Source organism: Antennarius striatus, chromosome 2, assembly GCF_040054535.1.
Source record: "Antennarius striatus isolate MH-2024 chromosome 2, ASM4005453v1, whole genome shotgun sequence".
Lineage (NCBI taxonomy): Eukaryota > Metazoa > Chordata > Actinopteri > Lophiiformes > Antennariidae > Antennarius > Antennarius striatus.
This window is the reverse complement of record NC_090777.1, coordinates 16408497-16517500: the sequence shown is the minus strand read 5'-3', so window position 1 is coordinate 16517500 and position 109004 is coordinate 16408497. Positions and strand designations below refer to the sequence as shown.

The following is a 109004-nucleotide window of genomic DNA, read 5'->3' as shown; positions in this document are numbered from 1 at the left end:
TTCACGCCGTGACGAGTCAGTCTGAGGAGCCTCACAAAGTGGAACGGAAAGAGCCTTACCACGGGGGGTATGTGACAGTTCCACAGAGTAAATTGCCATTTTGTTGTGTCTATTCAGGTTCCTGGCAGGGAGAAGGGTAGGATGGACCGTGAAAGTAGGAACGAATTGGTTAATAGTGCCACTTAGGATGGCATATGGCGCGTTTGGAAAGCTGAACGCTGACACCAACAAATTGACAATTTCATACCAATTTCAGAGCTACATTCGCCACACACTTTGTCACACAGTTGAGTTTTTTGTACTCATTCTCCTGAAAGCTTGAAAAACACATTGCTTGCTTTGGGATTATAATAATTCTTTACATGGGTCTCTACTCCCGTAAATTACAAGGTGACGGTTAAATTAGACGAAATATATAAGAATAAAAAAAAATAAATTTACACTGTCGCTTAAACTGCTCAGATTTAACCGTTTTAGAAACAATCGCGCTTGTATCCATTTTATTTTTGAAGAAGTTGTTGTATGTATAATGTCCAGTGGTGCAGCATTTCTGCTGAGACGACACATTGGCCTATTTCTCTTCCACAAAATATGGAGCGAGGAAAATCGGAGGCACGCCCCGAGGCCTTTCACTTGTAACTTTCAATTTTCCACTATGTTCAGATAAAGGGAAAACCATGGGAAAAAACTTGGCCAGCAACTGGTCTTTCATTTAACGACCAAAGCAAAAACAAAGCACACTTTAAATGGAGATGATGTGCGTTTGGATGCCATATGGGATTTGCCTTAAACACTGGATTCTTTAGGATCTGTTATTTGGGATAACGAGTCCGGGGAAGGTCAGAAAAGATGATGTTGACGCGCATATTTCCTTCAACTTCAAAGTTTCTCTCAATGGTCACATTTTACAATCACTTTTTTCGTGTTATTTAAGCGCAGTTTATTTGAACTACACCAAAGGCTAAGGTCATCTCTCTTGCGATAAGGATTTAATGTTCTATATTATCAGGGAGATTAGTTTGAGTAGAGCTTGGGTATACTTTTACATTTGCACATCAAACATAACTAAATGACAATTTAGTGGAACTAATTTATAGTCTGATCTACAAACTTTGTTAGACAGCCGAGATTGACACTGTGCGTCAATCTTATAAATAAAACTTCTTCCGTTCCTTATTTAAAAGTCCAGAATCCGTTATTCCCACACAAGAATACAAGACTATGGTCCCACAAATAGACAATAGTTTACAGACTATGTCAACATGAGCTCTGTTAACGAAGAAATAATAAAGATAGCTGAAACGCGAGTCAATGAAGGTAATATCACGACTGGATTAGATTGATATTCTTTTAATGTCAAACCAAACGACTAATTTCCACGTTGGTCAGATGTCTGCTCACTGTTGTTTTACATATACGCTTAAATACTAAGGGGTAACTGTTATTCTCATTCAAATGTTGAAGTGCTTCAGCGTAAATGGCAGATGTTTTGCAATTCAAGGCGCATCAATGCCCATGCGCTTTAGTGTTTAACAATGGCGCTCCCCTTTTGTTAAGCGCTTGTGTCTTTCACTTCAGAGCTCGACAAAGGCTTTATCCTCCAGCGAGTTATAAAGTTACTTTCCAGCCAGTTCATTTCGGCTCTTGAGAAAACCTTAAGCGATGTTAATGTGCACCTCTGGTCTTTTCAGGCGGTAACCCCGGCACACACATGAAAACAGTGTCCATTGTGTCCTCGAACCAAAGCAAAAAGTCTTTAAATAACCCGATGGCCAGTCTATAGAAATTCATGACTCGATTTCTATTTGATGTTTGATCAGAGCTTCGTCATCAGGTCTGTCGCGTGGCTTTCCAGAAAATACTTGTGGATATTTATTATATTTTCCCGGTGCGCATCGGTCCACGTACCTGCTCTCTTTACTGTCACCTTGTTCCTCACAATAAACGCGTTGGTCACACCAGCGCAGCCTCAGGCGCGTCTGAATGGAAGGCGGTACATCAATTTGCTTCGCTCACGGTGATCCAAATGTGTTCGCATATTTAAACAGCTTTCACTTACGGAATCAGGGATGGCATGGCCTGTTAACGCTTGCATTCACAATATACGAACATTTGAATATTTTTCATGTTTAAATATCTTACACGCATGATAAAAGGCATGTATTTAACACGTTAAGTTGGAGTATGCTCTTTTTAAGTAAGCAACAATTACAACCTTCAGCTCAATAGATGTGGAGGCTGATAATTCTTAATTTTATTATTTTATGTATTGCCATTCGGGAGAAGCCTATATATTATATCCTCCTTAGAATGTTTTCGCTATCGTTTGCTTTTAGGATCGACCATTAGTTTGGAAATGCAGTTTCTCTCTAAGGAGAAATAGTTTATTGCAGTAATTGCATAATTGTTTCACTAATTGTTGTCAACAAGACCCCCAATAGTCCAATTATTACAGCAACATTGTCAGCTCCCCGCCGGCATCATCCATGACAAAGGTCCAGTGGGGTTAATGAATGACCTGAGGCTGAAAGTAAAAGTGGTTCGGGACCCCCCCATCCCTTTTAGACACATACACTCAACTTGTCATTTAATGGCATTTGTATTATCATGTCCACTTGACACACAAGTTTCTCGTCGCACCATTCTTATGTTTAGATGATGACACAACGACTTTTGTCTGAGCTGAGGAGGTGTTGAGGGGAAACAGTTTTAGAGCCCGACACCTTTTTTCTCTCCCTGAACAAAACCAAACCATCGACCCTCCTTTCATTTCGGAGAGGAAGCACTAATTGAAATTATACCGAATAATCAGCGGTGAAATCTGGACTCTGTGACGGAGAATAAGAAGACAGGCCTCTGTTGTGATGCTGCAACTCTATGCTGAAATCAACGCGCCACGGTCTTGTGTTCAAATAAAGCGTGAAAGGGCAGATAATGTGGCGTCCACGCAGGACAAAAGATTGCAAGCCATCTCAGTTACACCAGAACACCTCGGTCACATTTCATACCAATTAAACTTCCTGTTATAATGCACTAATTTTTATATTGTATTTCGTTTTGTTTATTGGTGTTTAGTGTTTTTGAAGTTTCATCTAATGAAAGATTGTTAAAATGTTCTGAATGTGATTGTGAATGTGAAGTTTTTTTTTGCAAAAAATCTTCTTCTTCTGAAGCACTTTAGTGCTTTCATCTAATGTAAAATTGTAAAATGTTTGAACGTGATAAAGTGTTTTTGGAAAAATTAAAAAATCATTTCATACCAATTAAATACTTCAGCATGGCGCCCCAAAGTGACCCAATCATTTTCGGTGGGACGACATTTCAAGCAATTAATCTTTCCTGACATATTTCTGTTGCAGTCTATTAGAATTAATACACTAACTTGTCATCTGGTTTCATTATGTAAATGTCTCATCTTTAACAGAGTAATTAAATAAACCAAGCAGGCCTCGGGTGGTTAACATGTTTCAAACGGAGTTACATCACCATGTAAAACAAAAGCGCGTCATTCTTACGAAAAAATATGTTCCCTTTACAACTTGATAAAGAATAAATAAATAAATAAGGCAGCCTTTTCGAGGCAGAATGAAGACAGAGGAGCAGCTCAGCTTTTCTTTGGCTGGATCTACTGATGCCCACATGTCTATGAGGCTGACGAAGAGATCAATGGCCGCTATAAAGTGACTTCTTTTCATGCCCGCGTTCCCCACATTAAATACACCCCCCCCCCTTTCCTCCCACCCCCGGTCATTGTAACAGGGGCATTGTTTGATGAATCAAACAAGAAGTCTTTGGAATTTTAAAGATTTCTCAGCGTTGTCGCGTGTCTGAAAAATCAAGAATTCTTTTTTTTTTTTTTTTTTTTAAGTTCTTAATTCTACTCCACCAGTGCGGGGTTCTCTCTCTTGTACGGGGCTTTGTCTAAAACCTGGTTTTCTGTGAGTTCCTATTGCTTTAATTACCCTCCTAGTATTTTCAGGTGGTCTGTGGGTGAACGCAAGATGCGCAGAAGCCGCAGTGAGCTCATGGTCTATGCATTGTTTCAGTTGGTGTGACTTTCCCAAGCCTTCGCCCTTTTCAGGATGCAGTGTGGAAAATCGTGAGGCGAGGGACCGAGGACAAGGGGCGGCCCTCGATTCTCTTCGGTCCCTCACCTCGCCTGGTCTGAAGACAAAAAACTAAGGGCGCACAATAGTCAAGGAATCCCGAAAAGTTGGCAACAGCTAAAATTTATTTTACTTATAGTTTTACTTATAGTGCGACACATTTTTGGTGTCTTCAGAGTTAACACTAACACTGAACCCCTCTGAATTAGAAATAGTTTATTTGATGTTCTGACAGTTCGGAGGTGAAAGGCTTTCACTGAGGGCCACCAGAAAATCAAAATGTTGTGGAGACAGACATGGAATTAACACGGTGCTGCCTTCGACCTGGTGGCGTGAAACTCACACATAAAAGATTGAATACAGGAGTCAAAGTGCCCGCACCATGTCCACTGAGCAGAACCACAATGATTAACCAATTATGTTTATGATTTTTACGCTGCTCGTGATTTTTGCCCCACACGTTGTTTCACAGGTATTCCAAATTATACAGACACGTAGATGATAAAATGTCTACATGTTTCTGTTCTTTAAATTTGAAATAGTCACTCAGACTATTTGATGGATCCCAAGGAGAAATTCAGTCTTTTGCATAACACGGGACTGTCAAGTTCGACTAGACCTTCGATACTCGTTTTATTAGGCTTAGAGTATTAAATAATTATAACAACTTTAAGAACTTTTTCTAATGTGTGTGTGCGTGCGTGTGTGTGTTTTCTGTATACAGATATTTTAGCACTTTTATACATTTTTTTTTTAGAAATTATTCACGTTTTCTAAATATTTGGTTGGTTTCGGCTGTCATGTGACGCCAGTCTTGCTCATTTGAGCGCACCAGACAGGCGGGACAGTTTGCATTGAGATGTTAAGTGGATGTCTCCAGGCTATATAAGCAGGATGAGAGTCACCTCCTGCGTTGGTGCGCCACGGAGGGAATGAGATCAGCTTCAAGGGAACTGCAAAAACACAATGGTGGCAAAGGTCGACATCGCAGAACACTCCAAGCCGTGCACTGGCAATAAGGTGTGTACACAAGCAACCGTATTTAACAAGCCGAGAGCTTGTGGTGCTTGTGTATTAAAATTTATATTTACAGGTGTCCAAACCAGTGATGGAAAAGAAACGAAGAGCTCGCATTAACAAGTGTCTGGACCAGTTAAAATCTCTTCTGGAGAGCTACTACAGCACTAGTGTAAGTGTAGCTTACTTCTACTTCCGAACACAAATACGTGTCTTGCCTCGTCGCAATTGAGGTTTGAATTAATCCTGACAATAAATAAATAAATAAATAAACAAAGAGTCTCTTTCTTCCTGCAGATCCGAAAGCGCAAACTGGAAAAGGCCGACATCTTGGAGCTCACTGTGAACCACCTAAGGAACCTCCAAAAGCTCCACAGCTGTGAGTTTGAAGTCTCCTCCTAGTAGAAAACTGATGAACCTGACAGACATCCGCGATTAAAATCGTTTTATGTATATTTTATGGAAAGCGCGCATGTCCTCTTTCTTGTATTAAATTAAATTTCCTTCCAGGTACTGCGGCTGCCTCCGAAATCCAAGATTATCACAACGGCTTCTGTCGCTGCCTGGCAAACGTCAACCAATATTTGATGATGGCAGAAAATTTACATGGAAGCGACCGCTGGATGCTGTCCCAACTCTCGGCCAAACTCTGTCTTTCCCGGGGACGAAAGGGAGTCTTCAGCACCATGGACAGCAGCGTGGGCGAAGCAAAGACGCGGGATGAGGCGCGGATACTTTCTACATCTCCTGCAGGACCCGAGGAGAAAGAAAGGTCCCGATCCAGAGATGTTGAAGCCAGCAGCACATCTCCATCCTTACCGAGTACAAACACAAAGCAGCTCACCGGGAACGAACCTGCCGGTCTCTTTGCTTCGCCTGAAAAAACCAGAGAAGGAAGATCCAGTCACAAGCGTCACTCTTCCAGCCACAGGGGCGTCGCGACAAGCGCTCCGCAAGATGTGTGGCGGCCGTGGTAGAACTGATGTATAGATCCTGAGTTGTAGCTCGAACTGCGTTTAATAATTGCACTGTAATTTCCATGAAATATTACCTATACTGTATGTTTTATTTTCCTAATAAAAATTATAAAAGAACGCAATTTGTTTATGACACAGATCTTAATCGTTTATGGTAAATTTGCATCTCATTATTTTATTATTATTATTATTTTTGTCTACTTCTTATTTATCAATGAATGAATGGTTGAATGTGGCATTAGGAATTAAATTCTTTAACGTCATATTGAGAGATAAAAAAAATACTGCGAAATATTATATAGATTAAATTATTGATATTAATATGTACTTCAACCGTTTTAAACATTTGATCAATTCCATATCTATACTTTGTGGAGTTGATGAGCGGATAACAGATTTGGAGAGCAGGTTTTGGCCTGTAATTTCCTCCATTCTCTGGCTGATCGGACTTTTCTTGAGTTAGACGACGTTTTTTCTTTCATCCAAGACGCGTCTTCAAACTTATCAAAAGGTTAGTTGCTTTTGATTCGGTCAACAATAATTACCATGAACTAAATGAATGACAATCTACACTGACGTATTTCACGCATATGTACCGCAACAGTGGCGGGTAAATCCGATCCTTGTCGGACAGCACGACAATTTTCTGCTACAGGCCACCGATTACACGCCACGTCCTCCTGTTTGTCTCGCCTGGACAGACATTTGCTTTACCGACTAAAACATGAGAGGGAGATTTAAAAAACGTGACTTCAGTTTAAATTTATACTAGAAGACATTTCCCCCAAATGGACGAATCTCTTTCCAGAGTTAATAGCAATGAAAACCCAAGATTTTCGTCTTGTATATTCCTGCAGCTGAGACAGGGGCCACCAACTATTTGCTGTTCTGTGGACTACTGTGTGGGCCACATGGACAAGACAACGAACCTGTCCATCATTCAGCTCTTTGAAAATGCCCAGTAGTTTTCTTCCGCTGCTTTGGCAGGGGTGCCATAAAGTGCCTCTTCATTCTTGGGGGGCAGCGCTGGAGAGGATGGCACCTCGCAGCGAGGAGAATCGCCGAAACGCCCCCAGGTCTTTCAGATGGTTCAGGGTGAAAAGACGCTCCTGCTGCCCCGTGGAAGAACCGAGGCCCCCGTGCGCTGCGAGGAAAAACAAAGTCAACGCAACCTCGTTCAAGTTTTTACCTTCGGTGTAATGACAACAGTCACAACCCCCGAATGAAGCATCTGTCAGCTCTGAAATAAACCTTGTCCCTTAATCTTGTTTTAGTGTCTTCTGAGTTACAGCTTGGCTTCTGAGGGCCCCACAAAGGCCGTCTGCAAACCAAAAAGTTTGTTCTGTCCAAGAAAGACAATCCCACGTGACTTCACCTCTGTTTGCATTTAAGCTTTTAACAATTTATATGAACTCTTCTCGACATTGTTTAAGTAACCCGGTTTGGTTTGCCACTATAAAGGCGACCTGAATTACTAGTGAGAATTAACCGACTGGAGCAAAAGAATTCGTTATTAGCATTAGAGTAGGTCCAGTCAAGCGTTCGTAACAGAGCAGACAGGCATGAAGAGCCTGGCTGTCCTGCTCATTTGACTGGTGCATGTGTGCTTCAGCACAACTGCAGAAAAACCAAGTTGCTGGGAGAATAATGAGAGCAGATGAAGTCTGTAAACTATGGTGATGTGGAACAACGTGATGCTGCGCAAAGACGCGGCCTCTCTATCATGATATACTGTTTCCTTGCCATTACGCTCTCCATTAATAATGAGTGACGCTCACAAAGGCACCAGGGCGTCTCAGAGGTTGTTATGGTAACACGGCAAACGCGTAGGCGTCATGTCGTCAGCCAGCGGTCTCTGCTGGTGAGTTAGGAGCGCAAAGGCTCAAGGGGACGCTATGGAGTTAGCTCAGTGTATTGCAGATATACCTTGCATTAATTCCATCCAAGTATAAATTATATTATAATAATATACTATATATAAATTATATATAAATATAATATAATATATATATAAATTATATATAGTATATATTGTATTGGCCCGAATATAAGACTACCCTGATTATAAGACGACCCACTCTTTTTCAAGACTCAAATTTTCACTGCAGCACGGTCGATGGTTAGTGGAGCATGCTGGGTACGGTCTCTCCTGAAGTCCACAACAGGCGGCTCACTTCATTTCTGTAAGCTGACTTATCGTTGTTGTCCATGGGACCCACCACAGTCGTGTCGTCTGCAAAACTCCTCACCATACATGGAGGGTTTCACCCCAAGTCCAGCACCCTGAGGCTTTACACTAAGCGGAAGGAGGGAGGCTGAGGACTAGTGAGCATCAGGGCCACTGTCCAGGATGAAACATCGAAAACCCAAGAGTACATCAGGAAGATGGCTTCAAAAGATAAACTCCTCAGTGAATGCCTCAGACAGCCAAAACCTGATGATAGAGAGGAGGAGGTGGTGGAGGAGACAACATGGAGGGACAAGCCCCTACACGGCATGTACCACCGTCAGATATAGGGAGTGGCTGATATCAAGAAGACCTACCAATGGCTGGGCAGAGGTGGACTGACAGACAGCACAGAGGCACTGATCATGGCAGCACAAGAACAGGCCCTAAATACAAGAGCAATAGAGACCAATATCTACCACAGTAGATCTGACCCAAGGTGCAGGCTATGTAAAGAAGCCCCACTGACAGTCCAGCATGCCGTAGCAAGTTGTAAGATACTTGCCAGCTCAGCATACATGGAGAGGCAGAACCAAGTAGCCGTGATAGTGTACAGGGACATCTGTATGGACTAGAAGTACCTATATCCCAATTTAATTTTAATTTAATTTAATATATGTTACACGCCCCAGGGGTGTGGCTAATAAACAGATTATATTTTAAACTGCTCTGCCAGGTAGACCTGAATAAACAGGGAAAAACAGGAGACAGAGTCAGTTTCAATGTTCGCTGTTCTCCCTTCCTTAATCATCTGAATTTATTAACAATCATATATCTTAAATCACTTTACTTTTCTTTGTTTTAAAGAGGTTCAGTCATTTCAATCATTAATCATGTTCACAAAATATCAATGACACATATTTTCTCTATACAGTTTCATCATCAATACAATACATTCTTCTTTTCATATATGTCCATATTCCCATATGTTTTCATTACTCGGCATCCATACGCTGTAATGTTTGATTTTTACCAATCATGTTGCTTACTGCATAGAATTAGTCCATTCTGTTTTCGTATCGTCACATCCCTAATGACTGTATTGATTTTAATCATCACATCACTATTAACGTATTTATAGAATCATGTAATCATTTCTATCATCATGTAACCATGTAAATCAAGAAATAATCATGAACAAAACACAACATAACTTCTGTTCTGCTAACAGGCTAACACTGTATCAGTATAATATAGTGTATAAAGACAACTAGATGCACTTCAAGGCAAAACTGGAGAGAATTAACAATATATAAAAAACAGAAATGTACTCTTTCAATGTAAACAATAAATCACGCATCCAAAACACAAAATAGGAGCTTGCAAGATTAAAGGAGCAACAAAAATAATACTATCAGTGAAAACCACCCACATGTCACGTAGTGGACGGCCGTAATGGCTGCTGCCATGAAACTTAGCTTAGAATCCTAGATTCCACTACACGCATCAAACTACTGCAAAGTAACGTCATTTCTGGCATAAAACCAAGTCAAGTTTTGTTTAATAGTACAAAGTCCTCATAGTAAACGTGTTTCATGTGCCAAAGTTATATCTACCTGAATAAACAGGGGAAAACATGAGACAGAGTCAGTTTCAGTGTTCGTTGTTCTCTCTTCCTTGATCATCTGAAGAACATCCCGTAGGCACCTATCTAACCTGTCTCTGGAAACGTAGTGGCCAACTGGTGGTGGAATGTGGAATCGGTGTATTCCTAGAATATAGATCCCTATTCATTCTCAATGCACATAAAGGTTATTCAAAGTACAAGAAAAGTATATAACATAACAAAAATGTGACTACACTTTTGTGTATGTCACATACCGTATTGGCCCAGATATAAGACTGTGTTTTTTTGTATTGAATTAAGACTGAAAAAGTGGGGGTCGTCTTACATTCGGGGTCTAGACATTATACCCATTCCTAACACTAGATGGCGCCAGATATCTTTAAAGCGAATGCTGAACTTAATTCCCCAGGCCAAAGCAAACCCCTGTCATGAAGAAGAAAAACAAAAAATAGCGGTGAGAAAGAAAAGAGAAGAAAATAAGAGAAGAGATAACAGAAAATGGAGAAACGTAGCGACAATATGGAGAAAAGTGGGTCGAAATGTGATGGCACTTTAGTTTACATATTTAAATGTTCGGATATTAAGATGTGATAGACAGTTTTTGCATGATTTGAATGAGGCAAAATAACATGCTTTTTCTCTCGAATATATTGTTATAATAATTTGTTTCACATGTACTGTAATTATTTTCTGGATAAAAATTAAATTTGGTGTTCAAAAAGCTTATTTTGAAACTTGAGTCTTGAAAAAGAGGGGGTCGTCTTATAATCAGGGTCGTCTTATATTCGGGCCAATACGGTATACTTTAATAAATCCCTGAAGGGAAATTAAGAGCACACTTTAGTTAGTCAAATCCAATTACATGCATATGTTAGTGTGTACAAGCCCTGAACAAATAAACAAACATAGGAGGCCTGTACGCATGCAGAGGGAGGTAGAGTGGCGGGCAGCTCCTTTGTGATGCGCCCCAAATGAACAACTTGTAAGGGGGATGGCAACTTGCTCAAGGGCGCCTCAGCAGTGCTCTGGTGGTGAGCTGACACCTCCCACTGTCAGCTCACCTCCAGGTGTTTTTTTTGGGCGGGAGCGGGAATCAAACCGCCGATTTCTGAGCATTGGACGACCCGCTCTACTGCGCACTCTACCACTGATCCACTGCCGCCCCAATGGGACATACCACCAAAGGTGGTTGAGAACAACAAGGCTAAGATCCTGTGGGACTTCAGCTTCCAGACTGACAAAAGGCTTCTGGCTAACCAAGCATAGTAGTGGTGGACAAGGAGCAGAAGAGCACAGTGGTGATAGATGTGGCGATTCCAGCTGACGCCAACATCAGGAAGAAGGAACACTAAAAGATTGAGAGGTATCAAGGGTTGAAAGAACAACTAGAACAGATGTGGAAGGTCAAGGCTAACTTGGTCCCCTTGATAGTAGGAGCACTCGGGGCAGTGACCCCCGAACTGGAAGAGTGGCTCCAGCAGATTCCTGGAACAACATCTGAAGCCTCAGTCCAGAAGAGCGCAGTCCTAGGGACAGCTAAGATACTGCGCAGAACCCTCAGACTCCCAGGCCTCTTGTGTCCACTCTCCCAGTTTGGAGGTCAGCGCCCCAACCACGCTGGTTTTCACCTTTTACATCTGTTCCATCTCTTGAAAGCTCTCTACCCCCTTTGATGGTATGTCCCACTGAGATTTGGGTAGTTGTCGTCCATACAGATGTTTCTGTACACTATTCCAATCACCTGGTTGTGTCTCTCCATGCATGCAGGTCAGGCTAGTATATTACATCCTTATATGTACAGGACTGTGATAGTTCTTGGCCTCTATAGCCCTCGTGCTGCCATGGTCAGTGCCTCTGTGCTCAGTCCGCCATTTTCAAGCCATTGGTAGAGTTTTTTTAATATCATTTACTTCCTCTATCTGATGGTGTGTGTCATGTCCCCTAAATGGCTTCAATTTAGTGTTTGCAGGTCATCTGACAAACTGTGTGTAGCCCAAAAAGAACATTCTTACACTCATCAATCCACAAAATGTTGGGCCATTTCTTTTTAGGCCAGTCAATGTGTTCTTTGGGAAATTGACTTCAGCACATGTGTTTTTGATAACAATGGGACCTTGCGGGGGCTTCTTGCTGGTAACTTGGCTTCACAGCGACATCTTCTGATTATTACAGTACTCACAGGCAACCTTAGATCTTTTTTGATCCTCCTGGAGCTGATCAGTGACTGAGCCCTTGCCATTTTAGTTGTTCTCCGACCTATTCAATTGTTATTTTATTTTTCATTTTTTAAAATGTCAGTCAATGGCTTTGACTGACATTTTAAACAATTTGGTATCATTTTAGCCGAACAGCTTATCATTTTCTGCACTTCTTTATAGGTTTGCCCCTCTTTTATTAAGTTCTTAATCAAAGAATACTCTTCGTATGCACAATGTCTTGTACAACCCATGTTACTCTTTTTTTCAAAGTTAAATGCAGTCAGCATATATAGAATACATTTTTTCATGTTTAAATAAGAGCCACCTGTTTAACTCCTTCTTCTTTCACATTATCAATCACTTTTGAACTCAGTACTGCTATTTTTTAACACCCCTTTCAGTTAAAAATTCAGTTTCACAGAATCAGAAGCATGCACGTCATGCCTGTTGGTTTTCTATACTACTAAACCATCAGCACTTACTTGCAGTGTGGAAACTGAAATTCCTACATTGATCTATATTGGTAGTGATTTGGGACTGCTAGTTTATGGATGTAGTGAAAGAGGACATGAAGGTAGTTGATGTGAGAGAAGAGGATACAGAAGACAGGGTTAGATGAAGCGCAACTGATTCGCTGTGGCGACCCCTGACGGGAAAAGCCGAAAGGAAGATTATTTTTAACACAAGTGTATGTTAACTGAAAATTAATGTAAGTCAACTGCAAAATTGTAAAAACATTACCTGAAACCTCACCTTCTGAATTTAATCAGTTATATCTTATTTAACAGTCGTCATAGAACAATAAAACCATAACATTTAACATCATTCATATTTGAGCCATAAATTTTTAAATGTCACAAAATTATATTTTAATGCAGGAAACAAAAAATTCAAAAATCCGGGACATAGCATAATTTGACAGAGGAATGTGATGTGACTCTGAAGTGCGATACATGTCAGGTAATTTGTCTCACTGAAAAAGAAAATACGAGTGAAAATCCAGAGTATACAGTTGAATGGCCACACGAATGACAACAGAACGTGTGTGCAAATGTATACCAATAGCAAAAATGCTTCACAACTAAGGTTGTCAAAAGGGATGTTTTTGATTCTTTTATTACACTTTCAAAATCTTTTAAAACTTACACTAAATCAGTGTAAAAAATATTCTTAGATGTTACTACGAGGTCAAGGCCTAAAACTGATTGGAAAACCTGAACTCAATCATTTTAGTCATCAAATTTTCATGCTAATTGAAACATTGCTGTTTGTGAATTTAAAGTGTGCTCTGTAAAGTCAACTTGATAAAATCGTTAGTGCCCATCAGCCTAATAAGATCATTTCCATTTAAAGATGAGGCATTAATTGTGCAATTGACTTATGATTTTGCAGTAGTCTTAAAATTTTTACAACTGTCTATGTAAAGTCACAATAACTATATATTCATATTCTCTCAACATACTCTATATAGGTAGAGAGATGGTGAGAGAGAGAGAGAGAGAGAGAGAGAGAGAGAGAGAGAGAGAGACGAAATCTCAATTAAAAGACCATCAAATCTCAAAGGTGTGTTTGATGACGATGTGGAGAATAAGTTGACTGCCTGAATTTGTCCTCAGGATGAACATCTAAGAGAAAATGTGTCTATACTGTTGAAATGTGGATTAAAACACATATAACTGATTCATTGCACATAATTTTACATGCCAACACTAAAATTGTGGTTATCAAAGAGCTTCAGGACATTAAATGTTACCTTCATATAGTCATGTAATCAAGACAGAAAAGAATGTGTTTGCTCTTCCGTTTTTCACCCTTTGATGGCAGCACTTTACTATGAAATCAACATCCTGTCTGCGGAACAGTGAATGTACCTGTACGCTGAAGCTCTACGAATGTCAAAGCAGATAAGATCGTTTCCATTTAAGGATGACACATTAATTGTGCAATTGACTTATGATTTTGCAGTAGTCTTAAAATTTTTACAACTGTCTATGAAGTCACAATAACTAAAGGAGACAGAGAGAAGCATTTGTATCTCAAAAAATCTAAAATGGAAAACTTTTTTCCCATATTTAATTTAAACAGGGAAACAGACATTCATATAATATAGGGTTTTGGGGGTTTTTAACATTTAAACTGAATATTTCATTTGTTTTAATGAAATTATCATGGCTTACGGCTCATGAAAGTCAAAAAATATTTCATGAAATCAGTCAAATAAGTATAATACAGCCAAGTCAAACTTCAAAAAGAGATGTTCATTTCTGCACTCAGTACTTTGTTGGACCTTCTTTTACATGAATTACTGCACCAGTCCAGAAGCGATCTGCCTGTGACACTGCTGAGGCGTTACGGAAGCTCAGGTTGCTTTAATGGCCGCCTTCAGCTCATTTGTACTGTGGGGTCTGGCGTGGGATCTTCCTCTTGACAATAACCCACAGATTCTGTAAAGGGCTCAGGTCAGGTGAGTAGTTCAGCCAATCAAACACACTAACACCATGGAGTTCCATCACTGTGAGCAGATACCGAGTACCACTGAAAAAGAAGTCAGTCAGCAGACAGAGGAATGAAGTGCTGTACGATCTCAAACCAAGTGGACTAACGCCAGCAGAAGGCGTGGACCCCAACCATTCCAGAGTGTGGACACAACACACTACACTTCAAGCAGCATTGATTCTGTGCTTTTCCTCCTCCAGATACTGAATTACAAATAAAATGCATAATTCACTTCCACCTGAAAAAAGCAGTGGTTTGGTTCATCTCCTTAGCCCAGGTAAGATGTTTCTGCTGTTGTCTTTAGTTCAGGAGTGGCTTGTTACTCGGAACTCAAAACTTGTCGTCCATTTCTTGGACATGTCTGTATGGAGGCTCTTGATGCTCCAGCTTCAGTCCACTCCTTGTGAAGATCCTGAATCGGCTTTGCTCCTTAAGGCTGCAGTCATCCCTGCTGCTTGCGCAATTCTTTCCTATCACACTTTACTCTTCCATGAATATGCAACAACCAGCCCTTCTAGCAATGATCTCTTTGTGAAGGGAGTCAATGAGTGTCAACTCAGAGGTCTCCCCCATGTGGTTGTGCATCCTGAAACCAACTCATGGCATTTATACTGCATAGTGGTTTACTCGAACTTACTATAACATATAGTACGTTTGAGTATACCTTGTATATCTGAGATACATGTGTATCTTGAGATACATTTTTTGGATTGTTTCGAGCTGTAGGCAATTATCAAAACAAAAGTCTACAATGCACAGTTTTCTGAAATAACTAACAGACATAATGACCTTTTCCATGACATTCTAATTTTTTGAGATGCACCTGTGTATATAAACTTAACATTTCCACAGCACCCTTGGGCTTGGGGATTCCTCAGTTAAATTTGCATTGTTTTATTACTTAGATAATTGAACAAATCACACTTTGAGAACCTCCCAAAGAAGACCCATCAGTAGACTTTGGATTTGCTGACAGGTCAAATACACAAATGTAATTTCTCCTTTTGGTTGAAACAGGTAACTGAGTTGTTAGTGTACATACTTGATTCCATTTTATTCACTATTGCAATTTGTGCAAACATTTTTGAAAGTCCTTGACAGTCAGAAGACTAATTAATAAAACGTTGGACCATTCAGCATCTTGTTGAACACTGACTAATTATTATCGGTGCTTTATAACAAATTGTTAATGCAAATAAAAGGTAAGGTTTGGCTAAAATGCTCAGCTGATCTGAATAAAGATCCATTTCATCTGCATTACTCTGATATACTATATGTCAAAATGTGGTAAGTAATTCTTGTACCTTACGAGTCAAGTTAGTTAACAGAAGTTAACACAAACACTGGAATAAAACAAAAAGGTAGAAAAAGCAAAGGTGTGATTAAACAAAAGAAATCACCAAAACCAAGTTTGTGCTAAACATGAATGTTAAACTGTTTGGAATTAACACTCATTGCGCTTACCATTAACCTAAAAATGTTGACTGCTTATTTTAAAATTTTTCATTTTCATTCAGAATTCAGGATTGTTGTGTGAGATCTCAGTATCATAGCATCACAGTAAATTTAAAACCCTTACATATGACATTGTTAGGGAATACAATTCTCAGTTTACTTGTTTAATAAATGTGCTTTGTGGGTACAATAGCTGCATTCAGAGAAAAGTTGCAGATCATGACCAAATAAAATGAAAATGCAGTAGGTGCCATATCCACATGTCAAGCTAAAGGTAACTGAGAGGCATTCAGTCCGTACAACAAAGCATATAGTCATACAATTTAAGTTTTTATAAGAGCAAAAAAAAACAAAAAACAAACACCTCAACAAGAACGTCCTATTTCTCTGAGCATTTCTTAAGAAAAAATGTCAAACAGCAAAAACAAGGCATGGGAATCTCCGCTCTATTTAAAAACACTTTATTTGTGCCAACACTTGGAAACAATTCTCAGCGGATAATATTTGACTTGAAAGCTGAAAAACAGGACCACCCTACGTACCACCCTACATATTAAATCAAAGTTAGGCCCATTCAGTTATGTCCAAAATGCTCAAGGCCATATAGCGTAACAGCTTTAGATAGAATATATAATAAAACACAAAAGTGGCATAAGTAAAAAGGCAGAAAAATCCAATATTTAACTTCTTTGTTACCACAAATATATTAGTGGTTTTCATTAAGATAATAACTTCAGTATTAATGTTGATATTAACAAGGAAAAACTTGCTTTTAGTTTGTGGAGCCACCAGAATCGGAGTGAAAGGTGATGTGTCCCGAGGATGATTCTGAGGGTGTGCTTACAAAACTGTTTGTGTTTCCTTTACTGTCAGCTTTACTTGATTTCCTGTGATGTCCCCAGTTAGATCCAGCGCTAACTCCAGCACCTGTGTGGTCTCCACCATCTGTCCTAGCCCTCGAGAGCAATGCAGTCTGCTTGCTGCGCCCAGGTGAACCCCCCTCGCACTGCTGTTTCCCGTCTCGTGGGTGCTCCCGGCACCCTTTACCAGAGCCACAAGCTCTGGGACTCTTCTTTCTGTCTGATTTGGGGGAACTCTCAGGAGAGTGGCCCCGACTGTTGCACCTTTTCTGATCTGAGCACCGCCTGAGCGCCTGCGGTTCACGCTCAAAGTCTGTGAGCAGGAAGTGAGGAAGGATGACTGTGTGCTGTTCATACACATTGGGGATAAGTGAGATGGTGGATGTGCGGCGTGGGCTCTTCCTGGGACTCGGAAGCGGTGTTTCATCTATAAAGTTAATCACCTCGTCACGACTGAAACACCTCAGTTCGTCCTCGTAGACTACACGTGGCAGGTGTTTGAGGGAGTGCATGCTGTCCTCAGAGCATCGCCGCTTGCGGTGACGGTGATGATGGTGGCTCTCCTCGTGGTAAGAGACCAGGCTGTTCCTGCGCCTCTCGTGGCGCGGCAAGGTGGAGCTGTAATGGGCACTCATTATCATGTCCTCGGTGGAGCCCCATCTGTGAAGGTATGAGGGGATCCGGTCGCTGGTCCACATGTCGGTTTCGTCGTGGGAGTATCTTCTTGTAGGGGGCACCTGGACGCAAAACACAGACCGAATCCTTCAATCTATAAATAATTTAACAACTTAAATTCTAAAACAAAATAAAATCAGTGCACATTGTGCCACTGCAGCTTCAGGTCAGTACGCATGAGGCAATAAAACTTTCTAACACATTCTATCACTTCTAAATTGCCAATTTTGAAGGATATTACATGTAGGATTCTTTAAGGTTCTGTGGCTGTCAGTGCCACAGCAATATTACAAAATAAAACTAACTGGCACCAACCCAATCAGTTTTTGGGGAGGCTGGTGATTAATGTCTTCCAAGACAGAACATTTAGAGAATTTATTATGTTTCTTTGTGCCCTGATTCAGCTGTATTATTATTTAATTTAAATCCTACATGTCACACAGATATGTGAAATGTTCTTTCATTTTCTTGTTTTTTGCTTCATCCCACAGTTTTTTATCATAAACATGACTATAACTGGACTATTAATCATCTCCGTTATTGGGAGATGAAAAATGTGTGTTATAGTATTTGTATACTCACATGCCATTCTGTTCTGACAACTGAGCAAGAGAGAGAGGGTTTGTCAAGGCAATGTCAAGAAACACCCTGCGGTGAGTTTTTAGGTAGTTGCGGACAAATGAGACAGCAGATGATACAGTAGAACTGAGAGGGTTAGGAGGGACGGTTGAACAGCAGAGGGCAGCACAAGCAATCAAATGAATTAAGATGCGGGACAGAACTAGCAGGACGTTCAGAGAGGGAGACAAAGGGAGAGAAACCAGCATCAATGAGGATTATTAGACCATTTAAGAAGTGCCTATTCAGTTCTTAAATGGGGGAACTACTCGATAATGCTTTGAAGGGTTTTGGTGATTCATGTTTGTGCGACAGTGTCACAATTCAAGCAAGTCTTCCTGTCACTGAAATCAAAAATGCACCTTATTTGTTGGGCCATCACAAAAACACACTAAGAAATAACAAATATCATACTTAAATGAATCTGCTGTCACATGAAGGTGTATCAGACACAAAAAACAATGGGTGGAGCAATGGTTTGGTCTCATGGGGCGATATCTACTGTATGCATCTCTGTTTCAATGTGTATTAAAAATTAATTGAACAGAGCTCAAGCCTTTTGAAGCTTCAGTCTCTCATTATTAAACTGATGGGCATCTGGGTTTATTAAAACATGTTTGGGCTGCAGGATAGCATGAGAAAACTGTTTTGTTTTGTTTTTAAGTTAAATATCCTCAAAAACATTTCCAGGCCAAGACCAGTAAATATTTTATCATCATTGCTTTAATCAATCAAACTGATCAATAAATGGTCTCTGATTTTTGCCAGGAACTATTGTAACCAGAGCAGATAATGGAGTGCTGTTGCATTGCCCTTGAAGACTGACTGCCTGTTAGAACAGGATTTGGTGTTATTGCAGACTGAAAAAGAGATTTTCACAGCTCTGCGTTTGGGTAAAATGCTGTTGAATTGAACATCAGCTTATAAATTCATTGCATTCGTGAAACCTTGAGGGATTCCTGAAAGGTAGAAGGTAAGTCAGTTGCTAAACTCTTACCCTGTTAAAATAAGAATGGCTATGACGTAGTAGTCTATGAATGACGCACATCTAAATGATGGAACTGCGGATGGTCATATTTACCAAACAGTAGTCAGAAGGAGTGTATTATTGAATCATTTTAAAAAGACAAAAAATTATCTGTGGCATAACTGGGGATAGCTTCACAAAATGTTTGATCATTCCAGAAGATTCAAACAAGATCCAGAAAAGGCGCAAAGGGCCATTTCATCATGCACATAAGTCATTTAAAATAATTCAACTGATCAAGTAAAAGAAATGAAGAAAATTAATGAAAATATACCTGCAAATACTGCATTTTATCTTCCTGTTGTTCCCTCAATGGATACCCTTGCGGAACCCCCCTTTCTAAGGTTGAGAACTCATTACGGTCTACCGTCACGATTTCAGGCGCTGAGCTATAGTCATATGGTCTGTCATATATTAAGTCGGCATGAATTCCTCCATCTTGGCTGTTTTCTGCAAAGTGCAGAAAAGCACGAGCGTCAGGATTAGAGAGCAATAAACTCAATACACAAGACAGACAGACAGACAGACGAATAAATAAGAGAGACAACTGTTCAAGTGTTCGCTGGCTTGTTGACTTTTCCTATGGGTCTGCGCAGGAATATAAACTTTAGATTACAAAGAAATTCAATAATTTAATGTTTCTTAAAAGAGTTAGAAAAAAGCCCCAAATTGGTTCTTAGTTGAGAAATTCAAATAGCTGTGGAGGTTATATCCTGAACATCAAAATCACACACGTCTATTCTTCTTCTTGTGTAAAATGTTAGTTTATATTTCCAATTAGTGCATTTTTGGTCACTTAAAATCAAATGGATTTGAATGTAAAATGCTGATCTTTAGAAAAAATGTTGGCAAAAAGGTGAAAGATGAAAGTAGCTATTTGCACAGGCTGAAAGCATGCAAATCAGTAGCTTTGGTAAAACAGGAAACAAAACTTTATACATACAACTGTGATGAGTTATATACATGGCAAGCACTCTGGAGAAAGCAGAAAACTGGCAGTGTTAATTATCACGAAGAATATGGCTTTCCTTGTGTTTTATGGCTCCTGCTGGATATTAAAAAGTTATCAGGGATAGAAATAGGATAAAAAGGTTTGGAGGGTTAGAAACAGGAGAGAAGGGGATCAGATTGGGTTGAGTTTAAACAGTGCCAATAGAACAAAGTGACAGGTGGTTCTTTCTGACATCAGTTTGCTTGAATTGCGGAAAACCGGTCATCGATACATTTCACGAGCCTTTCTATGATTATCATGTGACCTAATTTTGGGACCAAATATTGTATCTGTGATGTCATTGTCAAATGTTTCCTTTGCAGCCCGCTTGAATAGATTTATATTTCTTTAGAGGAGATGGAACTTGGGACACTTTTTTAAAAATCTATTAGATATACCAAACGTAATTTAATTAAGACTTCTGTCTTATATATATATTGTCATTTGACTTAAATACAATCAGAGCAGAAAGTGTGAGCACACAACGTATGAAAAAAAATTAAAATGAAAAGATAACAAATATAAGTACACTGTTCATTAATCAATAAGATATCTGTGTTAATTATACGTACTTAAAATACATGTGTCACTTTTTGACTTGAGGGAAATATGACCATCATGGCATTAAAATGTTTCTCAGTTTTACTGAAATTATTTTGCTTTCAAGCCTAACAAATGAATGAGGAACTATTTATTATTTATCATCCTACTCTATTTTCTCTACTCTACTCTAATGCCACAAGTACCTGAAAGACTGTCATATTTGAATAAAGTTTAAAAAAATATTGCAATGTAAACATGTTGTTTGTCAACATATTTTGTTGAGACATCTCTCTGATATAGCATGTAAAGTTTGGAATAAAGCAAACATGCACAAACAAAGAAAAATATGTTTCTTAGAATTTAGAAAATTTAGTTATACAGACACTTGGTTTCAATTCTTGACAACTAAGGTCACATGATAGGTCACATGATAACTTTTGACCACTGGCTTCAAATAATAAACAACAATACATTGTAAGTAGTAAATACTCTTAAAAACATAAATAAAAAACGTGTCATTCTTAATTCAATAGACGTGAACAGCTGAAGCCATTTTTTCAAAGGAGAAAAACAAATGAACCAAATGTTAAAAATGCTGTTAGGCTGTTGATGGTTCTAGTTATGATTACTTTTATAGATTATCATCAATTATATACTATGTTATATTTGAAACATTTTTTTGTAAAGCATAAATGGTCATTCACTTATATCAGGGTCATAGGCACCACATCTTTAAGCCAGTTAAGATCAAAGACCGGTGACAAGCTAAACGTACAGTTAAATGTTCTCAAAACTAATTATATAGCATCAGTATTCCGCTGGCATTGTTTAATTTGCAGTTCAGTTGGTTTGACAGACCATGGCTAGGACAGCAGTATAACTGCAGAGTAAGAAGTAGAACGCTCGGCAATGCGGTCACAGAGGGTGAGTGCTTGACGGTGCTTGAAAAACTACTATGGAGTTACACTTGCATTGGAAATTAAAAGTTTTGAAATGATAGCAGTGATGGAGTCAGACAAAACTTAAACCAGTAACCAATACTAGTGATTTGTCACAAAAATGTATTATTTAAAAAAATAAATGCTGACCTTCGATACACTAGAAAGGTAGACTGTGCAAACTCACTGAACCACTTATCAGCGGTCAAAAGAATGATTTTATCAAGACTCCAAAAACACATATTTGTCCATAATGCCGTGCACTGTAAATTGACTAGATATGTAATCAAGCCACTGGCATGCTTTATGTTTATTATTATATCTTCACACACCATAATAAAAGCTCAAGCACCTTTGCAATGCAACAGTTAGAAAGTTTTGCTTTCCTCGCCATAAGTCATTGATATTAACTGGCTTCCGTGAAGATCTGATGACTTTCTGAGGCGACCTTATCATGAATACAGGATCAACAACCATCATTTCCCGTGAAACTGCTATGGCCCATGTTCCAGCTGCTAATGCGCAAATTCCTTTTAAATAAACCTAATTTGGAGGCACTACGTGAAAGAGTAGAACAAATCTCTACCAAACATCAGACGTTTAGGTTTTTATACTTAATGTGGCTGAGAGAAAACAATTTAAGTTGATTAATCACAGTTGGTAGTGTGATTCCTAAAGCCAAAGGCAGTCCAGAGTCCTGAATTAGGATACTTGTCCTCTTACACAAGCAAATTAATTTATAGTACAGCTGAGAAAAATACACCTACCGGTAATTAACTTTGGAGTCACATTTGACAGTTTGCTCTTACTGTTCGACACTGAGCTGCCTTAGGAAATAGGAAGGACCAGATTCACATCATTGGGTGCAGAGAATGGGGGACGGCTGGGACACACAAAGCAGGACAACAGGGAGTCGATCGACCATTGCTTACCCTCATCCACGTCGTCGTTGGACATGATGGCGACACATTTCTCCCACACCATGCGGATGTCAGCCCGGTAGCGATCACAAGCCCAGAGAAACATGGGCAGCAGGATGGACTGTGCGATGGAGCACCACAGCACACACAACACCATCCAGTTGTAGGAACGGTCAAACTTCAGGCTGGCAAAGCTCACCACCTGGACAGGGTCAGCACAGAGTTTAAAAACAACAACAACAACATTATAAGCTTTTAAACTGTTTTAGGACAACAATGAAACTTGCACGCATCAAAAATTTGCATGTGTTTGGAAGACCATTTCAACACACACAGCAGAGTAATGTTCTCAGGCAGGATGGTTTCCAAGGCTGTTTGCTTAAATGTTAGCAATAATACATTTTGCCCAGATGTCAAAAAACTGAAATAAAATAGTCCAAACTGTCCAAAATCAGTATTTAAGTAGTTTCTACTTCAATACAAAGGACTATGTTAATTATAAAATTTAGTCCATCTGTTCCAGTGGGTCTACTTATTGGTCAACAGATATGTGCTTACTGGGCTTCCTGGTGTTAACAGGTTTATTCACCAACACTGCAAAACTCAAAAGATAGTGACCCGATAACACAACTGACTGGCAGATGCTAAACCACATCACAGCAAAAGTTCTGTACATAATTTATTATGAACAAAGCATTGTCAGCCTATCTACTCCTGGTACCACATGTAAGACTGTATCAATAAATGTATCAATAAATGTGAGGTTTAAATGTCATGCCATTAACCACGCAGTTTAAATACTAGAGCTGCATGCAAGCAATATTCTGTTTGTTAATCCACAAAATACCATGAAACATAATTTACTTGACATAGCAGAGAAAAGCAGAAAACTAACAAAGCTATGCTCACAATGAAAGCTAAATCATTTATCAAAACAGCTTGCAAACGTGCAACACTCGCATGAATGCTATGTAGCATTTAAACTTCCAATCAAAATATCTAAAACCAAATACGAGGGATTATGCAGTTTATACTGAGCATCTCAATGCAGAGCAACATCCAAATCAAAGGGTTCAGAGAACTCAGGTGACAAAACAACAACAGCTGAAAGCTTTATGTCGAGGCTCCCATTCAGAAATAAATCATGTGAAATATGTTTGTGTTTTCTACAGATCTGCAAAACATGTTCAACTGGATTTAACTCAATTATGGGACATAAAGGAAAGCAGTTGTATTCAACTAATTTTCATTGCCACTGTAGTGCTCCTTAGTGTTGGGATTGTAGGCTCTCCCCCCCTTGGTGTAATAGAGAGTTATCATTACAGCTGTAGGGTTTGTTTCTAATTCTCACCTCTGAGGCATCGACACTAACACTCTGATCAGACTGATGAGCTCAGTCTTATGATCTCAGATGTCATCTTGACTGGCCGTACCTCAAACAACAGCAATGACAAAGTAATGTTGTACAACCCTGATTCTTCCTTTGTTCTCCTGAACTCATCTTAAAAACTTCCAAAAAAATAATGTTTGCAACCAGAGACAAAGCTAGTTTGTGTCCTCGGTCAGAACACACAACCAAGCTGTGGTGTTAATCATACATATTTAATAATAAGGTCGACAACAAGTCATTGTTTTCTTTAGACATCTACGTTTATTAGTCAAAATGGGACCATTAAATTCTGTGTTCCTTGGAGTAAGAAAAGATGACCCAATTTTAGTGTTAGGGCACACAACCTGCAGACATATTTTATCAGAACATATTTAGTTGTAACTTAAAATGTAAAAACATTTTGGCATCAGAGATTATCAGAATACATTGAAGTACAATATGCTTCTGGAAAAAAGATAACATTGATTTTTTTTTAGCATTAGCAAGTTTAGGGGTACAGCTTTCACTAGTGTCCAACAGTCTAAAAAAGTTAACTCACACCAAACATGAAAGTATTAACAGGATCTTAAGTCTGATTCTACAGTATTTGCAGAGATATTGATGTAACTACTACTATGACTTATATAATGACTGTTGGTGTTGTGTAATTGTAATTCCATGAATAAATACATGGCCACTGTTGTACTGTTATGACACACCTCATAGCAGTTTCAGTCGCACAGAAAAATATTTAGCATATGTGCTAATGTAAATCATTCTATAGCCTATTTTGTTAGTTTTGCCATCTCTAGTTACCTGGAGTGGTGATTTTTTTCTTTAGTTCATGCATATATCCTTTGGTGTTTCTCTGTGGAAAACTATATACTGGGTTGTGTGTTAGAGAGAACCATGCATTTAAAAAGCTCATTACACCGGGTAACAGTAGACGGTTTGCAGAGCTTCTGTTTCACTGCAATGTAAATATCATCTTTTATTACAACTCTACTACTCTGTTATGCGCACACTAACCAAAAAGGATGTTGATGAAAAAGTGATACACCACTGACTTCCAAAACATCTTCCAATTTATGAATAGAAAGAGCCTTATTATGAAGATTTATTATTATCAACCTTGCGAGTAAAGGTACAGCACATTCATTAAGCAGTGAACAATAGCAGCAGAAGCATTATACAAAGAAATTGCCATCACTATTATTCATATTTTATCTTGTGCTGAGATTCACTAATTCATAAAAAGCATTTTGCAGTATTCAGTTCATCTGTGGGGCCCGAAGACCTGTGAGTTCATTGGTGTTGCATAACTGATATTGCCAGGAAGGACATATTAATAGAGTGAATTCACTCTCCAAAGCTTTATTCACGTTCCTCTTTCATTAAGAGACAGTGTTTGTGAGTTCGCATATGTAAAGGCTTGTACGCTTCAGCTATTGGTATTTATATTATGTTTGCAATTGGAAACAGTTCTGTCCAGTTCACAGAAAACAGAAATAGAAATTTTAAAACATAATTTAAGATCACTTTAAAGGTCAAGGCCCGCAAGTTGTAAATGTGTCTTCAATGAATTGTTTCTCGGAGAGAATCCAGGTATAAGGAAAATAAGACTTTTCAAACTACAAAAACTCTTCTTTTAACAGGAAGCATAGAGGTCAACATGACATTTCCTGGGAATAGGATATTATGGTTTATTTAAGTCACACTGCACCTCTGTTCTCACCCCAATAAAAAACACAATATAATTCTCTGAGTAACCCAGGCAGCTGCTGTGCAATGATATGACATATTTCTTCTTAGTCATCACTGGCATTGAAGCAAGTAATGGCAACCATGCAATTAAGAAAATGGAGAACACTTTTCCTCTGATTATGTATGCGGTTATCTTGCTGTGTGGGCTTTAGTATGAAAGTCATGCAGATAGCAGTGCTTTGCAAAGAAGTTTGTTTAGGCCTCAGGTGTATGCAAAACGTAATTTAAAAAAGGGCTGTCTAATATAAAAATGACTCACAGCAGACAGAAGATGATACCTGAACCGAGGATGTGCATTATATATACACTGTCACAGAAGATGGCACAAAACTCAAATCGTGTTTCACAAAACATCTACTATTAACTTCTCTTACATCGATAGGGTTCAGACTGTGGACAGACCTGTGGCTTAAATGTGAGCAGATGGCATAAATACAATCAAAAAACTGTATGAGGATATTTGCCTTTAAAACAGAGCTCTGCCAAGGTGGCTTGCTTTCAAGTTGACAGCATGGCCGACTTGATTGTATTTACAAGCAATAAGCCTTGAGCTGTATGCAGGTGGTTGAATCTACATAGGAAGCAGATGGATCGACTTGTGTAAAAATGGATAAGGATCTAAGGGTAGAATTTGGGAATAGATTGTTTTCAGTGGGAAGACGAGGGATGTTAAGATGACAGAGGGAAGATGATCCCAGTGCTAAACCTGTATTTAGGACAGTCAATGCAGATGAGAACATGAGAACATGAGCCTTCTAATGGTGTGGACCAAGATATTCTTTGTTAGTACTAGACAATAAAAGAATCACCCCTATCATTCCATCTATAGTGACGTACTGTAGTCCATGTATACAGACACACACTATCTGTAGCATAGACTCAGGCTGACCTACTTACAGCCTCGGGTTAGCAGAGATGTTTAAGTTCATGTAAATAATAAAACAGTACAGCATAGTTATAAGAGCTTCAGTGGATAAATGCCAACCTAAAACCCATTCTTTTCATTGACTTCAACTGAACTCACCAGTATGGGGAAGCCAGTCAGGAAGTCATATATGAAGACGATGCCACTGATCAGGTAGGTGATCTGCAGTGACGTCTTGAGAGGCTCCGATCCATCAATTGAAGATCTGCGCTTCCCTTGGGCGTCCTCCACCACTATGGTGGGGACGTTGAACTTGTTCTTGTCTGCATTGTGACCTGCCTGAATGGAGAAGGTCTGGAAGAGAGCGATGCCGATGCAGATTACACCCATGGCGACGCTGCCACCGATCAGCAGCAGGAAGCAGACGCCAAAGCCGAGACCGATCTCTGTCACAATGAACCTGCAGTCAGAGGTGTAGAAGCGGTCGATGGTGTCGTGCCAGCCCACCGCGGGGAGCGTGGAGAGGATGAAGGAGACCATCCAGATGCCCATCACTGTATGCACTGCTTGTTTCTTGGTGTTACTCAACCTGTAGGAAGATTGCAGCAAAAAATGTGAAACAAAGTGTCATCAGGTTTCCATGTGAGATGTGCTTTGCTGTTTTGTTTATTCTTTGTTGTTTATGCCCAGTAACTTGACCAGTCTCCCCCTGCAAACTGAGTTTTATCTAGAGGATTATGAAGGCAGTCAAACTGCTAAAGTTTTGGATTAAATTTCATCATTTTATAATTCAGTTATTTTCACAAATGTGCTCATGAAATAAAAAAAATTAAACAAAACTCAAATTATACTGCATAATGTCCAGTAACATCTGATGATCACAGCTAGCAACAGACAGATGGTGTTTGTCACTGTTCATTAGCTAATATTTTCTAGGATGCAGTGACACAATGGAACATTTGGAATGGAACTAATATGAGATGTGAGGAATTATAATAGCAGGCAGTGATGCAGAGCCAAATGTACTAATTTTGTTGAAACCATGTTTAGTTTCTCATCTTTTTCTCATTTAATTGGAATGGTCATTCTCTGAAGATTTATAACATTCAGACATGAGCCTTAGAAAAGTTTTAGAATCCCCTGCTGCACCAGGTAAACTAAATAATTATACTGCAAATATATTTGGAGGACACTGGCTGTCAAGAAATATAGTTCATCCCACTGTGACAGTAGGAGGAAAGAATCTGTCAAACTACGACAGACCAAAGGTTTGGCACAATGCTGAAATTGCAACAAAATGGCAAATCCAGAAAAAAGCACTATCTCATGAAGTCATCATTTAGATAAGCTGGAGTTGAATGTTTTGCCGAGGGTAAAAGATCGCTTTTAAAGTCCATTTGTCATCTAAGTCTATTTCAAGGGAAAGGGGATTTCTATTTCATCTCACCTCCGAGTAATTGTTGCCATCAGACAATTTGCTGAATGTGTTTGTGTCCTCCGGCAGTGCGGCACTTGTAAAGGTTTGCCACAGAACATGTCTATAAATACAGCAGGCAGACACTGTTGTTCTCAAACTTGATGAAAGTAGGTGATATCCTGTTAAAGCACCACAAGCAGTGCTGAGTTGTTTTAAGCAACAGCAACAAATAAGACACTAAGGCCAATCCGTTTCACTTGCAGAATGCACTCATACAGTTCACTACATAGCTTTTGAATGTTTAGTGACTAGTTGGGTCACTTCAGACCAGTATTTAAACATCGGCCTTATTTAATATTTAATATACATAAATGAATGCATGTACATAAATTCATGTGTCATTTGTGTTGGAATGGAATACATAAATTCTGTTTGGAGACATTTGTCGAATACTGGCAGGAAACCCAATCTGTCTCCCCCAGGAGAGTCAGAGCACATGTTGCCTGTCCTCTTCTTTCTCTCATTAAAATCTTGCAGAGAAGCACTGGATGGACACAGAATGTACCGTCCACCAGCAAAGGGAGTAAAGACATATATTTAAAAAATATCTGTAACCAGTAAGGCATTATTTTAGCGGCACTGACACACCACAAGTGGAATGGGTGGGTGGGTGGGGTGGGTAGCCACAGTCTTTTCACTTTGGGTGTGTGCAAAGGCAAGTAGGTCTTGTTGTCACAGTGAGCAATTATGCTAGCTTTTCTTGGATGTGCCTGGGGTGCATATGATGGCATGATGGGGGGATGACGTCACCGAGCTGCTTGAATCTATTACCAGAGAGAGACAGCATAGTGGGGATAAAGCTCCTGAGACAGTACAGACTGAGAAGCCTCTCAAGTACAAATTTGGAATTCATAATTCAGGCATTCAGCGTGCATTAATGTCAGAGAAAGGGAAGTCATGCTACCTCAGCAGGGCAAGCAAACGTGGAGCAATTTAAAAGAAAGATGAGCGGCAATTACATGGCGTGTCGTCTGAGCTATCACTCCTCTGTGTCATCTGTATCACTGTTAACTTTGACATCAAATAGTAGGAAGGGGAAGCTGAGAAGGAAGTGTTTCTAGACAAAAGGGGAAGAGTGAAAGAACAAATGATGGCAAAAGCAGCGTTGTCAAGCCTGCTACGGGGCATTGACCAATAGCAGCTGCACAAGCAAAACAGATTTGAGCATAGATTTGAAAGGAAGTTTGCATATCTAATACAAACATTTGCTTATCTGCAAAATTGGCTGAACTGATTGCATGCAGCACATCTGCAGGCCTGATGACACGGAAGAACAATCAATCTGTTTTCCAGCAGAGGTAACAGAATACTGATCTTCATTCGTTGTAGCATGGCAGCAGTTTTTGCACCAATTTAAAACAGTTTTCTGTTGCAAAAATCAGCACAGCACATGCATGAAAATGCACGTTCCACTAGTATTTGCAACAGCATTGGCTGTAAAAGTGCATCCATCTGCAAATGAATGTTCTAGGTTCGATGGCCGGAAATATCCATGAATAACAGCCAAGACCTCTGATAGTGTGCTTCAAGGTGAGCTACTCTTGAACTGCACATGACAAACTAGCATATGGATCAGAATGGATTAATATTTGATTCTCTTCAATTATAATGTCTATATTCATTGCTGCTAAGACATTATGATATAATCCCTGAATTTGAAATAAAAATCAGTGTGCAGTGTAAAAATCAAAGAAATCCAACCAGGTTAGTACTGTGAAATGATACAAGATAAATACAAAATTAAAGCTATTATTTTGCCACAAAATGAGTTTGTGAAAATGCAATTTTCAGCCAGTCAGTAATCAACTCACTAAATCATATAAGAATTAAATATAGTACTTTTTTCTTCCTAGAATCACCACAGCTAATGTTTAAAACAATTGTACACCTCTTAAAAGTGACAGAAATAGACTCATAATCTTGTTTCAACGAAATGTTGCTGAGAACATCTGATTATGTGTGAACAGCAGATGTCTTGGTAGGCTAAGAAGACAAAAATGGTGTTAATGCAGCAGAACGCTGACTGTTAATGTGAGATGAATCTGATCTTTATGATTCACTGTTACTTAGTAATAGCACTTGTTATGAGGAGCCAAATATATCTAGAAGGTTGAGCTGACAGATGCTTAGTCTGGAGGGTTTTGCATGTGTTACCCTAAATATCTGCATCTGGCAGGTGTGACAGAGATTCCACATGATGTTGAATCTTCTTTTAAAAAGCTGATGTAAACTTGACAAAAGCGACACCATCCCATCTGAGAGATGTACCACCAAGAGCAGCATGGGGATCCATGTTTGCATCTTCAGCGTCAGTGTGTAACAGACACTACTGCCATTTGAGAGGGATCTGACAAATACATCCATCCATCCATCCATCCATCTTCAACCGCTTATCCGGGGCAGGGTAGCGAGGGCAACAAATACATCAGTTATTTCAAAACTGCCTAATATTGAATTTTCCAAATTACACTGTAAAAAATTATTTTAGAAGAAACTAAAAATGTAAAGAGCAAAGCAGAATAACCTGATCATTGTAATCAAATGTAAAGTGGCATTGCTACATTACTTCTTACAGTAACCAGAAACCAGGTGTAACTGTTACTATGTTACTGTTACCCCAGAGCATTGTTTCTCTATTTAATGCTGTGGTACCATAAAAAATAATGCATCCTTTTTCTTCTGCGCTGGGGTAGAATTTAAAATCTAAGAAACAGATCTGGCAAAACAAGAATTTTTATAATAAATAAATTTCTCAGTAGCAATGATGAAACCTAGCTGGGCACTTGGTGGCATAAGTTATCTGAAAGGTGAGTGAGAATGACCCTTACCTGTAATTCACAGGCCACCGTACCATCCACATGCGGTGATAAGAGAGCGAGGTGACAGAAAAGCAGGTGACCAGCGTTAGAGTGTAGAAAGTGGAAACGAATACTTTGCACAAACCCTCGTTCCACTCGTAGTTGGAATGCTGGCGGCGCAGAGTTATGACACAGTACATAGTGATAGGGATGGCCATGTTGAGGATGTGCGTGCCCGCCAGCGTGCAGATGAGAAACTCCAGCGGTTTCCACTTTTTCTGCTTGGCGCTGACGCTAAGGATGCTCCAAGTGTTGGCCAGGATGGACACACCCGAGCAAACCAACCAAGCCAACGTGTTGGCGTTGATAACGTCATCCTTCATGGTAGTTACCTCATCCACCATGTTGCAACGGGGCGTAGTGAAGCCTTGGGGACCCTAAGGAACTGTCGACGAGAGCAGGAACACAGAAGGAGAAGGAGGAGGTGGTGATGGGCAGGAGGGGATGCAGGGTGTTGGGCGAGGCGATCATTCTATGTGGGTGAGCGTGCACTCTCCATGGGCTGGGCACAGCAGGGAAAACACACAGTTAAGGAGCGACACAGTGGGGTGTTGGGGGGGGGGTGGAACAGTCGAGCCAGTTCCCTTACAAACTGGAGGCTGGAGAGGGTGAGAGAACAAAGTGGGAGACACAATGATCAGAGGGGGGGGGGGGGGGAGAAAGGGTGTGAAGAAAAATGTATCAGTGCAACTTAAAATGATCATTAATTACATATAATCCATATTTTCAATTTATGAAAGGATCGAGCTACTCACAACAGTTGAAGTATTTAATTATCACTGAAAACTGGTGAAATCATGTGATTATGAGGGGACAGATCATTAATAAGTCAGCAGGGTTTATTCTGCCACAGGGAATGGACTAAATCCCAATACAACTACTGACTCAAAAAATAAAGGTCTCAAAAAACAACCTTAAAATGTTCCTCTAGACTGGCTTTATAAACAATGACAGGACCTCATTGGTAATAACCACCGCTGTTGGCCCCTTATATAAGATTTTAACATATCTGGAAAAACTTGGAAGTAACTCAATGCATGACAGAGAAGGGAAAATCCCACTCCTCCATGTCAGAAAACTTTTTGACACCTGAGGAAATGACAGAGATTGGTGCTTTTTTATCAGCTTAGCCATAATAGATGTAATGTTCTTAGTTCAACTGTAGAGGATATATTCTTCATGAAATTGGCCTAACTGGGATGTATGATGGCGGGTGGGAACACATTAGAACAGCAGCTATGTCAACATTTTATGATGATCATAATTCAGAAGGTTGAAGGTCTAACTTTTGGTGAATTTGTTGTACTATCTCTGTCCTTCACAGGGATTAGTTTCACTAAAAGTAGGTTCAACAGTTCCTTCTCAAAGCCCTCATGAGAGAAGATGGAAGGATATCCATGTATTCCAGCGATTTCACAGTTTTCATTTATGAGAACCAGATGAACCTTATTTCAGCCTCAGTTACTTGAGACTCTAGTTTCTCTGCATCAGAGGACCGTTCAGGCAAATTACTGTTACGTAAAAGCTTTCTTGTTCTTTGCTACTATCACTGCAGGAAACTGTTGAGGTTTAGAGTTTTCAACTGACTTTCCTTTAATTTAATTTACCTTTCAGTTCTTTTATTTAGACTACCAATATTTACAGGATCTCAGACAGGCTTTTAGGACGTCACCTACAATTTTGACTTACAATATTAGAAAAAGTAAAAACTCCTGTATCTAACACCTGTCATATCCCATCCTTCCATCATGGAAACATAGAAATCCAGGCAGTATCTTCAATAAATATTCTTATAGCAAGCAAGTCAATGAACATGACGACATAGCCTCCCAAGCACAAATATGTAATAATAGCACATTGCTGTCCCACATTGTGGTTTTCTCACTGATTCTAACAGATTGTTGTTTATTCGCTGCTGTTTTACACAACAGTTTGTAGTGAAGCAAATGTAGCATAATGTGTTCCTGTCATTTTTTCCTCTCCTTACATTTCAAAATAGCGACCAAACAAAACTAAATCTCAGGCAATCGTGTTACAAGGATCTATAAAAACCACAACAACAAAAAACATCCAAGATTGCTACCCATCATTGTCAGCCCAGCTATCTTCAGCACAGCTGGACCATATTGTTACACGTGTTCCTTATTTCTTGACTTGTGCAAACATAATGTGTTCAAGTCAAGCTGTTGAGATTTGGCATCATCACCCTGGTCCCACTTCCTCTATTCCCCCTAACGGCACCCTGAACACTGGTCATCCAATCAGATTCAGACTTGCAGAAGTCTGAGGAGCTGCATCCACAAACTCATCACACCAGCGTAATTATGCATAATCTTTCGGAATGCATCATGTAGGAGTCAGTACCATCGATGATCAACAGTGTTAAGGAATACCTCAATCTTAGCATGTCTACAGCTGATATGAGGCCGTATGTAACCTGTTCTTAATCAGAATTTAATATCTGCAGATCCTGCATTGGATCCCAAATTGAGCTACCAAACTCTAGTGGCCAAAAAAACCTTTGGTGCTGCAGTCGCTCAGTCAACAGAGACTATCTATCACCCCGTGTTGTTGCTAGCAGCTACAGGTAAGTTATGCTGGATGCTTTTGAGGCATTCACCTAAATTGATGGTGATTTTCCTCCTAACTCCCTCAAACACTGGTGATGTTCCTGATATATGGTTTATTTAATGTTCCACAATGCTTGAATGAATGGCCATTCAATAGTGTCAATTTGATGTATGTTAACCGTATGTTATGGATGTCATTCTTAAATATCCACTAACATAATAAGATGGTGAATTGGGTGCTGAATCATTTTATTAGACTACATGGGATAAATTACATACACCCTTGTATCGATAAGATCCAGAATTATAGGAAATTTAGTCCTTCTCTCTTGCCTAAAAACATGTTGCTTCAGGTGTTACACATTTTAATGTAAAGGTGTTTAGACAAAATATCTAGTCAGACTGCAAAAGATCCAGGTGAGTAACAGCCATAAAATGTACAAGGAGTGCCATTAAAAACTTAAAGCACTCATCTCAACAAATCCTCGTACTTGTGACTTGGTTTCCACCGCGTATGCTCATCCTCCCTCCTGCTGGGTGATTGACTGATTGTCCACCATCTCTGAAAATTTACTCCACCCTATGCCACCTGTTGTTAGTCCTGTCACGTCTGTGTGTTTAGTCTGTGTGCTTTCCACTTGTTGTTGCAAGTTCATCATGTCGTGTTAATATATACAGCTTCACTCGTGTCAGCGTTTTGAGCATTTATCCCTCATGTTTCTTTTCCTTTATGTCCAGTTTTTCTGCATACAACATTCAACTGATCAGTTACAGTTTTTTGCAAGTTTTTTATATTAGGTCATGGACTTCAATATTTAATATTAGACATAATCTAATTAATTAGACCAATACTATTGTTTTTGGTCCCATTTCGCGTTATAACTCAGTGAGTGACAGGTGTCCAGCCAATGATGCAATAACGTTCACTGACCAATCACTGAGCCAATCACAGCATTCAGAGTCCTAAATGTGTGCCCTGCTATACACACAGAGCAGGTTAACTAGTTAACAACTGGAAACAGACAGACACCCAGTCTTCTCCTTTTAGAAATTTTTTAAAAAATATTGGAGGGTAAAGCTTTTTTTTTTGTATTAACTTCCAATATAACAATGCAAAGTAAAATAAAGTCACCATATCTTTTGTACTAAGCCAAAGTTCAAGGAACTAATTGCAGACTTATTATCATGTTCCTGCTATAAAATCAGGACCAAAACAAATAACGCATGAAAATGAAATTGTGATGCCTTTGCTGTTAATGTACTCTTAACAAAATTACAATTATTAATTATTAAGTCATATAACTACAAGTGTTCCAAAGTCTTGCTGTGCTCTCTGTCTAGTTATATTGGTTAAAATTTATTTTAGCATTGCATCACAAAAAGACGTAGCATAATTACATAAATACATAACATAGATACACATAACAGTAGTGATAACACCAACAAAGACATTACAATAACAATCAACTCACATATTTAAAAAGCATAAAAAGGCATTAAAAAAGCACAGAAAAAGTGGATGAACTGAATTATGGACTGACGGCCCACATGCTGAGCTAGGCAACCAATGAATTAAGGCGACAGCAGAGAACACCAAGGAACCCCCTCAAACTATCCCCACAGTGTATCTACCTTCACCCCCCCCCCCCACCGACTATCCCTTCTTAGTTGACCTCTTAGCTGATTTATTAAAACATTTCACGTTCAAATCATAGCCTTAATATTACAAACGTAAGTACTGTACTGTACATACAACATACCAGTACAAGACACCAGTACTTCCAGTAACTGACACATTCAGAAAACTGTTCACACTTGACAACTTCCCTCTTTGCCCTGCATAATAAGTTTTCATGAATACAAATAGTGACCCCTACTTAAGTCACAATTAAAACTAATACAGATTTTATTGTAATACAAATACTCCTGTTTCAGGACAAGTGAAGTACTATTTAACTTTAATCATTTCCATAGGCGTCATCCTATAGTCTGATGTCCAAGTTAGTGAGTTGCGAGTCTGCATCACCTGAAAAAACATCATTTGCCATCAACCGACAGCAAAAGCACAGCAAAACCTGAAGAAACAAACAGTCATAACACAATGCATGTACTGCCGGAAATAAATAAAGTTACAATAAAATAATATAATATTATTTTAGAGCTACCTCTGTCATTTACTCTTCCAGACAAGGTGAAATCATTATCTTGAATGGTATCTCAGGAAGAAATAAAAGCTGTATTTCTACTGAATGCAATAAAATAAGTCTCTTTTGTTTTCAAAGTGCAGCTGCTGTTGCGTTGATTTAAAGCTTACAAGGTTATAAGCAAATCACTTGTACCTTCTGTTCAAGAATATCTCATCAGTCTCATCTGTAGCAGCAAGGCCTCCGCCACCCTAATAAATTCTTTGTGGGAACTTCTCTGGTTGCTCTACACATAAAAGTAGCTCAGAGTTATTTTCTTGACATTGAAAACTAGTTGCTAGAAACTGGATAAAAGAAAGGTTTATATTATTGGCATTTTAATTTTATATATTGTTTTGTTTTTTTTTCATTCAAACCGTTGGCAACCCAGTTTATTTCAAAACACATTTATGATGATAATCATGATAATATTGATATCTTGTAATCACAGGTTGTTTTCATTCCCTCCAAATCGGACTCTTGTTTTTTTAATGGCTGAATTTTGGTTTGATTTTGGTTCTTATATGTAAGCAACAGCATCACCATGGGCCCAATTACTCACCACTGGTTCCCTATTATTGCTTTTGTGGTGTCACACAATCATCATTCATGATTTTGGGATTTATCATTTAAATTTAAAGGATGAATGATGACATGAAAGTGTCTCTTTCTACTTGCGGCCAATGCGACCTTTTTTTTTGTGATACTGTGATATGAATTAAAATAAAACAATTACTGTTTTCTTTGGTCGTCTTCATCTCACAATGAAGACGACCAAAGAAGTTGGGTTAAAAACTTCTGCCACAACTTAAAATGATGACGCTCATTGAGTCAAGGTTAGGTATAAAAAGAATGATTCATAGCTGTGATACCGGAATCCCCAGGTGGCTGGGATGGACTGACAGCAGTCTGTTCCTGTGGGTGGAAACCTCAGCTGAGATGAACATTAAAAAAAGCAACAGTGTCACACAACCCGTCGCAACTTGAGACAAATCCATCCAGAGTCTGCTGAAACTTGTGAGGAAAACACAGTAAATGTATTTATGTACTATCATCGAGTGAGCACGGGTCCGTTGTTCTGTCTGACGTCATGAGGAGTGAGGACTGGTCACAGTGAGAACCATAGTCAATCACAGACACAAAAAAGTACTTGTGTGTGTCTACACATTTTCACATCTTAGAGCAGAAATTGATCAACATTGGTTTTCTCTAACCAATGGGGGGCTGGAGCCAATCCCAATTGACTTTGAGAAGAGGGTGGTATATGCATTGGACAAGTCACCAGTTCATTACAGGGCTACACTGAAAGACAGATGACTGTTCACACTCACATACCAGTCCACCTCTACTACATGTTTTTGTCGATGGGAGGTGTGAAGGGTTTGAGCGAAGTGAAGGCATTCCACTTCATAGACCAGCAAACCAAACCAGCAACCTGCAGATATTTTCACCCGTCGAAAGTTTTAGACGAGCCCGTTGCAGGTTGCTTTAAAGGCACATGCTGACGACAAACTAAACGCAACATTAAAATGTTCTTATTCACATCAGCATTTCCTGCTTTGACAAATCTGCCTCTACAAAAAAACCCTCCGTAGTTGGAATTTACTTTCAAACAAACCTTCATCTCGCTCACATTTTGTTTTTATGAATGATGTAATTTACCCTCACTGCTTATGCAACACATATCCAGCTCATATCAACTTTTGAGCTACTACAAATATGATCACACTTGTGTAACACGTATTTACCTGATCAAAGTATTGGATGTAAAAAATACTTTTCTTAACCCCCTTTGGACTTGAAATAATTAGAGACAGAAAGCTCAGTCAAGCAAACAATCAGTTTGAGAGATGAGCTTGAGTGTGTTCTTTTGTTGTTGTTTTTCATTGGACATTTAAATTACAATTATACTGTACAGTGATGTCCATCTATTTATTATCTCAACTACCCTTTCCAAATGAAAAATCATAATTCAGACAATGAAGAATCCAATCCTTCAGCTTGAAGTGCAGTCATTAATATGTTTCAGGGTTACTATTTAACATTTCAGAGCAGGAACCTTCCCTTCAACTTATTGAGTTTGTGTTGAGAATTTATTTGTTACAAGTAACGTCTATTATTGCTCAATTCTTAAAAACCTGTCACATATCTTTGGCTGCCACTGAGAAATACAGAGGACCGCTTCACAAGTCATGTTTCCCATTCCTAAAACAATTTCTATCAACTGTGTTTGTGTTCTGCATGCAGCGACCAGCAGCAAATACAGTCTGAGCTTGTCCGCTTGGGTGACTCACAGGACTCCAGAGGGACATTGACAGCTTTCAATTAATACAAGAAATTGCAATAAGGGATAACAAGATTATTTGAGAATGTTTCTAAGCAACCACAGTTTCTCTACCTCTGGGAACAGCTGGAGACTCGATGAAGATAAGGTGGTTTTTTCTTCTTTAAATGGTGATACAAAAAAGCCTCTTGCTTATTTTGACCTGTGCTGTATTTACAAAGCACCTTATTGGTCGTCTGCACCACGCTTCACACAGAATTATTTTTACAGAGCAGACATTCAGAGATCTTAATCAAATGTAATGACAGATTATGTCTACTATGTCTACAGAATGGGAATTCGGCAAAACAAACTGAGTTATACCAAGGAGGCTGTGATGTATTTAAAGTGACCAATAATAAGAGTCTTCCCAGGTTCCCTGCCCAAATTGTGAGAAGTGGGGTTAATTTGCGTGAGCAGGGGTTCCTGTGAGAGCTTGTATGCCCTCCAGCACTTGTCAAGCACATCTCTTGTGTGTGGCGGCTGCTCTGTGCCCTTTCTGCTTTGTTCTATACACACAGGTGCCATTCTTCATCTCTCCCTCTCTTTCTATGTCTTCTTATTTTTCTCGGTAACCAGTACAGTTCTCAGTCATTGATTTGGTGTACAAGAGCTTGGGGGTATTATTTGTAGATATAATGAGGAAGAAGAGATATTATATGGAAGATCAACTCCCTCCAAGGAATGTATCACTGGCAAATTCACACAGTGGCATAAATAAAGAAACCTTACCAATGGTAACCTATATTGCATTTTATCTGGCCATTAAATATACTTTGTTAGAGTAAGTATATGTGAATATATGTACACATTTTGTTCTGTGAAAGTACCAATTGCTGTGTACTGGTTCAGTATCTGGGCTTGCACTAGGAGGTAGTATGACTAAGCGACTGTGGCTCAGTGTAAAAGATTCGAGCAAGCCACAAAAGGCCACACTCTGTGTCCTGCAGCGCACGGACGACAGACGCTCGTTGCAGGGGTTGTTGTGGGGGTCTGGGGGGCCTCCCCTGGGAAATTTTTTTAGAAAATGGGGTTGTTTTCCTGCATTCTGGTGCATTCTGAGGGCAAAATCATTTGTTCAGTTTACCTACAAAAATACACTAAAGTCAACAGTTCAAGCTGAACTATCTTTATTTCTGTCCTACTTTATGCAGGAATAAATATGAGATTCAACAATTGAAAACTTGCATTCACTATGTGAAGATACAGTCATACAAAATATTACTCAATGTTTAGTTGTAAGTTTTACTGGTTATTCCTGCCGGTAATAGGGATCAAAAGTCTAAGACAAAGTATTGATAATATCTTTCATTTACCTTCTGATTATGCAATTTCCTCCGGGATTAATAAAGTATCTATCTATCTATCTATCTATCTTGATCGGTCTGTCTCCACTCCTTCCCCCTCTCAGCATTCACCATTTGTTTATTAATGAGGATTTTAACACAAACTCTACTATAAAACACTGGATTCTTTTGATCGATCGTCCTCACCTTGTCTTACACCAATTCGCGGGTTCAGCTTGTAAAAAAACAATATTTTTGTTTTTCATTGGACGAGAGGAGGTCATGACCCGAGTGCATATTTAATGATCGGGAGCGTTCAGGTCACTTCGGCTATTTCCGTCGGCATGCTGAAATAGCGGTGCTATTTCCGCTGGTGCCACTCGCTAGCAGCAGTAGCGGCCCTGGCGCCGCTCGCTAGCGGAAGTAGCAGGGCTAGTGCCGCTCGCTAGCGGAAATAGCGAGTGCCGCTAGCGAGCGAAAAGTTGTAAGTTTTAGCCTTTTTTTCCGTAAAAATAAGAACGCCACTGTGGCTACACAGTCTAAAAACCTTGTAGCCAATCTGGAATTTACTTCGCCTATGGCTAAGTGGCGAATGGCTAGTGCAAGCCCAGAGTATGAGCAGTAGAAAACCTACATCAGAACCTTTAGTTGAAGCAGGGGCCGCACGGTGGGGCAGTGGGTGGTATTGTTACCTCACAGCAAGTAGGTTCTGGTTTCGAGTGTTTTCTATGTGGATTTTGTACGTTCTCCCCGTGTCTGCATGGGTTCTCCGGCTTCCTCCAGCCTCCAAAAACATGCTATTTAGCCTAGGTGAATTGATCAGGCTAAACTTCCCATAAGTGAGTGTGTGTGAGTGGCTGTCTTTCACGTGGCTCAGCAGATGCGTATGTGTCTGAAACAGAGATGGATGGATGGATGGGTGGGTGGGTGGATGGATGGATGGATGGGTGGGTGGACGGACGGAATAAGCAGTGCTGTTGGTGTGCTGGAGAAAGTCAAAAGACTGTAGCCCTGGTTTTGGTTCTGGTGGTACGACTAATCATCATAAGGTTGTTGGTTTGATCCCCAGCACCTGCTGCCAACATACTGAGCATGACACTACTAAGATACTACATTCTTACTAGAGCCGCCATTTTGGCGTAGGGATTAGCTTTGCACAGCCTCCTCACAACAAGAAGGTCCTGGGTTTGAAGCCCCCTAAGGAGCTGGATCCTTTCTTGGTGGGGCTTGAATGTTCTCCCCATATTTATGTGGGTTCTCTTACGTTGTCTAGCTTCCTCTTACCATTAAAAACATGAACTACAATCCTTTAGGTGTGAATGTGAGTGTAAATGGTTGTTTGTCTTCCTATGTGTGACCTTGTGATGTGTGTCAGCTGGGATAGGTTCCAGCCCCATGTGACCCTGCACAAAATTAAAGAAAATGGATGGATGGACAATCCCCTGGGCCGACAAGCCACAGCTGTTCTCTACACAGGGGAAATCAGTGGTGAGAAGTACAAACAGGTCAAAATGAGAATACTTAATGTTGACAGTGGCTCAGATTATTGAGATGTTAATATGAAGAACATGAAGATGGAAACGTGTCTTAATTGTGTATTTCCTCTCTTATGAGTGGTGTTTTAACTCAATAGTGAAGACCTGGTTTAAAGCAAAGGTAAATTATTTAGATGTTTGCCTGAAAATTGATGGAATGACCGAGAGCAGGAATACAGTGTGCCCTTGTTCCTCACGGTTAATGTGTTCTAGGAACCACACGCAATTAAGAAATTCTGCGATTTATCTTATTTATCTTACTATTTACGGTAATTGAAACGTTTATGAACCCTCCCCATACTGATATTAAACCACCTTATGTCTGTATTACCTTTTGCCACACTCTTATCGACTGTTTAAATCACTTCTTGTGTCTCACATAAGTCCGAGACTGACGGAACGGAGCGCACTTCCAGATGCCGTCAGCCAACAGAATGCATATACGGTATCATGTGACTGCCTACCAAAAATCCGCAAAGAGGTGAAGTCGTGAGCGTTGATGAGTGAAAGCAGTAGTTGATTTTCTAAAATAAACAAGGCTTGGTTCTAACTTATCTTGTTAAAAGCTTCACATTACTTGTATCTTAAAATTCACACCCTTTAGGTTTAACAGACTGTGAAGCTCATTAAAATATTTGCATTTAACACATAAAATCTGTACAAATTTAGTTTATTTTGACTCTTAACAGTGTATTGATCAGATTAGCTTTTACAATGTGCATCTTTGAGTGGACTTGCATAAGAATGAAAAAGGTAAATAGACCAATAATAACATTAAAGGTTTTGTATGGTATTTCAGGGTTTCTTTCCATTTATGGGTGTGTTTCTATGTAAACAAAAAGGCTGAGTCAGGCATTTACTGAAATACTATTAAGCATTGCGGTGCTGTGCAGGAAACTGCCTGGATGACAAACATCTCACTTTGCACATTAGTCACATTTTGGACTACAGATAAAAGGCAAAATTTTTCATTCTTCATCTCAATTACTAATGAGCTGAGATACAAACAGGATGAGACGAGTGTATGTGACAGATTTTGGCAGGCACAAAAACAGATTTATCTTTTAAAACACTGGCCAGAATGGATGACAGTGTGTCTGAATGAGATCAGACTAGTAATTACATACAGACCTGATCCAAGGATGATTTTCAAGGCTTTATCGAACTCATCGACACAATGTTGGCCAGTAGTTTGGTTGTTTTTCGTAGGGGAAGCTGTCATAACTGTGTAGTGCTGATACACATTTCACCTTCAAACTGGCAGAAGCAGGTATGGAGGGAAGGAGTGGCCCGTGCTGAGAAGACCCCTGCTGAAAGGTGTGATGCACGAGACCTTATTGTCCCTCCAGCTACTCGTCAACGAGAATGCTCCGTCCCTGCAGGCCACACAGTTTTCCTCCCAGAACTGCCCTAATATTTAATGAATACTGTAACAGGCATACGAGCTTTCTTGCGGCATCAGTGTTTCACATTTACAGCTATAAACACTAGGAAGTTGCAAATCACAAATCCAGTCCTCTGCAGCTCCGGGGGTTAAGGGTTAAACAATAAATGGCATTTTCTTAAAACATTTACAAAAAATCGAACATGTCTCAAGGTGTGCTGGGTGATTTTTAATCATATGAATTCTGTTTATTATCTCTAAAGCTATTGTTTGTGAGTCTTTGGTATTTTGTCCTCAGCAACTAAAGGGGCTAACTGAGGGTGAGGCATGAAACTTACTGGCCAATAAGCCAAGCCACAAGACAAAATATTGAAGAAGTGGTCATCGTTGACCGCCATGATCAGAGCAAGGACTACACTGGACCAGCGTCACATATCATATCCAAGCAAACAATATTCAGATGAGGAATCCCTAAAAGTACGCCAACACTGTATATAGACGACACCAAACCCACGATCCATGAATGATGCTGGACTCCCTCGTATGCAATATGTCATTCACACCTTCCAGCTGGCTGTTGACAAGGCGCTTTTGGCTCAGAGAAGAAATCGGATCAGTAATCACCAACTACTATTCGCCTCAATACTCAATACTACGTATATTTGTACTTGTCGTGGTCAGAACATGGAGCTTCGGTCCTGTCCAGCGTCCCTCCCTTCAGCCACATTCCCTCTTCCCCAGACCTCCCTTTCTTTGCTGCCTCATTATACCCTGTGAATGAGTCAATACCTACAAGTATTAACTCCAGTTGGATGAGCATTAATCACTGATTACCTCTTTAGCCTAACACTGCAACAGCAACATCTCTGAGGCAGGATGGCGACATGCTTGTTGGATTGTTTGATACCGTTATCTCAATCAGAGAATTAAGGGAGAATTCAAAGAATTAAGGATATACACACTGTGTCAAGGCTAAAACAAAAATTAAATCAAACGAAATTTGATGCCTGAAAAAAATACAAGTTGAAAATCTGTGAGATGAAACACCATATACATAAGATTTCCTGTTTGATTTTTGTACCTACTTTGCCTGTAGGTCCAGCACCAGCAAACATTTGAGTAGAGGCGGTGCCCTTCACCCTGTTTGCTAACAGAATATTACTCATGTGTAAACGGTATTAAACCGACTCATTTTTGTAGATCTGGGGAAATGTCAGAGACAGATATCCTGACTGCTAAAGTTGTACTGGAGTAATAGTTTGTAGACCTGCTCTCAATGTGGAACAAATGATCATCCAGCTGGCAGGATGATTTACCAGAGACACTTAAAAAGTTATCAAAATGTTCGGAGTCATGGCCTTGGGCTGTCATGAGTTAATTAATGATTACATTAATGATTTTTCAAAGACGTGAACATAATGTAATTTTCTATCATAGCTTATATTTATTCCAGGAACTGATAAATTTTTAGATAACATTATTTTATATAAATAATGACATTTATGAAATGTGATTGAAAACCTTGACATCTTCATTCTGTTTCTTTATTTTTTTACGTTAGAATAACTGCTTACTTGTGTTGCAGGTGAGAAAGTCTCCTCTACAACAGTCCTCAGAACATGAAACCATATCGGGCTTTCTCATCTCCAGTAAGCACCCATTATCTAGCCATCAACTAGACCCCAGAAGAGGCACCTCTTTGTGACAAACAATCAGCTTTAAGCCACTATACCACAGAAGAATATGACCCCCTTGGCGACACAGGTGATGAACCATGTTAACACCCAGGGGGCTGATATTATTGACCTCTCTGGGACAGAGCTGGTTTGGCTTTTTAACTAGAAATACTCGGGTGAAAAAAAGAAAACCAAAATACAGCCCAAAGAGACTTTTTTACTGGATAGTCATACGCTCAAAAAGCAGAGAAAATATTTTCTTTTCCAACTATTGCATGTTAGTTATTTCCACTCATGAACAGCTGAGAGACATTTAAGGGATTACCCACCTAGTCCGTGACCTTGCTTCCTGTCTACCTATTTTATCATTATGTGTTTTCACTCAAAATGTGCACCTATCGAAGCCCAAAATAGCCCAGCACTTCATAAAGATGCATGAAGATTGCTGCTACAACTGCCGGTCCTGTGTGTATGTGTGTGTGTTCAGATCAAATCTCTTAGATCAGGATTGTTATCCAGAGGGCTTATTATGTCACCAATGGCTGACATGGTCTTTTCTTTCTTTCATAAGATCAACAATCAGGGAACCTGTTCAATACTAGCACTAAGCTTGTCTTGTCTTTTATTGTAATCCAGGCAAAACACTAAAATGCCTGCTGTGCTCGTCTACAAGTCCTCTTCTCCATGTGTAACTTCTTACATTATTTCCCCGTCATGTATCTGCCATCAGTAATTGCATGATACTGGAACGTTATCTTTCCCAATGGTACATTTCAAAAGATCCTTGACTCATTTGTTTCAAAGCAATGACATCATCTTTAGATGACCTTATTAACCAGAGTGGTCTGGACAACCACAGTCATAACAGATCTAACTAGGAAACAACAGAATTCTGTTGCACTGAGGTACAATGTCTCTATAGTCTACAAGCCTGTGTCTTATGGTTCCTCCAAAGGACAAAAACACTAGGAGTTTCTGGTGAAAATTTCCTGATGCAATATGGTTGCATGTGCATTCTAGATAAGCTGTACTTTCTCATGAGAACGATAAATTTTCTTGAGAGTATTAAATTTTCCATCCTGTGCACCAGAATTGCATTTATTATTTTTGACTAATGTCCACATAAAATGGTTCTAAATCTAAAACTGTTAAACATCGATTAACTTTCATATTTTAGTCTGTTTTTGAAACTGACTGATTCTACATCATTCAGAGTTTCATTAATTCATATCTCTTTTGCTGGTCTGTATCTACAATCAAAGTCCAATTAAAACACTAATTTCCACGATTTTTGCTGTGTGAGAATTTTGCTTAGCCTACAGCATTCACAATAACAAAGGAATACATCACCACATTAGTTTATTAATGGCCTACCTGGTCTAAATATTGATGAGAACCCAATGCTTGCATTTAATATTCTCTATGGTGATCTGAGTAAGCACATCTCTTGACTTGTTGTTATTTTAAAGTATCCACTTACATACTATGACACCTGGGAGTGAATGGCCACAAGCACTCATTCTGAAGGACCAAAACAACAACAACCACAACAGCATGTTTTGAGCAAATGCCTGTTCCATTTAATTTGAGTGTTTCGTTGATACAGAGCAAGGAGGCAGCATGAGTTGGCAGTCTGCTATAACGTCTCTAAACAAAACAACATTACAGTAGTTCCAGTTAACAGAAAACTATAAACCCAAGCAACACGCATATGGCCATGATTTCTGACCTTCCTCTCAAGGAAGGTATGACGAGACAACTTCTCTTCTGAGATAGTACCCTCCTGCTGTGGATTCAACATTAAACCAGCAAATGATTGAATACCAAGCAGCTTCCCTGATCAATATTACAAATGGGGTTATGGAAAGTAAATGCATCCTGAGTATATAATTTTTTTTCCTAATAGAAACAAGCAGTGGTAGAAGAATGGTTCTTTACTAAAATCCTTTCATTAAAGTGACATCATATTTTGACATGAGTAATACTTAAAGTCATCATCCAGTCATTTTACAATAGGGAGATAAATGAAAGCTTCAATCTGTCATTAATGACCCAGATGGTGGGTCAGAGCCCAGTGACAGAAGGCCTCTGTCACCGATTTAAGCACAAGCACATGGCGCAGCATGGCTCAGACAGATATTAAACATTAGATTGAATACCACTAATTAAATATCCATCAAATAATATGCCTAGTACTGTGCTCTGAGGTGCTTGAACATTGGTAAGAGGCATAACTGTCAATAGGTAGTAAAACATTGCAGCTCTGATTGGCTTTGGTGGTGCAGTAAAATAGACTGTTGTTTTTGGATCAGGACTTCTATGTGGGTTCTGAAGGTAAGACTAGACGGTAAGAGAGACTTCCAAATGGGTTGTAATTCCTTAGCCTTGGGAAGACTCAGACTACTTCACTTGGATTTAACATTGGAAGTGGCTAATATTGTGTAGGGCCTGTAATAAACACAATCGCACCCAAGCATGACATTTCCCTTTAATCCCGTGTGCAGCCATTAGAACAAGTACAAGCTCCTGTCACTGATTTGTCATATCTGCTGTGATTTCCATAATTCATACCTTGCACTTGATTTTACACTCTCACAAAGCTGCAGCAAACACCTGAGATTACAAGCAAATCAGTGTCAAAGGGGAATAGCAAATTTATTTATCATGAAAACACGAGGTAATCCAGAATCCTACCTGCTGTTTGATGCCCTGGAGCCACATTTCTTAGCTGATAAGTCACATGTGGTTCAATATTCCACCACATATAACTCGAGAGGCTCTCTTCCTGTTTACGTTAAGCTACTGCCAGCTATGACTGTAGATGGATCACATTGGGCCATATGGAAGAGTGTGTTTGGTCTATCCCAGAAAAATGCAAGCAAATATAAATACTTCAGATGGTAGAGTAATATAATGGTTTTTTTAAAAAAAGATTATCGGATTCATAGTTATGATCATTACTCGTCTCATTTTCCCTAATTCCAAGCAATGGCAGACAGTGGTCAATGTGTTGTTGGTGAACAAAAATAGAACAGTGTGAAGACAGGCTAACATGGTCACAAAATGACAGAGCCAAACGTGTGACAAACAAAATGTCACATATGCCCTGCGAAACAGTGAGATCTGTTGTGAAGCTTTGTGGTGAAGCAGCAACTGTCACATGTAGGCTACAGCGCTGCCGCTGAGCGCTGAATGTGACCACTGGATTCCACGGCCACTTCCTGACCTGTAATTCATCCTCTGCTTCTCGATATCGCTACTTCTATGAAGGAGAATGTGTTCAGATAGTATCTGTATGAATATAAGGATTAATTACAGACTATGTTTTAATTAAAATGGTTAATTAAAAACAACAATGCCACTGTTTATTAAAGTTTACACATTATACTTTTGTAATTACCTCAAAACAGGGCTTCATTTTTTCTGGTCTCCCTTCTTCCTTGGGACTGAATGGGTAAACTGTTCAGTCTAGAATGGGAGTTATGAATCGTACCTTTAACTGCTTCTGTAGTAGTAACGTCTGTGTCTGTTTTTTATAAGTATGCCATAAAACCAGTATGCCGATACACTGAACCAGACACAATGTGACACAAGACTCCAGTATGACGCAACATTTTGGTTTAGAAAGTTCACGATGGAAAGTACAGTTGACAAACTAATAGCAGGATGTAAACTCAAATCTGGCATTTCATATGTGTCCAGGCTGTTGTCTAGCTGATCTGTGTCCCAGTCAACACGAGGCAGTCTTTACCAACTGAGGCCCCCTTCACACGATGCCGCAACTTTTTGAAAACGCAACTTTTTTGTTGCGTTTACGCCTTCCGTCCTCACGACAACGCAGATATCCGGAACGAAAACACAACTTTTTAAAAACGCTGGACTAGGTGGATTTTTTTTAAAACGCTGGGTCTGCGTTGTCGTGTGGACGGTGTATCCGCAACTTTTTAAAAACGCTGACGTCTTGCCTGCAACGAAAACCTCTGTGACGTCATATTTATGGGCCCGTGTGTTGTGACAACAAAACACGCATAAAATTTGACTCAATACTGCCACCACATGGTTTGGCATGCTTCTAGCCATCTTCGGAAACGCACTGATGCGTTTACATGTGGACGGAGATTTTTTTGAAAACGCTGTCGTGTGGACGCGAATCGTTTTCGAGGCGTATTTAAAAAGTTGCGTTTTCAAAAAAATCCGTCATCGTGTGGATGGGGCCTGAGATTAAAAGCAAAAAGTTTTGTCAGGATGTTTGGCCAAAGGTTGACAAAGTTTCAAGATTTGAAATGAAGAGAGCTTCAGCCTTATGGGACTGCTGGCTCTAATGAAGTGCCAGATCTGATCATTGCACTGAAAAACAAATATGTAATGCCAGGTAGGAAAAAACATCTACATGTACAATGACACCTAGACAATTCTAAGAATCAGATCTGAAAAGGAGTATGTTCACAAATACTAGATCCTAAATATGTTAAAATAAACATGTCTTACATGACATGGAACCATTTTTACTGGTATTTTTTTTATTTCTGTTAACCAGCTGAAGCCATTATTTTAAAAAGTACCTCAGGAAGATATCATAAACAGTATTTCTGTTGACAGCAGTGGGAAATCATAGTTTTTACTGTGACATTGTGTTGAAAGATTTAAAACTAAATGAGGTTATCAGCAAATTACTTGTAAACCAGTAAGTTGATTTCAAATATAACTTGTTCTTGAATTATTCTTGTATTTTCAGAGGTTTCTTATCATCTGAGAAGCAATAAAGTTGCAATATTTATTTTTGACAAGTTAATCTTAAAAGATAGGAATTAATACTGTAAATACATTATTAATGCTCTTTTATGTGCATGTGATGTTGATACAGGGATTTTGCTATATTCACGTTTAACAATACAGTACCTAACAGTACTGTAATTTTAGAAAAGATATACTGTTAATCCACACAACATACACAACACACTAAAGTCGTGGATATCTGTGTTTAGCTATTTCAATCGAAGGTTGAATTTTAAATGTACATTCTCATACTGTAAACCAAAATACATCTATATATAAAGTGGCGATGAAAATAAAAGCGGAGGTGATAAAATTGTGTTTAACACGTTGCACAAATGAGCTGCCAAAGTTTTGCTGTCCGTTTTTTGTGCGTTAAAAGCTTTGCGTGTGCAGAAACCCCGATATGACTATAATCAATAGAAGTACACGTGGGGGTTCTTTGTCAATTATCTCGGTGTTTAATTTTAGTCATTTCTACTCAACCCACGCCTGTATGTTGATATTATTACCATTCTCGATCCTGTTCACGGACGCACTGTGGTATACACTGTGGTATACACTGTGGTATACACTGTGGTATACACTGTGGTATACACTGTGGTATACACTGTGGTATACACTGTGGTATACACTGTGGTTTACGCTCGTCACTCAGATAAATAAAATTAAATAAAAGTATGTAAATTCAGTAGACTGATCTCCAAAGACACACCGCTTCTTCAGCTGCATTCGTTTCGCCTGCCTTTTCATTAGTGTTTCAAATGGGTCGGATTTGGGTTAGGCGGGCGCACGGGAATGGAACGTTTTTAATAACTATTCTTACTTCTACCTCTCGTTAGTTTGAGCTGCTCGTGTTGAAAGACAGCAGTTTGAACAATGTTGATGGTTTCTAATCACAATGATCTCCTCACAAGTCAGGGACTGCGGTGGATTCATCCGTGCGCGTCTCTTATCTTACCTTTCGCTGCACGTTTCGGCTCCTAGAGGCTCATTGTTACGGAGGGATGAGAACACTCGCGTTAAATCACAACAGTTCTGCTCTCCTCAAACCGGCTTCAGAGCGTTTACATCCCCAAACCGAACAGCGGGGAGTGTGGAAGGCGTCGAGTGTTAAAGGAGTGACCTGCGAAATGAAGGATGAGCCTTAAAACACATCAGCACAGCTGTACTCCTCTCTTGCTGCCAGCTTTCACTCGGGAGGAGGAAACAAAAAACAAAACAAAAACAAGAATTTATCGACGAGTTGGGATTACAAATGTCCTTTTCACCAAGTTGCGTGCCAGCATGAGCGCGCAAGCACCGGGTGGTTGTAGTTCGGACAAAAGACGGGTTTCTCCGTTTGTTCTCCGACACCGACGCGGCGCGTAAGGATGAGGCATGATTGCTGCGCGCTCCCGACAACCCCAAGCGCGTTCACAGGTCAGACGATCCGCGGCCGTGGGAGTGAACCGCAATAAGAAATAATTCATGGAAAAGAGGTCGGCATTTTGGCAGAGAGAACACCGCTCCTGTATGTTGCACATTTTCTTTGAATAATTGAAAAGGTCGCTCATTGCTACAACCTCTGAATGAATCCACGATGACCATCGAAGGTGTCATCCGACAGTGTTTTCACGAAGCTTGGTGGAGGAGACGTACAGCATTGCTGTTGGTCACACGTGTAAATTCCACGGAATCTAATTTTCCATATCATTATAAAAGATTGTGTTAGAAAACCTCATTCAAAAAAAATAAATGTGAATTGCACATGCTTTTATTTATCCTCTAATATTATTCACGGGCCTTCAAATGAGGCCTTTTTCATTGACATTATAAGACTTGTTATGTAAGACTCCCTGGATGATTCTGTAACAGCGGCTTGCTTCCCCCCAAGGCTTATATTGTACCCAGTGAGAAAACTAATAGGCAAAACATGGGAGCAGAGGCACAGAGGTCCCTGGTTCAGTGGATATCTACCACAATTATTAGGATTATTTTCATTTATGGCCTGGATAGACTGATGAATACTCCACGATGTCTGCTCCACCATTCATTTATGTGTAGAACAAATTTTGGAGCTGCTTATGCAGCCCACAGTCAGGCTGTTCTGTAGCAAAGTATCTTAAAAGAGCAGCTGCTCCAGATGCTGACACCAGGTAGGAAATGTCCCTGAGCTTACAGCTGATCAGGTCAATACTGGCATAAAACTACACCGCAGCATCACAAAGCACTTTCATAAAACTCAAATCAAACAATGGGACAGCAATAAAAACAGAACTGAGCATCTATATTCATGCTGCATAGCATGTGTCCACAAAAATAGTACACTTTTAAGGACAATAGGTCCACCACTACAGAGAAAGTTGTGATGTCTTACAGCTTACTGGCCTTGGTGAAAGAAGTAGATCAGGTCTTTCCAAGGACAACTTGTTAGGGACTGACCTGAAAGCTCAGACATGTCAGTTTTAATAACCCAAGTCGTGATATTTCGTGATAGTCCTGACTGGTAATAAAAAAAACTGTAAGACAGGTTTTTAAAAAGGTATGTCTGTTAGTTATATTTTAGGTGACAAAAATGTATGACAGAAGTGAAACAAAAAGGAGCGGAATAAAGTTTGTGTCGTGCATCATGAAAAAAGTCTGACATTCAATCAGAGGGTGCATGTATTAGTAGTTCATTTACAGCATCAAAATAGACTTCAGTCTACTCTGGACATCCATGCTTAGCAGATGGCTTCCAGAGAACATATCAAATATTTTTGTGATTACAGATTTGGATGAAGCATGCAGTATGTAAAAATTCTTTTCATGGTTACAACTGTGCAAATGATTGGAGACAGGTGGTAGTCAGCAGTTTGTTTTGGGTGTTTTTGTACTGCAGACTTAAAAATGCGTCCCTCCAGTCTTGAGAGATACTGTATATGACTGAAGTAAAGAAACGTTTACTACAGGAGACGATACTCTCTCATAAAATCTTCGGCATTTACACTCTTTGGGTAGATCGTGATTGGAGGGCGTGTACGGTGAACAACAGTAAGACAAATTGCCTCACTGAGGTCTGGACATGGGTGGTGGAGGCTAACGACTGCTGATGAAACAAGGAAGCTGAAGATTCTGCAAAACTGGATGGTGATAAGAAGCTGGAGGTTATGTTCTACAACAGCATGAAAAAACTAGATGCTCTGAGAATTCCTTTTTTTTTTAAATACAACTGCCGCTACTCTGATGGTTATATCTGATATGAACAGCTTATGGGTGAAGTTTGAGTACACGTGAGATATGAATGACATAATGGGATGAGAATAAATGGCATAAATATGCAAGGTAACAATTTCCTGATGGAAATTTTCTGAGTGTCGTTACAATTGAACCTGGCAGGAGAGTTTGTTAAAAGAATCAGATCGGCCATCTCCAGTCTCTCATTTGTGATGGTAGGTGACCTAGAAATAAAAAGTGACAGAAGGCATTCCCGCCCACCGGCTCCACCGGCACAAGGGCTCCCCCCACTCTCACCGTCAGGTCCATAATCACACACCACATCACACACAGGAGTTCCGACACACCAATATGTTAATACTTAACATATAACAATATCATGTGCTCACTCACAATCGTTTTTTTCCCCATGTCTTTTTAGCATTGCCACCTCTTGGTTTTACATGCCTCACAGTAGAGGTAGCTCAATTCTATTACTCCAAATAGGCTCCCATGTGACAGAAAGAAAGGGAGGTTCCAGGCCAGACAAGTACCGTCCATCACCTACTCTGCTGCAAGGAAAGCCCTGCTGGCTGCAAGCCCAGATTACAAAGGAGTGCTGAATACAAGACTTGTATCTTTGCTCTGTGAAGGTGTTCCAGGAGGCACGAACAAAACAGTTTTCACACTAAATGGAAACATTGGGTTGCTTCACAGTTTTCTATGTGACAATAGTTGTTAACGTGTAAAAGAAGGTAGCATCAGAATTGCTGGCAAACACATTTTCATGAGTGACTTTTAAGTAGAATGGGGACCACGCCTCAGGTTTCTAAATCGAGTTTGATGGATAGAAGTAGAAACCCCCACCATCAGGAAATGACTACGGAAATGAGAAAATGTTGAGTCTTGATAACAAAGGCAAAGAGTTTCACACACATTTCAATTTGTAATTTATCAGTCGTCTAACAACTTTTCTCTTCCATCAGAGGATCATTCCTCTTCCAGTAGCCTTCTTAGTCTTTCTACACTAAGATACAGCAGGAAGAGGCTGATCCGCTACTTTAAAAGCAAAGACAATAGGATCAATCTGAGATCTTTTTTTTTAAATCTGTGCAGTGAAAAAGCAGTTCCACATGGAGATTCCTCTGGTGCCAACATACTGTCACCCTGTCACTGCAGACACAAAGACTGTTGACATGCAAGACTACAATTTAAATCTTTTCAGTATTTTTTTGCTACCTTGAAGAGAAACGTCTATTTGTGATGCCAACTCTTCCATTTCAAGCCTAGTCGTCCACATTAGTAACCATGGTTACCATATTGTGTCTCGACACATGAAAACCAGTGACCGTGGATATTAAGGAATATTGTTGTAAATGATGAAAAGATATCTTGTTTTTATGGTCAGTCATGTCTGTATTGGTTTTTTACACTGAGCTTATCAATTAGCAAAATCTTTCCCACAATCTTACCTTATCACGTAAGATGAATCTCTTCTCCCGTATTTTATTTACCCTCCTCCGAGATGTCTCAACTTCACCACGGTTAAAAATAGATACACCCCCTCCCTCCCCCTGCTTTGTTTTCATGGAGGAAATGAAAAGCACACATACAGGGGAATGACTGAAAAAAACAATAATCTGCAAGATCCAATGAAGACTCGTCTATTTGGGTAGGAAAAGAATACGAGGAGCAGTGATCCAAACAAACAAAGCATTTTTCTGAGGTTTAAAGGTTTAGACCCGTGGCTCTCTGTTAGTCATAGAGCTAATAATTCACAGGGCTTTAATCTTTTCATTTCATTTTGGTTTTTGATCTGAAAATAGTCCTTGCTATCTGTTGCACAGAACTGAAGCCTACCCACCAACTCCTATTGACAAAGCAGATTCAAGTAAGAGTGCTCCCAATCCCCACCCCCACCCCCCTCCAAATAATCCTGTTAAATATTTGAACAGGGGACATTATGGGTTGTTAAAAATCACAGACTTTTCAGGCCCATTGTGGACATATGGATATTGATTTCTAACTGTTTGGTGCTGATCTTAATTCAATTTTCTGATCTTTGTTTGACTACACGTGCAAACAGCCAGGATAAAATAAGAGAAAGATGCCTCTGCAGATGTTTCCCCCTCATGTTCAGGCTCTTACTACTCTTTTCTGTCAAATTGAGTGAAAGGTATGAAGACTGGGGGGAGACAGAGGGGCAAATGGAGTGAATGAGAGATGGAAGAAAGTGATATTACAAGAGAATGGGTTGATTGGGACATGTTGGTAGGGAAAGCAAGGTCTGGCAGGGCCAACACTGGACTCAGCTCAGAGAGTGACAGACAGAGGAGGAGGACAGGCAAGAGGACGGGGGGAGGGGGGTGTCTTGGGAGAGATGTGAGCTGAGTCAAAGCCCCCAAAGCTCTTCTGATTTCTCTGTGAAAGACACAGTGTTGAAAAAATAGATAGCATGTGCCCTCTCTGCCAAGGCATGCCCAAGAAAATGACATCATCATCATGAAAACTAGCAAGGACACGAGGCACAAGCCCCAGACTCACACTTGGATCTTTTATTTATTATTATTCACTCACTTATTCATCATTTTTCTTGCACTCAGACTATTGCATTGCACTGAATGTGATCCCAGCAGCTTTTCCTTGTATGTGCAGCCAGACTCCCACTGTGCAAAGTGCACATCAATAAAAATAAATACTCTAAACGTAAATACTTATAATGTACAGCTACATGGAAACACTGTGCATAGTGCAGGGACAAATAATCACATGTTGACTGTAGGTTCAACAGGAGGCTACAGTTGCAGTACAACGCGGTCACATATAATAAGAGCTGTGCGAGATTGATATACTGCTGTTGCGGGTGTTTAACTCAGGTGAGCAGCTGCATCACATCTGGCGCTCCTTTTCTTCAAATCTTTTCGCTTTATTCTGGAGGTAACGTGCTTTGCCTTCTTCGAAACGCCTCTGCTCCGCCTCTCCATCTGTCTGAAGAAACCAAAACAGAAAAATGGCTTATTTTTTTGATAAATTCATCATTTACATGTACAGGTAGCCCTCAACCTACGAACACAATTGGCTCTGAGAGGCTGTTTATAAACTGAATTATGTGTAAGTTGTTTTTTGTTAAGTTTCAATCTATAATTCACATTTGAGGTCATTGAAATGCCAATACTACTCTAAATATGAAAGTAACGTGACACTGCAGAAGAGATGTGTGGGTTGCAGCAGAAAGGGGAACTACAAGTCAGACATGGCGGTGCACGGTTGTTCGTATCTACAAATGTTTGTAAGTCAGGTGTTCGTATCTTGAGGATTTCCAGTATAGTGAAAGCAAATGTAATTGTGTAGTTATATTTGATCTGATATAAACAGTCTGTCGTAATAATCATTCATCTTCATGAAGGACTTTTTAAATTACAGTACAAGAAGCTCTATAGTACACAATATACAAATACATACAATGACAATTTAGTAGAACAATTTAAGTACATTTGAAAATTTCTTCCAATGTTAACTGATGAACAACAGAGTTCTTGGAGGTTCAATATTGTTCTCCTTTTAACAGTTTTATGGTCATGAAGTCATCACAGGTATCACAGGAAATATAGAACGAGAAAGTAAAGACAGGGATGGAGTCAGTGGTCAGAAAAGTGAAACACACTTTTTTTGTTTGGAAAATATATGGGACCTTTACACAATACCTTACTCATACATAACTGAAACTCACGTCCATGGAAATGGATGTGCACATTCACAAACCTGAGCTAAACCCATTCTGTTAGTTCCAGCAGTATCATCCAAATGTACAGCAGCACCATAACAAATTGCTATAGTCTCAGTCAACTTCAACAGATAAAATACAAAACGTATTGGTATCATGCTGAAATTCTTGCACTCCTGCTGGAAATATAGCTGCTAGGAATCACCTGTGAATGTTTGCTTTTACTTTAAGCTGCACATTCCACCGTGTAAGGAACAAATCTGTTTCTCCTTCACTTATCTCAATGGCTCTCCATTTGTGGGAGGAAGCAACTGCTTGCCTGGCCAGTTTAAATAGACCTGAGGGCAACCTCATGACTTAAACAGCAATACAGTCTGTGTCAAGGCTTAGTTTTATGGTGCTGCCCGCTCTACCACTCCCTGATCTGCAGAATGTTCCAAAGGACCAGGACAGCTTTTTATGTTATTATGTTTATGTTTCAGCATATAAAATATAGCATTAATGTCATGTCTCTTTGTTGCACAAGAACCACGTAGCTGGCAGATTCAAAAGCACCTGACACTGTGCACTCTTAAATGTGTACCAGTATATTGGTTATATAACAGCTGACATAGTGCTCAGTCAATTTTACTCCTGTCAATGAACTGAAAGTAACGGATAATTCCGGGTTATTGACTTTTGTCAAAGTTACGCAGTATTTCCAACATTTATCATTTTGCTCAGTTGATCAGTTTTTCAAAAAGTGAATACATTCAGCCCAAATTTGAATCCAGGAGTTATGAAATTTGGTGAGAAATCATCACATAAAATATTGCATCGCTCTGAAGTCGCCACAAACAGCCATCTGTAACGAGCTGTAAGGGGTTCACAATTTCCTTTAGACAACTATAAAATAGCAATAGGTTGTTGAGCACATGAACACGCATGTAGTGCATCTAAATCCAGTTCTGATGGTAGGAAAATGCAGCATTGTGGAACTCTATGGAAAATTTGTTAAGATTGTTTGTTTCCTTATTTCTACATTTCTCACTGATGCTCTCCTTCAAAGCCGTTTCTCCTTCCTTAAGCCCACAAGACTTAACAATTTAATTACATTTTTAAAACAATAGGAAGCTTCAGCTGATATGGTTTGATGAATGTTCCAGTTAAAGGAACAACAAATGTGACTACTTATAATCAAGACTCGCTATTAATAATAGTGTGAAATGTGGCCCTTAAACATTTCAACACATGCACCTGGCAGGAGAAAAGTGTGTAACTCATTTGAGTGATGTGCAAGTTCATGGCACTGATTAATGGTGAGTTATATTTTCACTTTTATGAATTTGCTATTTCTCCACTTCCTGAATTCGGAAGTGTTTCTTGTAATTGGCTCAAAATGCATCGTCACTCTAAATAAACTGACTTCTAAAGATGTTTAGAGAAGCTGAGTTTTTTGCTGCCACCTGAGTTAAAATTATTTCACTCTCACAAAACTGGCAAAGACAAATTAAAAACCTAATGTTACATTTATTTTTCAGTCCAAGATGTAAGAGCATTCAATCTGAATATGCGATCTTTACAGTGGGGTAATGTCTTTACAGCATTTAAATACTGTAAATTGTTGTATAGCCCAACATTTAAAACACTCCCTTCACTATTCTATGGTCAAATTAGGAGATTATCTTCCAAGTAAACCTACACAGCACAGTTATCCCATCTATCATCAAGCTGCCTTGTTGCTGGTGTTTCTACATTTTCTCTCCTTGTGTTTGGTAATGTATGCACCTTTTCATCCTGACTATACATTATCTGAATTCCATACAAGGTTGCATGTGTGCATCCATATGTGTATGCACATGCAAATCTCATTTACATAATTCAATGAGACAATGTAATGCTAGACTCAAAATGTCCTTTTAGTGTCCCCATGTAATTGGTATTTCCACAGAGGCTCCAGTATAATAACTATGATTACGCAGGATCATCGTCACTCTCTGAAAACGTCCCCAAAAGAAGCTACAGTTTGATCTCAGTTGCAAGGCTATGGACGTATTCTTTATCTCACAGTAGCAGATTTTCCATAGGAGACACGAGTCACAGTGTCTGTACAGTATTTATCTGCAGAAAATGTGAACACTAATTAGTCAAATTGTGCTTCACACTTTAATTCTATAGGCAGCTGGAATGACGTTTGAACTAAATTCTACTGCAAAAATGCTGTTATGCTCTCAATTACAATGCTAAAAGTTATACGTGTTGCGTGTTTAGAGCACGCAAATACTTATTAATTAGCATTAAACACATTATACAGATGTAAGTAGGCAACAATCCAACACAAAATGAAATCCTATAATATTGCACTGATGATGGCAAGATGAAAAATAAAATTTTATGTCAATTAATTCAATAGGTCTTGCAATGTGAAGCAATGTCTCTCTTGTCTTTCTACGATTCAATCATGCAGTTGTTGACCTGTCTTTTGTTGACTCTCACACAAATGGAATATGCTGCGTTTCCTCCCAAACCCAACTGGCTGTAAAGGGGATAAAGAACATTCTGTTTTTCTTAAGCCCATTTGTGTAAAAAGTTGAAAGAAAACTATTTTACGATAAACCACCCTTTACACATTCACAAGAAAAAAATTTTTCTGTGCCGTTGGGTGACCACAGATAGAAATATCTGTAACTGTGGCACAAGTATACACGTTAACCCGTTGCTGATTGACTTGAATGAGAGGCATCTAAAAATAAATGTGCATTGCTGGACTACAGGAAGTTTCCATGACAACTGGGCTTGTTTTTGTGTCACTGGAGGCCAGCTGAGTCCCTGCCAGCCTGGAGGAAGGGGAGGGATGCGGGGAGGGAGGCTGGGACGGTGATGGCAGAAAAGGAAGGTGGGAGAGAGAAAGAAACAGGGTATAAAGAAAAAGAATGGAGCGTGAGATTAAGGGAGAGGTGAAATAAAAGAAGCCAAGGAAAAGAGATGTATTAATACAAGAAGAAGACTGTATACTCACTTATACTCACTTATTCCAACCTTTATTCCTATGAAGCAGGATTACTGAACGTGCAAACAGCAGCAATCACCTTTTTACTCAGTCATACACTCAAGCTGTCAGCTGCTACCATAGCAGAGCTACATCCTTCAACCACTTGCTGGTATTTCATATGCACTACTCGCTGAGTGACGATTCAAACTGGAGACACCCTGATAAGGCGGGTTTAAGCAGGTAGACTCCAGGCAGGTCCTTGAAACTCATCAGAAGGCTTGCAGAAATCTAAGGGGCTGCCAAGCATGTTTGACAGTGCATGTGCTGTTGCAGTGTGCACCTGTATTATTTTGGTACTCATCAAGTGTTTTTAGAGAAAAGCAGGCATGCACCCGATATCTCACAATATCCTTGCTTCTGCAGTCGTCTTCCCCTGTTTCAGAATCACCCATAGTGTGCTATATTTAGTGGCAGTCCATCTAGAATCTCCCGCTCACAGTCCCTAACCCCCTTCTGTGCTAAAACAAGAAAATCTAAAAATAGTAAACGTAGTGGGCTCACTGAGAGGAGGCGAGGATGAGAGAATGGGGGAAAGCTCCTGCAGATAAAAATAGCAAGAGTTGTCCATTCGATCAGTCTATTTATGAACCAGAACAATATCTCACACCATGCTGTAAATATTTCAGAAGTGAAGTTCTGACATAAGATTGTTTTTTACTGTGCATAATGAACATTTGGCCCATGTGAGTTTTGCATTAAAGACCTCGGAACTGATATGAAGCCGATACTGCAGGTTTCAGAGAAATAGTCAACCAAAGGAGGAATTCAGATTCAGGTTGACTAAATGAGTTAACATCACGTGTGAAGCAGAGGAGGTTACAGCCATTTACTATTTCTAGCAGATCCAGTTTTGCCTTATTTTGAGTTAATTACCTCCACCAATGAGGTTATGTGATTGGTTGGTTTTATTTGTTTGTCTGTCACCAGTGTTGCAAAATGTTATGGAAGTACTGCACATGTATAGGGGTGGATGCTTGCAAATCTCAGAGGAGATTAAATTTTGGTGATGATCCAGGTGTGGGTATTTTTTAAGGATTCTTGAACTTATTTGATGGGGAAGTTTTCATCGTTTTGCTTTGTGCATTCCAATCACTCCTGTTTATGCGACTGGTATTAAGAATTGAAAATGTTTTTTACTTACATTGAAGAAATCAACAACACAACTCCACTTGACTGTGTGATTTCAGACAGCATACGTTCTGGAAGCTAAAGACTCATGATGTGAAATACAGCAAAGTTCTAATGTGACATTTAGCTTGTCAAAACATCCCATCCCTGTCTTGTCCAACGATTAGACCTTGTGACTTTCATATAGAACAGTAAAAGTGGAACAGTTCCACTTTGAACAGGCTGGGTGAGGTCACTGGCAGAGGTTAAAACCTTCTTCTCTCCAATCCAGTTTGGTTAAAGCAGAAGTACCTCGAACAAATAGTCCACGTGAACAGTTTGGTACTCCAAACAAAAAAAGAGACATCAGCTATCAGACTGTTTGCAAAGTTGTCCAAAGATAGCAGAAGATGAAAATCTCAATAACAGTACATGTTGGTTTGTATAATCCTTACCAAGAATACCAAAAATAATCCACTCCAAGAACAAAAAGATGAGGCCAGGGACAAGTGGAGTAACATTGTGGAATACAGGAATATTCACAAATCTAAAAAAAGGCTACATGAGGATGTAGCTCAGTGGTAGAGTGCTTCACATGTACAGTAACTGCTGCATTTGATACAGTGGACCATGAAATCCTGATCTCCCGCTTGGAGCAGTGGGTGGGCATCAGGGGCATAGCACTGGAGTGGATCAGGTCGTACTTGGCAGATAGAACGTTCTGTGTCAGCCTTGGCGACTCAGTGTCCTCCTCTGCTCCTCTCCTGTGTGGGGTCCCACAGGGCTCAGTTCTGGGCCCTCTTCTCTTCTCTCTCTATCTGCTCCCGCTCGGCTCAATACTTAGGAATCATGGGATTCACTACCACTGTTATGCGGATGACAGCCAAATTTATGTTCCACTCAAAAAGAACAATGCGTACTCTATCGCTGCATTAGTTAAATGTCTTGATGACATTAAGGCCTGGATGGCTCTGAACTTTTTGAGTTTTAATGAAAAGAAAACTGAAGTGATGTTTTTTGGTGGCACCGCTGGTACACCCCTTCCAGATCTGGGTTCTTTGGCCCAGCATGTCAGGCCAGCCATCACTAATCTTGGGGTAAAAATGGACTCAGGTCTCAAGCTTGACAGCCAGATCAGGGCAGTAGTGAAGTCCAGCTTTTATCATTTGAGGCAGCTGGCCAGAATAAAACCTATTCTTTCGAGGCAACATTTCGAAACAGTCATCCACGCCTTTGTCACCACTAGGCTGGACTATTGTAATTCTCTTTATGTGGGGGTTAGTGCTTCTTCCATCTCCCGTCTCCAGATGGTCCAAAATGCTGCTGCACGTCTGTTGACCAGCACCCGTAAACATGAGCACATTACCCCCATTTTAGCCTCACTCCACTGGCTGCCCATACATTTTAGAATCCATTTTAAAATTCTTTTATTTACTTTTAAATCCCTGAATGCCCTTGCCCCACCTTACCTCTCTGAGCTTCTACACCGCTATGTACCTGCTCGCTCTCTCAGGTCAGCTGATCAGCTGCTCCTGGATGTGCCTAAAACCAAACAGAAGCTCAGAGGGGACCGTGCCTTTGCTGTTGTGGCACCCAAATTGTGGAATGATCTGCCTCAGCAAATCAGACAGGCCTCTTCTCTGTCTGTTTTTAAATCTCGTGTGAAGACCTACTTCTTCTCCTTGGCTTTTAACATCTAGATAGACACTGGATTTTATTTTGTCTTATCTTTTTTATCTTACTTTATTGCTCTGATTATTTGCTTTTGTTTTTATCCATATTTTATGTTTTATGTTTCTAGTTGATTAACTTTACTTATAATATTTGAGCCATTTTGTCTTTTATCTATAATGTTTGTTCTTTTTATTCATTCGCCTGTACAGTACTTTGGTCGACTGCGGTTGTGGTAAAGTGCTCAACAAATAAAGTTTGGATTGGATTGGATTGGATACAGTATGCTGCCCCGGGTTCAATCCCCAGCATCTGCACCTGTAGGCCGGTCCGTTGCCCAGATAAATGCAGAGGGCTAAGGCAGGAAGGGCATCCTGCCTAAAAAACTTTGCCAAACAAATAGGAGCGTTCATCTAAAAAAAGGCTTTTTGAACAGAGTTTGCAGCTAATGTGCTGTTTGCTGTAGCTTTATAGTTAGTATACAGATGCTAGATTGGTATTGATCCAGTTATTTAAGTCCCAGCAAGAAAAAAATAAACTGGATGCACACAGGATGGCTTTTTGTTCCCTGCAGGATGATGTTTGAGTGAAATTTGTGTTCTTAGAGAAACAGCTGATAAAACTGTTGTAGCATTGTCTGGATTTAATCCAAAAAAATGTCAGCAGTTGTTAAAGCAAGTAGCCTACACCACATGCCAGCATTTCAGACTTTTATTTTTTTATCTTCTTGAAATATGGTTTACGATCTATTTTATTTAGATTACTGTAGTTCATTATTATTATTATGCTATTTGTATGTTATATGTTCATAAAACAAACATCCTTTCTGATGCTAAGGATCGACAGCCTTCCCTCTATCGTCCCTTTTGTTTCCTCCTGTTTTCACTTTTATTCCTGTTCCGTCTGTCTTCATCTGTGTGTGTTTGTGTGTCTCCATCTGTTTGTGTTTGTGTTTCTCCAGGGCTTGGCTGGCTGGTCAACTCTTCATCCCACTCCCATCTCCACCTTACCTGATCACCTGCACATAATCCTTTTCTCAGCTCCATATTTTCCCTGCAGCACATACCCTGGCTTCTTACCCTGTACTGTATGTATCTGTTGTACATTGTGGTAGTATCCTCTGATTCCTACCAGCTTTCTTTGAATCTTTTTGTGATTTTTTTTGTAAACTCATTTCCTTGCCTGTTCCTGACATTTTTAACTTCTCTGCCTCAAATCCATTCATTCCATTCTGCTTCAGTCACGCCCTGGAAATCAGTCTGTTCTTTGCGACGGTCATCTGCGAGAGGATATCTGTCTGCTCATTCTGCTCACTGCACAATCTGCCTATCAATCATCTGTCTGCACATTGTATTTTATTTTCCCATTACTCCATTTGCAAAAAAAAAAAAAAAAAAACAGGACTAAATTTTCATCTCCTTTTGCGGTTTCCTGGGTTTTGCCGTTTTTGATTCTAATTTGTAAGAAACATGACAGATTGACTTTTCCATGCCCCAAGAACTACTACTGCACAAAACATAATCAGAAACTTTTAATTTTAATTTTAACATATCATGGGCATCACATAACCTCCTAATTGATGTCACCATTATATTTCCATCTTTCACACTCACATCCTCACTGCTACAGGTGTCAATTGGACTGGCATCTGAAGCCTCATTTGCTGGATGTAATGCATCTCTTTTATACACCAAGGGACTGAATCCTATGAATAGGTTTACCGCCATCAATAACAGCCTTGTTTCTGTCAATCTGGTACCATGTTTAGGTCCTCAGTAAATAGTTAGGAAGCTGAAAATAGACACGATCTTGCCTCATCCTCCATCTCCTGTTCATTTAAACACAAACACATTTGTGCTCAGTGATCTGTTCAAGCACGTGCACTCTTGGAGCTAAGTCATTCACACACAAGCCCACATATAAAATAGAGATATATTTGTCTTTCCATACAAAATACATCCATAAAGTCTGTCTATATTGTATTTCTGTTCAACATTTCCCCTCAAACACATGCAGATGAATGAATTCCCTATTCCTGCCCATGTTTGTCTGACATGCTACATCAGAAACATGGCAGCCCATTTAGATTTCCATTAAGTGTTGAGCATGAATTATTAAGATCACCAAGAAATGTTTTTAGCCTCTCTTTTCAAAAAATGAGGTGAACACAGAAATTATAATGACTCTAATCATCACTGTGATTCCCTGCCATTCAAACAAAAGCCATAAGCAGCCTGCATGCGTAGTAAAGTAACGAATGCATGGAGGGAGGCAGACAATGGGCAACCACAGTTTTTTTGTTTTGTTTTGGGTTATTTTTGTGAAATTAGCAGATTGACATCCACCTTGTAAATGGAGAGAAGTGGAAACACATATTGCAGGCACATTTTTGTTTGCTGGTGGTTGGAGCTTGGGGGTCTGTTGCCAAGCAGAAGTGTGTCACTGTTAAGGCTAATGCACCTCAAAGAGTGTGTGAATGTTCAGGGTAAGAGGGGGCACTGAGGCATTCAATGACATGACAACATATTTGTAGCAACCCTTTTCCACACTCTCGCCCACACTGCCCAGCTTGGCTTTCCTTCAACAGATATCGTCTTACCCACTTGAAACACAGCATGTCAATAAGCATTTTTTTTTATTTAAAGACCCTATGTTGTGTTAATATAATACAATATTTTTTGGGGTTGGTTCTGTATCTTGTTTGAAGATACAGAACCTAGAAAATATCTTTGTGCTGCATCTTTGTGCAATGCATTTACTCTGTTTACTCCATTCTCTACACATACAGTACTTAAAATTTAATGATGTTCTCAGGGCAAACGCTCAGAATTTTGTATGAGTCTACTGGTCTGTCTCATTTCACTGAGGCTGTTCACTCAGCTCATGCTATTGTTATGGACGTTCCTGAAATAAAGTGCAAAAAGAAAATGCTATAATTATAGAATTCATGAAGGAACTTGGTTACACCATGGTGTGCAGGGCACCATCAAAGCCGTTTGACCACACAAGTCACCAATGAGAAAAAGAATTGCTGAGTATGATAATATTTAAAACTCAATATATGCTCATGTTAAAACATATTTCAGGCCACAAAAATCTTTTCTTTGCACTATGAACAGTTTATTATTGCACAAATCTTCCTCTCCCATGGGACTTGGATGAGTTCTACAGCTGATCTAGGCATGTGTATGGCAGCAGGAAATAATTTAAATGTGTGGACTTGAACAGATGGTCTGTGCATCCAGCGTTTTGGATCACCGCATACTGCAGTGTCAGAAGAAGCAGCAGGCATCTCTCTCAAGTCAGCAGGTAAACATGCACAATACACAGCCTGATAAAAATGCTGAGTCGGCCAATAACCACAGGCAATTTTTTACTTTTGGCTAACAGATAACACACAGACACAGCAAAGGATTTGATACCAGACATGTGAGAAAAATTTCCATATGGATAGACATTATGTCTGATGCTGTAAGCTTTTCAAGATTCAAAAGAGTTAACGACTGAAAAAATGTTAATACCAGTACAGAAAACTAATGGAGCTGAGAGTGAAGTACAGACAAAACACAGCCCGTTAATATTAAACTGGTGCCCGATGAACAACCCATCACTTGAAACTGTTTCAACGCATTTTCGATCATAAATGCACAAGAAAAATTTCTATTTTACCATGTGTTCTTAGTCAGTCAAGGATACGTTTCCAACTGAAACTTTATCCCCACTTATTCTAAACTAATGTGAAGGCATAAGAGGTGCAAGAAGGTAAGGCCTGCCTCATAGAGGCAGGTGTTAACTGGAAGGTGGTGTCTGGATGGTTCTCACCTTAAGAGGAGGGACAGGCAGAGGCTTTTTGTCCTTGCCCAGTGAGATGTAGGTGAAGAAGGCTGAAACAGCACGATATTTCTCTGTCTCTGGTTCCATCAACGAAGCAGCGTCAACCAACACTTCAATTTCCATGGACTTGTTACTGACGAATGTAAGCCGCCCCACCAGTGTCACCACACAGCCTTGGCAAAATATGGAAAAGAGCAGTGTACTAGTTAATATGCATTATTTCTGAGGATTTCAAAATTTTTGATTCAAACATTCTGACCTTCAGATGTTCAAAGAAACTCGATTTAAATTATTGCAATTATATGTCACCAAAACACGTTATTTCACACCACAACATTCAATTTAAATGAGGTCAGTTGAAATCAAACGACTTCATGCTCAGTTACGATGAACCCAAAGTGAACATGACAGGCAGCCAAGCGGAACTATCTGTTCTTGCGATCTGCTTCACATTATTGCATCATGAACCTCCTAAAATCTGCCTCACGGAGTGTGTCAGCAGAGATAGCTGGGCTGACTGGTCAGCCCACTAATATACAACTAAAGTTTCCAGATCAATAAAAATACATGAAGCTTTTCAAGTACTTTGAAGAGGAAAATTGGATAAAAGATGTACTGATTTCTTAGAGAATGAACATTTAACTAAAAGCTAAAGGGATAAATTGTGACCACTGCTACAGAGAATTCAACCAAAGATACCATTAAACCCTCTATCTATGCAATTTACTTGTCAAAACTTTTAATCTGTGGCTAAGTTGAAAAAAAGCAGTGGATTGTGGTTGCTGAGCTCCGTCATTGTGTTTATTCTCTTTGATGTGCTGTATTATTACCGCTGCTGCTGCCATAGAGACAAGCAGAGAAGCTGTCTCCTCGCAGTCTGACACAGATCTGGAGTGTGTGACTGAGATCTTATAAAACAAAGTTATGAATAATAGACATGTACTTGGAAAGTGAGAAAATGGCTTCTATAAAAGTACACATAAAAAAACATTTCAATGAGAAATTACAGTGGCGTGTCACCCTATGATGGAGCTTTTGTTTAATGACCATCCTCAGAAAACATTGATTGTTTTATTGATCATTTAAATAGTGGCTGCACTCTTTCAACAGAAAGACAGGATCACAAAGCCTGTACGTTTTTCCCAGTAAGCACTGGTGCCACAATCACTTGATCATAACCACATCCAACGTTCCCTCTTAGCTGCACGCTTGCGCAATTGTGCACTGCTCGCACATTTTCAGCGCGCAAGAAAATCTGTGCAGTGCAAAAAATAAAATTTGATATGAAGGTATTAAATAATATCTAATATTAGACCTAATCTCATTAATTGACCAATAATATTGTTTTCTGTACCATTTTGCCTCGTACCTCGGTGAGTGACAGGTATCCAGTGAACGATAAGGTTCACTGACGCTACGCAGCCGATCAGAGCACTGACGGTCTTGTATGTGCCAGGCCCCATCAGAGGCCCATCGCAGCCAACCTGCCCTCAGGATCCTCCCCACTGTGCCCCGCCTATAGCCCAGGTTCATTTAAAAGCACGAATAACCACCTGTTCTCTATATTTTGTGCCTCTGCTCTCTATTGTTGCTCCAAGGCGACAGTCTTCTGAACCAAAAACATTCTTTATTAAGAATTATATTTTGGAAATATTATCGAGATGCTGTACTTACAATGAATACATGTGTGTAGTTTGAGCCAACAGGACAAAAGTCCTCATCTTATGCTAGTACCCAACCCACATCCTAGATTACCCTCACATAAAACTGCCTGCTACAATTCTTGACAGGAATGTCAGTCAAGGATAATCATTGCATGAATGTATTTGTAAAAATTTGCTAGAGGTCAGAAAGTCTCATTTTCCATGACATTAAGTCTGAGTCTAGTCCATGGGTCACCCTCAGCCACCAACTTTCAGTGGAATAAACACCTCATTATCTAGGATGCGGTTCGCATTGCATCCTTCTCACATTGTTTTCTTCATCTTCAACAATGAAAACCATCTGTGGCTGAAATCAGCATCCAAACGTTCGTAGTTATTTATTTATTCATTTATTTGGCAGGGTCAATGCAGTCAAACATTGTTACAGGCTTACAGCCTACAACCTTGATGTGATGCATATCGAACTTATATTACTGTATTTACATAATAATTCATTCAATGATCTTCAGTACCTAAGTTTTTGTCCGCTGTCGCGGGTTGTGGTGTGTCCAGCTTATCCCAGCCAAGGGTGCAAGCAGGGGACACTCCAGGTGCCACGCCAGTGCACCACGGAGCCACATGCAGACAGACAAACACGCACGCACACACTCACACCTACATACAGTTAAACATTACATTTGTATGGTATGATAAAATATACAATATGCATCATTTAAAACAATAGTATTTACAGATTAGAACTGTTGTGTTTTGTCTTTAAACAGGTTTTGGTTCTGGTGCTGAACATCTTAATATCTTAGATGGATTTTACATCTGATGGCAGTGAATTCCTCCTCTTACAGGAGGCAAATGACTGTATGAAAGTTGTCTCGCAGAATGGGATTTGACAATTTAACTTTAAGTTGTTTATACATTTGAAAATTAAAATCAGAAAATATAGATTAATAAAGCTTTCCATGTTTAGCAAGTTTCTGAGGATATGGCAGTGGTGGCATCTGATTGTTTTTTTGTCCATGATTTTTAGAGCTTGTCTATGCAGGGAACAGATATGTTGGGTGGCGGTTGGGCTTGCTTGAGTCCCACGAGGTGAATTGGTGATACAAAATTGTCCGACGGTTTGAGTGTGTGCGTGGTTGTCTGTTTACATGTGGCTCTGCGGTCAACTGGCGTCACACCCAGAATTTACCCTGCCTCACGCCCCCAGTCAGCTGCGATAGGCTCCAGCACCCCCACCACCGGCGTTAGCGGATGAAGCAGGTATTTGAAGATGAATGAATGCAAGAATGAACGATGAATCGAGTGATCTGAAATCTCTGACTGTCATCTGTCTGTAAAACAGTAAGAGAGTTTAGAAATGACATGAAGGTAATGATTATATAATGATTATATAATTATTTCTCTCCTTTGTTGTGTGTTCATTATAGTGTATTTACATGTAGTAAAACCACCAGCAGTCTAGTTGCGTCAAACCACAACTGGCACAGGCATATAGGACATGTTGAGCTCTGTCTTCAAAATGACGTGGCATAAAATGCAGTTGACTGGGCTGAGCTTTTTTGTTAACTGACCTTCTTGAGTAACAATTGATTGATGCAGGAAAGTAGATGTTGCGCAGCAGTGAAGGTCAGGAAACCAGCTCCATCTCTGAGAGCTGCTTCCTGGAACTAATCTACCTCAGAAGACAGTCCAAGCTGGCGCTTTGTGTTCTATGCATTAAACCCTGGATTGTAATACCTGTGAGCTGTAAATGTCATATTTTAGCTATAGGTTACACGAGTACTGAAAGGATTAATAAAGTTCCCATTTTTCTTTGTGGAAGAAGGATTTCTTAAAAAGAGAAGAGAAAAAATAAGGTGATATGAAGACCTCACTTCTAACTGCACAGAAACACAGTAGAGCTTGATGGCAATCAAACAAATATCTGATATTTGAACACACAGTAAGGAACACCATCTCCACACATGGTATTTCATTTAAATCTGAAGAAAAGTACCGTACATCCATTACAATAAAGCCTTTTCTGAATGGGTCCAAATTAAACTATGACTGCCAGAGAAATATTTCTTCTTTTCACGCAACAGTAGTTATGAGAAACGGAACTCTAAAAACAATCCTCACTGAGCCCAAACATTTTCAAAGGAATGGTATCTGCTGCTCATTATCAATAACAGTTGCTATAAAATTACAGATTCTTTATGCTTTAAATCACACCTCAAAACCTAATTTTCTGTATCAATGGTTGCTGTAAATCCGAATGGTCAGAACTTCATTTGTTTAGTTTGTAGATTTGACATCTGACTTCCTCAGACCTTTACACGACACCACGCTGAAGTAGTTAAACCTTGAAGCAAGGGTAATGTATAGAAGAGAAGGGCAGCCGATGAATCCTCCTGTGGTATTTTTAATTATGAAGATTCCAGTCACCCACATCTCTCTGACTAAGTGGTGGAGCTGTGTTTCAGCAAAACAACTGAAAACCTATTGAGATATGTTTTCACCAGCCTTCACATTTGATTGTTCTGCTTCACTAAAGTCATAGGGCCATTTTCTTTTTCAGCTATATTTGATTGTCAGGATATTTTCTGCATTAAAGGCTGGGATAAACTGTACATGCAGCTATCTGTTATGTGCTAGATGATGGGGTTTCATTCATCTTAGGACAATTTCTGGTAATTTAATGCTACGGTGACATGTCCAGCTTTTTCAAATATTTTGTGAATATTTTTAATCATCTAAACCAGTGGTCCCCAACCCCTGGGCGGCGGACCGGTACCAATCCTTGGGTCAATTGGTACCGAGCCGCACAGAAAAGATTACATAATGTATATAATTTCCATTTTATTTATTGTCTGATTCTGAATGATGTTATGTTTTGGAAAATTACCGGATTCTCTCCTCCACATCTGGCCGCTAACACAGACATTATCACTAAATTGAAACTCCTAAGCTAGCAAAACGAACAAAGACAAATGTCTTTGGAAAGTTTCTTTGCCATTTCAAAGAGAAAATAAGCTGCAAAATAAAAATGTTTTATTCTGTTCCTATAGTTTTATTTTTTTGTATTTACCCGACACACCTTAAAGATCTGTCCCTGAAAATATTATCTGACATTAAAACGGTCCATAGCGCAAAAAAGGTTGGGGACCAGTGATCTAAACTAAACATGAGCCTGATTGTCATCTCAAAACAAGAAAAAGATTAAATCTAGGGAAACCCTTTAATACATCCAAAAATAAATTAAAATAGCGTTACTGCATTGGATCTCAGCAAAGGTTTGGCACAGTATACTCTCTGAATGGTTTTAATGGGCAGCAAACATAGGCAAGAGACAGGCTTCTTAACAGCTGCAGTGGTTCAGATAACAGAACCTGTAAATAGTAAGTTAGGTGCCAAATGAGAGGAAACATGAGTGAAATGAACAACAAAAAGACATTCATTGATAATAATAACAACTTCAATTTAATGCCAAAAGAATTGATGCCATGTTTTCAGTGTGGTTGGCTGTTAGCCAACAGAAGTAAATCTAATAATCGTACAATCGTACACTCTATTGGAGGGCCTCCAATGACGTGGCCTGTCAATGTATATACCCTATTTATGATACAAATAATACATTAATAATCAAAGTAATCACAAAGGTTCAGTTCAAATTAAATTCCAAATGCAGCCGGTCAGCTGTGGTCACGTTGTGTCCCACTCTGACACAGAGAGATGAGAGCAGCAGCTGATCTCAGCCTCTTGTCTCCAGCGGTTATCAGAGCAAAAGGACCACCAGACAACCAGCAGAAGTTATGACAGTGTGCCTCCAGTAATGGACTGGGCACTTGAGAATGTTCCAGGTTGTTCTGTCTTTCTAAACTGTACAAACAGGACAGCTGCACATTAACCTCACTCACAGTGAAAGTTTATTTAGGGGACTTGACTTTGAACTGTATTCTCCTGTCAAGCACAACAGTGCCTCATCATCCCACTGTTGCAAGGAGTGATGCAATATAGCTAAATGATAACTGTCAAATTAAAAACGACAGTATAATTATTATTGCTCATATTAATATACTTTAGCTGTATTATACTAGTCTATGTACTAAAACAGAATTCTATAGAGTTGTAGTCGTGGGTTCAGGTGAGCAACCCTGAGATTTTTCTGACATTAACTCTATGAAAAACCTGTGGAGACACTACTGGGACACAAACAGTAAAAAACAGAGAAATAGAATCAACTTTTTGCCATATTTTTAGACTATAACTTAACCTACACTCTGCAGCCGTTATTGGCTGGAGGCCATGAGCCCAAATCCAAGGCTGATGCCCAGAAACATCCCCACACAGCAAAATGTTAAAAAGAGGATAAAAATTCATGCAGGGTTGTCTGCAGAGACCACCACACAGTACGAGTGGGTCATTAGTGAGGACTGACAGGTGGTGGTGATACTTGAGCTACACACAACCACATTTTCAGAAGTATATCCACACACATGAAGGTCAGGCTGCAGATCAGAGAACAGTGGGTTGTGGACCTCTGCAGTCTCTCTCCTGAGTGCTCTTCTTGTTTTTAATCAAATTTTTATTGCATATATTAATTCCAAATGTAATTAGTGTCTAAATTGTTTTTTGATGTGTCATTTAATTGATCATTTCATTAAGCCTTACTTAGTAAGCCACTCTTGGCTTCTGATTCTTCACAATAACTTTCATTCACATTACATCCAACGTTTTCCTCTAAGATTATTTCCTCGTCAATTATACATGAATATTTTTGTATAAAAGAACAACCGAATCAGCTCAGTGTTTGCTCTGACAATGAAACCGTGTTTAAAGCCACGGTATCACCTTTATCTTCATGCCACTGGATGCAGTGCGAAGACGTTGTATTGAAATACTATAATTATTAAAAATCTATTCGTAATTGGTTTCAACCAATACATTTATTTATACCACATAATCTTTGTGTCACTACTTTCACACATCATGACTGAATTTTAAATTCATGTGTTGTATGTTTTTCTGTCTGATGACAACTGTATACATTCTTAACCAGAACTGCACCGCATTGATTTTTCATCGACTGAATGCCAGAAAACTGGAAGTTTGCCCAGTGAGTTAATATCTAAATGGTCATGGAGGCAGCAAGAAGCCTGTGAGGAAATTAGAAAGGCTTGTTCAGAAGAAGTTAATATTGCATGTGTCACTGTTGTCAGAGACAAACATTGGTGCAAAATGTTCGTCTTGGACACACATCTTTATACTCTTTAGCACAAAGACACAACAATGCATGATGTTTCTCCCAGATGGTTTGAATCCATGAAAATGTTGGAGTTCAGTTTCTCTGTGTCAGATATATCTCAAAAAGTCTACATTTCACCCATTATAAAAGATGAAAAGAAAAATATGGCAGAATATAAAATGTAACTAAGTAAATCCAGAGGTGTAACTTGCAGCAGCAGTTGCTGTTTTTGTGCTTTCACCATTTTTTCTCCAATACTAAACTCTTGACATTTTTGGTTTGACCACCAAAATGGGAAATCTGCTGGTGACATAACACCTACGTCTCTGTGGAAGGCAGACAAAATCATGTCCCCATCACATGAACTCAGCAGGCAGCCACAAGCAGCAGCTGAAGCCACATTATGCAGCAGAAAAACGTGGATGTGGATTCCAACCAATCTGTTCAGCTTCCTGGTCCTGAAACTCCTACCAACGTATGTTTGAAAAGTTTTAAACTTCCCCTGTCTCTTGCTTTTTTTCCCACTCACTTCTTTCCAAGACCTCCATGAAAAACAGCATTTTTGCATTGACTTAATTCTGCTACTTGAATGAAGTCGCATGTATTTGAAAAATACATGCTTTGCAAATGCAGCATGCGTACAGTTGATCCAGCACATTCTTCTGACTTCATAATTTGACGAAGAGTCACGAGTTGAGAGAACCAATGCATCATAACTTATGTAAAACATTTTATTTTTGGTGTTTTTTCACATTTGAGATCTACATATACTGAACTTCAACCTGTGGGTTCAAAGTCATCCTCACCATTCATGATCTTGCGATGGAAGTTGATGGCTTCCACAGAGGCGGTGACTATGTTGGTGTTGCAGTGTCGAGCTGCCACAATTCCAGCAACCTCATCCATCAGCTTCATGGTCACACCTGACAAAACAGTTTGACATTTGTAAGGTATCCCAAGGATCAAAACCAGACTGATTCATGAAATAATTATTGTCAAACTTCACACAAATGCAGTTGTGGTTGGGGGGCAGAAAAAAACAACAGCAACAAAACAGCTCTGTAATATTGCCTAAAGGCTGATGTCAACTTTGCACACTGGAAAAATTGGCAGTCTTTTTTCCGTATTTATATTCATTGCAGGATCAATATTAAATCACATAAAATCTCAACCTGGAAACAATGTGAATCCATTGTTGGTCAAATAGAAAGGGTCCGAAGCACAGAGTGACATCCTGTGGGACACCAGAAACAACCAGTCTACTGACGGTCAGCTGTGTGCAAAAATTTGAAGATTTTGCATTAGTCCAGTTCAGTTCAGTTCCCTAAACCAGAAGCTTTTGAATTCCCATATGGTCTAGCGGTTAGGATTCCTGGTTTTCACCCAGGTGGCCCGGGTTCAACTCCCGGTATGGGAACAATTCCTTTTTCCGGGGGCAGCAATACCTCAGTCCACAGCGACTTGGTATGGAAGATGGCTAGTTGAAGACCAGCGTGGACCACAGTATGGAGTGTGTATGGCAGTTGGAGAGGTGCCAGCTGACCTCATGGGCATTGCCAAGGTGCTCATGTACAAAGGTAAAAACTACTCATGAATACGTGGCCGCCCTTCCCTCCACCATCTTCCTCCATACCTGCATGTCTATAGGGCCTGTGTGTGTGTGTGTGTGTATGTACAGTATGTGTTCAAGCCAGTGACGTTCATGGCTGGTGATGCACTGATTTCATCATAATCAGTTTTACAAACATATGAAGCTTGCTGTCACTTATTCTGCGGCCCAGGAGTCCCAATTGGAATCCCTTGGATCACCAGCGCCCCCTACCACGAGGCAGGAGAACTGCATGCCTCACTTAGGCTGCGTTCAGACTGCAGGCATATCGGATTTCCTTTCAAATCCGATTTTTAGGACTGACTGTTCACACTGTTTTTAGCAAGTGTCCAAATGCATTCTGGCTCTGTTCAGACTGGACCACATTATCGGCCGATCTGACAGGTTGCCGTAGCAACGACGTCAGGTGGAGGCATCGTTCAGTGTGTGTAATGTGTGAGGTCATATAATTGTGACGCCGGCAACAACAATAGCAACGACGGCAAACATGAAGCTTTGTTACCTTAGCATATTGGCGATATCACTGTCTGTTACAGGTGGAGAAAATCTCAAACACACCAACATCGTCAACTTCTTATTCGATTTTTTATTACTCCGTAATGCGCAACGCTCTTCCTTCTAGCGCCTTGGTCTCGCAATGCGAATATGATGTCACGGTCCGCCATATTACATCAGAGTGTTCAGAGCTGGGCAGACTGAGACGCATCTGTCCATATCGATATGAAACTACCTCTAACCTTAACCCTAACCCTAACCACTAACCCTAATCCTAATGTGGTTTCAATCCGTCTCGCAAAAGTCAGGTATCATGTGGTATGGCACAGTTCAGACTTCAAACAATACATCCCATATAAATCTGGATGGGCTAAAAAATTGGATATAGACGATCAGTGTGAACAAGGTCAAAGTGCTTCTTCCCAGCTGTTTTAGAACGCTCAACTCAAGAAAGACGTTACACACATACAGTTGATTTACAAAAAAACACTGTACATTATATACATTAGCTAAATTATGGAAATTTAGTTCATGTAGCAAACATGTTTGAACATTTTAACAGCGACATATAAAGAGATAGCATTCAATCTCACTATATCGCATGCCAGCACAGCTAGTCATTGCGTAATCCATGGTGAGGCTCAGCTGGCTGGTGCCTCAACGCAGGTCTCTTATTAGCATTTCAGCGGTAAATGAGAAAATTCAGTGATTTTGAGTAAAAATAATCTATAATTGGTGACGTTAAACGGAAAATACCTTTGTAGTACACATCAACGGATAAATATAACCATTTATTTCTTCCATTTTCCATCTTTCATGATTTATTTTTTTTCCCTGACCGCACATCACTGGTGTGCACATGCGGGATTAATTTAATTTAATTTTGTTTTTTTTAATTATTATTGAAAAATCAACTTGTGGGTAGCAGTGGGTAGCGTTGTCACCTCAACTTAAGAAGGTTTGATTCCTTTCTGTGTGAATTTGGTATGTTCTCCCTGTGTCTGTGTGGGTTCTGTTTGGGCTTCATCTCACCTCCAAATTTATTTAGCTTAAGTGAAATGGTCACAGTAAATTGTCCACATGTGTTAGCATGCATGGCTGTTAGTTTGTCTTGTCTTTCGTGGGGCCCTGTGATGAGCTGGCATCTCAACACAAAGACCCAATCCTTTCAAATCAGATTTGAGCCAGTTTCATGTGCAGTCCTGGATCAGATGTACACCGTTCCTGACTCATGGCTGTGCAGCATGACTAACATAACTTTTTCCATGTGCATATGCTGTGAGCACTGTCATCATCGGCCCACAACATCAGACAACAAGGCAGATCAGCTGTTACTGATCTATGGGATCGCTGAGGAAGTGCTCATTGTTGTCTGGACAAAAAAGATCATGCCTGCTGTTGATACTAGTGCTTCGCCTTCATCTGTGGAATGAGCTATCTAATAAACATGATGCTTTCTGTTGTTAGTCACGTAGATGACTAGTGTAAAAACAAATGTGTGCATAACTCCCAAAAAGGGTAATTCATATCACAACTAGAAAATATGAAATTATTATTGTCAACCACCAGAAGAGAATCAAGTTGTAAAACATAATATATAAATAAACACAAATTATATTCACATATTTAATTATTCTGGACAGGATGAGAATATAAACTAAAATTACTGTGAGCAATTTTAAAGAATCAGTACAATTTAAACACAGAGCATGAAAGAAACCATGTTAAAAAACAGCCTTCGATATTTTTCAATGATTTTTAGGGTTATTTCACTGATGAATGTTCTAAATAATTCGTTGCTCTCATTAATAAAGCGCCCTTACAGTTACCTGTTAACAACTCATCATTATAACACCTGAACTTATTTCCATGTTAATGGCTGCTAAGCAAATAAGACCTGTTGGTGACTGGTGAGCCCAGCTCCTATGGATGAGAAACAATCTCACACTCAGTCTAATACAACAAAAGTTTTTCTTCCTCTGTGTTAAATAGAAAACAGTAAATAAACCAGGTAGAAACAGTCAGAAGCCAAACAAGTCAGTAACTGTCCCTTTGTCACGGTTCAGAGTGGCTGTGCTGGTGTGTGGCAGGGAGAGAGGCCAAGCTTGTGGGTGGATCCTCGGCTCCACACCTGTTGGTCCTCTCCACCCCTCTTCCTCATCACCACACCCATTGCTGGTCTTCTCGTCTGAATGCAGTTGGTTTATTTGTCATGAGGCTTTTTAAGCCGGGGTTTTGTCAGAGCCCTTTGCAGGTTCGTTTCTCTGATTTGGTTCCTGTTGCTATTTTCTGATTTTGTATTTCTTAACTGGACAATTTTTGACTTTCTTATTAAATCATGGAGAAAAGATTCGCTTTTGGTGATTTGGGGGCCATATTCCGCCATTCGTGACACCCTTGGGTTGAAACTGTTATTTCAAAGGATTGAACTGTAATTTCAAGAATGAAATTAAAACTATGACAGCACAACTTTTGATCTTCAAACAGGAACCTGTGTTATTTCTCATTTCTGAGATGCTTTGAATTTCTTTAATGTATTTTAATGTGTGTAGTGGGACTTTTTCACTGAGATGTTTTGAAGTGAAACCAATTGGATTTCCTGATTTGATCAGGAACCTGTCCACCTGAAGCAAAACGATGAGCGGGTGTTTGCCATTTCCTTGACATTATCTTCTCATTCAGATGACTTATCTCACCACTGATAGCATAAACTCCATTATTACAAAGTTATTAACCCTTCACCAAGGCTGTCCTTATCAGAAGAACTAACAATATCAACAATTTCTTTTAAATTTGAAAAGATTTAATTCGCATTTTCCCAAAAAAAAAGACCTATACAATCCAGATGCATGATGATTATAGGTCTCTTCTTGCAGCAATGAGTAAAGGAGACAACTTACTTTGATTTCCTGCAAGACCTTTTAATGACAAGTTTGTGACTTTGACACAACAGATAGTTGATGATCTCATTTACAGCAATAGTTTAAAATTTTGGAAAAAGTCATATCAAGATTTCTTCGCCTTGCAGGCCTCTGATAATAGTACAGACAGAGACATGGGAGAGACAGAGTGGGAGGTGAAATTCCTGAATTTCCCTTGGGATCATTAAAGTATATATCTATCTATCTATCTATCTATCCATCTATTCCTCCGGACGACACAGTGTCCACACAAGGGGCACCTACTTTACCAGCTGACTTCAACTGTGCCTTCCTCTTTAATTTTTATTCATAAGGCAGCGGAGTGGACTCAGAGGAATTCACACATATGGCGTTTACAGATTGTTTTTTTTATGTGAAGAAGACAGTTGTTGGTGGATTTCTTGCTGAAAGAAGGACATCTTGTGTAGAGTGGGTGGATTTGAGATGAGAGAAGTGTGTAAGATGGTGACATCTGTTCCCCAGCACAGAAAAACTTGTATGTGCATGTGTGTTCCACAAATCTCCTGAATGCCTCCCATGAGTTGCTTTTTGTACCACCACGGCACAGAAATCAATAAGTCTGCTCGCTGATGGATCGTTTGTCTCCAGAATGCTCCAACCTTTTGCATGGAGATGCTCGGTGGACGATGCCAAGAGAGTGGGAGAACAAACAGAAGGTGCTGCTTGCTCCCAAATGCAGTCTTTACTGCAAGTGCGACTACTGACTTGATTAAGAATTAAACATACCATTACTTTGACAACCACTTAACCCAATGCATCACATCCATTTCATTTTGCTGATGTGTGCGAAGATTGAGTTTGGAAAGCAAACTTTGTTTCTCTCCAAGCTAAACTTACGGTAAAATAAAAGAGTGTTTCAGAACAGGAAATGGCTTGATGGTGGAGGAATTCAATCGAACTGTCTTTGATGTGTGATTATATTGCTCAGCTTAGGCCAGGCACTGTGAAAGTGACAGATCCTTGGTCCATCACACCAAAGGCTCCATCACCTATAACATGAACCAAAACCTTGTTGACTGAGGAAGTATAGCCATCAGAAATGCTCTCTGATTAAGGCTGTTGATGTGAGGTGGGCTCAGAAGGATGACAACATCTCAAGCTTAAAGTGTCTGTGGACAAGCCGGTTAAGAGGCAATTTCCAAAACCCATTTTGTTTTGTTTTTTTCTTTTGATATCTCTGCTACGTTGTGAAATTGATGGAATCTCACATAAGATTGAAAATTTCCCCTGGGTGCAAAGCTTAGCAGGTTGGGGCTTTTCAAAACCTTAGCGGTCATGTCTGAGCATGCAACACTTAAGGGAGATGGAACAAAAGCTGACAAGATGATGAAACTGAACCCAAGTGTTGAATTACACTAAAATGAATTCCAATTTAAGGGTGTGCTGCCTGTATCCGGCTTGATATATCCTCACAGCTTACTGCTGACGATTTAAAATTAATCTTACAAATATGATGGCTGACAAAAATCTAAACCCTTACTGACAGAGCTTTGATCAATATCAGTGAAGGATCAGATGATTATATGTATGTGAAAGTTTGACGCTAACTTGAGAATTACCTACCATCTCTGTCCATCCCTTTTCCCTATATGGTATATCTATATAAAAATGCAATATGTCAATTTGATTTTATAATGTAATTAAAACAGTAAAACTTTCATATTCTTTATATTACAGATAAACTGAAATATGTCAAACCTTTTCTTGGCTCATTGTGCAGCTTAGGAAATTTTAAAATTTGGTATCCTAAAATTTTAGAATTATTAGATTATTTCATAAGGTAAGTTAAAAAAAAAAAGTATTCAGAATACAGACAAGCCAAACTTCTGACAAGTGTGTTCATTTCTGTACTCAGTACTTCATTGGACCGTCTTTTGCATGATTGACTGCATCAGTCCAGCGTGGAGGTGATCAGCCTGGCACTGCTGAGGTTGCTTAAATAGCGGCCTTCAGCTCATTTGTACTGTGGAGTCTGGCGTCTCTCATCTTCCTCTTGACAAAAACCCACAGGTTCTGTAAAGGGCTCAGGTCAGGTGAGTAGTTCAGCCAATCAAACACAGTAACACCATGGAGGAGTTCCATCACTGTGAACAGATACCAAGTACCACTGAAAAAGAAGTCAGCATCTCTAGAAAGCCTGTCGGCAGACAGAGGACTGAAGTGCTGTACGGTCTCAAATCAGTGGACTAACACCAGCAGAAGGCGTGGACCCCAACCATCCCTGAGTGTGGATACAGCACACTACACTTCAAGCAGCATTGATTCTGTGCTTCTCCTCTTCCAGACATTGAATTACAAATAAAATGCATAATTCACTTCCACCTGAAAAGAAAAATGGTTTGGTTCTTCTTCTCCTTAAACCAGGTAAGATGCTTCTGCTGTTGTCTCTAGTTCAGGAGTGGCTTGACACTCGGAACTTTAAATGTGTCGTCCATTTGTTGGGCCCTTCTGCGTGTGGAGGCTCTTGATGCTCCAGCCTCAGTCCACTCCTTGTAAAGATCTCCTTTAATGGGGAAATGTTGTTAAACTTATGAGACTAAATTTGTATTTAAATGTACTACTGTACATGTTCAGAACAATAATTTACTCTCTTTGCTGTTGCTGGTTCTGTTGGTTTCATCAGTTCATGATCTTCAGTTGGCACTGATGTGTGAAGTCTGGTGTGGCGAGCACAAAACTCAGCTTCCCCACATAAAAAAAACTCTGCGTTACTTGTTTCAAGTTGAAGGTGAGTTGTTGCCACAAGAAAATGTGATATTTCAGGGTCTATTTCATGAATGATGGGAAAATGGTCTGCCAGATGGAGAGGCTGGAACCACTGCCTGGAATACAGTAATTCAATCATATCATCAAGGTTAAGAGAAAGCTGAGATAAGTTAAAGCCATTAATTAACCAGTTGATCTATGTTACAGGCCTTACCCTGCAGTTCAAGAATTTGAGGAAAAATAAACAAAATAACTCACAGGAAAAAAGTATCTATTTTTTTAAAAACGCAAAAAAAAACAAAAAAAACAGGCACTGAACAATCCAAATAAATGATCAAAATCCAAAAAAAGGAGTGCAACAAGACTGGAACTAAACAAAATACCACTGTGAACAAGGAAATACCACAGGAACAATGCAGGGAATCTCTGGAGGATAAACCTACAAGAGGAAGAGTGCAAGAGATCCACTAGGAAAAACACTGAAGAGAAAACACAAACGAAGGAAGGAAACACAATCTCTCTCTCTCTCTCTCTCTCTCTCTCTCTCTCTCTCTCTCTCTCTCTCTCTCTCTCTCTCTCTCTCTCTCTCTCTCTCTCTCTCTCTCTCTCTCTCTCTCTCTCTCTCTCTCTGTGTATATATATATATGTGTGTGTGTGTGTGTGTGTGTGTGTGTATACTGTATATATGTATATAGGATCTCTTGCACACTTATATATGTATATATATGTATATATACAGTATATATATATATATATATATATATATATATATATATATATATATATATATATATATATATATATACAGTGTGTGTGTGTGTATATGTATATGTATGTGTGTGTGTGTGTGTGTGTGTGTGTGTGTGTGTGTGTGTGTGTGTGTGTGTGTGTGTGTGTGTATATATATATTATATATATATATATTTATAGGATCTCTTGCACACTTTCGTATACACACACACACACACACACACACACAGAGGGAGAGAGTGAGAGGGAGGGGGCAACTGAAGGTGGGGAACAGGTGAAGATTGGACAAAGGTCAAAACCATGAAGGACCTAACAGACAAAAGCAGGAAGTGTGAAGAAAAAAATTCAGACAACGAAAATATAATACTATCGAAGTAAAACAGGAAATAAGCTCAAACCCAAGACAATGACAATGTTGTGCCCCGTTATAGTAGAGCCTGGTTCCTAATAGAGCCTTTGAGATCTTGAATCTCCCTCTTCCAGGAGTGACACTGGTTAGTACCTTTCTGGAAGCAGTCCAACTCATGAGTTCATTTCATCTGAAACTGCAGGATTCTGCAAGCCAGAGGCCAACAATTAATAAAATCTTGTTTTTTGCTATGTGTATAAAATCTTTTGGGATTTTTCTAAAAAATATATAGAAAGATTCTTTTTTATTTTAGAGATTGTTGAAATGGGTTGTTAGGTTACGTAAAATGTCATGCAGGTTCTTTACAACTAAGAAACTAAGATTAGACTAACTTTAGGTCATTTGTGGTTAAATAAGGCACTCGAGGCCCTACTCTGCATGTATGGTGTGAGATGGATGATAATCTATTAATCTGGCCACACAGAAACAGGAAAAGAACATATTTCATGACATGGCATGAACCGTCCACCTTCAAAATAGAATAAACAAAAATTTACAGAGGATTTTGTTACATTTAGTTTGGACCATGAATATATGTGGGATTTTGCGACTATGTGGACTGCGGTGCAGTGAAAGTGGGCTCCCGTTGTCTTGTTCTCTTGCTCCCCTAGTGTTAGGAGCACTTCAGATGCTGTAAAAAAACATACAGTTGTGGGTATTGGAGTACATTTACCCCAGGTTGCTCTTGTTTTTACTCCCCTACACTACCTAAGAGACATTCCCCTTGTCTAAAAAGTCATAAAAACTTGAAAGTTTTGGCACTCCAAAACACTGTTGTTTAGCCGTAGTGACTTCTGATGGCAGATGCAAGGATGCAATTATACACAGCAACTGAAAAAGGTCTTCATTATCTACGTGCTTTTTTTCTTCAACACACTTGTCACATTGTGGAAGAGAGCTTCAGCTTCTTTCCCCCAAAATGGATAATTAGCATTCCTCAGCAGCAACAGCTCGGTAACTGCAGATGTAAATGCAGACATCAGATGGAAAAAGTTAACATTTCTTAAAGCTGTTGATGGGAAACAAGGGACATATACGGATGTTCTCCACGTCCTCATGAGAACCGATAAAATAAATCAAACATTTTAGATTTATTTTCCTTTAAGCCATATGATACTTTTTTACCAGCACAGGGAAACTTTGATCTGCGTTGAATTCACACAAAAAAAACCTGAGATTATCTTGTATATTTCTGTATTTCTGTATTTATATTTATTGGTCTAAAACCCCTGAGCCTGTCCTCAACTACCCACAATGTCAGTCTTTGTTAATCATTCCCATCAGTGGACCGCAACTCCTACAAAAAAAAACCCCAACAACAATAAAAAAGAAACCCTTCTCCTTGTACAGACAATGTAAAAGGTTGAAGAGTAGCTCAATGTGAGACTGCAAATGAGGACAAACAAGGCCAAGACAGCCCTGGGCCCGGCGTTACACATTCACAGGGTGACATGGCACACTATGACTCTCCCTTTGCCGTAGGGTGGGAACTTGAAAGGCAGGGGAGGGATCAGAGTTGGTGTGTATGAAGAGGAAAGACAGTTAACTATAAATGGAGAAAAAATACACAACAATTAGCAACAAAATCCCGAGTGCAGCCCAGTTGACCACAGGGCTCAAAGCCGTTGTAAATAAATTCCTTCTGACCATTTGACAAATTTTTGTGCACAATGCCATCCATCTGCAGTGGTCTTGAGAACAATACATGGTGTCTCCAGGCGGCTCTTGTTGACCATCAACTCTGCCCAGTAACTTCAAGCCCTTTTAATAACAGACACAGCCAGCTGTACAAGGCGTCTATCAATGTAATGAGGAGAGTGTGACATCAACATATCAACATATGTTACCAACAGAAAAACATTCTTAACCATGTCAGATTTTTCTTGTGACTGTAAATCTTTTGTCTCTATTTGTTTTCATGACCCCTGTTTTTGCTTTCTGTTCAACTTCATCATGCAGCCCTAGCAATTCCGTAACTTTCTTTCTATCCTCCCCATCCTCTCACCAATATATGCTTTAATCATTGACAGTATCAAATGGCTCAAACTCCCTCCTAATGAGCTGTTACTATAGAAACTGCTCCTGTTAACATTACTGCCACACAGAAGCCCACTCACATCCTCTCTGAAAGTCCTATAAGCAGCAGTTTTTTGTATATTTCACCAATGCAGCTGTGACAGATTTTGCCAAATAATAAATTAGCGTATTCCTTAAGTTTTGCAAACTGTTTGCAACTGTAAGCTCAGTGTACACGCAGGTCTGAGATATGACGCCTATTACCAAAAGTAAAAGGCTTCCAGAGAATCTGCATCCCTGGCTGTCATGGTAAAGGCCATCATTTACTTAAAGCAGAACTTTTCTTTTCACAGAATCTTTTGTTCTTTACCTCGGTTATGTTCATTTCAGAGCTTTGGTGGATAATAGCTCAGTAAAAGTAACAGCAGCTTAAGTCTACATCAGCTCTCAAAATGTTATCACCCTAAAACCCATTCTTTTCCATCGGCTACCCAGACTCAGAGGCTCTGATGAGAAGAAAATGTTATTTATAATGTAATATTCACCTGGAGTGACTTTGGAGTGTAAGTTAGAGAAAGGACTTTCACACACCAACTTGACTTGTCTTTTTCTGAACATTTAATTGAGTTTTACAAATGCATCTCCAAATTGTTTGCTGTGCAAAACCACAGTTACAAAACATCTTTCAACTGTAATGAAAACAGTGGTGGAGCCTGCACAGTCTCGGGGATATAAATTTATTTTGTTAGGTGGGCATCAGTAATGTTTTGGAGCTAGGAACATAAAAGTGGGATAATTAGGGCAAAGTTTTACTTGATAAGAATAGTTCAGGAACGTCATTAAAAAACAAAAGTCAACCAGCTCACTTTTAGCCCTTTGATCTTGTCTCACAGTTCAACATTTCAAAGTGAGCATGTAGTATGTAATCTGGAACTGAACGTTGAACTACTTCATATGAAGTGTGAACTTGAGCAGCACTTGTTGTATGCATGCAGGTTCTCTGTGAGGCTGATTCCTGGGAACTCTGATCCTCTTCCGCTCCCGTTGGAGCTGAAGTGAAGCAGGGCTGTGTTTCAATAATTTCTTTTTTAAAGTAACAATCATTTTATTTTGTTCCTACACAAGATTGTTGAGAGATTGTTGAGTTCTGCTAACATGAATTTTCATCATTTTTTTGAAATGCAGCATATGATGGTGGCGTCATCCTCCTGCTGAAAACATGTTATCGTGTTCTTCCTTATTTGGGAGTGCATTCATTGGTGTGGTGTGAACAAGAGGCTAAACGTAGCCAATGCAAAGTGTCGAGACTCTATGGATGAGGAAGACTTTCATCCATTTGCAAAGTGCAGTACTCAAGCCCTAAGTGCTAAGAGTGCCAATCAGTTTCATGGAGCAATTTTAGTATCACTGTGATGACATCAACAACAGATTTCTAGTGCTGGTAAATGGGGGGAAGTTAACGTGGCGAGCTTTGTGGCTCTAATGCTGTAGTTCTGAATTCAATCTTGTGAGAGTAAAACTGGCAGGGATCTTATCTTTGGAATGCTTGAGAATCGCTTTGTGCAAAACTTCACCTACTTTGCATAAGGGCCACAGAGCTTAGGTCAGTCTGATTTCACACACATATTGGGGACGGAAACAACAATGTGTGTCTTGAATTAGGTGATTTTTAAATGTTTTTTGTAAAATGAGAGGGATGTTATCAGGCCCAGCAGCTTTCGTCACATTCACTCAGGATCCTTCTTATTACATTCACTGTGGATAATTTGGGTGGCAGGTACTTCGAAGGGGAATAGAATACACAGCTGATCTTTTGTTGAGGGGTGAACATAAAACGACTCATCTATTCACACGTGATGTGGAGCTCATTCTTCCCTCATAAAGCCTCATAAATATCTGTTGTTGGCGCTGAGCTCACTCTGCCATCTCTGCTCATATCTCAACTTCACCGTCCTGATGCCAGCTTTCAGTCTAAATCCTGTGGTGTCATACAGCATGCATACTCATCACCTGACCACAAGGCAACTCTCATTTAGCTCTGAGTAGAGCTTCACCTCTCCATTCATCGAGGCACTGGGTTAGGGAAAGAAACAGACTGCCATACCCTGTGATCAGTGGATATGATGGGAAAAGCAGCAAACTCAAGTCCATGCTGCAAAAAGTGTAAGATGTCGGCCCCTTGCACAGCTCTGTGAACCCTCAATAATTCAGTGTCCTCTGCCCCAAACAGAACCCCTGCACCATAACATGAATGTGAAAACCTTAAAATTTTAACATGAAAAGGAAGGAATGGAGAAAAAAACTAATAAAAAGCTTGATAGAAAATTTGATGAATACATATGAGGAGTGCTCCTCGAGTATGCCTGCCACTGAAATATGAAAAGACACAAACTGACCAAACTCACATCTGACTTTAGCACAAATAAACTGAATGTGGAGAGGCTTTTACCTGTAGGATTTATTATTCATGTCACAATGACCATTCTTCTTATTTGACTTCAGCAAAATCGAACATTTTATACCATCCATTATATCTCCTCTAACTTAAGTAAAAAACTGCGGTGTTTTCTTTAAGGTCCGAAGGGTCCGTCCTTCTCGTGGAAGTCAGTGAATGTTCAGAGACATGAGTCAGAGTCTGCTATGTTTAAAGCTTCTGCTATTGGTCGCTCAGGCCTCTGTGCCATAATATGCTTTAATCTTGACCAACATTCAAGTATCTGACCAAAACATTTTCAGGCTTTCCTTCAAGGCTTTTCTATTCAAACACACGCCAATCCACAAAATAAATACACCGATTGCCCGTAGCTCTACCTATGTTTCACACGGTCACTTAACTTAAGAGCCATAATCATTTAACTACCAGGATAGAAAAGACATGCAATCCGTCATGTACAAGGAGAGAGGTTTTCAGCTTGAGGTAGAGAGATTCAGTCCGAGTCTGAGTGCCTGGAGGGCTTGTAGAATGTTTTAAAATCACTGTCTTATTTCTGAGTTAATATTCATTTTGGCAGAAAGAAAGGTGCAATGCCCCCATTCCCCCCAAAAAATACTACACACACACGCACGCACGCACGCATGCATGCACACACATAGACAAACACAAACCCATCTCAAAGGTCGATCATAGAGGCTCCAGTGGACATATCCCTGTCTCTTCCTCTGTCTCAGGCAGTGACATGTTTATATACCCACTGAGCAGAATTCAGAGCAGAGGACAGATAATATAGAGTCACATTGATGGATGTGTTCCTGCACTCAGGCAATCTCTGGCTCAACTCTGTCACACACCATGCATTAAAGCTGTGCACGCCATAGATCTAGACACATGTCTGTAGCTCATACCTTTCTCACACACACTTACCCACATACTGTTGATACCAAAGGATGCAGCTCCACACACATGTGCAGTTCCCCAGCCATGTTTTTGTGCATGAATGTAAAAATAGAACATCAAGCATCTCAAGCATCTTCAGAGCAGATTAAATAGTCTAACAGTACGTCAATAATTTTTTAATCATTTTATATTTTTTAGGTCTAGATTTTCTTTAATCAGATTGCAGCGTCGTCCACTTGTGGCAATCAACTGCTGTTTCTATGGAAACAGGTGGTACACTTCCTCAGAACATGAAGGAAGGAGATGAACAAGTAGAAAAGAAGAAAGAGAGGGCATTAAATAATGAGGAGATATGTAGACTTGAGAGAATCAACAAAAAAAGCAGGTACATAGAGAAAGAGGAAGAATTGTGACATAAATTCTGGTCATCTGATCCCTTCAGTCATTTAAAGAATCTTTAGGCTGTTGTTCAGAACTCTGAATAAACATTTGTAGAATTTTAGAGGTTCTTTTCAAGTCTACAGGATATTCTTCTCTTCTGCTGCAAAACATCTCATAATTATTTAATCGATTGCTCAGTGTTTAATCTGTGTGAATAGTGAATTCTCCCAAAAAAAAACAAAATTGGGCTCGAATCACAATAATGACAATGTGTGCACAGAAATGGTGTTGTGTTGCTAGACTTTAAACTCTCTGCTACTGAAGGACATTGTTATAGAAGAATCAGATTGTTCTGCACTGTTCAATATGATCGAAACTGAGGAATATGATTTAAATATGTTTGTCAAATCATCCCTGGCCTTAACTGCAATCTACGTTAACAACAGTGCCAGAATTGTCAAATAAACCCGTTGCCTCAGATGTATGTGTGCTCTTGAGAAATGTTTTTTTGTGCATGTGCAAATTCACTGCACCACAGTGAGTTTACTTTTTAAAGGGTTGAGACATGGGGTGGAATCAGACACAAACAAGAGGGGGGGAGGGAGAGAGAGAGAGAGAGAGAGAGAGAGAGAGAGAGAGAGAGAGAGAGAGGGAGAGAGAGAGAGAGAGAGAGAGAGAGAGAGAGAGAGAGAGAGAGAGAGAGAGAGAGAGAGAGAGAGAGAGAGAGAGAGAGAGAGAGAGAGAGAGAGAGAGAGAGAGAGAGAGAGAGAGAGAGAGAGAGAGAGCACCCTGACTGCATGACCTGACCCGGTTATGTAAACAAAATAAGTGTAGTGAAAGCAATGCACAACAGGGGACACTACTTAATGAGCAATGGCATATAAAGAGAGACACAATGATGGTGTGTGTGTGAGTGTGTGTGTGTGTGTGTGTGTGTGTGTGTGTGTGTGTGTGTGTGTGTGTGTGTGTGTGTGAGTGTGTGTGTGTGCGTGTGTGTGTGTGTGTGTGTGTATTCTAAATGACCTGCATGCTTGTTCCACGTTTGATTTTTAATTGGACAGATTTCTCAGTGAGCTCAGCAAATTAAAAAGGCAACCATCACGACACATGTAACACTTAACCATCCCACCGTGCTCCCTCCACCTCCACCTCCTCCCCTTCTGTCCTGTCTCCTTCTCATCGCCTCTCTCTCTTAGTCAACCGCTCTCCTACTGCTTCTCTCTCTGGTGTCTCTCTGATGGTCTCTTTACATTGCTGACCTCAATAGAAACGGCAGTATGAAGCAGGAATACGCTGCCAGAAACAATATACCTCAACTGATAAGAGGCATCTGTTCCATGCTGATAAAATGCTGGATTTGTTACAGTTGCAGCCAAAAAGACATCCAGTGAGCAGTTACTTCTTTCATGTTGTTTGAGACGTCAGATTAACAGGTTTTTGTTATGCCTGGTTACCCAACAAATTATTAAAATTGTTCTTAATCTTATTTACTTTTTATATCTTTTTCTCTCTGCTGGGTCATTTTGTTCCACTGCACATTTAAAATATATTTTAGGCATCAGGGTTAAGTTAAGCATGATGGAAGTGTACACGTAGAAATAGCATAAAGACAAGGCTTCTAGGCTGGAAAATATAAAATATGAATTATGGATTTTTACACACTTAAAGTGCTTCAATTATAGAAGGAATGTTTTCAGAAATATGTTCTCTTTTTGCTAGCACAAATAGTTTTTCTACTTGATGGAAAAGGACCAGTGAGAAATTTCAATGAGGCCAGAAGACAAGTGACAAAAACACAATTTAACCTGAGTCCTCTGGTTTGTGAAAGGAGCATCATCAGCGCCACATCAGCACCATGAATTTCCTCTTAACATGACTTATTTCCCATTTGTTCTTCTAGACAGAAATTTCCTGCTCTGTCTGCGTGCTCAAAACAGCAGTGTTTTTGCTGTGAGTAAGTGTGAGAACAACAGCCCCACTAGTCACTCCAGAAGCACAACAGCACACAGAAATATAGACCGATCAATCTGCAATGCCAAAAAATAAATTTAAAAAATCATTTCTGAAAACATCACAGAACAGATTTTTACTCTAGCATCTTTCATCTATTCACTTAGGAAGACGGAAGTAGTAAAATTCTCTTATTACACTTCACTCTAACTACAGACAGGAAGTTAATGCCAATAAAATGAGAGGAACCTTCATGGAAACTCATTAAAAAAAAACTACTGAAGGTGGAACAGATGGAATAATGCCGATACAAACATGAACAAAATGTATATGTGAGTGTGAAATGGTTAATCACTCATTACAGATATGTCATTCCTCTTTAATCTGTTAATTATATACACATTATACACTAGTTAATACTCCTCCTCCTTCTAAGCTCTTCCCCCTTCAATTCTCTGTGTTTTTTCATTTCTTTCTCCTCCGTAGTGCCGCCATGTCACCCTCTCCTTCACATGGACAGTCATACCAACCAGCCTGATGCTGTTTGTGAACTGTGAGTTTCATATGTGTTAGAATGACACAGATGTGTGACACGGATACTGATGCTGCACAGCAAACACTGAAGGGTTGGGGTTAAATGTTCACACCAAATCAATCGATCAGCATTGTTCTACACCCAACTTTAAAAACAAATAAGCTCCATTATCAAATGAAATAAATGATAAAACAATGTCAATACATTTATTCATTCATTTTCCTACCGCTTCATCCGCTTGCGCGGGTCGCGGGGAGCTGGAGCCTATCCCAGCTGGCATACGGCACGAGGCGGAGCTACACAGAGACATACAAACACACACACACACACTCACTCCCACGGGCAATTTGGAACGGCCAATTAACTTGAAATGCATGTGTTTGGAGGTGGGAGGAAGCCGGAGAACCCGGATGAATCTCAACATCTCCACCATGAAAAGGTGTTTTTTTACGCACACTGGCAGCATTTACAGCACTGAGCATTAGCAGCAGTCGCACCATATGCTCACCCATTAACTGATCTCCAGCTTTATTTAACCCCAGTCTGATTCTTCATTTATGTTACTTCTGATTCTAATAGTTTGAGTCAGTCTAACATTAGCATATATACCTGGAATTCAATGCATTCCTTTGTTTTTTTGGAATAATTCCAGGAAATGACAAAACTGTTATGCATCATTTTTTTCATAGTCTTACAGAAACACAACCCCGGATGCCACTGTACTGAGTAGAGCTCATGTTAAGTGTGAAAAGTTTACTTTTACATCCAGCAGTTACTGTCAAAACAGGGTCAACACGTCCTGTCCATCAGGTTGATGGGAGTCATCACTGGACCTTAACTCATGAATCCACAGCGGTCTTTAAATGGTCTCAATTAGTTTTCTTGTAAGTTTTACCAATAAGAGTCAAGAGACTCAACTGTAAATGCCTGAGTGTGAGAACCAAAACAAGCTAAAAGTAGCTAAAAAAACACCAAAGCTGTAGAAAGCTGAGTGTACATTTCCTGTTGAAGTACACTTGCTAGACCACAGAAATGTTTTATTGTTAATGTGTTTTGATCCAGTGAAAATTCATCACTGCTCATGGCTGCATGGTACAGATGAATCAACACACATCTGGAATCGACAAGAGAACAGTTCAACTCACCTCCATGAACATAGTTGTATAGTGTGCAGTCAGATGGGCCCACCAAATGGATCAGAGTGGATTGACTGAACCCAACTGTGTATTGTTCTGCAACAAAGATTGAACACACACAACAAAAGAAGTGTAAAAAAAAATTGGCATGATAAAACCTGTCCGTGTGTGTTTCGTACAAACACAACACACAACAATCCTCTGAATGCTGTGGCTCTCATGAAGTCTGGTAAACTGGCCATTGTGGACGTGACGGAGTAACAATTGCAAAAAAGAGAATAGGTTGAGAAGGCAGTGCTCATTTTGGTGAGAAGAGTGTTTTCTGATCCGTCTCACAATCGTTTTCCTGAATATGAGCTTTTACCTTCAGGTAGACGTTATAGAACTAGTCGTTGCAAAAACAACCGTTTTAAATGATCTTTTATTCCAGCCTCTATTGCGCTTTTAAATGACAAGAACGTGGTTCGAAGCTCCAGTTAGTTGTTCTCATGTACTTTTGGTCCCTCGTATTATTACAGTGCTTAGCATTTTATTAAATTTATATTTACTTCTATTTCTATTAGACCTGTGGTCCTGTTTTATGTTTTATGTTATTGTGATTACGCACTTTATTTTGTTTCACTAATTTGCTTGGTTCTTGTATTTTTGGCATTGATTGAGGACAGTGATATCTTCTCGGTTGGGCAGTTTTGTCTCTTTTATGTATTTACAATGCTGCTATTTTTGTATTGTCTTGTATGTTTTAATACTTTGATGCTGATTAAGTGCACCTTGCCCAAGACAAATTTCTCCATTTGGGATGATAAAGTATATCTTATCTTATCTCATCTTATCTTATCTTATCTTAGGTTAATAACAGTGACTAAAAATATTTACAGGGAAAATATATACCATTTATTTTACCAAGGATTCATTATTATTATTATTATTATTATTATTATTATTATTATTATTATTATTATTATTATTATTATTATTATTATTACAAATGCTTAAAACCAATCAAATCATACATATCATCAAAGGTGTAGACAACATTTAATTTTGCGCTGAATATTCTCCTCTTATTAGAACCAACATTACAGTAAATGTTACAGTAATTCACACTAAATCACACACCTGGATTGGGCAGAGGTGGCAGGACCTCCTCAATCCTTGCTTTGGTCTCCATTCTCTCCAGCTTCTGAGCCTCGTAGCGCTCTCTGCCCACCTCCTGTTGTTCTACACTGGCATACTGCAGACAGAACATACAGTATGAGCAGCAGACAGACTGGTCAAGACGTTATTAGAGCAGCTATGTCGGAATGCAGGACAAGAGAAAGGGACTTTTTATACAGATGAAGGTGAATATTTTTATCGTAGCCAGACGGCCTCTCTAATGGAGTTCCTGTTATTGATCTGTGGTCTGTGGGAAGCGCTGAAGGTGAACCATGTCCATGATGATTAGAACATTTACCTTGATTGGTGGCACCTCCATGATCTTGTTGACATTCTTCAGGGAACAGGGGACATACCATAGTGCCGCCTTGTTGGCCAGCTTTTTGTTACCTGCACTCAAAAAGAGAAGTTTTGAATCCCTGAACCAAAAAATATCAGACTTTATGAGCCGCTTCAATCAAATCCAATGGTGTATTTTCCTGAGTTTTGAGACTGTTCAACATTCATCAAGATAATTCAGCATGTTTTTTAATTCAAAACAACAATGGAAGAAACCATTTTGACAAATCTGTTGTCAAAACTGACTCTTTTATTAACAGCCCAATAAAGGCCAGTCCATTGTTAGACAAATCCAAACATGCTGTCTGAAGATTAGCATTTCATCTACAGATAAAGGAGCAGAAGACAAGTAAGGTCTTTGTTAAAAGATAATCATTCATGTCTGTTCAGAAAAATAAATGCTTGTTTGATAAACTCAACTTTTTTGCATTTTTATGTTGTGATTGTATGATGGTAACACAATGGACACTCAATCTGCAAATATTAAATAACATTTAGCTTTTATCTGTCAGGTTTTGTCTTCTGTAGTTGAAAGGCATCCACTTAAGAATTTGTATGACATCTGACGGTTATCAATTTCTGTGTAACTGTCCTTGAGTCCTGTTTAAACAACTACACTATGGAAACAACTATCGATCAATTTTTTCATTCTAACAATAATTAATATTAGCAAACAATCCTCATTATCTTAGTAGTTAGCACTCCTTACGAACAACAGTATGACTAGTTTATTTGTACGCCTTGGAAACAAGTTCCGTCACTTTAACATTTTATCGAGCGGTCGTCCTCCCCGATGAATCCCTAAATAAACGCGGCTCCATCATCAGTGAGTTCAGCGTACGTGTGACTATGAAACGTGTTGGTGGTAAGAAGCTTTAGCATTAGTTTTGCCTTCCTACAGAAAGTTAAGAAACAAGAGATCAGGAACCTAAAGTCTTGGAAATCACATCTCACAGCAATCAGGCAGAGAGGTTGCCATAGTGATATGTGTTCTATTCTTCCTACACTTGTCTCTTAATTCAGTAACAGAGAGAGAGAGAGGGGGCCTATTTTGAGGTTGTGTTGTTAAAGCACACAAGGGAGGCTCACAGATTAAAGACAGTAGAGGGCCAGCAGGTTCAAATGAAATCAGTGTGTTGGGGTGTTATGGCCTGTTATGTGCAGCTTCACTGTCTGATGAGATTATTAATTCTTTCTGGGTAATAGTTCTTACATTCACATTCATTTATTTGATGCAGTGGAATCAAATTACAGATTCAACTGGTCTGAGAGAAATTAGGATTTTTAATCATTACTTGTAAGTATTGTTACAGCAAAGACATAAAAATTTAAAACTGCATCGCAGGTTTTGTATTTACATGGTCATAAAATAGGACACAAAATATTTTTTTAGAAAATTGTAATTAATGTAAAAATCAGATGGAGACTTTGCATAAGAAAATATGAAGTTGAGAGAAGAGAATGGGAACAGAGGCTTATGGCAAGCCACTCCTGGGGAATAAAATTTGCATTTCACACTCGAGTTAAAACCATGCAGACAGCCGGGCTACGTTGCTATGCCGACTGCGGTTCTTTCCTCCTTCCCTCATTGGCTCTCATGCCTGCCATTAACCAGGAAGTTCCTCACAGGAGATAGCCGTATTTACATATCCTTGACTCTACTAAGACTGAGTGACTCCAGACTATTACTACTATTATTAGCTCCTGCTGGACCTTTTGAGTGAACTGTTTAGGAAGGAAGGAGGGAGGAGGAGGAGGAGGGAGGAGGAGGAGGAGGAGTGGGTGGAGCTCTGGAATTAAACAGTTATTTAAGAACGATTCCCAGTCCAACTAATGGCCTTTATGGCCATAATGTGACCAGGGAGCTGGCTTTGAATTTCAAAGCCAATGTTTGACTATCTTCTCGCATTACCTTCAAGGTTATGTCTGCAAAAACAGCACAACTTACTAATAAATATTTATCTGGATTTAATTTATCCTGGTTGTGTTGGAAATTCTATTCAATGATGAAGAATGGATCGCTCGTGTGTTGCCATATGCTAGAACTGCATTCAGTCACAAAAGAAACCTCTCCAGAAGGAGGAAAAATAAATGTCTTACTTAGTACCATTATTAAATTACAGTATTTTCTGCACTTTAAGGAGCACTGGACTGTAAGGCGCACCTTCAACAAATAGTCCATTATAAAAAGTTTTCATATATGAGGCGCACTGGATTATAAGGCGCACCTTCAATGAATGGCCTATTCAAAAACTTTTCACCAGAATCAGGCGCACCGCATTATTAGGCACATAGAATGCAAACTACTGTAGTGGCTGAGGTTGGATTATAAACTGTTGAACTGCGCTAAAGGGATTGCATTCACGACTCTGCAGCCTTTTCTTAAATTTCAAGAGCCAAGTCAGTGCTAGCCAAAGGTGCCTGGCATGCTCAATCGATTCGCAAAAGTGGTTGACACCTGAAACAGCAGGTAAATGTGGGGGTGAGGCAGTACAACCTAGACGTGTACATTCTGTCTAGGCTGCTGACCAGATAGGCAACAGCGTGGGGGTTGAGGTTATAGCTGAGAGCTGAGAACTCATCAGAGAACTCATCTTCAATGGCCTATTCTAAAAAATTTTCATAAATAAGACGCACTGGATTATAAGGCGCACTGTCGGTTTTTGAGAAAATTAAAGGCTTTTGGATGCACCTTAAAGTGCAGAAAATACTGTAGTGAGTAAGAAGGGTTTGGCTGTAATCCACCTTGAACACAATCTCCATAAATCTCCTCTATCAAATGTCTACATTTGGTTGTATTATGCTTTATAAGCTGATTTTGTTTGTGGGGGGGGGGGTTATTCACTTGGTTGCAACTTTTGAGCAAGGAGCTCCTTGACTGTTAAAGGGCACCAGTGAAACACTGATGATAGCTGAGACAAATAACACCTGGCACTGGTAAGTATATTCATGGAATATGGCATATGGGTTCAGCAATGCTTTAAGTGCATGCATGTGCAAGAAGACACCTGCAAGAGGATAGATGCTGCCCATCAGGAAATCAAATTAGCATCACTGTTTCTGCAGAATTCATTCATGTCAGCAAAGACAAAGCATTTTAGTCCAGACAGTTATAAGACATAATGACATAGGAGACTACAGTCTCATGATAAATCAAGTTCATATGATTTTCTCAGATCCAGCAAATCAAGTATCAAAACAAACAGCACCAGTTGGTGTTGTGATGCAGGCAAATACACACCTTGTGCTTCTGAATGATATGATGGGCAGCAGGACTCCCAAACACAGTGCTCTGTCATATTTATTATAAATCTGAGCCTTTCACGGCACTGATTTGAGCGTTCAGGATTGTTGAGGGTGAAATGCATTGGTTCAGCTCTCCATTGTTCTGGAAATTTCCGAAATTCACATCAAATACTACGAAATGTCCCAAATCCCAGTGTGCACCATAGATTGTTAATCTTTCATCTTGTTGTTCATTTCATCCTCTTCTGTCCTCCCTGATCCACAATCTTTCTCTTTCTTTTCATTCATTTCATGCACTTCAAGCTGCTCCCTTGATTTATTTCAGTTTCTTACTCGTTCACCCCTCTGCTCTTGCCTGTGACTCTCACCCACTTTCTTCCTGCTTTCTATGCTACTCACTGAAGAGACTTTTCCAGGCTCAGACATAGAGCAAAAAGGATTGTTCCTATTGTTTGATCCCCTTGATCAAAACTACAGATTTTTCACTTCACTGAGCCAAGTCTACATAATGTTTAAGTATCCTACAGCCCCACAGTGGAACTTCAGAGACTAATTTGAATAGATAAAGTCATGTCCTCAGCAGAAGTTTGGGTTGGAGCATTTTCAATAAAAAGGAGGAACTAGTTTTAAATGTAAGTGTTATAGTACATTTCAACTATGCAACTATAATGGTGTCTGCATTGTTAACAAACACCATTACCTTCAGGAAATGCTTCTGTTCTCCAAAAGTTGAGTCAGTGTTATATTTCACATTAATGGTCTGATTTGAACATGTTTTTTTCTTTGCAGATGATTGACTGCATGAAAAATTTGAAAAAGAAATACCATATATAAATAAATATTACATTCTTTCAAAATACCTGATTGGTGTACAATAGGAATAATATCAATCATAACAGAATATAAAACCTACATCCATTAAAGAACAATATTTTTGTGCATGTAAGTAAGTGTGATTTGATTTGATATATTGGACATCATTGGGATGTTGTGTTTCGAATATTAAATCATCACAGCTCAGACCCAGACACGAGTCAGACAGGGTTTGAAGTTCATTGATTAAATTGGCAGAAAGTCCAACACTTTAAGATGAGAAGAAACATCGACAGAAGACTGACAGGGCAAACACAGACAATGGAAACAGCAGGCAAAGGAAAGAGGAGACGACGAGAACAAGGTGAAGAAGATCAGCTCACACAGGAGAAAAACTTTAAAAGGAAATACAGAACAAGAGAGAGGAAAATGTGAATGAAGACACCAGAAGAGGGAGAACAAGCATGGAAGACAGACACTAAAACAGACCCAGGGGAGCTGAATGGGCAAAATACAGGATTGACGAAACAGGTGATTTGTCAACAGAGGAACGTGACAGACAAATAAAATTGCAAAATAAATGTAAAATATCTGAATAAGAATAAACAAGAGGTGCTAAATAAATAAGGAAATACTGTAAACCAGAAAATATTTGGCAAAAATCCAAAACTGTTCTGTGGCTGTTGATAACTCACATTATTATCAGTATGGACAGGTAGCATTCTTTCTGTACATGTAGTTTTGTGACACACCAGGATTATGTAGTATTTGCCACGCATAATTTAAGCCTCAACCCACGATGCATCATTCACACCCCTGTCTTTGTCTGCATGTGTGTATGTGTGTGTGTGTGTGTGCGTGTGTGTGTGTGTGTGTGTGCGTGCGCATGCGCGTGCGCGTGCATGTGTGTGTGAAAGAGGCGTTATCTGTGCATGCTGTGTTTATGCAAAAATGAGCATGACTGTGCATGTGATCCAGGCATTATTACCTTCTGTTCAGTTATGTTTGTGTAGCTGCAGATTTCTGTACATGCATGTTTGTAAATACCCAATACGGGAGAAGAGACTGTGTGATTATAAATGTGCGTATGCATGAGTTTACATGATACTGTGTGCTTCGTAACATTTCTTTATACACGTTTTGGTGCAAATCTGCATGGCCAATGTGTGTGGGTCTGCGTATGTTAATGCACATGTGTGCGTGCGTGTGTGTGTGTGTGTGTGTGTGTGTGTGTGTGTGTGTGTGTGTGTGTGTGTGTGTGTGTGTGTGTGTGTGTGTGTGTGTGTGTGTGCGTGCGTGCGTGCGTGCGTGCGTGCGTGCGTGCGTGCGTGCGCGTGCGTGCGTGCGTGCGTGTGTGTGTGTGTGTGTGTGTGTGTTATTGCGCATGTGCAATCCCCCGAGCAGGCACAATCATCACGGCTCGTGCCCACAGTATGCAGCTTTCCCCTGGGGGGCAATGACTGAGGCCTGCCTGATGAGATGCTGCCTGACTGACTGTGGAACCTGGATCCTTGCCTCCTCCCCCAACACACACACACACACACACACACACATACACAAGCATACATACACATACGTGAAATTAACACGAATGCATTAATACTAAGACAACACATGCACACAAAGCATAATGTACTTACTGCCGCTTAACACAAGGGGCATGCATGTCCTTACACACAAAGCTGAAAAATGCATACTGTTGCACAAACAAAGAAATATAAGCAGAAACCACATCTACCAGTCTACAGTCAAACAACAACAATTCTTCTTCTGTGTTCCTGTTCAAGCCATCCTTCCATTTTTCCCTGTAATGTAGATGGTTAAACCATCTCTCCCTCGACGTGAGACTACTTCAGAAACAGAGGGAGTCTGTGTGTTCAGTGTGCACGTGAATGGGTGTGAGAATGTCCAAGCGTCTGACTATCAGGCTCCGTGTGCATGCAGGCTGTCCTTTCACAACTGCGCGTGTGTATGTGTGTATGTGTGTGTCAGTATGTGTTAAGTATGCGCATGCATCTTGTTGGAGCATGTGTGCAGGTACATCCACTTGGCATCCGTGTCTGCCTGGTCTACAATGTGTGAGGCCTGATGCTAAGTCGACATGACAGAAGCAAATAATGTCTGCTCCCGTTATCTTCTCTTCCCCCTCTGCCCGCAGGAGCCTTTTAAAGGGCCAAATACTGATGAAATCACACACACAAACTCATGCAATCACATCCATGAATACAGTATAGACACATGCAATTGCTGTCATTATATTCTGCTGTACGTGTGCACGTATACACAATTGTGCATCTAAATGGAACGTATGAAAAGAAAGGTACAAATCTATTGTAACCCATCTCAGTTATTGACATCTAAATGAGCTCCTGCACAAATTTTCCTTCTAAAAACTGGACATTCATACAAACATTAATGCAATCATTGGCTTACATTTCTCTCAGATCTAAATCAAAATGAACCCATATTAAAAAAATGAAACTTAACTATGTATATGCATAATACACATTTATATACATTAACACAAATGTACCTTTTTGTAGCTACAGTATGAATTCATAGATCAGCATCATGTTATCTTCCCACCGGCTCTCCTTTCAATCTGATCTCAGGACGTTCAATAAATGTTTCACTCTAGTGAATAATAATCTTTACATTTATTTGTTATGTAAGTTAAGTTGCCACATGAAACTGTTATATACAGTGTGAATCAGGATAACACCACAGTCATTATATATAATTTGGCAAGTCCCATCACAGATGTTGTATGTGGATCACACAGCCTCCAGAGAGCTGCACAAATCTACACCCACACTGACACAGAACCAGCCTCCCGACTGTTGGACTCCATGCACACAGCTGTGCTGTTCTTACCATGACCAATCCTCACAACAACTCATGACCCAATCAGTTCATTAAGTGACCAGTACCTCTTTTTTTATTTTACCCCGCAATAGTTTAGAAATCTTTACTGATTTCAAAAGATAAGTTATGTTATGCTGTGTCGTGTCATGTCGTGTTGTTTTGTTTTGTGTATAGCATCAAGTGATGCACTGAGTGTTTTCATTCCTTCAGCTTCCTTCCTGTTGTCCCTTCCTCGGGGTCCTTCCTGACAGGTCATGCCCTTCAGAGGGCTGTCTATATTAATGCCTGCATGTATAAGTGATCTCCACCAGTCATCACACATCTCTGCCTCCGCCTTTATCAACCAGCTCCGAACCCAGCAACCAGCCAACCAACCGGTATAAGGCTGTTGCTAGGGCAACGGCTGTCTAGGGGATACTTCTTTTGTTTCTCACACCTCCATTCCTTCATTCTTCTCTCTGTCTTTTCTGTAGACTCAGTCTTTTTTGTGCTGTCATTCTGTCTCTGTTATCTTTTTGCCCATCAATACGTCTGTCTGTCTCCCTCCTCACCTGTGACTCAGTACCTGTCTTTTTTTCTTTCTGTGTTGTACAGTCTGCTCTGATGCTGAGACACTTTCTCACCAAAAGTTCATTAATAAAGTGAAATTAAATGAACTTTTCTTTATGACATATTAAAAATCTCTACATAAATAATGTGGGTATCAACGATTCTTTTCCACTTTCAGGTCATGCACTTACTTTGTTTTGGATTACTAATAATTGATGCAGTCTATGTGTTGTGCTCAAAAATGCTGCTATATTGTTTCTGGATGGTGTGTGTAGCCCTGATATTGTTTTAATTGCTTGTGTGCACAGCACACATGAAAAATGTGCATATTCTAATAATAAACAAGACCTATAGAGTGCATTACTTGTCAGACCTATTCTAGGTGGGTCCCATTATCTTTTAGTGTCCATTCCCCTGTTCGTTTCAGGTCCAGTGTATGTGACTTATTGTGTGCTGCCCTCTACTGGTCGATCAACAGAACGTCAGCGACAGGTTGTCATATACTGTACAGTATTTCAAATGAATCAGGTCGCCTGAATTCAACGCACATCCCTCAGGGGATTGTACAACAAACGCAGTAGTTAATGACATCCTAAAGAGTAAATTATAATGTTTGATATATGCTATGGAGATAATCTGTCTGTCACATTGAAGAAATGTTTTCATGGGTATCAAAAAATAAATTTGAAGAAAAATCTGAAGGAGCAAGAATGTATAATTTGTCAGATTTGCTCTGGACAAGATGATAATCAATCAATCTAAAAATCTTGTTTGAATGGAAGAAAAAAATACTTCAAATTTGAATAAAGTTTGAAATATTAAATAACAGAACTGGCTATCATTCTAAATATAGATATAAAGTATGGGGTAGCTAGAATGTGTCATTGGAATGATAGGCACCAGACAAAAAAGATAAATATAGTAACATATCATTTTAGTGTCCATGGATAAAAACATTCATTACTACAGGAACAGTATTTGTTCCTATATATGAGAACTGGTGCAAAAAAATGATGGTGTAAGAAAGAAATTAGGCAGAGAAATCATATTTACAGAAAGGGTTGTTGAAATCTTCTCCTTTCTTAACTTCTGTGTTCTAAAACTGTTAATCTACAACTATGTTAATAACAGAGCGCCACTTGAACTTTATCTCCCTCGTCTGTCCCAAGTTTAGCAAAGACAACAAACCATTTAAATGATTTGCCTAGAGTGTCAGTTCAGCTCTTAACCCGTTGAAATGTGAAGTGTTGTAAAAGTAACTAAGGATGAGCCTGAGCGTATTGTGAGATTACAAAGCAACATCACCTGTCAGGATGTTCTCGGCCATGACATTGACCTGCACCTCCAGTGAGTGTTTGGAAGTGTAAGTAATGTCAGCGCTGACGTGGAGGACCTCGCCAATGAACACGGGAGCGAGGAACTCCGTCTTCTCCACCCGGACCAGGGCGGCCATACAGGAGTCCTGGAGGGGAGAGACAAATATAATGTGGCAAATATTTTACCTACAATGATCACATTCAATACAGAAAGGAGCTTTTAATGGAACAATGACTATTATCTTGTAACCAGAGCATAAAGCAACAGGATTACCGGGTTTCTAGACATATTCAATTGTTAGTATTTGTTTACCCTGTTAAACTGTCAATTTCTAACTGACTGAGATACTTTAAATTTAAAATACTCCTGTCTGGCCTGTTTAAAGGATGTCGACTGAGTGAATAGACAGTGGTGACTTTGATAAACTAGCAGCTTAAATTGAGCTAATGCTATTTATCGTCTTGACAAGATAAAGCCTTCAATCATCTCACACCTCTAGAAGGGTTAAATGTCCTTTTGTACAAATGTTAAAGTTTGATCAGTCAAAGACAATGATTCAGTAAAATTAATTGAAGAAGCCTTTACATAGTAGATCGGAAAGATAGGCCTACGTTTATTTGTACATTTCTGGTTTCCTGCTCACACCATAGAGAATCTTTTTAGGTGATTTACAGGATGCTCATCCATTTAAAAATTGCCCCTGAGAAGGAGGAAGTTTTTAGATGATATCGAAGATTTTTTGTACTGTTGTTTATTTTAATCATGGTTTATTGAACATTAGTGTACTTATATGACATTCAGTTACCTCACCGGTACCCAAACTTGTTTCTTTAAAACAGCGAAATGAAAAAATAGCAAAATAAAATGTATATTTGAAATATTTTCATATAAATTTAATCTGGGAGGTAAGTCTGAGCAGTTTTGAAACCGCTGATGCAGATGTTCTTTAAATTTCAGGGTGGAGGTAGATACTGACCATTTCATCTGTGATCTAATACACACATGAAGCTTCAATCCCTTCATTCTTGTGCAGAATGAAGAACGTCTAGCACGAAACAAATGTTTTATTTTACTTATTGTGTGTGTGTGATGGCCAGCCACACACGGTAACATCCACACCTCAACACTAGTACATTTTTATTTTGCAGTCACAAGCCTCAATATTAAACATATAATTTCATACACTCCGTACTGTATTTCAGTTTTCATATTTTTCAGTATTACATCTGGGCACTGACCGTTCAAATTATGTTTGTATTAACATTTGTTTCCTTTCTTTTGAGTAACCTGGAATTTTATTTCTGGTGCAGCAAAGGCGTGGCCGAGGGCTCAGATAGGCTGCTGCCAGCCTTATTGGACTGTACCACTATGTCATGAAGGGTATCCGGGGATTTACATTCAATTTTGGCCAGTTAAGAATATAGTGACTATTTCATTTCCCCCTCTGTATTAATTTTTAGTTTGACCAAACTCGTAATTAAGTTCCTCTTTTTGATTGTTTGGGAGGTCAATTTTGTTCTGTTATGTCTATTCACTTGCTTCAGTTCTGAGTTTGTTTGGAGTTTAGTTATATTTAGTTGGCCTCTTTTACTACTTCATTTAGTTAAACTCTTTTGTTAAATGTTTTTCTTTATGGAAAATTAAAAGAAAAAGCCCATTTTGGAACAAAAAATCTCTTGTGTCCTTCTGCCTTACTGCTTGGTTCCTGACAGTGTGTCTGAAATGAATCTTAAAAGAAGATAAAGAGAAAGGACTTAAGGATCTTTGTTTAACCACATTGTTATAACACATCAGGAGTCGGTTGAAGGTTTCTTACCCCGTTCTGTGTGTTGCAGTGTCGTGTGCCAACAAGACATCCAGCTTCCTCAATCATCTTGAGGATGATCCCACCGTGGACATTGCCCGCAACGTTGGCATCATCTGGCCGCATGATCCTACAGAAGATTAGTTAGCATGGTGTTTAAGATTACAACACATTTTATCAGCATAAAAGACTTGTGGACATGCTGAAATAAAATGCAATTATCAACAAATGTGAAAACCTGATTGCTTCACTTTTACTTTTTGGCCTTTTGCAGATTTGGAATCTGTAGTATGTTGACACATCGTTCAGCAATGACTTGTATTCTTCTTAAAACATTCTTAAATGCTTCTTTTTAAAAATATATAACCAACAGCTTGGGCTGTGGAAAGCACATAGTAAACAGACAGTAAACTATCTTGTGTATGTTATAACCCAGGGGAAAACAACATAGTGTTGCTCTTAGTAAGAGACAGCATTAGGGAGTATTGGTCATTTTATTTATCCTGCGTATATCAAGCTTCAGTATACAGTCTATGAATACAGTTTATATTCTAATATAATCACTACACCATCTTCCCTACATCCACCCTACATCTCTGTGACAATCTGAACTACTTCTCAAAATTCATGTTCTTAAATGACTTCAATGTTTAAAAAAACACACGCACATTTTTTCATGTGTATGTCACAGACAAATGACCGGCTGAGATGAGCTCCGGTCCTGACATCTCCTCTGATTGGCCAACTTTGACAGGTTGAACATTCCTCCTCCATCGCCTCTCTTGTCTCCACTTCATCCGCTGCCTTGCCACGCTGAAGCTTAAAGGTATGCGTGTTTTCTCTCAGTCTCTCTAAAGGACTTCATATTGAAATGATCTCTTCATTCTAATATCCACAAACTTTGGAGCTGGAGTTGCTGCAGAGTGATTTCCTTAGAACTCGCCTTCCTGAGTCAGGACAGGTCAAACTGGTTCTCAACACATTTACTTATGAAAGTCGATAGAGATCAGTTTGACAGTTTTACACAAGACTTCTCTGGTACGTAGTTCAATATTTAGACACATGTAACTACGAGTCTTTCAGTGTGGTTTCTGCCAGAGTGACGAATCTGTTTTATGGTCACTATGTCTCATGCTGCAACTCAAAGAGAGGAGCTCTTGCAGCTTCGTCACTGCTGAATTGTTGATAGTACTTTTGTTCTGGACAAACAAACGCTGCAAATATTCCCATCAAGTATCTAAAAATACAAATATTTTGGCTGTATGTATCATTTACACCTAAAAATTTAATATTTTCCCTATAATATTTTTGACCAGTAATAAGAGTTGCACTATAGGACAGTTTGGAGTTCTGACAAAAATGACCCACAAGTCTTCTTTACACCTTTTGAAACAGATGCTGAACAACAAGTCTTTACCTGAGACAAGTAGAAAACGTCTGAGACAGCTTCAGAAAAATGTTTTCTGGTGTTGTTTCTATCCTAACTTCCAACAGTATCAAAGCACAGTGAATCACACGCAAATGAGTGGGTGGAGGAGAGTCTGCTCAGACACTTACAAACTGTATACTGTATTCCCAAACTTGTGCCACACAACTTAACCCCACATACACATGAGAACAGTCTCAAAAAGTCATGTGAAAAAAGGAAGCCTGAAACAACAATCAAGACTGCAACATCATCTTCAGAAGGGAACACAGAATGTGACTTGTTCAAGCATTTTATTGGTTGGACTGAAAGACTGGAGAAAGAGCTTCCATCGATACAGCTGGTGTTTCCCAGGGTGTTGCAACTTGTCAGCTGTTTAAATGAGACGTAAGCTGCTGAGGAAATACAAGACAAGAGAAGGAAGGAAGTGAAGCAAGTGAAGCTGGGTACAATGATCTTTGACTCTCCACTTCTCATTTCCGTACGTCAACAGATATTCCTCCGGCCCCCAGTATGTCAAGCTCCTGATAGTGATGACACTGAAATCGATGACACCACTCTCATTGGTCTGATGTGGATTAGTCTGTCTACAGATGGGAAATGGACCATCTGAAGACCTGGTGCAGTCAGAACAACCATGGTTCTTAACGCTGTGAAAGCAGCAGAGATGAATGCTGACAATCCTCCCCCATCCGCCCCCATCAGCCTGTATCTCCATGATCCACATCATGGAGTCCTTCCATTTCCTGGTAAGAACCACCTCCCAAGACATCAAACAGGAACTGAACGTCGACTTCTTCTCAGCAGGCTAAATACTGCCTGTGACGGCTCAGAAAGTTCAACTTGCAAAGTTCTACGGTGGGGCACTTTTGCACCTCCATCATCAAGTCAAGCTTCACCTCCTCCGTCACCATATGGGATGCTGCTGTCACTGCCGAAGGCCAAGGCAGATGGCAAAGTATTATCGCCTCAGTCAAAAGTTTTGCACTATCCAGACCTGCAGGACCCCGAGGCAGGTGGGAACAATTGTAGATGACAACTATAACCCTCTCCTTTTCTACCCACCTGCTACTGATCTCATCAACAGAGCATAGAAAACTGATTCATCACAATCACTCAATGCATTTGGACCATTGTTTTAAGCTGGCTCGTCACGGCACTTCTGGGGTTTTCCTTGTCGTTTTTGAGTCTCTTTATTTTTGTTGATTTAACTTCAGATATTCTGTGTGATTTCTATTACACATTATGTGGTGTTAAACAAACATGGTGCCAGTTTACTCTGCATGGCAAGGAACGAAAATTGAATTATTATTTTCATAAACAACAAACCATAACAGGATATTTTAAACACAAGACTGCATTTTTAAACCCTGTCAGCTTGGTTTCCCATTAAAGAGAGCACAAACCAAGCTTCCAGATAGTCAAACATTACTTAAAACACCTCCATAAATACCAGCATGTGATATGGTAACACAACACAACCACTGAATGAGGGGTAAGTCACGCTCAGTGTGGAGATAGATGGCGTGATCGGTACACAGCTCCACCAACCGATGGGGACAAGCGCGACAAACCCAACATACCACTGAGACGGGGCGCTGAATGGCGCACAGGATGTCCACACATGACTCATTGTTCTTCCACTGGTTGTCATCCAATAAACATTTAATCAGCAGCACGTGGCTTAGCGATCCCGAACGCACCAGCTATCTGTTAAACATTTCATTACCTTCACTATAAGATTTTTTTTTTTCATATTTTATATTTAGGTTCATGTTTAGGTTGCGTGACTGACGCGTATAATCGTGTCCGTCTGCCGGAGCTAACCGCGTTGAGGTCATCACAGCCGGCGTGCGTCATAGCGCAGGTCTGCGCCTCCACCGCCAGGCTGCTTATCCTGAAAACACGTTGTTTGATTTATTCCAAATAATCTGACATTAAATGTGTTCGAACACCGGTTGAACGCGGTGTTTCCACGCAGACAGCAGCGTTCTGTCTGTCACAAGAGAACATGGATCGGATTACCGGGGTGATCATCCTGTTAGCAGAAACGCCGGTAGCCGCGCTCGGTTTTGGACGTCGCTCAATAAACGCCCTATGAAGTGAGAGGTTTTTTTTTTTCTGTTAGGGTTAGGGTTAAGGAATTAACATCCTACCTGCACAACTGAACGGGGGAGGCTGCCTCTTGTGCCGCCATGGTGATGAGGATAACCTCTCTGTCGTTAGAGCACCACTGGAGGTATGATGTGAAGTGAAACCCGGCTACGCCATCCGGCTGACCGAGTCTGACTAATGACTCATTAAATAAAGGAATACTTCAACAGAAATGCAAAAACATGGAAAATATGAAATGTGGCTTTACTATGTATGCAAAAAAAAAAAAGGAATGTAAATGAATCGACTCGGGACAGGTTTGACTTAACCAACAGAATTTTAGTTTCCACGTCTGTATAAGAGCTTTCTATAGCAGGAAGAACCGAACCGATTCATTACTCATAACGGTCGGAGGAGGGCAGCAGAGACCGCCTTTACTCCATCACGCTTGCCTGCTGCGGCGCGTTTGACTGTGGCGATCGTTCATTACGCTCCTGTCCACTGTTTTATTTCTCCAAGTCCACTGAGGTCTTCAGCTGTTGATATTCTTTTTGTTGGAAGAATAGCACCTCAAAAAGGTGCCTTTTTTTTTTTAAATTGCGTATCCATCAAATGAACGTTTAAATAAAAACAAGACAAGATTTAACTACATCGTAGTTTTATTTTTAGTTATATAATATATATACACATTTATATTCACATCTGCTGTAAATAGCAAAAATAGCACATCCCAACAGAGAAACTTCAATTAACACATATTATGCATACAAAGTTCATCTGCTCAGACTCAAGACATAGAAGTCTGTCGTGCAGATTCATAAACACTGACCCTTAGGGTCTTACAGGGCTGTTTCAATGGCCCTTATTCACTTAGTCCTCGGAGAGGTCTAAATTATAACAGATACATACATGCAGATTTGGAATAAATACGACTGTCTACATTTGTCAACTTAAACAGGACAACGGACTCGTGCGTAAAAAGTAAGTATATAATACTCAACAAATACGATTTAACGATGAATTCTAACTTATCATCAACGTAAACGAGGTGATGAATCACTGCGTTTATTTACAAGCGATGCTTTCCGGATATGCATCCAACGTGAAACACTAGTTAACTCAATCTCTACCAGGGTCGCCACAGGACAGCGCCGACAGGCTGCAGGTCTGGCTGCGATCTGGTGGGAGCCATCGCTCCGCTGCTGCCACGGGACTGGCTGTCCAGTCTGGCGCCGACGCTGGATTTGATGTTTATAAGTCTTTTTTGAATAAGAGAAACGCCCGTGGAGCTCTGAGAGCAACAGTTCACACAGGTGGGGGTGAGGGTGGCAGACGTAGAGCGCCGAATGAAGTCTTTCACGCGTTGACGCGCGTCTTGATCCAGAGTCGTTTTGGGAAGCAGAGCCGAAACGCGTTGGAGACAGGCTCCGTATCCGTCTTTGTAGCTATTTGTGGATTCTGGAAAAGAATAAAAATATTAATTCTGTGCTTGAACGACAACTGCGAGTCCTCTGTACGGGTATTCATCTATTGCTCAGAACGTAATAAACAGATGGATAACTTACTTTTAGCGTTCCCGGGAGGGATGTCGCTCAGGAACCTCACAGTCATTTCCAGGATGTCGGCTTTCTCAAGTTTAGAGTAGCAAATCTGGGGGGGGGGGAAACAAAACATTAAAATCAAATGTTAATCACATGACTTACATGAACATTCAGGATTTTATCTGTATATATTGTATATAAATAACTTACCTTTCTGCCTGTGAGGGGAACGATGAGGTTTTTCAAGTGGTTCAGACTGTCGTTGATACGGGCGCGCCTTCTTTTTTCCAACATAGGCTTCATAATCTAAAAATCAAACAATTGATTTATGAATTCGTTACATTACTGACAAAACGAGGAATTTATGGCACAAAGCAAAATTTCTGAGCTTCACTCACCTTTCTGAGCTCATGGGCCTCCTTTCTTTTAGCCACAGTTTGCCTTGGAGAATATGATTGGAGAGATTCACAAGTCATGTTGGGAGACATTTTCAGAGTCCTCTTTATGTCGGAGAAGTGTCCAAAACAGAGGTCGAGAAGGATGTGTCTTCAACGGGCTGGAGCTGCGGTATTTATCCCGGTCTGTGGCGTCCACTTCCGTGCGTCACGGGTCCGCCCCCAAGCCAACACTAAACGATTTGAAATAGCCAAGCATTCGATGAAACCAATAGAAAACTCGAAAATATAGCAACATTGCCATCTGTCCTCTTCTATAATGAATGCGTAACAATTCCATTGTCTGTCTGTGTTGTGAGCCATAGATCAATCCAACCAAAAACTGCGTCGCGAAGCTGAAAATGGACGCAGAGAATCTTTAAATATTCACGCATCATACGTGAATCAAATCAAATCAAATCCTAACTCTGCAAGTCTTCCATTTACAAATTATTGTAAATTAACAACTCACAGACATACATACTCTTTTGGGGTTAATATTATATATAATATATTGTATGTAGAATACATAAATAAGTTTAGTTACCAGATAAAATCAATGTACTGCAGTGCAGAGGTGAACCAATTGTAAAATCTTGGTTATATTTATTTATTTTATTTTGTGTCCTATTAAACAAAAGAATACAATAAAATGCTTTCTCTATGATGGATTCTAGATTTAGTTGTTTGTTTACCTCACTTTTGAATATCGGATAGGTATTATTCTCTTTTATTGTGTGGTTTTTGTTTTGTTTTTTTATTGTTAAAGTTTGATAAAATACCTTTCAGACCAGATATACTTTGTAAATAAATATATTAACGCCACTAGCATTTGGGTGCAACACGTGTGTAACTCAGATAGGGGTCAGGCTTGCGTGAAGAAAAGTGTCCACAGAGTTATGGACTCTGAATCCAATCTCATACCCAAGCCACGCTACTTTCAAATAACAGCTGCTGTTAGGTTGTGACAACATGGGACGTTTTTTTTATTGCTCTGTCTGCCCAGGGGAGTGTCTACCTGTAGGATCTTTGTCCACAGCTGTCA

The 109004-nt window shown here is 39.6% G+C and overlaps 4 protein-coding genes and 1 non-coding gene across 6 annotated transcripts; 2 read left to right on the top strand and 3 right to left on the bottom strand.

The window, feature by feature from the left end:
- Nucleotides 1-5072: 5072 nt before the first annotated feature.
- On the top strand, nucleotides 5073-6100 carry her3 (hairy-related 3). The gene is made up of 4 exons (XM_068324048.1): nucleotides 5073-5126; nucleotides 5200-5295; nucleotides 5421-5502; nucleotides 5634-6100. Exons 1-4 carry the CDS (start codon nucleotides 5073-5075, stop codon nucleotides 6098-6100), a joined length of 699 nt encoding a protein of 232 aa, XP_068180149.1.
- Nucleotides 6101-15627: 9527 nt separating this feature from the next.
- Nucleotides 15628-50028, bottom strand: LOC137608956 (probable G-protein coupled receptor 153). 2 transcript variants are annotated; one of them, XM_068335605.1, is made up of 6 exons: nucleotides 49640-50028; nucleotides 30919-31547; nucleotides 26773-27202; nucleotides 22628-22817; nucleotides 19498-19673; nucleotides 15628-17640 (listed from the first exon to the last, which is right to left on the bottom strand). In XM_068335605.1, exons 2-6 carry the CDS (start codon nucleotides 31290-31292, stop codon nucleotides 16816-16818), a joined length of 1995 nt encoding a protein of 664 aa, XP_068191706.1. In that variant the 5' UTR covers nucleotides 31293-31547; nucleotides 49640-50028; the 3' UTR covers nucleotides 15628-16815. The 2 variants fall into 2 exon arrangements, with proteins under 2 accessions (XP_068191706.1, XP_068191715.1); XM_068335614.1 differs by having other exon boundaries at nucleotides 31281-31547.
- Nucleotides 50029-54384: 4356 nt separating this feature from the next.
- On the bottom strand, nucleotides 54385-106532 carry acot7 (acyl-CoA thioesterase 7). Its single transcript, XM_068306567.1, has 9 exons — nucleotides 106047-106532; nucleotides 102477-102594; nucleotides 100649-100805; nucleotides 91830-91921; nucleotides 91493-91607; nucleotides 90383-90469; nucleotides 72917-73033; nucleotides 65211-65395; nucleotides 54385-54843 (listed from the first exon to the last, which is right to left on the bottom strand). The coding sequence occupies exons 1-9, from the start codon at nucleotides 106085-106087 to the stop codon at nucleotides 54745-54747; spliced, it is 1011 nt and encodes a 336-aa protein (XP_068162668.1). The 5' UTR covers nucleotides 106088-106532; the 3' UTR covers nucleotides 54385-54744.
- Nucleotides 73456-73527, top strand: trnae-uuc (transfer RNA glutamic acid (anticodon UUC)). Its single transcript has one exon. It is a non-coding gene; the product is annotated as a tRNA-Glu (tRNA).
- A 146-nt stretch (nucleotides 106533-106678) lies between the features above and the next one.
- On the bottom strand, nucleotides 106679-108050 carry LOC137613405 (transcription factor HES-2-like). Its single transcript, XM_068342607.1, has 4 exons — nucleotides 107924-108050; nucleotides 107736-107831; nucleotides 107550-107634; nucleotides 106679-107442 (listed from the first exon to the last, which is right to left on the bottom strand). Exons 1-4 carry the CDS (start codon nucleotides 108011-108013, stop codon nucleotides 107111-107113), a joined length of 603 nt encoding a protein of 200 aa, XP_068198708.1. The 5' UTR covers nucleotides 108014-108050; the 3' UTR covers nucleotides 106679-107110.
- Between the last annotated feature and the right edge of the window lie 954 nt (nucleotides 108051-109004).

Excerpts from the sequence above, each read along its gene's own strand:
- LOC137613405 (XM_068342607.1), bottom strand. The coding sequence starts at position 108,013 with ATGTCTCCCAACATGACTTGTGAATCTCTCCAATCATATTCTCCAAGG. Across the intron at positions 107,635-107,735 it reads TTCCCCTCACAGGCAGAAAG|ATTTGCTACTCTAAACTTGA; the intron begins GTAAGTTATTTA and ends CCCCCCCCCCAG. Across the intron at positions 107,443-107,549 it reads CCCTCCCGGGAACGCTAAAA|AATCCACAAATAGCTACAAA; the intron begins GTAAGTTATCCA and ends ATTCTTTTCCAG.
- acot7 (XM_068306567.1), bottom strand. The coding sequence starts at position 106,087 with ATGGCGGCACAAGAGGCAGCCTCCCCCGTTCAGTTGTGCAG. Across the intron at positions 90,470-91,492 it reads GCCACCTCTGCCCAATCCAG|AACAATACACAGTTGGGTTC; the intron begins GTGTGTGATTTA and ends TCTTTGTTGCAG. Across the intron at positions 65,396-72,916 it reads CCATCGCAAGATCATGAATG|GCTGTGTGGTGACACTGGTG; the intron begins GTGAGGATGACT and ends TATTTTGCCAAG.
- her3 (XM_068324048.1), top strand. The coding sequence starts at position 5,073 with ATGGTGGCAAAGGTCGACATCGCAGAACACTCCAAGCCGTGCACTGGC. Across the intron at positions 5,127-5,199 it reads AGCCGTGCACTGGCAATAAG|GTGTCCAAACCAGTGATGGA; the intron begins GTGTGTACACAA and ends TTATATTTACAG. Across the intron at positions 5,503-5,633 it reads CCTCCAAAAGCTCCACAGCT|GTACTGCGGCTGCCTCCGAA; the intron begins GTGAGTTTGAAG and ends ATTTCCTTCCAG.
- LOC137608956 (XM_068335605.1), bottom strand. The coding sequence starts at position 31,292 with ATGGTGGATGAGGTAACTACCATGAAGGATGACGTTATCAACGCCAAC. Across the intron at positions 22,818-26,772 it reads TGACTGGCTTCCCCATACTG|GTGGTGAGCTTTGCCAGCCT; the intron begins GTGAGTTCAGTT and ends GACCCTGTCCAG. Across the intron at positions 17,641-19,497 it reads ATAAAATGCAGTATTTGCAG|GTGCCCCCTACAAGAAGATA; the intron begins GTATATTTTCAT and ends TTTTGCGTCCAG.